The sequence below is a fragment of the Sminthopsis crassicaudata genome, chromosome 1 (assembly GCF_048593235.1).
Source record: "Sminthopsis crassicaudata isolate SCR6 chromosome 1, ASM4859323v1, whole genome shotgun sequence".
In the NCBI taxonomy this organism is placed as follows: Eukaryota; Metazoa; Chordata; class Mammalia; order Dasyuromorphia; family Dasyuridae; genus Sminthopsis; species Sminthopsis crassicaudata.
Window position 1 is genome coordinate 299,211,953 of NC_133617.1, and position 115,468 is coordinate 299,327,420.

Here is a 115,468-nt window from a genome sequence, read left to right on the forward strand (position 1 = left end):
AGAAGACTTCTGTCTCCTTTTTGGTACAAGTTAGCTGATGCTGTTATAATGCTTGTAAAACCCTACTGTCTCTGAGATGAAGCATCTTACCTCCATTTATGTAAAGCACAAGTCTTTCATGGGTTGCTGGGAGTCAAACTCCCTTTCTGGACTTCCCCAACATCCTTTATTTCCTCAAATGTTGGAAGCCTGTCCTAGTCTTGTGACCATATGTTATAATTTAGTATAGAAACACTGAAAAAAAATTTGCTTGATGACTAGCCCCCTGATGAACTTATCTCAGCTTGGCTAGACTGGTTTTAAGATAATTGTGTTATATATACTGTACTTACACTCTGTTGCCCTAGCCTTTGAGAACCTAGTGTGTCTTTCATGCCTTATGAAGAATTAAGAGTTGACTGCGAGAAATCATAAAAGTTCTATCTTATATTCCACCTCTGGTTTCCATGCCTTTGTCCAATCTGTCTCTATTAACTGGAATGTTCTCTTTCATTCCTTCCATGTTTTAGCATCCTTCAAAGCTCAACTCAAGCACCATATGTTTCATGAGACTTTTTCTGATCCCCACAGTTTACTTTGCACTGTGCCAAAATAATATTGATGTGAATTTTGTATTTATTCTTCTGTGGACATGTGATTTTACACCCTCCTCCAATAGAATGTAAGCTCCAGATTTATTGTTTTAATCTTCATATCCTAAACCCAATAACACAACTGCAAGTTTTATTGACTACTAGTTGGTTTTCTTGAGTCACTCTGTGGTATCTTTTCAAAGAATCCTTTTCCCAGGGTCCTCCTTTCAGTACATAATCATAGAACACCACTAAAATTGAACCTCATTTTGAAGCACCTTACATCTTAAACATTTTGGTCTTTGAACTTTTTTAGCTCCTTGGATTCAGAAATATAATCCAAAGATCTGCTAGCACTGTGTCCCAGTTTTCTATTCCATTCTGATGCTTCTTTCACCTTTTCTAGGCTCCCTTAATACCCATTTATAATTCTAAATTCTGTTTCCACACCTCTGACCACAAAAGAACATTTCTCAAGGCTATTTAACAAGAAAAAAATAATCCACACTTTCAACAAAACAATAGTTTATGGAAATTAGAAGTGTGAATAAAAGAAAACAATTCCAGATTAGGCAGTTCTAGATTTTCTAAATTGTCCATATTAACTGCTGGTGTTGAGCCTAACTTGGTCATGATTATCTCTTCATTTATTTCAGCTGGGATTACTTTTTTTTTTTTTTCTAGAGTAGGGAATTTACTGATAGATATTAGGGGTTCTTTGAAGTAGAATAAGAGGGAGGGAATCAATCTTTTTTTCACCAACCATTAATTGAAATTTAGGAGTTTTGAATTATTTTAAAAGATATTAAAAATGGGCATCTAGGTAAGTACAGAAGATCTCAAGTCACTTACTAGTTATGTGTTCTGCGAGTCATTTAATATTGGTTGCCTCAAAAAATAATCTAAAAAGAACTCTATGATTTCATCAGACTGCTAAAAATGATCCATCATCCCCCCCATATACCACCTCCAAAAAAAGATTAAGAATTCTTGCTATAAAGAGAACTAAAACATAAATTCAGAAGAAAGCAATGTGAAAACAGTCAAAAGAAAAGCCTTGAAATAAATGCTACTTGGTCCCAAATCCAACAAAAATTCTGGGAGAGTTAAAGAAAGTGATGAATGATAGAGGAAAAATTGGGAAAAGAAATGAGTGATGCAAGAAAATTATGAAAAGAGAATTAACAGCCTGATAGCAAGAGGCACAAAATTACTAAAGAAATTGCCTTAAAACCAGAAATGATTTAATGGTAAAAAAAAGAAAAAAAAAGCACAAAAATTCATTGAAGAAAAAAAATCTACTCATCACCTCCAGAGAGAAATTCCAAAGGGAAAACCACCAGAAATATTATGGCCAAATTTCAGAGTTCCCAGTTCAAGGAGAAAATACTAGAAGCAGCTAGCAAGAAACAATGCAAATATAGAATCACAGTAATCAGGAACACATAAGCTTCCATATCAAAGAGGGTATATTCTAGTATGCAGAGGAGCTAACATTACAACCAAGAATAACCTACCCAGAAAAACTGAATATAATCCTTCAGGGGAAAATGGATATATATTTTTTTAATTATATATATATATATATATTTTATAATATTATCCCTTGTATTCATTTTTCCAAATTACCCCCCCTCCCTCTATTCCCTCCCCCCGACGACAGGCAATACCATACATTTTACATGTGTTACAATATAATCTAGGTACAATACATGTGTGCGAATATCATTTTCTTGTTGCACAATAAGCATTAGATTCCGAAGGTACATGCAACCTGGGCAGACAGATATTAGTGCTAACAATTTACATTCCCCTCCCAGTGTTTCTTCTCTGGGTGTAGCTACCTCTGTCCATCATTGATCAACTGGAAGTGAGTTGTATCTTCTTTATGTTGAAGATTTCCACTTCCATCAGAATACATCCTCATACAGTATTGTTGTTGAAGTGTACAGTGATCTTCTGGTTCTGCTCATTTCACTCAGCATCAGTTGATTTAAGTCTCTCCAGGCCTCTCTATATTCCTCCTGCTGGTCATTTCTTACCGAGCAATAATATTCCATAACCTTCATATACCACAATTTACCCAACCATTCTCCAACTGATGGACATCCATTCATCTTCCAGTTTCTAGCTACAACAAAAAGAGCTGCCACAAACATTTTGGCACATATATGTCTCTTTCCGCTCTTTAGTATTTCTTTGGGATATAATCCCAGTAGTAGCGCTGCTGGGTCAAAGGGTATGCACAGTTTGATAACTTTTTGGGCATAATTCCAGATTGCTCTCCAGAATGGCTGGATTCTTTCACAACTCCACCAGCAATGTATTAGTGTCCCAATTTCCCCACATCCCCTCCAACATTTGTCATTATTTGTTCCTGTCATCTTAGCCAATCTGACAGGTGTGTGGTGGTATCTCAGAGTGGTCTTAATTTGCATTTCTCTGATCAGTAGTGATTTGGAACACTCTTTCATGTGAGTGGATATAGTTTCAATTTCTTCCTCTGAGAATTGTCTGTTCATATCCTTTGACCATTTATCAATTGGAGAATGGTTCGGTTTCTTATAAATTATGGTCAGTTCTCTATATATTTTGGAAATGAGACCTTTGTCAGGACCTTTGTTTTTAAAAATATTTTCCCAATTTGTTACTTCCCTTCTAATCTTGTTTGCATTAGTATTATTTGTACAGAAACTTTTTAGTTTGATGTAATCAAAATCTTCTATTTTGTGATCAATAATGATCTCTAGTTCTCCTCTGGTCATAAAGGGAAAATGGATATTTAATGAAATAGAAAAGAATAGAATATAAATGAACAAAAAATTTCAAATACAATAAAAATATTCAAACACAAGATTCAAGAGAACCATAAGAACAGTAAACTTAAAAGAACAATCATAAGAAATGCAATAAGATTAAATGGCTTATATTCCTATGTGGGAAAATGATACATATAATTCCTAAGAACTTTATCATTATTAAAATGGAGTCTAGCTAGACAAAGGGTATAAGTATGTGTTGATTATCATCTTGGGATAAGGTCTTCCCCACCAAAATAAAGGAATGACAAAGAAGGATGCACTAGGTGAAGGGAGAAGTAGAATGAAGGGAAATTTCTCACACAAAAAAATCAAGAAAGAGCTTTTATAGTGTCAGCTGGTTCATCTTCATGCTTGAAGAGTCAAAAATAACATCATTATTTTAGAATCAAGGTACAGTATACCCAACTGTGGCTGATTAAATCAGTAAGAGTTCAGAAGGCTCTTCCACAAGTTGGGTATTAATAGTCTGTATGAATATATGGAATGGAGATGTCTCTAAATGATAAGATAGTATTGGTGGCAGCCAACACTTGAACCTTACTCTTATTATGATTAAAAAATGGAAGAAAATATATACATATTCAGTTGAGTATAAAATTTGTATTACCTAGTAAGGAAATAAGAGAAAAAGGGGATAAGAGATATGGAGTAATGGTGATAGAAGGGAGGGTAGATTAAGGGAGGCAGTAGTCAAAAGCCAAAAAAAAAAAAAAAAAAAAAACTTTTGAGAAGAAACAAGGTAAAAAAAGAGAGAGAAGGATAAAAAGAAAGAAATAAGATGGAGGAAAATTTTCAATTAGTAATCATAACTATGAATGTTAATGGAATGAATTCACCCATAAAAACAGAGCAGACATAAAAAAAAACCAGAATCCTATGATATGTTGTTTATAAGAAACACATCTGAAACATAAACACACAGAGAGACTTAAAATGAAGGGCAAGAGCAAAATCTATTACACTTCACCTGGAGTAAAAATAATTAATAACAATAATTAGCCTCAGTTTCCATAGCAGTAGGATCCATAGTTTACACTACTACAGCCAACTACTCACTTTCCTACCCAAAATATAAAAATATTCCCAACAAAATTATCTAGTCTAATAAATTCTTGATTCTATAATATGTCTTTTTTGAATGCAAATTAGTAGCCTCCATTTTCCACAGAATTATTCTGGGTAAATCAAGGAATCCAGATATCAGGGGTGAGATTCTAAAATACCTCAAACATCTCTCACTAATGGAAAGAGAATACTTGCTGTCCTCTCTCCCAAAACTGGAAGGAAGCATATCTCATCCGTTCCCAAATGAACACATTCCAACCATTTTGCTGTACTCAAGAGAGTTCAAATAAAGTTATTTACCATTCTTGTGTCATAGACATCTTTGGCATAGTCTGTGAAGCCTCTAAATGCATTCTCAGAATAATAATTTTTTTCAAAACATAGAATTAACAAAAAATCTGTAAGGGGCTGAAACTCTTGAGTTAATGCACTGAGGTCAGACAATTGAGCACTTAAAGCTAATTACTAATTGGACAATATTCTATAAGAATATGCTTGGAAAATGGCTCTTCCCACTATCCTGTACTGACCCAATCATTTGGTGTATACCGAGAATTGTGGGAGGGACTAGAGAGTGAAGTGAGACTAACCAGACTCACTCTGGGCGAGAGACGAAGGCGTGAAGTCACTTCCCTCCCCTTCACTTCTACTGCTAAAGACCAAGAATAAAGACTTTTGCTTATCCTGACTCCAGCTGATTCTAGGGTATCCAAGATGCTAATGTGGTCACCACAAAAATCAATCATAAATTTTTATTTTATAAGGTGATGGATCCAGCAGCCGGGTGGTAGAATATATAGGGTCCTGCTTCCAGGGTCAGGACAAATCATTTTCCTGAGTTCAAATCTAGACTCAAATACTAGGTGTATGACCAGGGGCAAGAGTTTTAATCCTATTTTCCTGTTTTCTCAACTATAAAATGAGCTGCAGAAGGAAATGATAAACAATTTCAATATCTTTGCTGAGAAAACCCCAAATGGTCACAAAGAGTCAGACACAATTGAAATAGCTGCACTACAACAAAAGAAATAAAAGGAAGTCAGCACTAGATTGTTTATCCAATAAGGAGGTATGGACTCATTTTTGAGCAAGGAAATAAAATGATAAAGCTATGTTTTAGGGAGATTGATCTAATGAATACTTGTTGGATAGATTGGATCTAGAAGAGACTGTGGACAAGGATGCCAGTTACAAAGTTATTATTGGAAAAGAAATGTGCTCTAGGGGTTATTATCATTTGCTTTGGAAAACATGATTCTAATAGATAATATGTTCCATATTCTTTTAACTCAGTGATATCTCCCTTTATATCTAAAGCATATATCCATTTTGACTTTACCTTGATAGTAGCTCAGAATTGTTTTAATTTGTATTTTTTCAATCAGTAGTGAGAGCATTTTCTTTATATGGTTGTAGCTAGTTTTAATTACTTCATCTGAAAACTTCATATAGTTTTAATATTTATCAACTGGAGAATGGCTATTATTTTTATAAAGTTGATACAGTTCTATATATAGTTGAGAAATGCATTTATTGGAGAATTTTGGTTCAAAATTTTTCACAATTATTGCTGTGTCTCCCCCCCACCATTTTACTATTCTTTTTCCTTTCATGCTGTCCCATATTTGCCCCCTCTTCCCATCCACTGTAAAAGCTTTTTCTTGCCTCTTTTATGTGAAATAATTTACCCCAATTTACCACTATACCTCTCTCTGAATATATTATTTTCTTATTCCTTAATTTTATTTTTTAGACATCATCCCTTCATATTCAACTCACACCTGTTTCCTCTGTCTATAAATACACCTTCTAACTTGCCCTAATAATGGAATAATGGCAATATTCTTATGAGTTACAAGTATCATCTACTCTTGTAGGAATGTAAACAGTTTAAACTTAAGTCCTCTATAATATTCCTTTTCTGTTTACATTTTTATGACTTACTTCTTTTCTATTTGGTCAGTTTTACTTCTTAAAGAGGTTTTTTTTTTTCCTTCAGTGAATTTCTTTGCAGATAACATAATGTTATACTTAGAGACCCCTGCAAAATCAGCTAAAAAGCTAATTGTAACAATTAACTTTAGCAAAGTTACAGGATAAAAAATAACTGTTCTCAATATTTCTCTACATTACCAACAAAACCTAACATATTTCTAATGCAATATTGAATAATAGTAGTGATAATGTACACCGTTGTTCATTTCTTCTTGGGAGGCTTCTAGTTTATTCTCATTACAGATAATGCTTGCTTTTTTGTTTTGTTTTGTTTTGTTTTAGAGAGAGACTATTAATCATTTTAAGAAAGGTTCCATTGATTTCTATGCTTTTCAAAATGAGTGTTTTATTTTGTCAAAAAATTTTTCTGCAACTATTGAGATAGCCATTTGATTTTTGTTTTAATATGGTCAATCATGCTGATAATTTCCCCAATACTGAACCAGTTCTGCATTCCTAATATAAATTCTACCTGTCATAGTATATGACCTTTGTGATGTATTGCTATATTTTTTCCAACAATATTCATTAGGGAAATTGATATATAGTTTTCTTTTTGTTTTTGTTCTCCCTGGATTTGGTGTCAAAACCATATTTATGTCATAAAAGAAATTTGGTAGGACTTTACCTATTCTTTTAAAAACTTTAAAAGAAATGTTGGAATTAGGATTAATTGCTCCTTAAGTGTTTAGTTGAATTCACCTTGCATATAAGGATTTCTTTTTAGAGAGTTCATAGATACTTTGTTCAATTTCTTTTTCTAATATAATTAACTATTCTATTTCTCTATTGTTATTCTGAAATATATATATATATATATATATATATATATATATATATATATACATATATTTATTTATTTGTAAATAGTCCTCTATTTCACTTATGTTGTTTTATTTGAATATAATTGAGCAAAATAATTCTTAATTGCTCTAATTTTATCTTAATTTGTGGTACATTCATCCTTTCAATTCTCTGTATTATTTTCTTTTTAAAAATCAAATTAACCAAACACTTAGCTATTTGATTAATTTTTTCATAACATTAGCTCTTGGTTTTATTTATTTCAATGATTTTTTATTTCAACTTCATTAATCTCACCTTTGATTTTCAGAATTTTCATTTTGATATTTAATTTGGAATTTTGAATATGTTCTTTTTCTGTTTTTTTTTTTAATTGCAAGCCCAATTCATTGATTTCCTCTTTCTTTTACTGATGTGTTTTAAAATATAAATTTTACCTACGTACTGTTTTGGTGGCATCTCATAAATTTTGGTATGTGGTCTCCTTGTTCTCTTTAATGAAATTATTGAATGTTTTTATAATTTGAAATTTTGACCCACTCATTCTTTAGGATTAGTTTAGTTTCCAATTTGTTTTAATCTGTTTCCATAATTCTTTATTGGATACAATTTTTTTTGTATCACTGCTTGAGAAGGATGTGTTTAATATTTCTGCTCCTTTGTATTTCATTGTGAGGTTTCTGATGTTTTAATATATGGTCAATTTTCATACAAGGGCCATGAGAAAGGTATATTATTTTGCCATTCAGTTTTCTCCACAGGTAAATCAAAACTAACTTTTCTGCAATGCTATTTATCTCCTTAACTTTTCTTATTTTATGGCAAATCTACTTCTGTAAAGGGAAAGTCGAGGTTCTCCCAATATTTCACTCTTTTCTTCTGTAACTAATTTTTCCTTTAGGAATCTGGCTGCTTTGCCATTTGGCACACACACACACACACACACACACACACACACACACACACACACACACACATATATATTTAGTATTGATATTGCTTCATTGTCTTTGGTGCCTTTTAGAAAGATGTAGTTTTCCTCCCTGTCACTTTTAATTGAATCTGTTTTTACCTTTGCGTTGTCTGAAATCATAATTTCTACTTCTGCCCTTTTATTTCCTTTTTTCATTAAAGCTTTTTATTTTTCAAAACATATCTTCAACATTAGCCCTTGCAAAACTTTGTGTTCCAATTCCTCCCTCCCCCTTCCCACATGACCTTTCCTAGATGGCAAGTAGCCCAATACATATTAAACATGGTGGTAATATATGTTAAATCCAATATATGCATACATAATTATACAATTATCATGTCACACAAGAAAAATCCAATCAAACCAGTTTTTTTAAAAGGGAAAAGCAAAATAAAATTCAAACAAATAACAAAAAGAGTGAAAAATGCTATGTTGTGAACCACACTCAGTTCCCACAGTACTCTCTCTGGATGTAGATGGTTCTCTTCATGACTGAATAATTGGAAATGGCCTGAATCATGTCATTGTTGAAGAGAGATACATCCATCAAAATTGATCATCATATAATCTTGTTGTCGTATGTAATGATCTCTTGGTTCTGCTTATTTTAGTTCATGTAATTCTGCCTTTTTTATTTTAACTAAAGCATAATAGATTCTGCTCTAGTCCCTTATTTTAACTAATGTATGTATGTACGTGTGTGGGTATGAAAAAGAGAGACAGAGAAGAGAAAGAGAGAAAGAATAGTTTTAACCTAATAGCAAATTCAGAAGTCACACTATTAAGAAACTGAGTAGTGAGATATAGAAAGAGGCAGTATTCATAGATGACTTTTTCTAAATGTTTGACTATGAAAGAGAGAAGAAATAAAGGAATATAGCTTGTAGAAATGGGCAGATCCAGTGAAATACTTTTTAAGTTGGGGTCACTGAGGCTTATTTATATGATCCAGGGAACTATAAAAGATGTAAGATGAAAGAAGGGGGAAGGGGAATATGACTGAGAGAGCAAACCTCTAGAGAGGAAGAGATGAAATCAGTTTAAGTTAAGTAAAAGAGTTAGCCTTGGTAAGAAAGATTACCTTTTCCTCAGAGATTGAAATAATTGGAGAAGAGAAAGGAGTATACTATAATGATTTTGAGGTATAGATTTTGGGAATCTCTATTTTCCTTCCGAAGGAGAAAGAAGATATATTAAGGAGAGAATCAAAGGTACTTGTCACTATGTGAAGTACTATAGTGAATCAAAGAATAAACTATTTAATAAACATCTTATTACTGTATCAAACAATGTGCTAAAACACAACAAATATCTCATTTGGTCTTCACAGTAACTCAGAATTAGGTACTGTCATTCTCATTTTATAGTTGAGTAACTGAGGCAGACAGAGGGTGACTTGTTCAGGATCACTAAGTATTGGACACTAAATTTGAAATCAAGGCTTCATGACTCCAGGGTCATTGGTCTATTCTCTGTGCTACCTAGCTGCCTCTCATAATAAAATCATTGTCATGTTGCAGTGAAAGCCTAATTGAAGTAAGATCACATAAAATTTAAGATGGCACAATTATATGATTTTTTCCAGCATCACACAAGTAAGTATGGAGAAGGTAACTCAGGATTGGAGCTTGGTAAAGAAGGAAAATCCATAAGATAAGGGATTTAGAATAGAAGAAAGTATATACTTCAAAGTGATGTCAGAACATAGATATCAGGCTGAGAAAATGGTGAAGGAAGAACTATCAATTAAAATTTATGCCCACTATGTGCCAGATACTGATACAAATAATGAAACAATCCCTATTCACAAGAAATTTATATTCTAGGTATGACAAGAACATATAGAAATGCATACAGAATAAATGTAAAGACAATAAATAAAATATCAACAAAATAGCAAATACAGTATAGGTTAGAAGGGAGAACACTCAATTGAAGGAATCAAAAATGGTTCATAAAAATGGTTATGTGATATCTTTTTTTTCTTTATTACAGCTTTTTATTTTTCAAAACATATATGTGTACAATTCTCCAATATTAGCCCTTGCAAAACCCTGTGTTCCATTTTCCCCTCCTTTCCCTCCCCCAGATGGCAAGTGGTCTAATACATGTTAAATATGGTAGAAATAGATGTTAAATCCAATATATGCATACAGATTATTAGGATTAACATGCTGCACAATAAAAATCAAATCAAACCAGTAAAAAGAAGAGAGAGAAGCAAAAGAAACTGAAAACTGAGTGGATCAGTTTCTTGCCACTACAAAAAGGGCTGCTACAAACATTTTTGCATATGTGGGTCCCTTTCTCTCCTTTAGAATATCTTTGGGATACAGGCCCAATAGTTACACTGTTGGATCAAAGGGTATGCAGTTTGATAACTTTTTGAGCATAGTTCCAAATTGGTGAGCTATATCTTAAAGGAAAAAAGGGAACCTATGAGGCAGAGGTAAAGGGGATTGCAATTTAGACACATATATATAGCTAATACAAAGGTATGTAGATTAGAGAGGGAGTGATATATATATATGTGTGTGAGAAAGAGAAGGTTAATCAGAATATTATAGAGAATTATATCAAAAGCAGCTAGAAAGATAGCTTAGAGACAGGATTTATAAGCTAAGTGGAAGAGTTTGTATTTAATCTTAGAGGTCTCAGGAAGTCACTGAAGCTGATTGACTGTGGGAGAAATAATCATGTATTAATAGTTAATTACTAAAGGTATATTCCCCCCTTTTCTACTTCTTCATTCAGAAATCAGCCCTTATAGGTTATACAGGCAGCCATTGAAGCATAGGTCTGATATTGAGAGGGAAAACTCAGATCAGTACAAAAGGTAAAGAAATTTTGAGTTTAGGTAAATTGATAGATTCTGGCCCCTTGTGTCTTTCTTAGATCTAGGAAAATGTGGATTTTCCCTTTTTTCTTCCCATATCATCAAAAAGGTTATATGAATACAGATAATTCTCATTGATCAAAACTGAGTGATCAATTACAGTTCCCCAGCTCATTAAAATGAGTCCACCTCTCATTACATTATTCATTCTTCTTATTACTTGCTATCCAGAGTTGATTTTTACCCTCAGTTGCACCTTTTTTCCAAAGGCTTTGTAAGTATTAAAATTGTTATGAGTTATTGAAAGGACAAATATGCCCCTTTTGTTAACCTACTTGCTAGCAGTGGTAGATAAAATTGTTATAATTTATTCAGTATTCTTGTCTCTCAAAACTGTTTATTCATTACAGGTAGGAGAGTCACTTATTTTAGCAACAAAGGGTAGGATGGAATGGGATAACATGATACCTGCTAACAGAGAGGAAGCTATTATAATAATTTTGGCAAGTGGTGATAAGGCTTGGACTAAGGTGGTAACTGTGTGAATAGAAGGAGGCGGCAAATATGAGATGTCACAGTAGTAAAAAAGCATGATTTTTGCAAGTGATTGGATATGTGGGGTGAGGGAGCATAAAGATAAGAGGAAGTTTATGAGCCTGGGGATTGTAAGGATAGTAGTGCCTTGGACAGAAATAGGAAGGCTCAGAATTGAGAACCAAGATTAGTTTAGAAGGATTGAGGCTGAATTAGAGATAGGTAGGAATTTTAGAATTCAATAACATAGAAGGAGCATCTTTGAGTGTTAGTGAAATCTCAAATGTAGTCATTCCTGAGGGAAGCTGATGTGAAATTATGATGCTGGTTATAGGAGATAAGAAAGTCCATGAACTGAGACGACAGAGAACTCAGTACAAAGGGATGTCAGCATATGTGCTTAATTCTCCAACTATCACCCCAGGCATTATGGAAGATTCTCCTAGGCATTGGAAGTCCTTGAGAAAGATGGATCTATCACATGCAGGCTGGTATTTAAAAGCAATAAAGATCTCCATTGGTGAAGGGGAAGAAATATAAATGGATAGTGTGAACCTCAAAGGTAAGAACCTCTGGAAGTAGCAAGGAGAAAGAGAATTTCTCTTGATCCAATATACCAGGGGTTCTCAAACTACGGCCTGCGGGCCAGATGCAGCCTCTGAGGACGTTTATGCAGCCCACTGGGTTATGGCAAATGGGCTGAGGGGCAGAGACAGAGTATGAGCTTTTGTTTTTACTATAGTCCGGCCCTCCAACAGTCAGAGGGACAGTGGCCCCCTATTTAAAAAGTTTGAGGACCATTGCAATATACCATATCAAGAGCCCGCCATTAGGTACTGGTGATAGTAGACCAAGGTTTTCACAAGTACCAGAAGACAGTGACAAATTAAGTCAATGTAAAGAGCTCATTAAAAGCACAGCAGAGGAGCATGGGCACTTTCCAAAGGAACAAAATGGATGGGGAAAGTAAAGAACTACATGGCTTACTACATGGGTAGTGATATGGATAAAATGACAAGTACCAAAGGAGAAGATTTTTACCTAATAATTTTCTTCTGTCCTTAGAATACTTTTAAAATCTAGTTTAGAATTGCTTACTAGAATACAGGAATGTAGCTTATTTGTGTGCTTGGGTTGATCTGCAGATTATTTAACATTTCCTATGTTTTGAAGGTAGATGATATAGTAGATAAAAAGTTAGACCTACTGTCAGGAAGAACTAAGTTCAAATTTAGCTTCAGACATTTACTACCTATGAGTAAGCCTGGGCAGTCACTCAACCCCATTCTGCTTCACTTTCTTTATCTGTAAAACATTAATTATGGCAAATGCCTTTCAGGATTGTGTAATGATAAAATGAGATACTTGTAAAGTACTTTGCAAACCTAGAAGCTGTAAAGAAATGCCAACTAGTGGTTATTATATGTTATATATCATGACTAGATCATGGGCCATAAAAACTAGAGATTGATTCATAAAACAAAAGAACCATTTTTCCTTCCATGTGAGTTCCTACATGAGCTTAAATTCAACTGGAACTTTCAGTATTTGGGCTTTTTGTTGAGGTTCCAAAAAGGTTTTGTTCCCAGAGATATTTCTCTTAAATTCATGAAACCTGTTCCCCAGACTCCTACCATTCCATTTTAATTTCCACCTCCTCTTCTAAAAGAAAAAAAAAAATAGAACTGGGTGTCTGCCTTATTGACAAAGGAATAGAAAATAGTAACATTTAGTTTTCCCTTTGAACCCAGTAGAAGAGACTGAGGATGTAGTGTCAGAGTGAAGATGGGGTAGAATATTGGGGTCAGATGATAAGCACTGTACTTAGCAAGAAACAAAGTTGACAGACAATACATTCTGGAACTGGGGTGTAAGCAGAGGAGTAAGGCAAGGGGGGTCTATTAGTATCCAGTGCTTTCATTAACAAAAACTGATGATGAAATGCACTAGGGAACTTTGGCTTCTAGTCTTACCTTTGTTTTTTGTGCCCCCAAATAAGGGTACCTGGCACACACTTTGGAAATTACAGCTTTCAGAGAAAAAAATACACAAAAGAATACATAAGCAACCTCAGGTTCAGAATTGCCCATAAAGAATTTTAATTTTGGATTATTATCACATATTGAAAAAAAATCCTTGGCATTATAGGCACATCAGAGTCTGGGTAAAACAGAGGTAAACAACATGAGGGTAAAGACCCAATCAAGAATAAGTGATCTCTCTATGGAGAGATCACTTTGCCCAAAAACAAAATATTTTTTGAGCTTTTATCTCGGATAAGAAACAAGAAAGGATGGTCAACTATGAATTGTAGAGTAAATCTTGCGCAACGATTGCTCGCAACTGCTGCAGAGGCACCAACTGCTTCTGTGCCTTCTTCATTAACTTCCACATAAGCCTTGTGTACAACCTTGGATAGATACAGGTCACTCCTGGTTGACATCCCAGAAAAGTCAGCTTTGGATCCATCAAAGGCATCTGACATGCCCAATTTTCGAAGAATGAATTCCATGTCTAAGTTTTCCTCCAATTTAAATCTGGGAAGGAAAACTTCTGTCTCCATTTCATCCATCCTGTCTAGATTTATCCAATCTAATAATTTGTCAGGAGTAAGACTTTTTTCCAACTAGAAATAAAAAGAATTGTATGTTGTAAGTCCCAAAGGATATAACTTAATTAGACAAATATTCATTTACTACCTACTATAAGCAAGGTTATTGTATTAGCTGTGGAGGATATAAAAGGAAAGTTTATACTACTGCCAAGGAGCTTCTGTTCTACTTGAACACATTTATTCTCATTCATTTTGTGTGCCTCTGTGTCTCTCTCTCTCCACACACACACACACATACACACACTCCACACCAATCAAATAGAGACTGATACTTTTTTTTTTTTTGTACTTTCCTTCAGAGGACCTTATATTCAGAGCTGAAAGAGACCTGAGAAGTCATTCAGCATATCTGACCATTTTACAGACTGAGAAAATCTGTTGCTTTAGGTCCCACAAGTTGTAAGAGGTTGAGCTAGAATTCCAATCAAGGACTTGGACTCTGACTCCAAATAAGCCTTTTTCTTTCCTCTGCTTTTTCCATTGCACAACCTTATTACTTAAAAGAATCCACATCCTCTTAGTTTAGCTCAGAAAACATATCTCACTCTCTTAATCTACATTTCTTTACTATCTTCTATTTTTAAACTTCACTGGCACTTTGTAGCTTTCAAAGTACTTTCACACATTATCTTATTCACTCTTCATCTCTCACAGCAATCTATTGAATTATTTCAGGTAGAGATTACTTCCATTTTACAGATGAGGAAACTGGCTCAAAGAAGGTCCATGATTTCTGGGTAGGTAAATACTGACTTTTCAATCAGCAAGGCTACTCAACATGGCTTTATGCTGGGCTTTACTTGTACTATTGATTTACAAACCTGGGCTGGTTCCTAGTCATGACAGGAACTCATCTTAACCAGACTGAAAATCAGTCATTGGTCTTTCTGAGCTTTGAAGCAATCAAAGGCAACCTGCTCTGTGCTTGCTGCTTTCTTTACATGTCTCTAAGTCACAGTGATTCCCCATCACATCTCCAACTTTATACATGTGGTTCCCATTCTGCTCTACCCACCCACACAGCAGGTTCTGGAAATCAGTTCCCCTTTCCTTGTAGCAATTCCAGACTCTGAAAGTCTCTGTGGTTACCGCTAGCTTCATGTGTGTCCTGCTGCTATAACCTTCCACTGTCAGTCCCTGTTCCTAAATAACAAGGGCTCCTCTCCCCCACTTCTTTGAACATCCTACACCCTCCTTATGATATAATACAAACAAAGAAATCCATGTAACCTCCAATCATTGGTCTAGTCATCTAGGACAAGATGATTCATGTTAAAAGTCTGTATTATTAAAGCCAAAATTCAGATGTAATATGCTTAGAACTCTGAATTGATTTTTTAAAATTTTCTGGAAGTAGGTACACACCATACTATTTGTCTCACCATTTTTAGATCTGTGTTCTCATCTGGAAGCAAAATGATCATGTCCATTTGTCCTCCAGCATAAGGCAGAACTAGGACCTTGGTAAACACTTCTCCTATGTAGGTCGTGCTAAATGTAGACTTCAAAAACATCATTGGTACTAGTTTCATCTTCTCCTAAAAGGAAAAAAAATGCACATGAAAGTGAATCCAGGGCAGCTGAAGGGGGCAGAGAAAGTCAACACACTTTCTAAAAGAGGTGACAATTTTATGTGACTCTAGCTCATATGTCCTATGAGGGCATAAACAAGTATTTACAGAGTGATTTTTTTCATCTCAGGAACTTGTTTCTTCAAATGGAAATTGGCTACATTTCTATAGAAAAATACAACTTTTATCCTTTCATGTGAAACAAGAGTTGCTCCTGGCAGGCTTAAATAAATAAAAATGTCTCTAAGACCAAAGCAGGATTTCCAAAAGTTCATAAGTTTCCTTTTTGTTTCTTCAGAACTTCTCTTAATTAAAATACTCAGTACTCTCCTGTCTTCTTCTTCCCCTTCTTCCTATAAAAACAAAGAAGGCTCAAAATTGAGCCAAATCCACAACTAAATATTCAATTACTCTTCAGTGTGAATTCAAATTGCATTAATAATTTAAGTTTCATTTGTCAGTGTAATAAAAAATGTTGCCTCCAGTAAAAAGGAATTTCATATGTCACCAAACTGGGTGAGCCATAGTTAAAAAAAAAATCTAGAATCGTTTATCCCACTCAAAACACACTATTCCTACTCATAAGACTTACCTAGCCAATACATATTTTTAAGGTGATAGGGAAAGTGAGAAGAGACTAGCCCTTACTTTTCTCTGTCCCCAAACCCTTATATGTGTATTGTATATTGTCTGGAACATTTTATATTAGATGGATTATCTTTTGTTTTGTTTAGGTATTCTAGAACTTTTTTTCTTTAAATAGTATTTTATTTTTTCCAATTACCTGTAAAGAATTTTTAACATTCTTTTTGTTTTTCCTTTCTCAATAGTATGTTTTTTCCAAACACATGTAAAGATAGTTTTCAACATTCATTTTTGTAAAACTATGTGCTCCAAATTTTTTCTCCCTCTTGTCCTTATCTCTCTCTACCCCAAGATAGCAAACAATCTGATGTAGGTTAAACATGTGCAATCCTTTTAAACATATTTCCATTTTTGTCATATTATGTAAGAAAAATCAGACCAAAAGGGGAAAATACCATAAGAAATAAAAAGCAAAGAAACAAAAATGGTAAAAAACCAAAACAAAACAAAAAACTATGCTTCAATCTCATTCAGGCTCCATGGTATTTTAAAATAAAAGTATAAGTTCCAAATTTTCTCCCACTATCTCCATTCTTCCTAAGACATTAAGCAATTTGATATAGGCCCTATAGAAGTACCCCCCCCAAGATTAATATGCCTGTTTACTCTGAGTTAATCTGTATCCAATACATCTGCCTACTAAGTTAGTTCACAGAAAATAGACATATTAATCTCAGAAGTGCTTTCACAATTCTAATTATTATGTAATATTTCCTATCATATCTCATCTTCAGCTGATGTCCAAAACTTTACTCACTACCTATGTTAACTTTTTACCATTAATAATGGAGTTTCTGAGTATACTGATAGGAAAAAAAAACTTCTTTGTTCATAAAATTTTGCTTATTCCTTGCAACATGAGGTGAAATATTGCCACTTACCTGGCTGATTTTGAACATCTGTTCTGTTGTCATGAATTTGTCAAATTGTTTTTGCCATTTTCCTTTGAAATAGATGGCATTTACAAGTACCAGAGAGGTCAATGGATCAACAGAATCATTAGCTAGCAGTTCCACAATTTTACCTGTATTATAACATTAGAGATTAAAGTTAGCATAGATGTAGTATAATCACATCTAAAACAAAATTATATATATATATATATACAGTATTTTCCAAACCCTAAATAGTTCTAGTTAGCTTCCTCCATCTGTTCTTCCTCTTCTTCATCATTAGTATCATAACAGTGATTATATGTTCTGTTAAGAAATGCATTAAGTGGGTTTCATTCTTTATAATTTAGTCAAAAGTACAATCATTCACCTTCACATAGCACTGCCTAGCAATAATATCTGTCCATTAAATGTCATCTAGGGAAAAAATATATACTTGTCTTTTCTTATTTTGGTGTGATAACAAAAATATCTCTGAACACTATGATCAGCTGGCAAGAAAAAAACATTTTCAAATATATAGCATCCCAGCTTTCATTAAGAATCTTAAAGAAAAATTCTCTTTACAACAAAAAAAGTGTTAATATCTAGCATCTCTTATAGTCTCACAAAAATACTATGAGGTTTTTGATATGCACAAAGAAACTGAGACTTGGGAAAGTGAGATTTGTTCAAATTCACAGAGCTAGTAAGTGGCAAACCTTGGATTTAAGTTTTCTGACTCCAACACTTTTTTTTTGTTGCTATGACTTTTTCCATATACATATACATGCACAAATATACATACCTATTATTTCACTAAATACTAAACAATTACAATGTCATATTTATTTTTAAGAACATTTTGAATTTCCAAATTCTCTCTCCCCCTTCTACCTGCTTCCTCCTTGAAAAGATAAGCAATTTTATATTGATGATCCATGTGAAGTCATGCAAAACATATTTCTATATTAGCCATGTTACAAAAGAAAAGACAAAAAATAAGAAAATCAATTTTTAAAAGGTTTCTCCAATCTGAATTCAAATTTTCTAAGTTCTTCCCTGGAAGTGTCTAGTATTTTTTCATCCTGGGTCTTTTGGAATTGCCTTGGATCATTGTTTTGATTAGAGTACTTAGGTCTTTCATAGCTGATCACTGTTACAATATTGCTATTACTGTATACAATGTTCTGCTTCTGCTCATTTCTCTTTATAACAGTTCATATTAGTATTTCTTGTTTTTTTTCCAAAATTATCCTCCTACTCATTAATGATAGCACAAGAATATTTCATTACAACCATATGCCACTAGTCATTTCCCAATTAATAGGCACTCCTTCAATTTCTGACTACCAAAAAAATTGTTATAAATATTTTTATACATACAGGTTCTTTTACTCTTTCTTTTATTTCTTTGGCATCCAGACTTAGTAGTGTTATTGATGAATCAAAGAGTTTGCAGAGTTTTATAGTTCTTTGAGTATAGTTTCAAAGCATTCCCCAAAATTCCTGGATCAGTTTACAACTCTACCAACAGTATACAAGTGTCCCTATTTTCCCACATTTCCTCCAAAATTTGTTATTTTCTTTTTCTATCATTTTAGCCAATCTGACACCTATAAGGCAGCATCTCAAAGTTGTTTTGATCTTTATTTCTCCAGTTGGTAATGATTTAAAGCATTTTTAAAAGATGACTATTAGCTTTCATTTCTTCTGTAAACTTTGAATATTTATCAATTGGCTTTTATAAACTTGGCTCAGTTCTCTTTACCTTTGTGAAATGAGCCCTTCCAGAGCTCAGAGAAACTTGCTGTAAAAAAATTTTTTTTTTCCCAAATATTCTGCTTTGATTCTAATTTAGCATTATGGATACTGAAGTGTTTTTGTTTATTTGGTTCGTTGCTTTTTGGTTTTGTTTTGGGTTTGTTTTTTTTTTTTTTTTTTTTGGGGGGGGTACAAAAGGTTTTCAGTTTCATGGAATAAAATCATTCATTTTACTTTCCATAATCTTTTTCATTTCATATTGGGTCACAAACTTTACCCTTATGCATAAATCTGACAGGTAAATTTTTCTATGTTCATCTGATTTGCCTATAATATCATCTTTGAAGTCTAAATCATTTATCCATTTTGACTTAATGTTGATATACACTATGAAACATAGATCTTAGCCCTAGTTACTTTCCAACTGCTCTCCAGTTTTCCCAGAAAATTTTTTCAAATGCTGAGTTCTCATTCCAAAGCCTTGGATATCTTTGGAATTATCTTACTATTGTTTATTCTGTATCTAATCTATTCCACTGATCCATCACTCTATTTCTTACCCAGGACTAGATTGTTTTCATGAACATGATATTTTGGAATCATGTACCGTTAGGTCTCCATCATTCATGTTTTGTTTTTTTTTTTTTTCTTCATTTCTTCCCTTAATTTTTTTTTTTTTTTTACTTTTTGTCCACCCACATGAATTTAATTATTATTTTTTCTAGCTCTATAAAATAATTTTTGATAAGTTCATTTGGTATGATATTAAATAAGTGTCACAAAAATAAGTAAATTAATTTAGGTAGAAATGTCATTTTTATTATATTGGCTTGGCCTACCCTTAAACAATGAGTATTTCTCTACTTATTTAGAACTGACCTTAAATGGAGTATTTTGTGACTATATTAATATAGTCCCTAGGTTTGTCTTGGCAGATAAGATTCCCAAGTATTTTATTTTGTCTGCAGCAATTTTAACTGGAATTTATCTTTCTACCTCTTTCTGTTCAGTTTTGTGGGGAGAATAGGGAAAAGCTGCTGAGTTACTTGGGTTTATTGTTTATCTTATAGCTTTGCTAAAGATGTTCATTCTCACAATTACTTTTTTTTTGACTTTCTAGAGTTCTCTAAGTATACATCATATCTGCAAAAAGTAATAAGTTGTGTTTTCTCATTGCCTATTTTTGTTCCTTCATTTTTTTTTCTTATTGTAATAGCTATCATTTCTAAGACAATATTGACTAGTGAGGATCATACTGGGAAGGCTTCAAGTTTATTCCTATTGTCATGCTTCACTTTGGCTTTGGATATTTATCATTTTAAGAATTTATTAATTCTCTTGCTTTCTAGTAATATTAATAGGAAATGGGTATTGTATTTTGTCAAAAGCCTTTTCTGGATCTATTGAGTTAATCATATGATTTTTGTTGCTTTGTTATTAACATGGTCAATTATATAGTTTTCCTAATATAGAAAAAGCTCTGATAATTATTATCATAATAACAAGGAAATTACAACTATATATATGTGTGTGTGTATTATTTTATTTTATTTATGCACTAAATAACTATTGACTATTTTATTTAAAAGTTTTGATCAATATCCATTATGGAAATTGGTAAGCATTTTTTGATGTTTTATATACCATCCTGTTGTCTTTTAATAAGTTTTTCTTTGCTTTAATTTTTTTACTTAATTTTTCCGCTATAACCATTATCTGATTCTATTCCTTAACTCCAAGAGTATTGTATTCAATTAATTTTTAAAAGTTTTGCTCATAGCTGTTTTGACTTCTGACTTTGTATCTTGATTTTCAGCCTTTTATGATCAGGGTTTTTATTTTTTTTTGGCTATTGCTTATTTTCCATGCTAGTTTTAATTTTTAATTTTCTATTACTTGGGCTCTGTTGCCAGAACGATGAGAAAGGGAACTGTCTCAAACTTCAGATTTTTTTATACAGCTATTTTCAGAGCAAGCTCTGGGGATTTGGAAATTTTCATTGTTTCCAAAATGTAATGAAGTGGACAGAAGTGTGGTTAATTTTCCCCTGGTCTGTGCTTTGGCCTGCACCTGCAAGGGCTCCTGATTCCTTGGGACTGCATTCAATACTGCTTCTTAAGACCCCTGTTCTCTTGGGACCAGAAACAATATTGTTCCTCAGATCTCTGATATCTTAGAACTAGAAATGATACTGCTCCTCAGGATTCCTGATCTCTCTTGACTAAAAGTATTCCTCTTCATCCTTGGGCTATGTTTCAGAAGTACAGGCTATGAAGTTGTTAAAATAGTATCTGATCCTGCATTTAGTACTGTCACAGGGATCCTTTATAATTTCTTTCTGACCAGTTCCAAGGTTCCCTTAACATGATGCTTCTGTCACCAGTTCTACCAATTTGGGCTCTGAATCAAAGTCTCAATCTCTCTTTCTGACCTCGTAAATTATCCTTTGCTGGAAGAATGTCTCATTCTTACCTTTTGTTTGTTCTGATACTCCAGAGGTTGATCTGATAACTTTTCAAGTTATTTGGAGGGAAATGATGAAAAGACCAAGCTGAGGCACTCCTCTATTTTGACTCCAACCCCAGAAATTCTCAAACCTCCCTCAACCATACGTTGAAAGAAAGTCTTTGTTATCACAAAAATAATTCTGAGGTTTCAAAGAACATGGTCCTGAAATAGTATCCTATTTACAATGCATCATATTTGTAATTTGGAGGAAGGTAAAACTGAGTCAATTTAAATATGCTCATCAGAACAAAATATATGTAGCATGAATATAAAAATGTATAAATATAAAAATATATTTAAAAGATGCAGAAAGACAGAGAATAAGGTTTTACAAGGGCTTGACTGAGAATATGGTAACATTGTTGAGATGAATAGGAAATTATAGGTATTTTCATAAAATGAGAAGTCTCACAATCCTAATTTGGGAATATTTCTTTGAATCATTCAACCAAAAAAGAAATGCATTGTAATTGGAAATGATTCATTCTAGTGGTTAATCAGTACATTTAGAAGCATCACTGATACCATGTAGACTGACAATCAAGAAAAAGACAAATAAAAAAAAAATTTACTATCTTTTTTTCATGCTGAGGCAATTGGGGTTAAGTGACATAACAGGGTCAAACAGCTAGGCAGTATTAATTGTCTGAGGTCATATTTGAACTCAGGTCTTTCTGACTTCAGGGGCATCCTCTATCTACTTTGCCATCTAGCTGCTCCAACAAAGAAAATTAAGTAATATTTAATGGACAGGTTTTTGCCTACTCTTTTACTGCTTAGAAAATCAGTCCTTTCTTATACTTTACAAAAGATTTATCAAAGTCATTAGCCACCAACTCTCAAATAGCTAAAAAAGAAAGCCCATAATTTCTTACCTTCTGTCTTTTCTTCTACCCACTTATTTATATGCTTTCTTGCTTCCTCAGGAGCATTAGCAAAATCAAGTTTTTCCATATTTGAATGAAAGTATTTCTGACAGGATTCCTTAAAAGACTAAACAATAGAAAAAAAAACAATATAATTAAATATTAATGTCCCAAACTAAATGTCATAAATGTACTGCCAGAAAATTTTGGAACCCTTCTTCATAGCAGTCATAAATATGTTATAGATCACCATAAATTGACTCCAAATATTTATGTCTGACTTGAATGAACTTTTAAGTTTTTAACCTACTGAAATTAATAACTTAAAAATTAGACATCAGAAGTTATTACATCCCTTAAAGTTTTAATATCAAAAAGATCACTTAAAAAGCAATGATTATAGTCAGGAACACCAAAGGAAGACTAATGATGTGCCAATCTAACAAATAGATTGTGATTTGAAAGTCAAAATGAGATGATTAATGCACTTATTTTCTACAGGATTATGGGATCAAATTTATTACTAGAAGACTTTCAGAAGGCACCTAGTCCAACCCTTCCCTTTTTTACAGAGGAGAAAACTGAGGCCCACCGAGATAACTTGTCCAGATAACAAATACCAGAGGTGAGATTTGAATCCAAATAGTGCTTTATCTACTGAATAATTCCATTAATCCTTAAAATTTAAGGAAAATAATACTGTATTCTTGGGAGGGTAACTTTTTCAAATACTTCAAACTGAAATTTTAATAGCATGATACCAAATGAGATACTCCTATCATCCTTCTTTAATTTAAAATTTTCATGAATTTTTAAAAAGTTGAAACAGGAAGAAATAATAGAAAAGACTTACTGAGATAAAATCATAAGCCTTATCTCCAAAAAGCCGGTTGGCGATTCTTAGCAGGCATTGACCACCAGATCTATTAGCTTCTGCTAGAAAAGACTGGAAACTTAGATGAACATCTGTGCCTTTATTTAAAGAAAGAACCTGTTTAAAAAAATACAGCTTTAGTATTGTCTTCCTTTCTTTTGTTTTTAAAAACAAAAAAGAAATCCTCAAGGGAAGACCAACTGAAAGTTCTACAGAAACTAAAAGAATTTAAAAATATGATTTAGGGCAACATTCACCATTCTAAAAGCTCCAACAGCTTTATAAATCTCTGTTCAACATTAAAAACCCTTCCCAACTCAGTCCCAATATTACTGCATTTCCCAAGTTCCCCCTCCACAATTCCTCCTTTAACAACCTCCCACCCCAACATACCCCAGAGTGACTCTCTTATTATTTCTTATAGCAAAATAAGATTATTATTCTGCATTTATGAATGCAGAATATCCCCAGGGACATTTCTACCTGGAATGCCTACTGTGCATACGGCAAGCCACATCAACTATCCACACACTGTATTTCATTTCTCTCATTTGACTGCTGCACTATTGATCTCTTTTTAGGATCAGCTCTTCTAAGGTGTGGCTTTGGGGAGGCATAAAAAAGTTTTATATGATTTGGTTATTTTTCATTTTGTTTGTTTGTCTAAGTCCCAAATACCTGTTTTATCTGTGCCGCAGTATTTCCTTTGGCTCCCTCTAAGACCATAGCCAGGGCACAGTAGAGGCTCAGAGGGGAATAAAATACATTCTGTGAGCTATCTGCATCACCAATTTTTTTTAAAACATTCAAGGTAAAGTCGATGATTGCTTCACAAGGAGCAGCCATCTTGGCACGCCTAGAATGAGAAGATAAAGAGATACACCACATGACTAGGAGGCATTTCTGTGTGCATTCCTCTATCACATTTTGAATCTACATCATCTCCAATGATAACTCTTCAATAACAATTATAAGGTGTACTTACACAGTGCTTTAAAATTTATAAAGCACTTCATATGTTAATTCATCTTACTCTCAAAACAACCCAGTAAGGTAGATGCTATCAATGTTTATTTTATAAATGAGGAAACTGAGAAACAGGTGAACTGACTTTCCTAGGGTCACACAGTTAGTAAGGATCTATAGATGGATTTGAACTTAGGTCTTCCTGACTCCAAATTCAGTGTTCTATCCACTGCACCACCTATCTGCCTCCTAAATAAACAAAATAATAAACAAACAAAAAATATTATGACACTGGAGAAAAGTAGATAAACTCAGTTATGCTGATTATTATAACTCTTATCTAGAAAGTGCTTTGATATTTACAGCAGACTTTCTTATTATTATCTTGCTCTCCCAATGGAAATATAACTAGTTAATTATATGTCTCCCAGTCTCCTAATCTAAATGCTTCCTTGTTTCTGTGCATATGTTCCTGACAATTAAACTTGCCACCTAGAATGTTCTTCATGCTACCTACACATAGCCTGTCAAATTCATTTCAAATGCCATCTTAGCCACAAAGCTTCCCCAAGGACCTTAGTCAATAATTAATAGTCTCTACATAAACTCCTACAAAAATCACTTGGACAATTATATGCAACAATTGCCTGGATCTGTCATCTGGCACTTATCCCAGAATCCTTTGTCTAGTCCTTATTTATGGAAGTAAGATTTACCCAAGATCTCTTCTAGATAGGTACATTTCTTATGTACCAAGGGAGATGATGGGATTATTTGTTCCAAGGGGCTAAGAGTACTTTGGGAATTGGGCAGATATTTTAGCTTGGATCAACAAATGGAAGAGTAGCAAAAAGAAAGGCAGAATAGAAAGGATGTATAATGTTCTATTCATCTTCCAGAAAGGCAAGTTCAGAAAGTCATATGATAGAAAAACAAACAGGAACCACATATCTAGGGAAGTAGAGACCAGAAAAATCAAAAGCAGAGAGAAAGGGATCAAGATCAGTAAGCAGAGTCCAGAGCATCGGACAAAGTTTAGGAGTTTTAGAAGATTCAGAATTAATAGTATAAGTTTCAAAGAGGTAAATTTAGATTTAAGGTCAAGAAAAACTTACTAACAGTTAAGAGTTGTCCAGAGATGGAATGGGCTGCCTTGAGAGGTGGTGGGTTCTCCCTTTTGGTAGATATTCATGTACAGGTTGGATGAACACTTGCTGGGTATATTAAAGTGGAGATGCTTTTTGTATACAGATTGCATTAAATGACCACTTAGGTCCAGCTCTTAAATTCTGGGATTTCTTAATCTTTCTATCCAATCCCAAATAGAGGGCTTGAAACTATCTGGGAGAATCATCAGCCAATTTGTCTTTTTCGACTTCTTTCCAGCCACCCACTAATAAGAGTAGCACCACCAAAAGTGAAGCCCCCAAACCACCTCCAACCCATCCTTTTCCTTTCTCAAAAAAGCTTCTGCCTATAGGTTAGCCAGCTATCCAGAGTTACCTATGACCCAGAATCTCTGAAGACAACTAACTACCATGCCAGCATTATGTTCAACAAACATTCTAATTAGAATTTTTGGTTCAGTTAATTCTTTTTGGTCTTTTTCCCTTACTGCTACTAACATAATCCTCCCACTTAAATCTTTCTTTCTCCCTCCCACAACTCTTTGAGACAGTGTTATCCTATAGACAGAAACTAGATGCCTCTATTTTTTTTCCCTAGACCCTTATACCTATTTGCACCAACTCTACTCCTCCCTAGGCCCATCCTCCTCCAGTCCACTGTTTTCTTGATCTCTATACACATTTCCCTACATCTCTGTTCAATGGGAAAGACATTGACTTAGGACCTAAATTCACATTCTGGCTTTGTCACTTCCTACCTGTGGAACATTACAGAAGTGATGTCACCTTTCTAGGCATTGTTCCCTCATTTGCAAAATAAAAGGAATAATTAGATGACTTCTGATCTATCTAGACCTAAATCAGTGATTCCATGATTCTCTAACATCCTTTACACATCTCCTACTATAAATTAAAACCTTACTTTCCCAGGAGGACTAAAAATTAGTCTCCACTGCAGCTTTTGAGCCATTCCAAAAAAGAAATCATTGTTAACCTTTCTTCTTTGAAGTTTTGTAATCCACCTGGACCTCTTTTTCTTTCTTACTCTCATCTATGGATTACCAGTTTATTCTTCTAGGACCTGCTAGGTAACTTTAATACTTGCCATGATATATATTCATATTAGTCTTGGAAATACAATTCCTAAATTTTTTGTACTTCCACAACCTCCATTTCTACTCAGTTTTTTAGCTACATCACATCATCCCAAATAAGATACAGAACTCTGAAATTCTACTTTCTGGCTACAAATTCCTATTCATTTTTTTCTACACTCCAATCTCTTCATTTATATTGTCTCCTCTTTGTCCCCACTCTTTATCCTACAATTTTTTAACCCTTCCCTGTGATCCCAATCTATTTCCCTCACTCTGATTTCACTTGCCTCTATAAAATTCCCTACTCTAAAAACAGAATGATTCTCTAAAAGATTAATCCACCTGTTCCCTTGAATATTTTTTGTTTATTATCAGCTTCTCAATCCTTACTCTTAAATAACTTTTAACAACTCAATTACTAAATTACTGGAACATACTGGACAAAGTCACAAAACTGCTAATTTCATCCTGCAAAAGAAGAATCTGTGATTTCCTCAGGAAGGGGAACTCCTTTCACTTAGTTGATAAGTTCTATGGCATCACCTGAGCCACATAAAGGTTAAATGATTTAGTCAGTCAATAAACATTTATGTGGCTATAATATGTTAAGGATTGTACTAAGTGCTGGGGATAGAAAAAGAGGCAAAATATAGTCCCTGACATTATGAAGTGTACAGTACAAAAGAGGCAAAAAGCAATACCCAGGATAAAAAGAAAGTAAATAAGAAAGGGAAGGCACTCCCTCCTTTGGATATTCTCCAGCTATCAGAGTTCTTTTTTGCCCATCCTAGAACTTAATGTAATATCCTAGATGAAATCTGACAAAGGTCTAAAAGGCACTAAAATTAAGAGAGGTTGAGAAAAGCTTCCTGTAGAATATGGGATTTTATTAATGACTTAAAGGAATTCAAGGAAACCAACATATAAACTTTAACAAAGAGAACATTGCAAACATTGAGCACAAACAAATATCTCTACTCCTATTAAGTGTTAATCTTCCAACCATGTCCTTCATCTACCCTCTCCTAACTCCTCTAAGGCTTTACTCCTATCAATCATTCCCTCTTTTGCCTACAAGAATCTATTTCTCTAATGGAACCTTTCTTTCTACCTGCTAATATGATTCTCCCCAATCTGAAACATATTGAACATCCCAGAAATTCTCCCTGAACTTTCTATCTCTAAAAATATTGTCATCTTTTTCCTCTTTTAATATTTAACTCCTTGAAGAAGATTGCATGCTGAATATCACTATTTTCTCATCACCACCTCATTTCTCAACTGTTTAAAAGCTAAATTAAATTTCTTCTATTTTTCTGAAATTGCTTCCCAAATCTCAACTTTCATCCTCCTTGACCTCCTTGCATAAAACATATCCATCCCCTTCTTCTCCATACTATTTCTTTCCTTGGAATTCATCACATCTACAACTCTCTGTTCCTTCTTTTTCCTTACTCCATAGTGTAAGCATTCCCCAAGATCCTTTCTCCTCCTTCTTTTTCTTCTTTCTCTTCTTCCTCTTTGTCTTCTCTCTCAGTAATCTCAATCACCTGTGGGGCTTCAACACTCACCTCAATGAAGATGACCCAAATCTGTGAATTTACATTTAACAGGACCCAACAGAAGAAATCAAAGGTCTCTCATTACAGCTGAAGGATGACTAGAGCTGAAAGATTATGCATCAACAAGAACAGTCACATTACTCCAGTTCTTTCTTAGCCGCAACTAACCAAGAAGGGCTGAAATAGAGCAAAGCTCCAAACAGGAAGGTGAGATAAAATCTTACTGGGCCACAAGCCAAATTCCATGAGACCAAGGTGGAAGTTCACATAACCAAGAAAACAAATTAGGATCATTTACTAGAGAGAGAAGGTAGAATCAAAACTAAGATGGAATTAACTCAGAGAGTAAAAATGTCAATAAATATTAAGTGTTTACTATAGGTCAAAGAGGGAAGGGAGAGAGGGTAAGATGAATTCCTGCAATCAGGTGAAAAATTCTGAGTTGTTTTCCTCTAAGTCTTTCTTAATAGGATCTGGGAAGATCCTATGTCCAACTGGAAAATTGTCCTGAAATGTTCACTTTTTCCAAAAGGAAATAAGGGAATGTTAAAGAAGAACCATTTATATAGCATCTACTATGTGCCAAGCACTGTGCTAACTTTACAAATATCTATTCATTTGACCCTCACAACCATCCTGTCATTATCCCTAGTTTAGTGTTGAGAGATTTTGCACGGAGTCACACAGTTATTGTCTGAGATCATATTTGAACTCGTCTTTCTGATTCCAGACTGGCCCTCTATTCCCTAATACAATCCTATAAGCCCCTCCTTTAGAAGAACAACCATGGGGGAGTGCAGCTAAGATGGTAGAGAGAACACAAGTCTTTCTGAGTTCTCCTTTACCCTCAAACTATTTCTTACAAAACTCAGACTCAGAATTAATGCTTAACTGTCAAAACCCACCAATATTGGGCGTACAACACATTACCAACAGAAGATAATCTCGAAATTCGCCAGAAAAAGTCGTAGCATAGATAATAAGCAATATCAATACTAAACATATATGCACCAAGTGGTATAGCATCTAAATTCCTAAAGGAGAAGTTAAGAGACCTGCAAGAAGAAATAGACAGCAAAACTATAATAGTGGGAGATCTCAACCTTGCACTCTCAGAGCTAGAGAAATCAAGGACAAAATAAATAAGAAAAGTTAAAGAGGCAAATAGAACATTAAAAAAGTTAGGTATGATAGATCTTTGGAGAAAACTAAATGGAGTCAGAAAGGAGTACATTTTCTTCTTGACAGTTGATAGAACCTATACAAAAATTGACCATATATTAGGACATAAAGACCTCAAATTCAAATGCAGAAAGGCAGAAATAGTAAATGCAACCTTTTCAGATCATGATGCAATAAAATTTTTATTCAATAAAAAAGCCAGGGGAAAATAGACCAAAAAGTAATTGGAAACTAAAGAATGAATGAGTGAACAGCAAATCATAAACACAGTAATTTCACCCAAGAGAATGACAATAAAAAGATGACATACCAAAATATCTGGGATGCAGCCAAAGTGGTAGTAAGGAGAAATTTTATATCTCTAGAGGCCTACTTGCATAAAATAGAGAAAGAGAAAATCAATTAATTAGACTTACAACTAAGAAAGCTAGAAAAAGAACAAATTAAAAACCCTAAATCAAACACTAAACTGGAAATTCTAAAAATAAAAGGAGAGATTAATAAAATTGAAAGTAAAAAAAAAATACTTTTAAATTAATAAATAAAACTAAGAGTTGGTTCTATAAAAAAACAACAAAACAGATAAACCCTTGGTAAATTTGATTAGAAAAAGGAAAGAGAAAAATCAGATTGTTAGTCTTCAAAATTAAAAGGGAGAACTTTCCACTAATGAAGAGGAAATCAGAGCAATAATTAGCAATAATTTGCCCAACTTGATGCCAATAAATTTGATAACTTAAATGAAATGGATGAATACCTTCAAAAATATAGCTTGCCCAGAATAATAGAGGAAGAAGTAAATTGGTTAAATAGTCCCATTTTGGGAAAAGAAATAGAACAAGCTATTAATCAACTCCCTAAGAAAAAAATCCCCGGAACCAGATGGGTTTACATATGAATTCTATCAAACTTTTAAAGAACAATTAACTCCAATGTTATATAAACTATATAAACTTATATAAACTATATTTTAAAAAATAGGGATTGAAAAAGTCCTACCAAATTCCTTTTATGACACAGTCATGGTACTGATACCTAAACCAGATAGGACAAAAACAGAGAAAGAAAATTATAGACCAATCTCCCTAATGAATATTGATGCTAAAATCTTAAATAAAATATTAGCAAAAAGATTACGGAAAATCATCCCCAGGATAATAAATACATCATGACCAAGTAGGATTTATATCAAGAATGCAAGGCTGGTTCAATATTGGGAAAACTATTAACATCATTGACTATATCAATAACCAAATTAACAAAAACTATGTGATCATCCCAATAAATGCAGAAAAAGCATTTGTTAAAATCCAACCACCATTCCTATTAAAATAGTTTCCTTAAAATAGTCAGTAGCATATATTTAAAACCACCAGTAAGCATCATATGTAATGGTGATAAGCTGGAATCATTCCCAATAAAATCAGGAATGAAACAAGGTTGCCCACTATCACTATAACTATTCAATATTACATTAGAAATGCTAGCTTTGGCAATAAGAGATGAAAAAGAGATTAAAGGAATTAGTAGTGTAGGTAATGAGGAAACCAAATTATCATTCTTTGCAGATGATATGATGGCATATTTAGAGAACCCCAGAGATTCTACTAAAAAGCTATTAGAAATAATCCACAACTTTAGCAAAGTTGCAGGATACAAAATCAATCCACATAAATCATCAGCATTTTTATATATCACTAACAAAATCCAACAGCAAGAGATACAAAGAGAAATTCCATTTAAAATAACTTTTGATAGTATAAAATATTTGGGAATCTATCTGCCAAAGGAAAGTCAGGAACTATATGAGCAAACTACAAAACACTTTACACACAAATAAAGTCAGATCTAAACAATTGGAAAAATATTGAGTGCTCTTGGATAGATTAAGAGAATATAAAAAAGATGACAATACTCCCTAATTTATTTATTTATTTGCTCCCTATTTATTTAATGCTATACCAATCAGAGTCCCAAGAAACTATTTTAATGACTTAGAAAAAATAACAACAAAATTCATTTGGAAGAACAAAAGATCAAGAATTTCAAGGGAACTAATGAAAAAAAAATCAAATGAAGATGGCCTAGCTATATCTGATCTACAACTATATTACAAAGCAGCAGTCACCAAAACCATTTGGTACTGGCTAAGAAATAGACTAGTTGATCAGTAGAATAGATTAAGTTCAAAGAACAAAATAGTCAATAACTTTAATAATCTAGTATTTGACAAACCCAAAGATCCTAACTTTTGGGATAAGAGTGCGCTGTTTGACAAAAACTGCTGGGAAAATTGGAAATTAGTATGACAGAAACTAGGCATTGACCCACACAATGCCGTACACCAGGATAAGATCAAAATGGGTTCAAGATTTAGGCATGAAGAATGAGATTATAAATAAATTAGAGGAACACAGGATAGTTTACCTATTAGACCTGTGGAGAAGGAAGGAATTTGTGACCAAAGAAGAACTAGAGATCATTATTAATCACAAAATAGAAAATCTTGATTATATCAAGTTAAAAAGCTAATGCAGACAAGATTAGAAGGGAAGTAATAAACTGGTAAAACATTTTTACAGTTAAAGGTTCTGAAAAAGGCCTCATTTCCAAAATATATAGAGAATTGACTCTAATTTATAAGAAATCAAGCCATTCTCCAATTGATAAATGGTCAAAGGATATGAACAGATAATTTTCAGATGATGAAATTGAAACTATTTCTACTCATAGGAAAAGGTGTTCCAAATCATTATTGATCAAAGAAATGCAAATTAAGACAACTCTGAGATACCACTACACCCCTGTCAGATTGGCTAGAATGACAGGGAAAGGTAATGATAAATGTTGGAGGGGATGTGGGAAAACTGGGACACTGATGCATTGTTGGTGGAATTGTGAATGGATTCAACCATTCTGGAGAACAATCTGGAACTATACTCACATAGTTGTCAAACTGTCCATACCCTTTGATCCAGAAGTATTACTACTGGGCCCAAAGAAATCTTAAAGGAGGGAAAGGTTCCTATATATGCCAAAATGTTTGTGGCAGCCCTCTTTGTAGTGGCTAGAAACTGGAAATTGAATGGATGCCCATCAATTGGAGAATGGTTGGGTAAATTATGGTATATGAAGGTTATGTAAGAAATGAATACAGAGAGGCTTGGAGAGACTTACATCAACTGATGCTGAGTGAAATGAACAGAACCAGGAGCAATTATACACTTCAACAATACTGTATGAGGATCAATTCTGATGGACATGGCTTTCTTCAACAATGAGAGAATCTAAATCAGTTCCAATTGATTAGTAATGAAAAGAACCAGCTACACCCAGAGAAAGAACATTGGGAAATGAGTGTGAACCACACCATAGCATTTGTACTCTTTCTATTGCTGTTCTTGCATTTTTGTTTTTCTTCCCAGGTTATTTTTACCTTCTTTTCTAAATCAGATTTTTCTTGTGCAACAAGACAACTGTATAAATAAATAAATATATATATATATATACATATATATATATATATATATATATATACACATATTGTATTTAATATATACTTTAACATATTTAACAAGTATGGGACTGCCTGCCATTATGGGGAGGGGGTGGAGGGAAGGAGGAGAAAAGTTGGAACAGAACTTTTTGCAAGGGTCAATGTTGAAAAATTACCCATGCATATGTTTTGTCAACAAAAAGCTATAATTAAAAAAAAAAAAAACACTTATGTAAAAGCTAGCAGACTCCCCCACAACATTCCACACCCTTTCTAAAGAAAGTTGAGGAATACATTTCACCATTTCTTCCCTGGTATCAAGCTTGATCCCCAGAATCACAAACCCCTTAGTTTCTTTCTTTTTTTTCTTTTTTCTTTTTCAATTCATTTCCAGGATTTACAGCTTCTACTAAGGCTTGAACACTTGTGTAGGGTCCATAGAGCTGACATAAAGAACCTTGAGTCGGGATTGGGACCTGTATTCTACACTAGGTTCTGCTACTCATTTTGTGTAATTTTGACTAAACTAATCACCCCTCCGGGATCTTCATCTCGAAAACCCCTTTGGTTACTGACAACTTTAAAACTAAGAATGTTTCCAAATAAAACCGACTCTTCTCCCCTAAAGCAAAAGTGCTCTAAGGCAGAAGAGTTATAGACTCCTCAGTTCACTTCCTCTTTCTGCACAGGTAAAGATCCTATTTCGAGGACGAGTATCACCAGAACCCAGTAGCAGGGAGTGACTCAGTTTTGCCCCCAGAACTGACAAGAAGGAGGCAGGGATGCAGGCTACTTCTGTTCCTTTTTCGCAGTTTCGGGATCCTCGCAGGTCACACCATTGGATCCCGAGAGCTCTAAGCAGTCCCAGGTTCCGGGGATAATAAGAGTCCTCGGCGGGCCGATCCCCAACAGCCCAATACATAATTCATAAGCAGCAGACCTGTCAATGCAATCGAGCCCCCCAGGGAGGCGAGAGGGGAGCCTGGAAGTGGAGACAAGTACTAGCCATTTCCTACAGATGGCATCCTAAGCAAGCGCTCCGAACCCACTCCTTTTGGCAGAGTTCCATGCCAAGCTCGAGCTGGGAAGTCCTCAGAAGCTACAAGCCACTTTAGCTTTCTGGTATAAACACGCTAATAGACGTATTTGCAGCTGCAGCAGCTACTCTAGGCCCTGGGGTGTGGTCAGGCCCACGGACTTCCATTCTAGTTTCAAAATGTAGACATAGGCCAAGATCAAAGCCTGACTCCACCAATCCCGAGCTGCACTCCCCCGATCTCGGGGCCAAGTGGGAAGGGGTCTCAAGATCAGTCTCAAGATCCCTTTCCATTCCGGCAGTCGGCGACCCCGGCAAAAAGGAGCAATTCCGTTCTAATAGCCAGCCCCACCCAGAGCTCTGCCATTGGAGGAACTGCAGAGAGCGAAATGAATAACAACCAGTCTATCTCCGCCTACCTGTGTGGGCTGTGGTGGGGACTCTTAAGTGCTGCTGGTACAGCTTCCTTCTACACTTCAGGCTGTCGACCCTGGGAGAAGTCTTGCTGTAAATCCCAGGGTGCATCCTATTTTCGCTCTAGGGAATGATTCCGAGAAGCCGGAGCCACCTCCCGGGTTTGGGAATAATCTTCATTGGACTGGGGGAGGAGTCCCGACAATAGGAGTCACTCCTACTGCTTAAACTATTTCCTGACATGGGGCGTAACAGAAACCTGGTACCGAGGGAAAGTTCTTCTCAGGTGTCTTAGGCAATTCGCTTAGACTAAATTTCAGAAAAGGTTCTACCTTCGTTGGAACAGAATAATCCCTTACTGAAATTTTTCTACACCTCTGAAATAAAAGATTCAGTCCCAATCCCTGACCCCAGTCAGTCCATGCACTTCTAAACTTTCTTCTACTAACGTGTGATTTAGAAAGAATAATTTTCCACCGATGGAAGGAAGAAAGAAAAAGAGAAATGCAAGGAGGGAGGAGAAAGAGGACTGAAAACCGAGGTAAAGGATTTGCCTAAACCTCTGAAACACATTTGACTCCTTCTCTCTTCAGGGAAACTCAATCTATCATAGAGCAAGATTACTCTTCCAGTCCTTAGTATTTCTGTGTCCAGTTCAATGACACAGCATACCTTTTCTTCCCCTAAACTATAATTGACTCACAGAAAAAAGGGGGAAAGAGTGATAGCTTAAAGCTTTTAAAGAATTCTAATTCTGACCAATTCAAAAGGAAAGGTGGGAGGGAAGAGAGGGTAATGTGTGTATATTATATATATGTAAAATCTGTGTGAATATCTATACATACACACATATGTGCTTAATTAATGCATAACCCCTGGTCTGGAGAATTCGTACCCGAGTTTCAGTTCCACAACGGCCTCCCTAGGGCTGAAGCAGAAATGGCACAGTTGATAATGCATCTACCAAAACACTGACCTTGGAATCAAGAACACCAAGATTCAAAGCCTAACAAAGATTTTTGGAGTTTTTGCACTTTATATGCCTTTGGGGGGAATTTTTGAACATTATTATTTCTTATTTAAATAGATGATTTAATTTAAATGGGGGAAATAATGCCTGTGGTACTTAACTCAAAAAGTTGTCATGAGGATAAAATAAGAAAGTGAATGCAAAAGGTGAAGTACCACTTCAACATGTGATGGGAATGACTGGTAGTTGTTAAAATAGGACGTGTAGATATTAAGGGTTATGAGATATCCAATTACTTTACTCATCACTAATTAAGGCAACAAATGAGTGAAGCTGCTGAAGAAGTGTGATGCAATTTAGCAAGATGCCATCTTAAAGACTTCCCAACATCCCCCTTGGCAATGATAAATATATTTGATAAGCTTATAATTCTTTGTTTTATACCTCAGTTATTTTAATAATCATAAGTTGTCCAATAAGGTTTTCTCTGTTACTGTATCTTTCAAGGAATATTATGACTATTGGAGGGAAGTCTTTAAGATGTTATATAAGCATCTAAAGATTCTTGATTGTGAATAACATTGTAATGAATTCTTAAAGCTCCGTCATGTTTTTCATGTATCCACTCTCTGTGACCCAATTTAGAGTTTTCTTGGCAGAGATGATGAAGAGGCTTGCTATTTCCTACTTGAGCTCATTTTACAGATGAGTTGAGGCAAACAGGATTAAGTAATTTACCCCAAGTTATATTCACAGTAAATGTCTGGGGCTAGATTTGAATTCAGAAAGATGAATGCTTCTGACTCCAGGCCCAATACTCTATGCACTGTGGCACCTAGCTGAGACCATGGAATATTTTAGAGCTTTCCAAATGAAAGCAGTAATAACTCAAAAGACTTTAATTTGGTTATGCAAATAAGTAAAACTAAGTGAATGAATTCTTATTGTTCAGATGATGATATGCACTTGAGTAGATAAGCAAAACAATGTGCCTCTCAGCACATTGAAAATGCTTAAATAGTTGGCTCTAAGCCAGAACAAGAGAGTGGGAAGAATGTATTACCTTTGGAAATATTTCCAGTTCTTTTAATAAGCTCATTTTTTTTCAGTGACAGTTTGTAGATGAAAGTTACAAAACAATGTAATCTCCAAAAGATTGAACTTGAGAATCACCCAAAAGGGTGATGAGTAAATGCTCTGAATAAGTAAAGTGCAGCACCTTCCAAACAAAGGATTATTCAGGAGAAATAGTGTAAAGGATGTAATTTGGAAAAAAAAAAAAAGATGGATTTGACTTGTGGAAAGTGTGAAGGATAATACATGGTCATACTGCGTGCTACATTGATGTCAAGTAAGGAAAGAAATCTAGGACACTGAGTCAATACATCGGGGTAAACTTTTCAGAGAATATAGACAAGGATATACAGGATGTGTAGACTTGAATGTACACTCTGCATTCCTGAAAGTTATATCCATATTGATGGGATCATAGACCACTGACCCCTTGGATTTTCTTCTTTTTCTTCTTCTGATTCTGCTTCTTCTCCTCTTTCTTCTTCCCCCTCCCCCCTCCCCATCATCCTCATTATCATCATCATTTAACTGAATTTCTCACTATTGACAGAGACACTTCCTGATTTGGCCAAATTGAACTACACAACATTCCTAAGTGCATTTTCCCTCTTTGTATTCTTACCTTTGAAATATCCACCTCTCAATCTCTACCTTCAAAAATATTCCATCCTTTAGTATACATAATGTCCTCAATGATGACTCTATCCCAAGGTAATTCCTTCCTGCTCTATTTTCTCATCTATTTTTTAAATGAACTTTTCTCTAACACTAATTAAAAGGATTCAAGGAGAAACAAACTCAAGTGATTTGCTCAAGAGTTACTGTCTGAGTTTGGATTTGAATTCAGGTCTTCCTGACTCCAAAGTTAGTGCTTTATCTACTGCACCACCTACCTGGGCCAAAATGGTTTTTAAATATTTAGGGAAAGAAATAGTGCTCAATAAGTACCTGTATGTTTTTCTCAAGAACTTAGGCATGGAAGACTAAAACAGACCATGGCATGTTGGAACTCTGCCTTCCCAGAAATCAGCCGGAGTCAGGATCACTAAATGTCTTTATTCTTGATCTTTTACAGTCAAAGTCAGGGGATCAAATCTAGCAATTTCCCCACACACCTTCCTCCCTCTAATGCCAGGAGAGACTGAGTCAGTTTCTGCGTCCCACTTCCTCTTCCTCCTCCTACTCCTCCCACACGCGTCACTTTCCCCTCTTTGTCCCACCAATCAAGTCAGCACAGAACAGCTGGGGAGGGTCAACCTTCATACAAGTTAATAGGGAACTGTCCAGTTGGCAATTAGTCTCACGAGCTTCATTATCCAAGTGCATTGCTCAGTTCTAGCCCTTTACAATGGCAGACTAACCTCATGTCCCTTTTTTGATGGCATAACTACATTGGGAGATCAGAACAATGTTATAGATATAGTCTGCTTAGACTTCAGTAGAATATTTGACAAAATCATTAATATTATCTTTATGGGTAAGATGTCAACATGTGGATTAGATGATAAGGATTAGTAGACTACCCTGACCCTGGCATCTCTATTTCCTCAACTCAGAAGAAAGGGATCACACCCTTTTTCCTTCTGGGTGGTTTCAAATACCCTCAGGCCAGTTTATAATCCAGCCTAGCTCTTTGCAGAGTGGATAAGACCACTCAAATAACTCAATAACTGGCTTTGGCATTTAAGATTAGTTTGCTTTCTCTCCTGTTATTATGAGAGTTTTTGCTCTTAGTATTCTCTCCAGTTCTGAATGGTTTCTTTTAGGCCTTTCTTAAATTATTTAAGCTCAGGGAGGAGCTGAATTAGTCCTGAAATGTCCACCTTTTCCAACTTGATTCTACAAAACATCAGTGGGTTGGCCACGACCTTAGGACCAATTTGCAAAGTGTGCAGCCAGGGCCAAGATCTCTTGGCCTTTGGACCCCAGCAAAGCATAGCAATCCTGTCCTAAATATCCATCTCGTCCTAGTCCTATGCCATAGGAGAAAGGGCACAGAGCAGACAACGAAGCAGCCCAGTCTGCCACCTCCTATCTGTGTTGGCTATAGGTCAGTAAATGCTGTAGCTGCAGTTTACAATCCCTGGGAGAAGTCCGGTTGTTAATCCCAGAGTGCTTCCTGTTTAAACTCTAGGGCATGACTCTGAGAAGCCTGACCCTCACACCACTGGCCTGGGCGAAGGGTCCGAAAGAAACTACTCCTTCCTACTCAAACTGTTTCCTTATTTGGGGAAAACTGGAAACCGGGTGCCAAGGGAACTAAATTGGCATTAGGATCCTTTGGAACCTGCCCAACACATCTTTGAAGACCTGGGTTCAAATCCATCTGTGGCATTGCCTGTGTGTGACTTTCTTGGATTGTGAATTTCAGAGAAGGGGTCAACCCTTGCAATAAGGAAGTTTCCTCACATGACATTTTCTACACTTCTGAAATAAAAAGTTCAGTCCCAATCCCTGTCTTTATTCAACTCATGCATTTCTAAACCTCCTGATAACATGTTATAGAATCATTCTCCAGGGAAGGAAAGAAGGAAGGAAGGAAGGAAGGAAGGAAGGAAGGAAGGAAGGAAGGAAGGAAGGAAGGAAGGAAGGAAGGAAGGGAGGGAGGGAGGGAGGGAGGGAGGGAGGGAGGGAGGGAGGGAGGGAGGGAGGGAGGGAGGGAGGGAGGGAGGAAGGGAGGAAGGGAGGGAGGGAGGGAGGGAGGAAGGGAGGGAGGGAGGGAGGGAGGGAGGGAGGGAGGGAGGTTGGGAAGGAAGGAAGGAAGGAAGGAAGGAAGGAAGGAAGGAAGGAAGGAAGGAAGGAAGGAAGGAAGGAAGGAAGGAAGGAAGGAAGGAAGGAAGGAAGGAAGGAAAGGAGGAAGGGAGGGAGGGAGGGAGGGAGGGAGGTTGGGAAGGAAGGAAGGAAGGAAAGAAGGAAGGAAGGAAGGAAGGAAGGAAGGAAGGGAGGGAGGAAGGAAGGGAGGGAGGGAGGTTGGGAAGGAGGGAAGGAAGGAACTGAAAAACATACTAAAGATTTGCTAAACTTCAGAAACACATTTGAATCCTTCACTCTTCAGGAAAACTTGAACTATTATAGAGTAAGATTATGCTTCCAGTCCTTTGTATTTCTGTGTCCTGTTCATATTACAGAATACCTTTTCTTCCCCTTTTGTCTAATTGACCCACAAAAAAAAGTAAAAAGAGTGAGAGCTTTCAAAGATGATAGATGATATAGTCATCTGATAAAGAGAAGGGGGAAGGAGAGGGGCAAAAAGACAGAGAGAGAGAGAGAGAGAGAGAGAGAGAGAGAGAGAGAGAGAGAGAGATTTCTCCATATCTCCATAACTTATCTAGTCTAGAAACACAATTATTAATTAATTAATTAGATTGGAGTCCAATCCACATGCTTAAAGGTGTGCAATTTTATCCTAATGTGTATTTTTTGACTTATATTAGTATGCTCCTCCTTAGGCAGGCTCTTGCCTTCTGAATGGAAGCAGGTGAAGATTTCTCAAAAAGTCTATGAGATATAGTGAATCAGACCCTAGCCCTAAATTTCAAGAAGTCACATGATCCCTATTCTCAGAGGGTTGTAAAGCAGAAAAGGTCAAACCTAGATCTAAGTTTCAGGAAGTAGACAGCATTGCTGACCATTGGTTAATTTTTACCTCATTTTCAGTCCATCCAATGAACTCGGGTCTTTTTGCTATTTAATTCATTCCCTTTTTCTAGTCAGGGGCCACACCTTTATGAGCCAATTGTCATCAGAGAAAAATAAAGTAAAACATCATGGATGGGATGACTTTTACTTTTGAAATATGTTTGGATTATCATAGAGTGAGTAGCTTGGTGTCAAGGCATAGGAAGAACATAATAGAAAGAGGAGATAGAGAAATTAAAAATAGGAATTTGAAAAACAAATGAGTATTTCAAGAGATAGCAAAAAGGTCTTAGAATAATTGATCTGAAAAATTATCAGATTCCAACACTTATTTGTACAACGGAGGAAAGTAGGGCCTGGAGAGAATTCCCAGGACGCTAGAGATTTCTGTAACTGGATGTTCCTCTCTTCCTAAGATTAATCAAGGGTGCTTTTAATTTTGAAATCATGAGAAAACATAAGGTCCCGGCACATAAGGCCATTATGAACTTTACATATGACTGAGTTTCCAGAAAATAACATTCTTCAAAGAATTGGAACAGAACAATGCTTTTCATAATAACTTAAGGTTTTAAAATATATAAGCATCATGATTTCTCTTAATAAACAGCTGAATTATCAACAACCCCTTCTCCTTATTTTCAACCTCCATTAGCTCATTTTGTTGGGCTGGTCACAACAAGGAACAGAGATGTCAATCAACAGTCTATTACCTCAAAGATAAAATGGATCAAAATACAATCTTATTTGACCACACTCTGAATCTGACTGTTTAGAATGAAACTGGCAATTGTGAAAATAAATGATAGCCAATAAGATCCAAATACTTTCTAATGAAATCTGGACAGTAAAAAAACAAATGCTTTCTTTTCCCCAAGTCTGGTGTACCAAAGTGATCCTTGTGAAAGCAAAAGGAAATACTTTTAGCAGAATGGAATTTTTAGAGGCCAGATCCAGTGAAAATTGTTAAATATCCGGAAGCTGGAAGTCAAATACAATGGTCTGTGGAGAGGAAGTGTTACAGAGAGAAATTTGAGGCCAAAATTTAATAACACCATAGTGGTACAAAGTTGGTTACCAAGGCACAATAGTGGAGATCAGCACTGGGTCCTCTCAGACACTGGGTAGTATTTTGCTAGGGTCAGTTCATCATATCAATACCTCCACCCAAAGTCCTCTCCAGTACAGGGGGATGGTCTCTCCTTTTAAAATTATTTCCTGCTGGGAATGGGTGTAGAACTAAGTCTGTCTTATAAGGTCCCAATTTGGAGGGGTGGTGAACTTAAGGGGCCAGGACCTAGTTTGAGCAGCAAAAACTGATTGATATATAATCTAATGCTGATCATCATTTGAAGGTGAATTGACCAAAGCCTAGAAGAAACAAATCTAATACACACAGAGAGTTAAGGACAGTATCACTGGAAAGTGTTAGACATCTGGTAGAGAAAACGACTGATTGAGAGGGTCTCCAGTTGAAGATATTTCTCTTGATAGGGCCTTCAGAAATTAGGGAAAGCTCATCTTAAAGCCTTTAGTCTGACCAGTTAGTCCCCACTAATTTGCCCATGAAGTGGGACAAGGAGAGCTAGAGCTAAAGAGATCACTTAAAAGAAGAGTCTTCATCTTTAGACTGGTTAAAGGGCAATCAAGAATTATGAGAGAAAGCAATTGACCTAAAGAGAATTTGATTAATTTTCTCTACTTCTAGGGCAGCTAGATAGCACAGGGAATAATAGAGCACTAGCCTTGGAGTCAGGAGAACCTGAGTCAAAATCTGGCCTCAGACACTTAACACTTCCTAGCTGTGTGACCCTGGGCAAGGCATTTAATCCCAATTACCTCAACAACAACAACAAATATGTGTGTGTGTGTGTGTGTGTGTGTGTGTGTGTGTGTGTGTGTGCGCGTGTGTGTTCCCTGAAAATAGATGATGTATAAACTCTATAAAAAAATTGATAGGGCATAATCTCTTTTAATAGAGAGACTATATTACAAATAGGGAAAGACTTTGACTCAGTTGATAAACCCAAAAATAATTTAAAAGAAGAGGAGATAGGGTGGGATCTCCAGACATCTTGGTTTCCAAAAGTCTCCACCTGGAGTAGAAAGGCAATCAAAAGTCCCCTGAACAATAGGCCTGCCTGAGCAGAAAAGACTCACTTAAGGCTGAAATGATGATTAGAAATGGGTTATAAAGCAAAAAGATCCCCATGAAGAAGATTATTTTGAGAAGCTGAGGTTATATTGCTCAAAAGCAATTTTCAGAAAAGAAGATCCCACCAAGCTAACAGAAGCATTCATAAATCCTTCCTTAGCAGGGCGACTTTAGACTGTTCAGTTGCTGTGGAGCTTGATCTTCAAGCAAGAAGATAATGACCTGTCAAAAGGCAAGGCAGTGGAGATTGAAAGACTAGTCCACAAAGGAATAGCTAGCATAAATGGGGGTGGCAAAGAGAAAGGGGTTCTGGCAAAAATTATGTTTGGTTCGAGATGCTGGGTATGGATAACATAGCCTACAATCCTGGGCTGTTTCTTTTAGTTTGTGACCAGTAAAAATGATCTGAAGTGAGTTCTTTATAGGTTGCTATAGTTAAATCCCCAGAAGGTGGAAGAGTATATCCCTCTCTTTTGCAAGAGTCTGTTATACTATGGATTGATTGACCAGCAGTCTCTTTTATGACTGCATCACCTCAAATAAGGTGTTTATAAGAGAAAAAGTGCAAGCAGAGGTTATTCCCACATCATCAATAAACTTAAATAAAATTGACTTTTACATGGCTATGATACAAAATACTACATAAGTTATATCTCCTAGGAAAAGTGATTGCACTAAATTCTCTACTCCAAGTCACACTAAAGATGTTTCAAGTTAGGTTTCAATAATCATTAGGGAAAAAAAAGCTAGATCTCACAAATTGTTGTATCAATAGCAAATTATTCTTTTTGGAAATTAAAAAAAAAGAAACTTTTAAAGATCATATTCATACAGGTATATATTTATAGTAAGGTATATATCTAGTAACAGGCAGGTGACTACACATTTACAGTTTGAAAACAGCAAGATCTGCCGTACTTCCATTGTGCTTATAGAGCTCTATACTTATACTGAATATAGAAATTTGATAAAAGAGGAAAAAACAGGGCTATGATTATAGCAGGACAAATCATTCTTAACTCTGTTTGACTTCAGAATGAGTCATAAATGATGAGCAAACATGCAGTAACAATCTCATGGATTCAAGAATAATTAGGTAGAAAACATTCTTAAAACATAATAAAAAAAGCACAATTGGAAACTGAACCAGAAGGATCCCACTTTAAGGAAAGCTTGAATTCCCAGCCTTTTTGTCCAAATGCAAATTTCCAATTATATCATATCCTTCAGAGTAGTTAAGGTTATTTCTCTGGAATTGTGGGTTACTGATTTAATAATACATTATTCACTCTTGAATTTGAAACTCTAAAGAAACCCATATCACTTATACTCCCTAGAAATTTTTCTCAAATAGTAGGTTCCACATCAGAGCCACAGGTTCAGTTCTAAATAAGGAAATCCATCACCAATAGTTAATGGATGATCTTAAGTTTGACATAACACAAATGATTTTGCTTTTAAGATGATAAGATATAGAAATAAAAAATTCTTAATTATGTTAAAACAAATATTCAGTTATAAAAACCTATCCTTATAAATCATTTTTATATAATAGACAGACTTGTAGATTCTCAGTATACTCACTGTTTATTTGGGAATTTCATTTCCTATAACAAGTTCTTTCCCTCGGGATGATAATCTGGCTAGCAAATATGGCTTAAGAAATATGGCTAGTTTATAAATTAATTCAACAGGGGCCCCAGAATGTGGCTGAGCTTTCCCTTTCACATGTACTGTGGCTTTTTTCTTTCATTTTACTAACAAGTGAAAGGGTGAGGAGAGGACTGAGAGCAGGTTGTGAGTTTGGGTTTTTTGGTTCATTTCTTTCAAGTCCCAGTGAAGACGGAAGGGTGCATTTTGCCCTCAGATCCTAAGGTTAACTGATCCAAAAAACAAAACCAATCTAGATAAGGTTTTTATTCTTCCCATTGTGCAAAGAATAATAACCAGTTTGGGGTTTATAAAAATCACTATTTTTGGATTTTAACATGAAGAAAATTATTTCCAATAAACTAATTATTTAAAAATTTTAATGTGACATTCAAATTGTCTTAATTGTAACTTCCTCTTAAAATATCCAGTTTCTTACACTGGGAGGGGAATGAAAATTGTTAGCACTAATATCTGTCTGCCCAGGTTGCATGTACCTTCGGATTCTAATGTTTATTGTGCAACAAGAAAATGATATTCGCACACATGTATTGTACCTAGACTATATTGTAACACATGTAAAATATATGGTATTGCCTGTCGTCGGGGGGAGGGAATAGAGGGAGGGGGGGTAATTTGGAAAAATGAATACAAGGGATAATATTATAATATATATATATATATATAATAAAAAAAATATCCAGTTTCTTAAATGCCAGGTTAAAAAAATTGTATACATGACATTTTTATGTATATATATATATATGTATGTATATATCTACATATATATATGTAGATAGATAAACTTAATCCCTTTGTTTCAAAATAATAATTATAATGATGAGAGACCAAGAGGGAGATTTTATTTTTTTGTTTTTTTGTGAGAAATATGAGTCACTTGGTCAGGTCTACTTGTTCAGGAAAATATTTTGGCAACAGGATGTACGATGAAATTGAGTAGGGAAATATTTGATACAAAGAAGAGTGTGTTAGAATTATGTGTGCAAGAGGTGATTAAGCCTGGAATAAGCTTGTAAATGTATGTTATTTATTTATTTTCTGGATGAGGTATCAAAAAGGTTTTGTTCCCAGAGACATCCCTCAAGATTTTCTGAAGTCTGTTCCCTACATTCTTAAGTTCCATTTAAAATTCTATATCTTTCTCTAAAAAACAAAAAAGATGGGGGGTGGGTATCTGCTTTATTGACTTACGAATGAAAAATAGTAATATTTAGTTTTGCTTTTGTATCCAGTAGAGGAGAGAGATATAGTGTCAGAGGGAAGATGGGGTAGAATATTGGATTCAGAAAATAAGTACTAAGCTTGGGAACAAAATAAATTGATATAATATCTTCCAAAACTGGGCTGTAGGCAGTGGGAGTGACTCATAGTTATGGGGACAAGCAGGGGACTCTAATAGTAGCAAATGCTTTCATTAAGAAAAATAAATCAGAAAATGCACTAGGGAATGTTGGCTTCTGTCCCTACCTTTGCTTTTCATGCCCTTAAATGAGGGTACCAGGCATACACTTTGATAATTACACTATTCAGAGGGAAGAAAAAAACTTACAAAAGCAAACACAGGCAAGCACAGATAATATCTTAGAAAGAATTTTATTTTTGGATTTTCTCACCATGTTGATAAAGACTTTGGATTATAGGTACATCAGAATCTGGATAAAACAGGGAAACAGAAACAGGTTAAAGACCCCATTAAGAATAAGTGATCTCTTCATGGAGAGATCACTTTGCCCCAAAACAAAATGTTTTTGGAGCTATTATCTCGAATAAGAAAAAGGAAAGGACGGTCAACCACAAATCGAGGAATAAATCTTGCACATAGCAACTTTACAACTACTGCAGTGGCAGCAGCTGCTTCTGTGCCTTCTTCATTAACTTCCACATAAGCCTTGTGTATAACCTTGGATAGTAACAGGTTCTTCCCAGTTGATATCCCAGAGAAGTCAGCCTTGGTTACATCAAAGGCATCTGACATGCCCAATTTTCGAAGAATGCATTCCATGTCTAAATTCTGCTCCATTTTAAATCTGGGAAGGAAAACTTCCACCTCAGTTGTTTTCAGCCTCTCTGGTTTTAACCAATCTGTTAATTTCTCAGAAGTAAGACTTTTTCCCAACTGGCAATAAAGAAAAAGAGTTGTATATTGTAAGTCCCAATGGATTTAACTTAATTAGATAAATATTACTTTAATATCTATTATATGCAAGATTACTTTGCCGGAGGTGGAGCATTTTCCCAAGGGGTATTCGATTTTTCTTGAAAGTTAGAAAAGTGGAAAATGCAGAATCAAGCCAAACATATTCTCTCTTTCTTTCTTTGTTTCTGTCACACACACACACACACACACACACACACACACACACACACACACACACACCTTCAACTAGAGACTGATACCTTTCTTTTCTGTACTTTCCTTCAGAGGATCTTATATTCATTCATCCAGAACAAAGCTCCATTTTACAGACTGAGAAAACTGAGGTGGCTTTAGGTCTCATAGATTATAAGAAGATGACCCAGAATTCCAACTGAGGTCTTGGATGCTGACACCAAATACATCTTTCTTTTCTCTGTTATTCCAACCTTAAAACCCCCTCACTTAAATGATTCCGCACCATCTTAGTTTACCTCAGAAAACAGCTTTTCACTCTCCTGCTCTCCTTCTCATTACTAATTTCTAATCTTAAATTTCTCTAGCACTTTATAATCTTCAAAGCACTTTCACACATTATCTCATTCATTCTTCACCCCTCACAATGACCCACTGAATTATTTCACCATATATCACCTCATTTAACACATAGGAAAGGAAGACTTTACTCAACATGACTTCTTGAAATTTACTTGTACTGTTAATTTACAAAATAGGGGGCAGCTAGGCAGCGCAGTGGATGGAGCACCATCCCTGAATTCAGGAGGACCTCAGTTCAAATCTGGTCTCAGGCACTTGACACTTCCTAGCTGTGTGACCCTGGGCAAGTCACTTAACCCCAGCCTCAGGGGAAAAAAAAACAAACATTTACAAAATAGGGATGGCTCCTAGGCCTGACAGGAGTTTATCTTGACCAGATTCAGATCAGTCATTGGACTCTCTGGGCTGCTAACATGGAAGTTCTCCTCCAATAAAGCAATCAAAGGCAACCTGCTCTGTGCTTGCTCCTGATATATTTATTTACCTATACTTCCTTCCTCAAACATGTCTCTAAGTCACAATGATTCCCAATTGTATTTCTAGCTTTGCTTATCTAGTTCCATTCTGCTCAGCCTGGCCAAAGCAAGGATCTGGAAAACAACTACTTTTTTTCCAAGTAGTAATTCCAGTAATCCCTGAAATGTTAACAGAAGTTCAATGGTTACCTCTAGCTATAGGTGGATCCTAACCTTCCACTGTTAGGCCCGATAGCTGACTATTCTACTACACTCCACTTACTTGTAATATAACACATACAAAGAAATCTGAGTAACCTTCAGTCATTGATCTAGACATCACGGACAAGATGATTCAAATTAAAAGAATTAATTATTAAAAACCAAAATTCAGATGTTAATGCCTACAATTCTGAATCAAAAAAAATTTTTTTTTCAGTTTTTTGGAAGTAGGTAGAACACTATATTACTTCTCTCACCGTTTTTAGATCTGTGTTCTCATCTGGAAGCAAAATGACCATGTCCATTTTTCCTCCAATATAAGGAAGAATTAAGACCTTGGTAGACACTTCTCCTATATAGGTTGTGCTAAATGTAGATTTCAAAAACATCATTTGTACTGGTTTCTGCTTCTCCTAAAAGGAAATAAATGAGCATGAAAGTGAATCCAGGGCAATTGGATGAGGGCAGGTAAAATCAATACAACTTTTTAAAGTTGAGGCATATTTGTATGACCCTACTTCATGTCTTAGACTATAAGCCCTCTGAGTGCATAAAACAAGAATTTACAGAGTGATAGCTTCATGTCCTGGAACTTGTTTCTTCAAATGCAAATGGACTACAATTATCTGTAGAAAAAAATACACTTTTAAAAATTCATTCCTCTGACATAGCACTACTCTTGGCTGACATATATGAATAAAAATATCTCTCAGAGCTAAGAGTCCCTAATTTCCTTTTTCTTTCTTTGGGATTTCTTTTAATTAAAGCACTTAATACTCTCCTGTCTCCTTCCCCTTTCTCCTATAAGAACAAGGCAGGCTGAAAATTGGGCTAAGTCAAGAACTAAATATTTAGTTAATCTTCAATGTGAATGAGTTTCACTCAAATTCTATCAATAGTTTATGTCTATCCTGATGGTGTTATGAAAACTTTATCTTACCTAGTTAAAGGAATTTCAATGTCACCCATAATTTTAAAAGAACAAAAAAGAAACTATGGAATCTTTTATCTCACTCAAAACCCACTATTTCTACACATAAGACATACCTAACCAGTACTTCTTTTTAAGGTGATAACTATTAGGTTAAGGAGAGAGAAGGTACTAATCCTTACCTTTCCCCAAAACCTCTTCTGGGTTCTGTAAATCTCTGGAACATTTTGTTATTATGTTTTGTGTTATAGAATATATTTTTAAATAATGTTTTATATTTTCCAATTACAAATGACAATTTTTAACATTCTTTTTTAAATACAACTTTGAATTCCAAAATTATTCCATCTGTCCCTTTCTTCCCTTCTCCCTAAGATAATAATCAATTCGATGTAGGTTCTGTGGAAGTCCTCCTGAGATTAATATGTCTGTTTGCTATTAGTTAATCTGTGTGATTATCTCAATGATAATGTTTTAGAAAACAGATATATTAACCTTAGGGGTATTCCTACAAGTCTAATTACTGTTTAATGATATTCTAGACCATATCTCATGTTCAACCGATGTCTAAAAACTCTTTTTGTCATCAAAAATGAAGTTTTTTGACATAAGAGTACATGGACAGAGAACTTCATTCTCTGCAATAGGAAGTATTTAATAAGGGCTTGACAGTTAATAGAAAAACATTCAGATGAATAAATCCTTCTCTAGGTTAATATATATATATATACATATATATATGTGTAAAATAGATGTACATATGTATACATACATACATATACATATCCATACATATTAACATCCTCCAAAGTCTTACTTTTGATACATATTTTATTACCTATTGATTTTAACTCACATTAACCTCTCTCCTCTGAGTCCTTTTGCACTCAGGTCTCTTCTATAAAATGGGAAGATTAAATCCTTTTCCTGACTCTGAGTTCATTGTTGTAATCCTTTATTATATTAGAATACATAGAGAAAGATGAAGGGATAGCCCTAGTAGAGGATAAAAAAGATGGAGAGAAGAAGTATAGGTAAAGAAAGAAATGGAATATAATTAAATTCAGAGTCTGATAGAAAAGAAAGAAAACTTTTAAGGCCAATATTTAGACCAAAATACTTCTTTATAAGGAATTATCAAAAAGTTCCTGAAGAAAAAGTAACCTGGAAAACAAAGATCACAAAGAAATATCTTAATTGCGGAAAATAGTAATTCTCTTAAAAGAAGATCTTTATATTTCTCTTAAGTTTGCCTTCCTTATAAATAATTTCCCACAATATGTCCTCAGTGACCACAGTCACTGTTGTCTAACTGAAAAACAGAAGAGAGCATGCTGACTTCTTTCATGATTTACCATGGTAAATTTATAAGGAAGTAAACATACAGAAAGGTCAAGGAAATTGTCTTCAAGATTCTAAGGTCTTGAGGTAAGGAAAGTGGCTGGGCTATAAAGTGAAATATAGAAAAACTGAGCTGAAGAATTGAATTCTTTTTTGTATCAGAAAATAGAGAGATATGGAGGGAGAGTTCTTTCAGGGGAAAAAGAAAAAGATGGAGAAAAAAAGAGTTAAATAAAAGAACAGTTTAATTGTGTGTTGTTAGCCCTTTGTCTATATCTGAAGAAACAAAGGGAACAACCTGATTCTGTCCCATTGTCCCCGTTGCCCATGAGGTTCTAGGGCATTGTAAAATTGCCTCTTACCTTGCTGATTTTGAACATCTTTTCTTTTGTGTTTTGTTTGTTAAATGGTTTTTGCCATTTTCCTTTGAAATAGATGGCATTCACAAGTACCAGAGAGGTCAGTGAATCAACAGAATCATTTGCTAGCAGGTCCATAATCTTACCTGTATTAAAACATTAAAGAATAAATGTATTGTAGATATAGCTATAATCATTTCTAAAAAAAAATGAGATAACATGTATACAGCTTTAATACAAACCCAAAATAGGTCTAGTACAAGGAGGAGGGTAACTATTTCTCCTCTTCATCATCATTATCATAACGTTAATTCTAAGATCGATTAAAAAATACCCTAAGCAGGGTTTCAATATACAATTTAGTCAAGTATAATCATTTGCCTTCACATAGCATTGCCTCACAGTGATAGTCTATAACTATTTCTCCATTAAATCTTATCAATGAAAAATTATATACTAAAATCTTTTCTATGTTTCAGTGTGGAAAACAAAGATACCTCTGAATACTAGGGTTAGTTTGCAAGAAAGAATCATTTTCAAGTATATAGTATGCCTCCTTTCACCCAATATGTTAAAGAAAAATTCTCTTTACAGCTCCAAAACCTATTAACATCTAGTCTCTCATATAGACTCACAAAAATCCTATGAAGTTTTTGATATGTTATGATAAGCTTCCATTCATAGATAAAGAAACTGAGCCTTAAAAAAGTGAGGAGACTCATTCAAATTCACAGAGCTAGCAAATGGCAGACCTTGGATTCTGGTTTTCTAACTCCATCTCTTTCCTTTTTTTATTGTTGTGGTTTTTTTTTTTTTTTTAAACATATGTTTTCCATATTTATTTCTTATTTATATATTCATATTCACATTTATTCCACATACATTTCAGTAAATGTCCATATTTATTTCATTAAATATTTCATATTACATACAAATGCAATTTTATATTTTATATTTATTTTTAAAAATTTTTGAATTCAACTGAGTAAGAAAAAAAAACTTCAGAGCCAGATGGATTTATAAGTGAATTCTACCAAACATTTAAAGAACAACTAATTCCAATATAATAAGAAATATTTGGAAAAATAGGCAACTAAGGAGGACTCCTTAGAAATTCTTTTTATGACACAAATATAGTACTCACAACTAAACCAGGGAGAGATAAAAGAAAGAAAATTATAGACCAATTTCAATAAAGAATATTCATGCAAAAATTTAAATAAAAAATTAGTCAAGAGATCACAACAAGTTATCATCAGAATGATACACTTTGACCAAGTGAGATTTATACCAGAAATGTAGGACTGGCTCAATATTAGGAAAATAATTGCCATAATTTATCATATCAATAACAAAATAAACAGAAATCTTATGATTATCTCAATGAAGAAATATATTTTTTAAAATATAATACCCATTCCTATTAAAAACAATAGAGAGCAAAGGAATAAATGGGATTTTGTTAAAATGATAAGCAACTTCTATCTAACACCATCAGAACATTATATGTAATAGGAAGAACCCAGAAGCATTCCCAATTAGATCAGCGCCTCCAAAGATTTAACCATAAAGAGAGTAGTCAGGACTCCTTTTCAGTCCACTCAACAGAATGAATTATTTGCTATCATGCTAGCTCTTACTTATTACCCAGGAGACGTAAATATAATTACTGATTCAGCCTATTCAGTAGGTGTAGTACAAAGAATTGCCACAGCCCAAATAAAATTTGCAGCCTCTAATATTTATCAGCTCTTTAAGGAACTTCAAGAGCAAGTGAGAAAGCATCCAGGCAAGATTTATATCTTGCATGTCCAACTCACATAGTGGACTTCCAGGTCCTATTTTTGATGGAAATTCAAAGGCAGATAGCCTTCTAACTATGTTAGCTAGTACTCCTTTATTTCAGGAAGCACAAGAATCTCATTCTAAATATCATCAGGTTGCTCAAGCTTTACGTTTACAATTTGGAATAACAAGACAGGAAGCTAGGGGCATAATAAAAAGCTGTACAGCTTGCCTTCCTTTCCACCCTCCTACACTCCCTCCAGGGAAGAATCCTTGTGGTTTGAGACCCAATGAAATCTGGCAAATGGATGTGACTCACTATAAATCTTTTGGTCGTCTGTCTTTCATCCACTTGGTAGTAGATACCTTTTCAGGATTCATTTTTGCAGTGCCAACAGCAAAAGAGACAGCCCGAGTGGTCACTGAATTCCTTATTCAAGCATTTGCAATTATGGGTGTGCCACAAGAAATAAAAACAGATAATGGACCTGCATATAGTTCTAAACATTTTGCATGCTTTTGTGTGCAGTATAAGATTTTACACACCACTGGAATACCTTTTAATCCGCAAGGTCAGGCAATAGTAGAGAGAAGAAACAGAGACATTAAGACACTCCTCCAAAAACAAAAGAAAGGGGGAGCCATGGGTAACCCTAGAGAACTTCTAAATTTAGTTCTCTATACCATTAATTTTCTAATTTTTGACAAAGATGCACTGGCTCCAGCAGACAGGTTTTATAACCCACCAGAAGGGCAGTGTCCAGTGTGAGCAGCTCCACTGTCCCTAGATAATCGCCAGGTGATGTGGAGAGACCCAGAAAGTGGTGAATGGAAGGGACCAGATAGGTTAACTGCCTGGGGGAGAGGGTTTGCTTGTATTTCTTCAGCAGGAGAAGGAATCAGATGGGTGCCAATGAGTTGTATTCGCCTTGTCCATTGGAGAGAGACAGAAAAAGGGAAAGACCCCAAAACAAAGGAGAAAATCTAAGAAACATCTGATACTGAAAGAGCATGGCTAATAAGAACACTGTTAAAGAACTTTAAAACCAGTAGGAATCATTGGATTTCCTAACACAAGATGAGACTAATGGACAATGGACTTATGGACATTTATAAATTCTCAATTTATAATTATTTGATCATGTTATTTGTTACATACTTCTAGTATGTATTATGTTACTATGTTACTATGTGTTTATGTAATCTATGTAATTATGTGTACTGCCTCCCATATTGATGGATTTATGTTTCAAGGTCATGACCTACCCTATGTTCTAAATCAAAAGAAAGGGGGAGATGTTAGGATTACAAGGTGAGAATTCAGGTTGTCTGGACAGTGATAAGGTGAGAACTCAGGTTTTCTGGACAGTGACAAGGTGAGAACTCTGGTTGTCTAGACAATGACAAGGTGAGAACTCAGGTTGACTTGACAGTTTTCTGGCTCAGACCTTTGGTTCGGGCTTTTAAAGGGAGTTTACACCTTAGGAATTCTAAGAGGAGCAAATTCATTGGTAGAAGTATTTCCCCATGCCCCGTTGAGTTCTCACATGCCTATTCTCTGGGAGGATAAAAGAAGGGCAGCATTGGGTCTGGGACTATCGACTCTGGGATAGAGCTTTAATACCAGGCAGGCTGAAAGGAGACCAGTCTGATTTGGGGAAGGACAAGAGCTGGAGGAGATTCAGAGCTCCCAAAAAACCTGCGCATAGAGGAAAAGATTTTACAGATCTTCTCCCAGAGAAGGATTATAATTGAGCAGAAGACCAGACTCTCACAAGTCAGGAACTTTACAAGCACTGAAAAAAGGATGTCTATTATTACCATCAGTGTTTAATAGTGTACTAGAAATGTTAGCATTAGCAGTAAGAGAAGAAAAAGAAATAGAAATAGAATAGGTAATAAGGAATAAAACTATCACTTTTAATAGGTATACTTAGAGAATCCTAGATAATCAATTAAAAATACTTGGAAAAATTAATAATTTTAGCAAAGTTGCAAGACATAAAACAAACCCACATAAATAATTGGCATTTTTATATGTTACCAGTATAGCAGCAAGAGATAAATTCCATTTAAAATAAATTTAGAAAATATGAAATATTTGGGAGTCTACCTGCCAAAAACAAACTAAGGAAATATAACAACACAATTACAAAACTCTTCACACAACTAAAGTCATATCTAAACAATTGAAAAAATATCAATTGTTTGACCTAATATAATAAAAATGATAACTCTACCTAAATTAGTCTATTTATTGAGTGCTATGCCAATCAAATTGCCAAAAATTATCTTATAGATCTAGGAAAACATAATAAGATTCACCTAGAAAAATAAAAGGTCAAGAATATCAAGGGAGTTAATGAAAAACTGCAGAGATGGTGACCTAGCAGTATTAGATCTAAAAATGTATAAAAAGTAGCAATCTTCAAAATCATTTGGTATTGGCCAAGAAATATATTGGTGGATCATTGGACAAATTGGGTACATAAGACACGATAATTAATGACCAGAGTAAACTATTGTGTGATAAATTCAAAGACTCTTACTTCTGGAATAAGAAATCACTATTTGTCAAAAATTGTTGGGAAATGGGAAAGAATATGGCAGAAACTAGGCAAAGACTGATATCTCATACCCTATTCCAAGATAAGATCAAATCTGATGCAAGATTTAGACTAAAGGGTGATATTATCAGCAAATTAGGAGAGCAAGTGATAGTTTATGGAGAAAGAAAGCATTTCTAATCAAACAAGAAATAGAATACATTATAAAATACAAAATAGATAATTTTGATTAAATTAAATTATTTTTTTTTTGCACAAACAAGAGAAGGGGAACAGAAAGATGGGAAACAAATTTTACAGTCAGTGTTTCAAATCAAGGCCCCATTACTAAAATATATAAAGAAATGAGTCAAATTTATAAGAAGACAAGTCATTCCCCAGTTGATAAATGGTCAAAGGATATAAACTATTATTCTTTTAAAGTTGTTTAGAGGGCAATGTTGGAAGTGCCAACATTTGAGGATTTGCTCTATTCTGACATCTTATCCGCATTCCCAGAAGTTCCTAAATTTCCTTACTACTATACCATATGTTGAAAGAAACACTTGGTAATCACAAAAGTAATTTTGTGAGCTTCCACATAAATGGTTAAATAGTAACCAATTTACAATGCATTTTGCTTACAATTTAGAGGAAAGTGAAAATGCATCAATTTAAATAGGACAATCAGAATAAAAGATGTACAGCATGAATACATGTAAATACACGTATTTAATAGGCACATACATCCAAAGAGAGGACTGTGGGAACTGAGTGTGGTTTAAGACATAGCATTTTCATTCTTTTTGTTGTTGTTTGCATTTTATTTTGCTTCTCTTTTTTTCTGGTTTGATTTGTTTTTTCTTGTGCAGCACAATAATTGTAAAAATATATATGCATATATTGGATTTAACATATATTTCCATGTTTAATCATGTATTACATGTACTGGACTACTTGCCATTTAGGGGTGGCCTGGGTAAGGGAGGAAATTAGAACATAAGGTTTTGCAAGGGCTAATGTTGAAGAATTGTCCACACATATATTTTGAAAAATAAAAAGCTTTAATAAAGAATAAAATGCACAGGAGAGTAATAAAAAAAGAAGAGGGTTTTATATGGACTAGAATGAGGATATGGTAACATTGTTTGAGGTGGACAGAAAACTATAGAAAGCATCATAAATTGAGAAGCCTTATATTCCTAATAGCAGAATGTTTAGTTGAACTATTCAATAAATGGAGAGATGCATTGTGGTTCATTTTACTGATTTATTACTACATTTAGATGGATTATTGATGCTGAAGACATTGAAAATCAAGGGAAAGAAAAAGAAAATTAAAAAACATTTAATGGACAGATTTTTGCCTACTTTTTAATGCTTAGAAATTACTCCTTTTATTTTGCAAAAGAGTTATCAAAATCAATAGTCACAAACTTTGAAATAACTAAAAAAAAAAAACCATGATTTCTTACCTTCAGTCTTTTCTTCTACCCACTTATTTATATGTTTTCTTGCTTCCTCTGATGCATTAGCAAAGTCAACTTCTTCCATATTTGAATTGTAGAATTTCTGACACGATTCCAGAAAAGACTAAACAGTAGGATATACAATATAAATAAGTCCAAAATTAAATTTCATCATTGAATTGCCTGAAAATTTTGGATTCCTTTTTTCTAACAGTCACAAAAATGTTACAGATCACCATAAATTGACCCCAAATATTTGTATTTGACTTTCAGTAACTTTTAAGTCTTTAACTACAGGAAACAAATGGCTTAAAAATTAGACATTAGGGTTTGTCAAATACCTTTAAGTTTTACTAGCACAAAATAGTCATTGTAAAAGCAAGATTATGCTCAGGAAATCCAAAGAAAAATTAATTATGTGACAATGTTCTCTAATAAATCAATATTATTTTGTAAAAGTCAATTGCCAGAATAAGATGATTAATTCAGGCATTCATTGTAGGATCAAAGAACCATAGATTTTGAATTAAAAGATTTTAAAAAATATTAGTCCACCCCTTCCATTTTTGCAGAGGACAAACTGAGGCCCAAATAGATAATTTGTCCAGGTAACAAATAGCAGAGGTAAGATTTGAAGTTTTAAGTGCTGTGTCCACTAAACGATACTGTTAATCCTTAAAAATTAGGCAAACTCATACTATATTTCCAGGGTTGATTAACTTTTTTAAATAGTTCAAACTGAATTTTTAATAGCACGACAGAAGAGATATTCTGCTTATCTTTCTTTAACTTGAAAATGTCATAAATTTTTTTAAGTTGATACAGGGAAATATAATGGACAAGACATACTGAGATAAAATCATTAGTCTTTTCTCCAAAGATCCTGTTGGCAATTCTTAGCAGGCATTGATCACCAGATTTATTAGCTTCTTCAAGAAAAGACTGGAAACTGTGGTGGATATCTGTATCTTTGTTTAAAGAAAGAACCTGTTTAGAAGGAAAAAAAGTAGAATTTTAGTACTGTTTTCCTTTTAAAACAAAAACAAAAACAAAAAAGAAATCCTCAAAGGAAAATCAACTAAAAGTTCCACAGAGACTGAAAGCATTTAAAAATAAGATTTGAGGACATCACTCACATATTCTATAAACTTTGTTAGTTCCCTATTGCCTTTAGAAAGAAATATAAATCCTCTTTATTTAACATTTAAAGCCCTTTACAACCTACTTTCTAGACTTACTTTAAATTACTACATTTCTTATCTTTTCCTTCCTCACACCTTCCTCCATCTCCCCCCAAATTGACTTTCTAGTTATTTCTCATTGCAAGGTAAGAAGCTAAGATTACTCTGCATTAGTAACCTTGGGCATATTTCTACTATGTTGTGCTTCATTTCCCTAACTCTCCATGACTGCACTATTGAGAAAGCTCAGCTCCTTTGAGGCATCACTTAAGGGAAGTACAATGTTTCATACAATTTGCTTTGGCTGATTTTCACTTTGTTTTTTGTTTATTTGTTTTCTCTTAGTCCCCAGTACCTGTTGTATCTCTGCAGCAGTATTTCCTTTGGCTCCCTCTAAGACCATCGCCAGAGCACAGTAGAGGCTCAGGGGAGAATAAAACACATTCTGTGAGATATCTTTTTCACTAATTTCTTTAAAAACATTCAAGGTAAAAGTGTTGATTGCTTCAGAGAGAGCAGCCATCATGGCAAACCTACAATGAAAAGGCAAAGAGACATAATACATGAACATGAGATATTTCTGTGTGCATCCAATTATTCCATTTTGAATCTATATCATCTCCAATAATACATCTTTAATAATAATAATGAAGGGCATTTACATAAGACTTCATGTTTATAAAGCACTTGACATGTTAATTCATTTTATTTTAAAAGTAACCCAGCAAGGTAATTGATATCAATTTGCTCATTTTACATATGAAGAAACTGAGGCAAACATAGGTGAATTAAATTGCCCCAGGTCAATACTGCTAGTTAGACTCAGGTCTTCTTCACTGCCAAGTCCACTATTATATTCACTGTAGTACACAGTGGCCTCCCTAAATGAACAAAATAATAAAAATAAAAAATAGGACATTAGAAAACATTAATAAACTCAGCTTTGTTGCTTATTATTATCATTATGACCTATCTAGAAAATGCTTTGATGTTTATTAGAGATGGTGTTATCAATTTCTTGCTCCCTGAATGAAAATATAACTAATTAATAATATTTCTTTCTGACCCCCTACACAAGTTATCAGCTTCCTTATTTCTGTGCATGTATTCTTGAAGTTTAGACTTGCTGTTTAAAATGCCATTCATGCAATCTACATATAGCTTAACTTTCTTCTGAATTATTTCAAATTCCATCTCTACTACAAAGCTCCCCCAATCACTTTAGTTAATAATGGTCTCTACATGCAATTCCCCCCCCCACACACACACACACACAAATTACTTGCAACAATTTCCTGGATGCATCACCTGGCACTTACCCCACAATCCTTTGTCTAGTTAATACTTATGTGGATAAGACTTCCATATGATCTCTTCTTGAAATGAAGGGCTGTTTCTTTTGCCCCAAGGGAAGCAACAGGTTCATTGGTTCCAACAGGGTAAGGACCAAGAGTATGGTGGGAATTGGGCAGATATTTAAACTCGGGCCAACAAATGGGAGAGTAGCAAAAGATAAGACATAATAGTATTTACAATGTTTTTTTTTTCCTTCTGACAGAAAGAAGTCAAGTTGAGAAAGTCATGATAAAAGGAAGAAAATCACGAACAACACATCTAAGTAGTATAAGGTGGACACCAGGCAAGTCAAAAACAGAGAGAAACAGTGTTAAGGTCAGAAAGCAGGGTCTAGACTAATCAGTTTCAAGAAGTCTCACTAATCAACAGGAGTACATGTATTAGGTGTAGAAAAGGAAGCAAAGTCAGGAAGGAATCTTTCTTCTCTTCAGAACCAGAGTAATTCCTGAGATGTCACACCTTTTACACCACCTATGTCAGCACAAAGCCAAGGTTTCCAGTCAAAGAATCACAGAAGAGATGGAAAAGATGTCCAAAGCCATCCAGTCAAACCCATATCTAAAAAGTGGTCATTTTACAAGAGGGAAAATTATCTCTCAGGACAACATATTGCAATTTTAGATAATTCCAGTTTGGGGGATGCTACATTAAACCTAAACCTACCTCTATATAATAACCTCTATTTTTTGCTCTGAGTTTTGCCCTCTCAGCAGAGTAAGACTAATCATTCTCCCACACCAATTTTTCAAACACTTGGAGATAGCTATCCTGTGTCTACTAACTTCTCTCTTCCAAACTGAACATCCCCAGTTCCTTCTTGCAAAGCATCTTCTTCCTTTTTCTACCTAATTCACCCTCCCCTAGATATGCAGATGTGATTCTCAGGACCAGATGTATCCTGTCCAGAGCAGGAATGCAGGTGCATTGCAGTGGGATAGATCCAGAGTCAGGAGAAGGGGCTTCCATGCCCAGCTCTGCACTTACTATCAGTATGTCCTTGAACTTGGCATTTCATCTCTATTGGTCTCAGTTTCCTTATCTGCAAAATGAGGGGCTTGAACATGATCACCTCCAAAGTGTGGCTGTTACTGCCTTCCTGTTCCAGGAGGTGCCTCTCCTAAAGCAGCCTATGCTTGTACCAATTAGTTTTTCTATTGTTTTGATATATTGGTGACTCATATTGGACTTTCTATCTACAAAACCCTCATTTTTTTCATGGAACCACTGACTAATTCTATAAACTTTTCTAGTAGTCATGAACTTGTTTTCTTGCACTACTTGTAAATGAAAGAACAAAAATTGTTGGTAGGAAGATCATGACTGAATAGTCTGTCAATTACATGATGGCATCCCTGCCCAGGTTCTGGACAATAGACGATGCTCTTGAGCTTTCTCAGTCATCAATGGAGTGAAACAAAGCTGTGTGTTCGCTCCCATGCTTTTCAGCATGATGCTTTCTGTCATGATGTCAAATGCTTTCAACTGCCTTTAGGAACATGGCATCAAAGTCAGCTGCTGCCCTGGTGGTCAATTCTACAAGTTGAAAGGGCCACAAGAGAAAACTAAAGTGGAGGGATTTTGGTGCATGATTTTTTGTTTGCAGATGACTGGGCACTCGGTGCAGACTCTGAAGCTGAGATGTAACAAAGTAGATTCAATGCTGCTTGGACTAATTTTGTCCTAACAAGTAACACCAAGAATGCCCAGGTGCTCCATCAGCCAGCACCACAGCCTCCACATGTGGAATCATTTGTTATATAGCAAATGGAGTTTTGAATGCTGTCAATAAGTTGATTTTCCATGACAGTATACATTCCAGAGATATAAATACTGACAATGAGCTTGACAGACATATTGAAGATTCTAACTCAGTGTCTGGGAGGTCAAGAGGGAAAGTGTGGAAGAGAAGTATTAGACTGACAACCAAACTGAAGGTCGACAGAGCTGATCTCATTCTTATAAGGCTGTGAAACCTGGACAGTGTACCTGAATCAAGAAACTGACTCACTTCCTTTTGAATTGTCTTAAGAAGATCCTGAAGATCACCTGGCAGGGAAAGATATCAGAAACAGATCTTTTCTGAAACTTAACTGCCTAGCATTTAGATTTTGTTGTAGAGAGCACAACTCTGTTGGGCTGCTCACAGTGTTCAAATATCAAATATGCTTACCAAAAAGATTTTCTTATGGATAGCTCACACAGGGCAAGCACTCACAAGGTAATCAGAAAAAAGCAATCCAAGGACACTTTTTGACATGGAAGACATTGCTCCAGGACCACTCAATGTGTCTTGCCTTCATCAGAGAAGGAGCTGAGCAGAGCAGAACTGACTTAGCTTAGAAGACATGTGAGATGTGCAAAGTTTGAGAATCCACCCCAATTGTTCAAAAGAACTATTTGTGTCCAACCCCTGGCAAAACATTCCAAGTTCATATTGGTCTGATCAGCCACAGTGAGAAACACTAACTTGATTCTAACATAGTGATGTCCTTTTGCATCTCTTCAGAACAAAGCACAACAACTGATGGAGACAGTAAAAAAGCACTCAGCTGCTCTAGATGAGGTCCTACTCCCCAGTCTGGATAAACTACACCCTTGGGTGCCAAAAGAATTGGCAATGGGATTGCAGAGTCACAGTCTGTGACATTTTTTAAATCATGGTAAGAAAGTGACTTCAGAGATCCTTGTTCATGTCAGTATTCTGACTTTCAAACAAATCAATTAGAATGTTTGCTCCAAGTAATTCTTTTTGCTCCTCCAAGCTATGATCCATTTGGTAAGCAATTTAATTATTTCCCCTGCTGCTGCTAACAAAACCTTCTCACCCAATTCTTCTCCACCCTTTCACAGTATTTTGCATCAATTATTTTCCTCTGTATCCTTATAAACCGATTTGTACCAACTCTCTTTTTTCCTGGTCCCATTCTCATTAGGTGCATTGTTTTCTTGAATTCTACATATTTTCCTACATTTCGGCTTGGTGTAATGTGAACTGGCTTTGGAGTCAGAGGACTGAGGTTCATATCTTGGTTTAATCACTTCCTACCTGTGTCACCCTGGAGAAGTGATATTATCTGTCTGGGCATTTCTTCCCTTTAACTGTGTCACCCTGGGGAAGTGATATTATCTGTCTGGGCATTTGTTCCCTTATTTACAAAATAGGCAGGTTAGACTAAATGAGCTATCTATATCACACCAGTCCTTGTGACACTAATATTACAATTCAACTTTTTGTACTCCATCTCCACACTATTTCATAACCATATGACATCACTCCAAATAAGATGCAGAACTCTGAAATTCTACTTCCTAATTATAAGCTCCTATCTTTCTTCTCTATCTCTTTCAATAATTGGTAGGGTATGGGACTCTGCTGAGAAGGAGAACAGATACCACCTCGACCTTTAGCGCACAATAAGTTTTCTGCCACATTGCAGAACTGCCCTTGTTGACCAAGGAACAATGATTTGTGACCATGGGAACGAGTGTTGAGCCAGAGGGTCACAGCTAGTTGCTCATGAGCAGGGATGCCTTGACAGGGCCTCTGGCCTGTGAGCCAGCTGCTGAATTGCTGGATTGGCTCTCCTCCTATTGGCAGATACCATGCATATGAAAAGCCCATGAGCTGTTTCTCTGAATGTTGATTGGGGATTGCCTACTGTTTACTTGCTGATCCACTTGCAAAAATGTATATCAACATGCCTGTATGGCATAATGAACTAGAGCTCTTTTCACACTCTATGAGTCTCCTGCCTCATTCATCTCACCTCTGAGATCAAAGGGCTCATATACTTTGAGCTTTTAAGACAGCTAACACTTTATATGGAGTCTCCACTTTAACTTCACTCTTTCTCCAACAATCCTTTAACTCTTCCCTCTAATTCCAATGTATATTCCTCACTCTGATTTTACTTGTCTTTCTATCTAATTCTCTAATCAAACCATAGCAATGATTCTCTAAGGAATTAAAACTGTTCCCTTGAATATTTTTCATTTGCAGCTTCTTAATCCCTAATCTTTGATAACTTTAAAGACTTGGTTATTGAAATTCTGCTTCCCAGTTGCTGAGAATATGCTGGAAAAAGCCACAAAATTGTGATAATTTTATCCTGCCAAAAAAAAAAAAATTGGCTCAGTGATTTCCTCAGGAAGAATTTCTTCCTCTTAGTAGATAAATTCTATGGCAATGCCTCAGCCAGAGATTAAGTGATTAGTCAGTCAGTAAATATTTTTGAATGTCCAAAACTAAATCAAACAGTGTAATACGTGCTAGGGATACAAAAAGAGGCAAAAGATAGTCTCTTGACCTTAAACACTATACAATTAAAAGGGGAAGGCAAACAACATGTAAAATAAAGAGAAAGTAAATAAGAGAAGGAAGGCACTCCCTCCTTTGAATATTCCCCAACTATTAAAGTTCTTTTTGGGTCATGTTGCCCAGAACTAAACCCAATATTCTAGATGAAATCTGAAGAAGATCTGAAAGTACTAGAATTAAGAGAATTGAGAAAGACTCCATGTAGAAGATAGGAGATTATTTATGATTCAAAGGAAGTTAAGGGAATCAATAGGTTTAGTGTGGAGAGCAGTCTAAACTTTGAGGACAGACAGAAAAATAATTACTCCTTATTAAGGATAACCTCCATACTAAGTTCTTCATCCATCTTCTCTCTCTTCTAAGACTTTGTTTTATCAATCATTCTTTCTTTGGTCTACATATTCAAAACCAATTTCTCCCATGGATCTTTTTTCATTTATCATTTATTTTAATTTATTTTAATTTTTTGTTTTAACTTTTTAGGTTTTACATGTACATTCATTTTTACATATTTCTATATGAGTCATGTGGAAAAAAATGAGAAGTACCATAAGAAAGAAAAAAAAAAGTGAAAATAGTGTATGCTGATCTGTATTCAGTCCCCATGGGTCTCTATCTGAATTTTTTGGAATTACCTTGGTTCACTGAATGGCTGAGAAGAACCAAGTCTGTCAGTTGTTTGTCATACAATCTTGCTTTGGTTGTATATAAAGTATTTTCAATTCTGATTGCTTCACTCAGCATTATTTCATGTAATTCTTTCCACACTTTTCTTAAATCAGCCTATTCATCACTTCTCATAGAAAAATAATAACCCATTACTTTCATATACCATAACTTTTTCAGGCATCCCACAATCAATGAGAATCCACTTATTTTCCAATTTTTTCCCACCACAAAAAGAGCTGCTACAAATAGTTTTGCACAGGTTTTTCCTTTTCCTTCTTTTATTATCTCTTTAGAATATAGACCCAGTAGTGGCACTAACGGATTAAAGTTATGAAAAGTTTTATGGCCTTTCGGGTATATTTTTAAATTGCTCCAGAATGGTTGGAATCTTTTACAACTCCACCAACACTGTATCAGTGTGCCCATATCTCCTCCTACATTAATCACTATTTTCTCTGTCATCTTAGCTAATCTGATAGGTGTGAGTTGTTTTAATTTGCATTTCTCTAATCAATAGTGATTGAAAACATTTTTCATATGACTATAGATAGGTTTAGTTTTTTTGTTTTGTTTTGTTTTTTTAACCTGGATCCTTTGTTTTTATCTACTAATGTATTTGGTTCTTCCCAATCTGAAACAAACAGAACAATTCAGACATTTTTTCCAACTTTCTACCTCCTAAAGTACTCCCAACTCTTACTCTCTTTCAGTGTTGAACTTCTTTAAGATATATAATGAATATATATATGTGATATAAGTCACATAATGAATGTGACTACTATCCCATCATCAACTCACTTCTCAGTTGTTTAAAAATTGAACCACCTGAAATTATATATATATATATATATATATATATATATATATATATATATACTGAAACTGCTTCCCAATTCTCAACTTTTATTCTCCTAGATTTCCCTGCATCTTTGTTTCCTTTGTTTCCCACACTCACACTTTCCCTTTGCTTAGATTTCCTGACATCTCAGATGTCTCTGTTTCTCTTCTATCCTCTTCTCTAGCCCTGAGTTTAGGCATTCCTCAAGATCTTCTCCCATTATTTTTTAAATTCTCTTCATGCTTGAATACTTAGAATGCTTGTGTATTCTCTTTATCTCTGTCTCTCTCTGTGTGTCTCTCTGCCTCACTCATTCTGTGTGTGTGTGTGTGTGTGTGTGTGTGTGTGTGTGTGTATATTTCTTCCCACTATCTCTGGCAGCAATAAGATGACTCAAAGCCCCTGTGAGTCTATTTTTCACAGGGTATAATAGAAGAAATCAAAGATCTATCAGAACAGCTGATGGAAGACCAGAGTTGAAAAGCTATCAAAAGGGTCACATAGCTCCTTAGTCCCAACCAAAGAGGGCTGAAATGGAGTCAAATTCTAAATAGGAAAGTGAAACAAAATCTGACGGGGCCACAAGTGAGAATTCATGAGACCAAAGTAGAAGTCCATGTAAGCAGTTTATAAAATAAAGTTGGAAAAATAGGATCTTTAACTAGAGAGAAGGGTGAAACTAGGTTAAAGCAAATACAGAGTTTAATAGTCAATAAATATTAATTAAGTGCCTACTATAGGCTAGAGAAAGAGAGGAGGGAAGGTACTTGGTTTAGGGGTATGATTAATTCCCACAGTTAGGTGGGAAATTCCGAGCGTTTCTTCTGGGCCTTTCTTGAGTGTAGAATAGGGGACAATCATATATTCACATGAAATTTTCCTAAAACATCTACCCTTTCCAACAGAAAATAAAGCAATAATAAGAAAGAAGCACTTCTATAGCATCTATTATGTGCCAAGAACTGTGCTAAATGATTTTCAAATATTTTCCAATTTGATCCTCACAACCTACTTGAGAGCTATGAGCTATTATTATCTCCAGTTACTGTTGAGGAAAATAAGGTCAAGTTATTTTGCTCATATTTGAACTCAAGTGTTTGTGATTTCAAAGCCAGCACTCTATTTACTCCCCTGTCCAGTAAGCCCCTCCCTTAGTACAATAAGGCTTTTGCAAAACCAGCAGACACATCAGTTCCCCCCAATACTATACACCCAAGATCCTCATCTTTCCAATGAAAGGAAGTACATTTCACCATTTTTTTTCCCATGGGCCCGATCATCATAATCACAAAGCCTTCAGTTTCTATTTTCATTTTCAATTCACTTTTAGCATTTACAGCTTCTACTTAAAGCTGGGACACTTGGTATGATTTATAGGGCTGAAGAGGCCAGGATTGGGATTCAGAACCTGAGTTCTGGTATAGGCTCTGCCAGTCACTAGCTGTGTAACCTTGACTAGACTACTCAGCCCTTCTGAGCTATTCATCTCCTTGTCTTTTGTGGTTATGAACAACTCTAAAATTGTATGAATAACCAACCAATTATCTCCCCCATGCAGAGATGCCATAAGGAGTCTCCTGCAGGTTCACTTCCTCTTTCCTCACATTTCTAGGGCAAATATTATCTGGAACTCAGTAGCTGGGTTCCTATCAGTACTTTCAGAAACCCCCTTGGATTCCTCCCCCCACCACAGCACTGAAAAGAAGGAAGGGGGTGTAGCCCTAGATCTTTGACCTCAGCAAGATGGAGAGAAGAGGCTGAAAAAGCAGAGGCAGGCAAGGAGAAGCACTGATTGATTATCTAGACATTTTGATCTTAATTGGGTCTATTTAAATGCATCATTTAGGACAGTTCCACACTCTTAAGATGAAGTTCTGATTAAGTTCTGATTCTGATAGAATTCTTAGCTTTGAGAAACCCATAGCTCCATCATTACCTTATCTAATCAGATACCAAAATTATGATGTCAAAGCCTTCTGTTACATTTCTTCAATAAAAGAACTTAACTGTATCTCAGTAATTTGGCTAATTCCCCTTTAAGGTTTAAGCCTCCAGTAAACATAATCCTAGTTTAAAGAGTCTTCTTCCTTGTTAGTTCCAGGGAACTTGTCTTCCTCCTGTTAATTGCTAAAACTCTTTTGAATATATTCCTCTAAATAAAATCCTTGCTCTTGATTTACCTAAAAATTCTTTTGAGAAACCTCCCAACACTGGCCTGAAACCCAAATATCCTGTGTCGGGTCCAAAACCCCTGGATCTCAACATTAGAAGGATTGGAGGATCCCTCAATTCAGTTTTCGCAGTTTCGGGATGCTCCCAAGTTCAGGATCCAGAGATCTCAATGGAGTCTTCGCTTCCGGGAATATTAAGTGTCCCTCAAATGGCTGCTCCCCAACAGTCCTATGCATAAACAGCGGAACGGGCTGCGAAGATGTGCCCCAGGGTGGCAAGAGAAGCCGGGAAGTGGAGAAAAGTACATTCTTCATTTCCAACCGAGAGACAGCCTAAGAAAGGGTTCAGAACTCACACACATCTGCCGGATTTCCATGCCAGGCTAGGGCTACGAAGTCCTTGAAAACAGAAACTACAAACTGTCTCTCTTGTTCTTGTCGGAGCGTTCTCAGGTCCATTCACTTTCTATCTGGTTTTACAACCCAGACACACAGGGACCTCGAACAAAGTCGCAGGGAGGTAGACTCCAAATCCGGAGGTGGGCTGCCCTGACCTAGGGCCAAATAGCAAGGTGTACTAGGCAGATTAGAGTCCCTCTTCTCTTGGGCCCTCTGTGTCCCGCAGGCAATGCTGCTCTAACACCCGCTCCCTCCCACCACAGTACAGGTTAGTACCTCAGTCTGCCTCCTCTTACCTGCCTTCGCTTACCTGCCTTAGCTGTAGAGGGGCCAAGTGCAGCTGCTGCAGCTTCGTGTAGCAACCCCAGAGACAGCACTACTATAAGTATCTAGAAGCACTTCTGGGTGCATCCTGTTTCCGCTCTAGGGGATGATTCCTGGAAGCCTGATCTGCCTCCAGGCTTTAAGAATAAACATTTTTGGGTGGGGGAGGAGTCCTACAGAAGCTAATAGCTCTTAACTGCTTATATTATTTCCTGACTTGGGGCTTACTGGAAACGTGGTGCCAAGGGAATGAAACCGGCTTTAAGATCCTTTGGAGCCCACCCGCCTCATCTGGGAAGACCTGGATTCGAGTTTTCTTATGATCCATACTTGCCTGTGTGATGCTAGGAAAGTCACTTAGCCTCTCCAGTGTCTAAGGCAACTCTCTTGGACCGTAAATTTCAGAAATGGTGTCAATCTTCATTGGAATAGGAAATTGTTTACACAACTGAAATAAGAACTTGGGTCCCGATCCCTTTCCCTAGTCAGCCCATAGACTTCTAAAGCTTTTCCTGGTAATGTGTGATTTGGCAAGAATAATTCTCCAGAGAAAGAAGGAAGAAAGAAAAGGAGAAAGGGAGGGAGGGAAAGGGAAGGGGACTAAAAACTATGCTAAAAGATTTGCATAAATCTCTGAAGCACACATCAGACTCCTTCACTGTTCAGGGAATCTCAAACTGTTAGAGTTCTTTGTATATCTGGGTCTTATTCAGATGACAGCATACCTTTTCTTTCCCTATAGTCTATCTGGCCCAAGGAAAAAGTGAAAAGAGTGAAAGCTTAAAGCTTTCAAAAATGATATAAGGCAGGGATTCCAGAGGGTGGAGGGAAAGAGAGAGTGACAGACAGACACAGACAGAGATTGAGATAGAGAGAGACAGATACACACACACACACACACACACACACACACACACACACATACAGAGAGGGGGTTTCTTCATATCTTGTCCAGGCTGGAAGTAAAATGATTAATATTCTGGGGTTCAATCCAAATGTACATGGAAACTTTAACTTACTCCAGTTTTCTGACTTGAATTGATTTGACCATTCTTAGGCAAGTTCTTGGTGCTTCACTTTTTAAATTTTACCATGTTGGCACAAGATTTAGTGTGGACACAGAATCCCATATAACTATACATTAGGATTCCCAAACATAGTATAAAGGATTATAGGTGATTATATTAAATATTTAATGATAATCCTGCTAGATTATATATGTGTATATCTATATACGTACGTATATTTTAGAATATAGTATAGAAAGAATCTTGTAAGAGCCCATGAAAGATATGGAAAAAGGTACACTCTAGGGGATGATTCTAAGAAGCCAGAGCCACACTCAGGGTTTGGAAATAAGCAACATTAGACTGGTCCTACTGCTTAAACTATTTTCTGGGGCACACTGGAAATCTGATGCCCACAGAGATAAAATAGCATTAGGATCATTTGGAGCCACTCACCTTATTGCTGAAGATCTGGGTTCATACTGCTTGTGTGACAGTAGGATAGTCAGCCTCTCAAGTGTCTTAGGCAACTCTCTTAGAAGGTAATTCTCAGCGAAGGTGTCAACCTTCATTGGAATACGAAATTTTTTACACCATTGAAATAACAGCTTCGGTCCCAATCCCTTTCCCTAGTCAGTCCATGCACTTCTAAAGCTTCCCCTGGTAATCTGTGATTTGTGAAGAATAATTCTCCAGAGAAAGAAGAAAAAGAAAAAAAGAAAAAAAAAAAAAAAAAAGGAGAAATGGAGGGAGGGAAAAGGGAAGGAAAAACCATGCTAAATAATTTGTCCAAATGTCTGAAACACATATTTGACTTCTTCACTCTTCAGGAAAACTCACACTGTTATAGAACAAGATTATTCTTCTAGTCCTTTGTATGTCAGTGTTCTGTTCAGATGTCAGAATATCTTTTGTTTTCCTGTAGTCTATCTGGCCCAAAGGACATTTGAAAAAGAAAGACTAACCCACAAAGGAACAGCTAGCACAAATAGGGTTGCAAAGAGAAAGTGATTCTGGAAAAAATTGCATTTGGTTGAAGAAGCTGGATCTAGGTGACATATAATAGTCCCAAAATATTACTACTAGTTTATGACTAGTAAAAATAGACTGCAGGGAACTCTTTGTAGGTTGATGTAATTAAATCACCCAGAGAGTAGAAGAGCATATCCTAGTTTTTTTTTTCAAGGGTCTGTTATAGTATGGAATAGATTGGCCAGCAGCCTCTTGAATGATTGCATCATCTCAAATAAGGTGTTTATAAGAGACACAGCATAAGCAAATGTTATTCCCACATTAATGATAAGCTTAAATAAAATTGACTTACATTGATGTAATATAAAATGCTCCATACGTTACATGCCTTAAGAAAATGGATTGCACTAAATTTTCTACTCTAAATCCCACTGAAGATGTTTCAAATTTAGTATTAATAATCATTAGAAAAACAGCTGGGTCTCACAAATAGTTGTATCAATGGACAATTGTTCTTATATTTTGAATAATTTAAAATCTTATTTTATACAAGTATATATTTCTAAGAAGATATATATATATATTTAATAGATAACTAGGCTAAATTGTTCATTTGTCCAATGACTATACATTTACAAATTGAAAACAGCAAGATCTGACATATTCAGAATGTGCTTATAGCTTTTTATACTGACCACTTTGAATATAGAAATTTGAAAATAAGAAAAAAGCAGGGATAGGATTATTGCAGGACAAAACATCCTTAGCTCTGTTTGACTTCAGGTGTGAGTCAGAAATGATGAAGAAAAATGTAATAACGATCTCACAGACTCAGCAATTATTAGGTAGAAAACATTCCTTTGCAAGGGAACACAGTTGGAAAATTGAACCAGAATTAAGGTTCTTAAGGAATCTCATTTCCCATAAAAAGCTCTTATCCTAGGGCTGATGACCTTGCTGGCAAAAATAGTTTAAGAAACATGGCCAGTTTATACATTATTTCAACAGGAGGCTCACAGAGTGGTTGAGTTTGCCCTTTTACCTGTACTGTAGGTTTGTTTTTTTCTTTCATTTCCCCTGACAAATGAAGAGGATGGGGAAAGACTGAGAATATGCTGTGATTTGGGGTTTTTCCTTTCATTTCTCCCCATGAAGGGAGGAAAGGTGCCTGATGCCCTTAGATCCTAAGGTGAACTGATTTAAAAAAGCAAAACCAATCTAGATAAGGTTTTCTGCCTTCCCATTCTATAAACATCACATTCATTCTTCAAATAGCAATTACTAGTCTGGAGTTTTAAATAACCATTTTTTGATTTTAACATAAGGAAAATTATTTCCAATAAATTAATTAACCATTTTAGAATTTTCATAAGTGATACCTATTGTCTTAATTATAGCTTCCTCTTTAAAATATCCAATTCCTTAAATAGCAGTTATATATACATACATATCATACATATCATATATATAATATTATATATGTAGATAAATATATATTTAGTCCCTTTGTTTCAAGAAGTTAATGATGATGATGATGATGAAAGACCAAAAGAAAGATTTACTTCCCTCCTTCCCTTTCCAAGATTACATTTAAAATTCTGAGAATTATAAAGTTATTTGAAACTGAGAATTGCAATTCTACTACTTTAAAACTTGTTGCTTTTAGTTTGTCCAATGTATACAAACAGATAAAATATGATTCCTATCCATCCTCAGGATAGTCCTAAGATGTGCTAGGGTCATAGTTTGAGATGTCAGGCAGGTCCAATCTTCTCTGGACCACTCAGAAATATAACTCTATGGATGTGACAAAAACTCAGGTAGAGAGGAGAACTTTAGAGGGTCTATTTTCCAAATATTCTCTTCTTGCTCTCTTCTCTGGTCTAATATTTAGTCTCTAAAAATTATTCACCTTACTCTAAAAATCATATGAAACAAAGAAAAACTTCCAGAGTAAAATAAAATCCATTTCAATTTAATCACAATGAGAAAAAAATAAATGAAAAATAAAGAAAATAAATAAAAATCTCAAAATTAAGAAAATCCCTGGTTCCTTCCCAAGCCTGTTTAATACTCATATTTAAGATCTCTTTGGGATATAAGCCCCGTAGTAACACTGCTGGATTAAAGGGTATGCACAGTTTGATAACTTTTTGAGCATAGGTTCCAAATTGCTCTCCAGAATGGTTGGATCCATTCATAACTCCACCAGCAATACATCAGTGTCCCAGTTTTCCTGCATCCCCTCCAACATTCCTCATTATCTTTTCCTGTCATCTTAGCCAATTTGACAGATGTGTAGTGGTATCTCAGAATTGTCTTAATTTGCATTTCTCTGATCAATAGTAATTTATAGAACTTTTTCATATGAGTAGAAATAGTTTCAATTTTATCATCTGAAAATTGTTCATAGCTTTTGACCATTTGTCAATTGGAGAATGGCTTGATTTCTTACAAATTAGAGCCAATTCTCTATATATTTTGGAAATGGGACCTTTATCAGAACCTTTAACTGTAAAAATGTTTTCCCAATTTATTGCTTCCCTTCTAATCTTGTGCACATTAGTTTTGTTTGTACAAAAACCATTTAACTAGATATAATAAAAATTTTCTATTTTGTGATCAATAATGATCTCTAATAACTGCAACTTCTTAACTTAAATTCTCTATATTATTGACTGAGTGAAACATTTGTAAAGGTTTTGGTCCTCAGTCTCTCCAGTACTTAGTAATTTCTAATATATAAGAGGTGAATTAATAAATACTTGTTAATTGATATTTAAAATATAATATTGGACTTTAAGTGACTTTAAACTCTTAAATAAACTCTTGGTGGAATTGTGAACCATCCAAACATTCTATGACACAATTTAAAACTATGTTAAAAAAGATATAAAATTGCACATATCTTTTGCCACAGCAATGTAACTGCTGTGTCTGGAAAAATCAAAAGAAAAGTGTGTTATGTCTACTAAAATATTTATAACAGCTATTTTTGTGGTGACAAAGAATTGGATATTAAGCAGAGTTTATCGATCAGGGAATGGCTGAAAAAATTGTGCATAAAATTGTGATGCAATACTACTATGCTATAGAAAATAATGAAGGAAGTGGTTTCAGAAAAAAACAGGAGAAGAAATATGTGAACTGATGTAAAATGAAATGTGCAAATTATTGAGCATAGCAATGGTAATGTTGTAATGATGATCAGCTGTAAAAGACTTTTCAATACATTGATCCAAAACAATTCTAAAAAATTCATGACAAAAATAAAAAGCTACCCCTGCCAGAGAGAGAACTGATGAATTCTGAGTACAAATTGAAGTATCATTTCCTTCCTTCCTTCCTTTTTATTGTATTTTTTGTATAATTGTATTAAAAGGATGCATTTAATATTTTTACTTCTGTGCATTTGGTGGAGAGGTTTTACATGTCCTGATACATGGTAAATTTTTGTAAAAGTGCCATGTATAGCTAAAAAAAGGTATATTCTTTTCTGTTGCCATTTTATTTTCCATGCAGGTGAATCATATCTAACTTTTTCTAAAATTCTGTTTATTTCCTTATTCATGAGCTTCATAAGCAACAACTCCATGGAGATTTAAGACTTGGTGGTATTGATGTTGTCCCATTGCATCAAGAAAATAGCATGCTTCCAGTGCTTTTTGTCACCTATGGGTCCCTGGACAAAGAGGGGAAGATATTTTGTGTTCATCAGTTGTTGGTAGAGATTAAAAAGGAGGAAAAACATTTTGAATAGGGCAAAGGCATCTACCTCCAGAAAAAATTCAAGTGACAGGGTGTGATCCCTTATCAGTGATTTTCTGTCTGAGCCTCAGCAACCCAGGAGATGCAGCTAGTTCAATCAAATGTAACTTATTTGGCCAAAAATACCGTTAATATAAAAAACTAATTTTCTATGAAGTATTTGTAATGCAGTATTAACTTACAGTATATTTTGAAAATGTATACACCAAAGCTTATTTATTTTACTCTAGTATAAATGCTGTACAATATTATTCCTAATTGTCTCAAGTCATTTCATTGAAAAACTTAAAATCCCACTGTATCCATTGTAAGATATATAAAGAATACAATGACATTAATAAAACTGTTGCGGATGGAGATAAAAATATATAAATAAAATAGTTAATACAGGATATTTTAGGAGGGAAAGCATTCTCAAGTGAAGGGAATCAGAAAATGGTTTGTAAAGAGGAAGAGAGGGAATCTATGAGGCAGAGCTAAAGAGATATTGTAATCTAGCCACACATAGCTAATGCAAAAGTATAGATAGAAATTGGAGATGGAGTGTGCATGTGAGGAACAGAATCTGAATGACAGTTTTATGGACAATAATGTCCAAAGAGGCTAGAAATATATGCTGGGGACAGGTTATGAAGGATTTTAAAAGCTAAACAGAGTAGTTTGTATTTAATCTTAGAGGCAATAGAAATCCACTAGAGTTGATTGAGAGAAATAATCATTTATTAATAACATGAATTAGGACCAAGTTTTCCTCCCTTTTCTACTTCTTCATTCAGAAACCAGCTCTTGCAGGTTATTCAGGCAGTCTTTGAAGTGCAGATTTGATACCGAGAGAGAAAACTTAATCATAGTTATGGAAACAGGCAAGGCACTCTATTAGTAGTCAATGCTTTCATTAACAAAAACTGATGATGAAATGCACTAGGGATTGTTGGTTTCTAGTCCTACTTTTGCTTTTCATGCCTTCAAAAGGAAGGTACCAGGCACACACTTTGAAAATTACACCTTCTAAAGGAGAAATGCAAAAATATACACAGGCAATCTTAGGCAGAAAATTTCTCATAAAGAATTTTATTTTTAGATTATTATCACCATGTTGATAAGAACCATTTGGGTCATAGGCACATCAGATTCTGGTTAAAAGAGAAGTAAACAACATGAGGTTTAAAAACCCCATCAAGAATAAAATGATTTCTCTATGGAGAGGTCACTTTACCCCAAAACAAAATATTTTTGGAGAGATTATCTCGAATAAGAAACAGGAAAGGATGATCAACCACAAATTGAGGAATAATTCTTTCACTTCTTTTAACTATGCGTACTGCAGTGGAGGCAGCTGCTTCTGTGCCTTCTTCATTAACTTCCACATATGCCTTGTGGGTAACCTTGGACAGAAACAGCTCATTCTTAGCTGATATCCCAGAGAAGTCAGCCTTGGATGCATCAAAGGCATCTGACATGCCTAATTTTTGAAGAATGCATTCCAGATCTAAATTTTCCTCCAATTTGAACCTGGGAAGGAAAACTTCCACCTCAGTTTTCTTCATCCTCTCTGGATTTAACCAATTTATTAATTTCTCAGAAGTAAGTTCTTTTCCCAACTAGAAATATAAAAAAAAGAATTGTATTTTCTAAGTCTCATAGAATTTAACTTAATTAGATAAATATTACTTAAAAACTATATATCTACTATATGTAAGATTACTATGCTGGGAGTGGAGAATCCAAGGGCAGGAAAGGTTTATATTCCCAAGGAACTTCTGTTATATTTGATGTTAGAAATATGAAAAATGTACAACCAAGTACAATACATATTTTCTCTCTCTTCCTCCCTCCCTCTCTGTCTCTCTCTCTCTTTCTGTCCCTTTCTCTTTCAATTTGCTTTTACTCTCTTACTCTTCCTTTCATTACTATTTTCTAATATTAAACTTCTCTAGCACCTTGTAGCCTTCAAAGCATTTTCATACATTATATCATTCACTCTTCTTCATGCCTCAGAATAGGCCCTTATATTATTTCAGGCAGAAATTACCCCCATTTAACAGATGAGGAAATTGGCTCAAAGATTTCCTGGGTAGGCAAGACAGTGACTTTTCAATTAGCAATGCTACATTTAACATGACTTAATCCTAGACTTTACTTGTACTATTGATGTCAAAACTGGGATAGCTCCTAGTCATGGTAGGAGTTCATCTTGACCAGATTGAGACTCAGTCACTGGACTATCTGGGATTTTAACACGGGAGTTCTCCTCCAATGAAGCAACCTGTTCTATGCTTGCTGCTGCCCTGTTTATTTAGCCAGACTTCCTTCTTCACAAGTCTCTAGTCACAATGATTCCCAATTGTATCTTCAGCTTTGCTTATCTGGCTCCCCAAAACAGCAGAATCTGGAAAGCAACTCCCCTTTCCTTGTAGCAGTTCCAAACCATGAAATGTTGATTTCCTACTATATTCCACCTCCTTGAGATTGAACACATGCAAAGAAATACTTGTAATCTCCAATCATTCATCTAGATATCTGGGATAAGACATTTTAAAGTACTGGATTATTAAAACCAAAATTCAGATGTGGTGCCTACAGCTCTGAAGTGATTTTTCAAACACTTTAGAAGTCTGCAGCACACCATATTACTTTTCTCACCATTTTTAGATCTATTTTCTCATCTGGAAGCAAAATGACCATGTCCATTTGCCCTCCAACAAAAGGCAGAACTAGGACCTTCATAAACACTTCTCCTATGTAGGTCATATGAAATGTGGATTTCTGAAACATCATTTGTACTGGTTTCTGCTTCTCCTAAAAGGAAATAAATGTATATGAAACTGAATCCAGGGCAACTGAAAGGAGAAATAAAATCAATACAACTTTCTATAAAAGAAGTATATTTGTATGCCCCTGGTTCATGTCTTTATACTGTAAGTCCTCTGAGGTATAAACCAAGTGTTTACAAGGTGACGCCTTCATACTCTAGATCTTTTCCTCAACAGGAAATGGGCTATATTTATCTATAGGGAAAAATATATTTTATACCTGTAATGTTCGGGCTACCTTTTTAGAGGTCCTCGGGACCAACCTTCATTTTAGTGCAGGAGTGCAGGATGCAGGACAGCCACCATAAACTCTGCAATGGTTTATCCCATTCAAAACACACTATTCCTACTTACAAGGTTTACCTAACCAAGTACTTCTTTTTAAGGTAATAACTATTACAGGAAATGGAGAGAGCCCCCATATGTTGTTCATTGTTTACTTTCTGGGGCATTTTGCATTGTTCCAATTAGTAGGTGGATTATTTTTTGTTTTGTTTTGGAGTGTAGAATATCATTTTAAAACAGTATTTAATTTTTATAATTCCAGGTAAAGACACTTTTAAACATTTAAACATTTTAAATACAATTCTCAGTTCTAAGATTTTTCCCTCTGTTTCTTCCTCCCTTTCTAAAACAGTAAGAAATTTGATAAATAAGTTCTTTGAAAGTATCTTTGAAATTAATGTTTGTTTGCTATGAGTTAATCTGTATGCAGTACATTTCAATGCTAATGTAATTTTTAGAAAATATACCCATTATTCTTAGGTGTACTTCCACAAGTCAAATTATTGTTTAATGATATTCTGGTATCATATCTTCTATTGATGTCCAACAACTCTTTTTTACCATAAATAATGAAGTTTCTAACATAAAAGTACATCAAGAGAGAAAATCTTAGTTCATAAAACTTTGCTTATTCCCTGAAACACAGAGTATTTAATAGGTGCTTGACTGTTAACAGAAAAACATTCAAATGAATAATGTCTTATCTGGATTTCTGTATATGTATGTATACATAGGTGTGTATATATATATATATATATATATATATATATATATGTGTGTGTGTGTGTGTGTGTGTGTGTGTGTGTGTGTGTGTACCCATTTATATATACATGCACACACATACATACACATCCTACAAAGTTTACCTTTTGTTACATTTTTTTATTACCTAATGATATTAATTCACATTGATCTGTCTCCTCTAAGTCCTTTTACACTTCTGGTCAGTACTCTAAAATAGGAATATTAAATGCTGTTCTAGCCTCTGAGATGAATGATATAATTCTTTATCATATCAGGATATACAAAAAAGATTTAACCCTAATAGGGAATAAAGAGGATGGTGAGAGGAAGTATAGCTGAGTAAAAGAAGATAAAAGAGTTAAGTTCAGAGTCTGATAGAAAAGAAAGCAGACTTCTTAGGCCATTGATAATCTATGTTAAGCTTGGAACAAAGATTGAAGGTGATTATGCCATGTTTTCAGGAACCTAGCAAAAGGCTCCTCAAGAAAGAATAACCACAATAATGGTATAATAATGATAGTGTGTGTATATACATGTAATGTTTATATGTAAATGGTAGCTCAGATAGAAATATCCTCACTGAGGAAAATAACAAAACTCTCCAAAGATTTGCCTTGTTTATAAATAATTTCCTCCATATTTCCTCAGTGACTGATGCAAAAGTTATTTCCAAACTGAAAAACACAAGTCTACAAGCATGCTCTCTTCTCCTCCTCCTCCTCTTCTTTCTTCTTTCTTCTTCAAACAAACATGACATTTATTTCTTGTTCCATGAAAATCATGTGACTTTTACAAGACAATTTCAGGGAGGGAGTGGTCCATGGGGCGGCATGCTAGAGGCTACAAACGCTATTTTCTTATACATGAGGACATATCATTTTAATTGAAAGAAGCCTTCACATAAAGCACATTTAGCAATGAACAAATAATTGGACTTTCAAACAAAGGAATGCAAGCATGCTCTCTTCTTCCATGATTTACTGTGGCAAATTTGAAAGAAGGGTAAACATGCAGACAAGGCAAGGAAGCTGTCTTCAGAGGCTACTGTAGAGATTCTAAGGTCTTGAGGTGAAGAAACTGGCTGAGCTCACAAGTGATACAAAGTTCTACTGAACTGTAGAACTGAATTCTTTATGATATCAGAAAATAAAGAGAAAAGATTGAGGGAGAGCTCTCCTAGGAGAGAAAGACAGAATGGAGAGAGATAGAGACAATAAAGAAAAGAAAGAGTTTGGCAATGTGTTGTTAAAACTTCATCTATATCTTAATAAACAAAGGGAATATGCTGATTCTTTGCTATTGTCCCAGTTGCCCATGAAGTCCCAGGACATGGTAAAATTGCCACTTACCTTGCTGATTTTGAACATCTGTTCTGTTGTCTTGCATTTGTCAAATTGAATCTGCCATTTTCCTTTGAAATAGATGGCATTCACCAGTACCAGAGAGGTCAGTGAATCAACAGAATCATTAGCTAGCAGTTCCATAATCTTACCTGTAATAAAACATTAGAGGGGCATCTAGGTAGTCTAGTAGATAGAGCACCACCCCTGAATTCCAGAGGACATGAGTTCAGGTTTGACCTCAGACACTTAATTCCTAGCTGTGTGACCCTGGGCAAGTCACTTAAACTCCAGTTGCCTCAGCAAAATAAATAAATAAATAAATACAAATTAAAAATAAAACATTAGAGAATTTAGCATAGATATAGCCATAATCACAACTAAAACTAATGATATAACATATATACAACATTTTACAAATCTTAAAAGTCTAGTTAGCCTTCTACTTCTGCTCTTCCTTCTCTTCCTCATCTTTATCCTAACATTTCTTATATGATCTATCAGGAAATATACTAAGCAGGGTTGCAACCTTTAAAAATTAGTCAGGTATATTCACTCACCTTCACATAGCACTGCCTAGCAGTGATAAAGTTTGCAACAATCTCTTCATTAAACATTATTAAAGAAAAAAATATATATACTAGAGTCTTTTCTATGTTTCAGTATAATAAAAATAACTCTGAATATCTTGGTTAATTTGCAAAAAAGAGTCATTTTCAATATACAGCATCCATCCTTTTACTGAATATGTGAAAGAAACATTTTCTTTGTAGCTTCAACATGTGTTAATATGTGGACTCAGAAAAATCCTATAAGGTTTTTGATATGTTAATTCCCCATGTACAAATAAAGAAGCTGAAGGTTTGAAAAGTGAGTAGACTTGTTCGAGTACACAGAGTTAGTAAGTGAGTGACAGACCTTGGATTTGGGTTTTCTGACTCCCAATACTTTGCATTTTTTTGTTATAGTTGTTTTTCTGTTCCATATTTTATTTACTTCAACAAATACTTTACAGTTACCTGCAAATATGGTTTTATATTCATTTCTTAAAGTTTTGAATTCAACTCCATAATAAAAAATCTCTAGGGCCAGATAAATTTGCATGTGAATTCTACCAAACGTTTAAAGAACAATTACTTCCAAAACTACATAACCTATTTGGAAAAATAGGCAAAGAAGAATCCTTGCCAAATTCAAATATGGTATTCATAGCTAAACCAGGGAGAATTCGAATAGAGAAAACATTTTATAGACCAATCTCCCTAATGAAAATTCATACAAATTTTAAATAAAACATTAACAAAGAAATCACAAAAAGTTATCACCAGGATAATACACTATGACCAAGTGGGGATTTATACCATGAATGCAGTGCTGGTTCAATATCACAATAACTATTGGAATAACTTATCGTACTTAACATGTATGGGACTATCTGCCATCTAGGGGGAGGGGGTGGAGGGAAGGACAAGAAAAGTTGAAGTAGAAGTTTTTGCAAGGTCAAGCAGAAGAAACATACCCATGCATATATTTTGTATATAAAAAGGTATAATAAAAAATAAAATTAAAAAAAAGAATACAAGTCATTCCTTAATTGATAAATAGCCAAAGAGTATGAGCAGATAATTTTCAAATGAAGTAATTAAAGCCATCTATAGTCATATGAAAATATGCTCCAAATCACTATAGATTAGATAATTACAAATTAAAACAACTCTGAGATGTCATCTCACACTTATCTGATTGGGTAAAATGAGAGGAATAAATAATGATAAATGATACAGAGAGCATGTGGGAAAACTGGGACACTAAAGCATTGCTGGAGAAACTTGTGAACTGATTCTGGAGAGTAATTTGGAACTATGCCCAAAGGACAATAATACTGTGCATACTCTTTGACTTAGAAGTGTCTCTACTGAGTCAGTATACAAAACAGACAATAAAAAAGAGAAAGAGGGGCACTGAGGTAGAGCAGTGAATAAAGCACCAGTCCTGAAGTCAGGAGGACCTGAGTTCAAATATGATCTCAGACACTTAACACTTCTTAGCTGTGTGACTCTGGACAAGTCACAACCTCATTTGCCTTAGTAAGAAAAAAAAAAAAAGGAAAAGGACTCACATGTGCAAAAATTTTTGCATCAGCCTTTTTTATAGTGGCAAGGAACTTGAAATTAAGTGGATGCCCATCAGTTGGGTAATGGCTGACTAAATTATACTATATAAATGTAATAGAATATTATTGTTCTATTAGAAATGATGAGCAGGCTGATTTCAGAAAAGCTTGGAAAGACAAGCATGAACTGATCCTAAATGAAGTAAGCAGAACCAAGGGAACATTGTGCAACAAGATTATGTAATGATCAACTGTGATGAACCTGAATCTTTTCAACAATGAGGTAATTCAAGGCAATTCCAATATACTTGTGATGGAGAGAGCCATCCACATCCAGAGAGAGAACTATGAAAACTGAGTGTGGATCAAAGCATAGTCTTTTCACATTTTTGTTATTGGTTGTTTGCTTGGATTTTTTTCTTTCTAATGTTTTTTTCTCTTGTGTGCAGCATGAGAGGTTTGGATATATGTTTAGAAGAACTGCACATGTTTAACCTATATTGGATTGCTTGCTGTCTAAAGGAAGGGGCAAGAGAGAAAAGAGGGAGAAAAACTTGGAACACAAAGTTTTGCAAAGGTGAATGTTCAAAACTATCTTTGCATGTATTTAGAAAAATAAAAAGCTATTTAAAATGTTTGTAGAAGTTCTTAATGTAATGGCAAAGACCTTAAAAAATGAGTGGATGTCCATCAAATGAGGAATGGCTCAAAAAGTTATGGGTATATGAAAGTAATGGAATATTATTTTTCTATAAGCAATGATGAACAAGATAATTTCAGAAAAATGTGAACTGATGCTGAGTGAAGTGAGTGGAATTAGGAAAACATTGTATACAGAAACAGTAAGATTGGGTGATGATTAAATCTAATACACTTAACTCCTTTGAACAATGCAGTGTTCTAAAAAAAATTCCAATGAAAATGCCCTCTGCATCCAGAGAGCAAATTATGGAGACTGAATACAGAGTCAAGCAAACTGTTTTCACTTTTTTCTTGCTTGTAGTTTTCCTTGTTGGTTCTGATTTTTCTCTTCCAAACATGACTACATGTAGAAATAGGTAAAAACAAACAAATAAATAAATAGATAGATAGATAAATAAATAAATGAGTAGATAGATAGACAGATAAAATTTTTTAAAAAATTAATGGACACCTATAACCTAAGAAAATAAAATTTTTAAAAAATTTGAGTTTTTAATTCTTTACTTCCCTCCTCTTCTGTCACCACATTGAAAAGATAAGCAATTTGATGTTCATTATAATGTGAAACATATTTCCATATTAACCAAATTACAAAAGAAAAGACATAAATATAAGAAAAATAAAACAAAATTTTATAAAGTTGCTCCAAAATTCCTAAGTTCTGCCTCTGATGGTAGATAAGTGTTTTCCATCCTAGGTCCTTTGAAATTATCTTAGATCATTGTTTTGATCAGAGTATTTAAGTCTTTCACAGCTCATCACAGCTCATATAGCTGTTACCATGTACAATGTTCTCCTGCTTCTGGTCATCTTGCTTTATAAAGTTTTTGTGAAATCATAGCATCACAATCAGTCATTGGGAAAGCCCTCAATTTCCAAATCTTTGCTACCACCAAAAAAGCTACTATAAATATTTTTATACATAAAGGTATATTCCCCCTTTCTTTCACTTCTTTGCAAACCAGACTTAGCAGTGGCATTTGTGAGTCAAAAGGAATGTGCAATTTTATAGTTCTTTGGCTATATAGTAAAGTGTTCAATAGAATGGTTGGATAAGTTTATTACTATCAATAGGGTCCTAGTGTCCCTGTTTTCCCACATTTCCTCAAATATTCATTTTCATTTTCTATCATGTTATCATGATACAGGTAAGATGATGTCTCAGAGTGAATTGATTTCTTAGCAGTGATTTAGATCATTTTTAAAATGTGACTCTTGTTGGTTTCAAGTTCTCCTGAAATCTCCCTGCGGATAACCTTTGAACATTTATCAACTGGCTCCCATTTTTATAAATTTGACTCAGTAACCTATCCATTTGAGACCTTTATCTGAGAAACTTGATGTAAGAAAATTTCCCCCAGTATTCTGCTGTGATTCTCATTTTAGTTGCATTATAGTTGTTGGTATAGAGGTTGGGCTATTAAAAAAAATTTTAATTAAAAATATTTAAATTTAAAATTTTTTTAAAAGCAAAAGCTTTTTTAATTTCATGGAATCAATATCATCCATTTATTTACCATAATCTTTTTGATCTCTTGGATCATTGACTTTTTCCTATCAGACATCTGAGATATACATTTTTCCAAGCCCCTCTAATTTGCCTATATCACCCTTAGCATCTAAATTATTTATCCATTCTGATTTTATCTTGAAATATATTATAAGACATAAGTATACCCCTAATTATTTCAAACCCCTAGTTATATTAAAAAATACAAAAGTTATTTCCGATTTTCATAATAAATTTTGTCAAATAGTGAACTCTTACCCCAAAAACTTGGACTTTTGAGTTTATCAGACAAAGTTACTATGGTTATTTTCTACAGTCTATTATTGTGTACCTAATCTATTCCACTTCTTACACAGTGCCAGATTGTTTTCATGATCATTGCTTTCAAATATTATTTGGAATTATGTACTGCTATGTCTCCATCCTTCACTTCCCTCCCCCCCCCCCATTTATTCCTTGGCCATTGCATTATTTACAGAGGACACTGAAAATCAGGGGAAAGACAAAGACAATTTAATAACATGTAATGGACAGATTTTTGCCTATTTTCTACTTAAAAATCACTTTTTAAAAAATACTCCACAAGAGTAATAATCATTCATCACCATCTCTGAAATAGCTAAAAAGAAATCTTTATGATGTCTTACCTTCAGTCTTTTCTTCTACCCACTTATTTATATGTTTTCTTGCTTCCTCTGATGCATTTGCAAAGTCAAGTTCTTCCAAATTTGAATGGTAGAATTTCTGACAAAATTCCTTAAAAGACTAAATAGTATGATAAACAATATGGCCAAGTGTTACAAGTCAAAAATGAAATTTCATTAGTGCACTTCTAGGAAATTTTGGACCCCTTCTTAACAGTCAAAAAGATGTTACAGGCCACTATAATTTGATCACTAAATTTTTGTGTTTGATTTGGATGAATTTTTAAGTCTTCAACTAAATGAATCCTAATGACTTAAACATTAGATTTAGGGCTTGTTAAATCCTTTTAAGTTTTATGAGCACAAAAATTTCAGTTAGAAAGCATTACTTATTATTATTGTTGTTAATAATAATAATACTTTCATTAGAAAGCATTATTGAGAAGTCCAAAGAAAGACTAATGATGTGGCAATTTTCTCTAATAAATCAACAAATTGTTATTTAAAAGTCAACTGGAATTCATTTTTTATAGAATCATAGATTTAGAACTAGAAGACTTTAGAAGACATTTAGTCCACCCCTTCCATTTTTACACAGGAGAAACTGAAGCACTGTGGGATGATTTGTCCAAATAAATAGCAAAGAGGGGTAGCTAGGTAGCATAGTGGATAGAGCACCAGCCCTGAATTCAGGAGGACCAGAGTTCAAATCTGGTCTCAGATACTTAACATTTCCTAGCTGTGTGACCCTGGGCAAGTCACTTAACCCCAGCCTCAGAAAAATAATAATAATAATAATAATAATAATAATAATAATAATAATAAATAGCAAAGATCGGATTTGAATTCTGGTAGTGCTGTGTTCACTGCCCAATGCCATTAATCCTTAAAATTTATAAAAAATGACACTATTTCTAAGGATCACTAACTTTTTCAAATAGTTCAAACTGAATTTTTAGTATAACAACAGATGATATATTTCTGTCATCTCTCTTTGGTTTGAAAATATCATTGATTTTCTTAAGTTGAAAGATGGAAAAATAGTAGAAAAGACTTACTGTGATAAAATCATAAGTCTTTTCTCCAAAAAGCTGGTTGGCAATTCTTAGCAGATATTGATCATCAGATTTATTAGCTTCTTTGAGAAAAGACTGGAAACTTTGATGGACATTTGTACCTTTATTTAAAGAAAGAACCTGTTTAGAAAAAAGTATAATTTCAGCACTGCTTTGCTTTCTTTTAAAACAAAACAAAACAAAAAATCTTCAGAGGAAAATCAACAGAAAGTTCCACTCAGACTAAAGGTATTTTAATATAAGATCATTCAGCTATTTCATAAGCTTCATTATCCCCCTATTGTCTTTAAAGATTTCTTCAGTTCAGCAAATTAAAGTCCTTTACAACGTGGTTGCAACCTACCTTTCTAGGTTTTATATATTATATATTACATTGCCTATTTTTCCCTTCCTCCCCCTCTCCCCAACTCCCTCCAAAGTGACCTTCTTCTTTTTATTCCTTCTTGCAAGGTAAGAAGATCAAATTATTCTGCATTAGTAATACCCAGAACACCTATTGTACAAATCAGAGGCTAATCAGAGGCTAGTTAGATCACCACTCAATTTACTTCATTCCCCCTTACTTTCTATGCTGGCATTATTGACAAAGCTCAAGTACTTTGAGGTATGGCTTTGGGGAGGTGTAAAAAGTTTCATGAAATTTGGTTGTTTTTCATTTTGTTTTATGTTTGTTTTTTCTTAATCTCCAGTACCTGTTGTATCTGTGCAGCAGTATTTCCCTTGGCCCCCTCTAAGACCATAGCCAGGGCACAGTAGAGGCTCAGAGGAGAATAAAACACATTCTGTGAGCTATCTTTTTCAGTAATTTCTTTAAAAACATTCAAGGTAAAGGTGTTGATTGCTTCAAACAGAGCAGTCATCTTGGCACACCTACAATGAGAAGGCAATAGTACATGAAAATGAGGCATTTCTGTATGCATCCATCTACTCCATTTTGAATCTACATCATCTCCAAATATGCATCTTTAATAACAATAAAAGCCAAAGTTAGGGAAGAATACTTCCTCTCTTCAAGACCAGAGTAATTAGTGAGATAAATCGCACACCTTCTACAGCATCTATGTCAGTATGAAGATTTCCAATCAAAGAATCACAGAAGATAAGAGATTGAAGAGACTTCAAAAGCTCTTCTGAAAATATATGTCTAAAAAGTGGTCATTTCACAAGAAGGAATTTACCTCTCAGGGCAACACATTACATTTTAGATAGTTGCAGTTGTTGGGATGCTTATCAAGCCTAAACCTAATTCTCTGCAACTTCTACCTTTTGCTTCAGTTCTGCCCTCTGAGGCTAAGCAGTCAAATCTTTTTCCCATACCCAGTTTTCAAACCCTTGAAGATAGCTTTCCTGTGCCTACTAACTTCTCCCTTCTAAGTTAAACACCCCCAGTTGCTTCTTGCAGAGTACTTTCTTCCTTCCTTTTTCTATCTACAAAACACCTCAGCTTTTTTTGTGGGACTACTAACTAGTTCTATAACCTTTGCATTAATGAATCTGATTTCTTGGACCAAGTGTAAGAGAACAAAAAATATCAGTAGGAAGATGATAATCCAATAGTTCACCAATTTTATAATGAAGTGCTTGCCTGGCTTCTGGAAGATGGAACTTTCCCAATCACCAATAGAGTGAAATAAGTCTGTGGGCTTGCTCCCATGCTTTTCAGCATAATGTTTTCAGCCAGGAGGTCAAATGCCTTCAATGAGGACAGTGGAATCAAAGTCAACTAATGCTCTGATAGTTCTTCAACTTGAAAAGGCTACAAGAGAAAACTAAAATGGAGGGAGTGTTGGTGCATGACTTTTTTGTTTGCAGATGATTGTACACTCATTGCACCCTCTGAAGCTGAGACTCAATAAAGTCTGTATCAATTTTCCACTATTTTTCCTAATTTTGGCCTAACAATACCAAGAAAGCACAGGTGTTCCATCAACCAGCACCATCCATAAGTAGAACCATCTCAATGTTTCAAAATAAAATTAAATGTTCCCTAGACTCTTAAAACTGCTTTCCAATTCTCAACTTTCCTCCTCTTTGACCTCTTTGCATGTGCCCCTTAGTTATTCTCTTCTTTTCCACACTGTCTCTTTGCTTGGATTTCATGTCATCTCAAATGCTTCTGTTCCTCTTCTTGTCCTCTTCCTTACCTGCTAGTGTAGGCATTCCCCTAGAGCCTGTCTTTTCTCTCTCTCTCTCTCTCTCTCTCTCTCTCTCTCTCTCTCTCTCTCTCTCTCTCTCTCTCTCTCTCTCTCCATCTTCCTCTGACAGCGATATTAAGCAACTTCAGTGTTTCAAACCCCACCTCTATAAAGATGACTCAAAGCCCCTGTTATTCTACTTTTCATAGAAACTAGCAAAAGAAATCAAAGATCTATCAAAACAGCTAATGGAAGACCAGAGAAGAAGGGCTATAGACTAACAGAATCAATTACACAGTCCAGTTCTTCCTTAGCCTCAACCAACAAAGGAGGACTGAAATAGAGCATAGTTTCAAATAAAGGAAGGGAAGAAGCACTTTTATAGCATCTACTATGTGGCAAGCAATGATCCTCACAACCAACCTGAGCGTCCCCAGTTTACTGTTGAAGAAAGTGAGGTAAAATGATTTTGCTCATATTTTAACTCAATTCTTTGTGATTTCAGCTCAACACTCCATTTACTTCCCTATCCAGTAAGCTCCTCTCTTAGTACAATAAGACTTCTGCAAAACCAGTGGAAGACACATTAGTTCCACACAACATTCCACACCCAAGATTCTTCATCTTTCCAATGAAAGAAGAAAGTACATTTCACCATTTCTTCCCATGGGCCAAGCCTGATCATTATAATCACAAAACTTTCAGTTTCTTTTATTATTATTATTATTTTCAATTCACTTCTAGGATTTACTTATGGCTAGGACACTTGGTAGGATCCATAAAGCTGAAGCTAGAAAGAGCCCAGTGTTAGGATTCAGAACCTGAGTTCTAATACAGGTCTGCCACTAACTGCCACTAGGGTTCTTCATCTCAAGAGGCCCTTTGTGGTTCCTGACAACTATTTCTAAATGTTTTTAATGTTTCAATGAATGTTTCTAAATGAAACCCATCCATTCCCCCATCCTCCCCATGCAGAGATACTGTAACATTCAGAACGTTCACTTCCTTTTACTGCACATTTTTAGGGTAAGTATTACCTGGAACCCAGAAGCAGGGAGACCAGTTTCTGCCCCTGTTAGGGCTTTCAGAAGTCCTCTTCCTTTTCCTCCTCCCACTACAGCACTGACAAAAAGGAAAGGATTAGCATGGAGTCATAGATATTTGACAGATCAGCAAGATAGCTAAGAGCTGCAAGATCCAGAGAAAGTCTGAATTTTGCTTCCTAAACTGCTCCCAGACGCAGGCTGAGAGGTGCATTGATTATCTAGACCTTTTGATCTTAATTGCCTCTATTTAAGTGCATCTTTATGATTGTTCCACACTCTAAGATGAAGCCTCTGGTTGATGGTAAAGCTCTAGATTATATTTCTTGAATAAAATAACTTAATTATATTTCACTAACTTGCTAACTCCCTTTTAGGGTTAACCTTCCAGCTGGTGTAATACTAGTTTAAAGAGTCTTCATCTTCCTTGTTACTACCAGGGAATTTGTCTCTCCCCCTGTTAAAAATCCTTATAGATACATTTCTCCTTTAGCAACTAAATAAGATCCTTGCCTTTGATTTGGAGGTATATGCCTTCAAATTATTTTGAGACATCACAACACGGCCAAAACCCAAATACACTGAACCCCAATATTAGCAGGATTGCAGATTACTTCAATTCAGTTTTCACTGTTTCGTGATCCTTGCAGGTTCGAGATGCAGAGACCCCAAGAAGTCCAAGCTTCTGAGAATATTAAGTGCCTCTGGGCCTCTTCCCCCAAAGTCTTATGCATAACTCATAAGCAGCAGACCAAGCTGCCAAGACGTGCCTCAGTGAGCTGGGAGAAGCCAGGAAGTGAAGAAAAATACTATCCTCATTCCCAACCAAGGACATTCTAAGAAAGCGTTCAGAACTCACACACTTCTGCCAGGTTTCCATGCCAGGCTCCCACCGTCCATGGACTTTTTATCTAGTTTTAAAACCTAGATTTCGGGACTGTAAACAAATCCGCAGGGAGCTAAATGCCACAAATCCCAAGCTGGGTTGGCCAGACCTCAAAGCCACAGCAAATTGTACCAGGCAGATTAGGGATCCCCTCGCCTTGGGTTCTCTGTGCCTACCCCCAGCAAAGCTGCTTAAACACCCCGTCCCTCCCAGTGCTCAGCTATAACAGAAAGCAATCACAATAGATTGGAAAGTACTTTGTTCTGCTTCTGCTACCTGTTTTGGCTGTAAGTGCAGCGGCTGCAGCTTCCTTCCACACCTACAAATAGCAATCCTGGACAGAAGTCCAGCTGTTAAGCCCTAGTGGGTCCTTTTTAAGCTCTAAAGGATGATTCCTGGAAGACTGAGTCATCCCCAGGATTTGGGAATAAGCATCATTGGATCAGGGGCGGAGTCCTATAGAAGCTACTCCTTACTGCTTAAATTATTTCCTGACTTGGGGCATACTGGAAACCTAGTGCCAAAGGAACTAAATTGGCAGTAGAATCCTAGGAAAGTCACTTAGCCTCTCAAGTGTCTTAGGCAACTCTCTTAGATGGTAAATTTCAGAGATGATGTTAATCTTTATTGGAATAGGAAATTTTTTACACAGCTGAAATAATTTCTGACTCATTCTCTTTCCCTAGTCAACCCATGCACTTCTAAAGTTTCTCCTGATACTATGTGATTTGAGGAGAATAATTCTCCAGAGAATGAAGGAAGAAAAAAAAAAAAAAAGGAGAAATGGAAAGGAAAGGGTGTAGAGTACAGGCTAGCTTTCTGGAGGGCTTCAGGGTCATCCAGTCAGGATAAATCAACTTAGTCTTTAGGGAGAGAAGTAAAAAAAGCAGCCAAGAAAAATTTTGGATTCGGAACTGTGGAGTCACCAACTTCTCTCCTCCTGGTCCTGTTGCCAAGTGACTCTGGCCTCTGTCTCTCAGCCCTCCAATGCTTGCTTATGATTATCTTAACACCAAATATTTGGCAAGCACTAACTGTGAGGAGAGCCATTTGTTCAAACATATGCTGATAAGTCATTGTCTCACATAGAATAGGTAAAATTTAGCCTTAAACGCTGGTGGTCTGATTCAAGCACACCTTTTTTTTTTTTTTTTTTTTTTTTTTTTTTTTTTTTTTTTTTTTGAGTTTCAGCCCTCTACAAAAGGGGACTGAAAAATCATGCTAAATGATTTGCCTAAACCTCTAAAATTCACTTTTCAGGGAATCTCAAATTGTTATAGAGTAAGATTATGCTTCCAGTTCTTTGTATTTCTGGGTCCAGTTCAGATGACAGCATACTTTTTCTTTTCTTATAGTCAATCTAGGATGTAGAATCGTTGACCTAAATGATTAAATAATTCCACCATTTCTTTGTACAGAGGAAGAAAGTGAGGGCCAGAGATATTAGTTAACATATTCATTTGCTTTCCTCAGTAGCACAAGGCGGTCAACAGCTCAAAGATAAAATGGATCAAAGTGTTGTCTTATCTGGTCACACTCTGAATTTTGCTTCTTAAGATGAAATTGGTATTTTTTTTTTTTTACATTTTGACTTGGGGGAATTATTGAATATTGCTAATTCTCAATTCCTTCATCATTAAAATGGGGGAAATAATGACTCTACCTTACTTCAAAAAGTTGTCATGAAGATGAAATGAGAGTGGATGCAAAAGCTAAAGTACCACATCAATGTTTGATGGGTATGATTGTGGTAGTTGTTAAAAAAGAAGCTGTAGGTATTAGGGATTGAGGTATCAATTTATTTTATTCATCACTAGATAACCCAGCTGATGAGTGAAGCTCCTCTTAATGGTGCTGGACTTTCTATTGCAACATGTGCTTAACATACAAAGCATTTTATCTGTGATTTTTTGGTGCCACTATACACTTCTTCTCCAACAGCCATGCATTTTCCTAATGCCAATTCCTGGTCTCCTCCTTTTCCAACATTCTTCTCATCTTCTGTATGACAGGAGGAGCTACCCTTCAATAATTTGGGCTGAAGATTGATCTATTTTCAAATTATCTTTGAAAATCAAAAAGTCATGATTCTTCTCCAAGCAGAAATGCAATCCAAATCATTAAGAGCCTTTCTTTATAGTTAACTGTTCTCTCTCTTTTCTCCTAAAAATGTAATGTACAGAAAGAAAAAAAAAAGTGAAATATAATGCTTTTGAAATTGAGATTTAGTGGAGGAGTGGATATAAAGATTTATATTGGCTGGAAAAGGCCAAATACACAAGTATAGGATAGGAAGACTTGGTTGGATTGTATATCATGTGAAAAATATTTAGGAATTTTAATATATTACAAAATCAATGGGAAGTTACCATTTGATGTGGCAAGCTAAATGTATGAAATAGTAGTCTAGAATAGGAAGATAATAACTGTAGTGTACTTGGCCTGAGCACATCTGGAGACTGGATTAAGTTCTGGGGACCACATTGAAGGAAATACATTGTGATTAAAGTAACCAAGATTCTGAGGTCTAAATGGTATTCCCAAATAGGATTTATTCAAGAAACTAAATTAATTGAATATTGGCCTGCAGAAGAGAAGATTTAGGTGGATAAGACAATTATTTTCAATGTCTGAATTAGCAATCTGCAGGAAAGAAGAATGTGACTTTTTTATTTGGTCATAAAAGGTAAAATTAAACAGATGATTCAGAGATGTATGGGTGTTATAAATCTTCCTAAGGGTGTCCCAGGGTCTAACTAGCACCAGTTGATGTTTATAAATAATTGATTATTTATTTATTTTTATTCAGAACTTAACAAATATGAAGTAAAATACATTCCCATATGCAAAGTAAAAGAAAAACATTCTCATATTTGCTATAGATATGTCTACTTAGACTTCAGTAGAACATTTCACAAAATTATCCTTGCTATTTTTGTAGAAAAGATGTCAACCTGTGGATTAGATGACAATGATTAGTTGCATTCTGAACTATTTGGTGGATCAAAGAGTGTTCATTTATAAGTCAATGTCACTATGAAGGAAGCTCCCCAGAGGCCCTCTGAAGTAGGTTCCTAGCTGTGTGTGGTCTAACATTTTGGTCAATGATATTGGGTACGCTTGCTAAATTTTTATAAGACATAAATCTTGGATATATTATTCACATCTTTAATGGCAGATCAGAGTAATGGATGAAATTTAATAAAATGGAAAGAAACAAATTAAGTCATAGCTTTTTTCACAGGTTTACAGGATTGGGGTGTTGGACCCTCTTACCCAAATTGACTACTCAGAGGCATCTTCAAATACAAACAGGAAGCATTTATGCAATCCTTGCAAGGAGAGGTCCAAGCACACCAGTTGAGCAGACCCAGAGCATCTCAGCTCCCATTTCCCAGCATGGTGCATGAAAGTTAGCCAGAATAGCAAAAGACTTGGGTTGACTGAGATGGACTAAAAAGGAAGTAACCATTGACCAATGGTCAGCAATGCTGTCTATTTAGGCCTATGGTCTGATCCACTACATCTCTTAGACTTTTTGAGAAATCTTCACCTGGACACATTCAGTTTCTCTTCTTTATTTCATACATTTGAAGAGTTCTCCCAATAATCCTGATATATTTCTTCCACTAGTACCTTCTTGTTATCTAGGCCTTCAGGCTTGTCCCTTTCTTCAATATCAACTGTAACCTACCCTCTACCATTTAGAACCAATACCTGCACTTCAGTGGAAGCTTTTAGGAGCCATTTTAACTAAGAAATTTTTAACTATTCTAGTGATTAAGTGCATAAGGAAGTGAGTGATAGAATAATGGTGTTTAAAGCAATGAGCAAGAAGCAGAGATCCTGTTTCCACCAACTCCCACTACCAGTCTTGGAAGTCCTGTCATCACAGAACAGATTGGCATCTGTCAGCCAGTTATCCATAGAACAACAGCACTGTCCAGGCTTGGTGGTCTCAGAGCCATTGTCACATCATTCCCACCTCAAACAGGTCCCACCTCGACCCAAATTCATTTGAGACAAAGGAATGAAGGTTTCATCTTCTAGAGCTAATTCAGGCTGATAAGAGACGTAAAGCTGGCCCTGCCAGTGGGGTTCATTGATTGAGAAATGGCAGAACAAATTACGGCATAAGATTTTCATGCATACTATTGTGCTATAGGAAATGATGAGGAAAGTGATTTCAGAAAAAAATTATGGCAAGATCTAAACTGATGTAAAGTGAAATGAGAAAAATGTGAAAATTATTGGGCATAGAAACAGTAATCTTTTAATGATGATCAGCTGTGAAAGACAGGTCATCAATACATTGATCTATAACAATTCTAAAAAAATTCATGATAAAATATAAAACAACTTATCCCCCTCCAGAGAGAGAACTGATGAATTCTGAGTGCAAACTGAAGTATCATTTTCTTTATTCCTTGCATCCTCATCCTTCCTTCCTTCTTTCCTTCGTCCCATCCTTCCTCCTTCCTTCCTTTTTCTCCCTCCTTCCCTTTCTCCCTCCCTCCCTTCCTCCCTCCTTCTCTTCTTTCCTCCCTCCCTCCTTCTACTCCTCTTTCCCTCCCTCCCTTTCTCCTTCCTTCTTTTTCTCCTCCCTCCCTCTTTCCCTCCTTCCCTTCCATCCTCTCTTCCTCCCTCCCATGAAATATCAAATGCAAATTTTATTGTATTATTATTTGAAAAGGATGCATTTAATATTTTTACTCCTCTGCATTTGGTTGTGAGATTTTTAAATGCCCTAATATATGGTCAGTTTTTGTGAAGGTGCCATGTATTGCTGAGTAAGATATTTTCCTTTTTTATTGCTATTTAATTTTCTCTGCAGGTGAATTATATATAACTTTTCTACAATTCAGTTTATCTCCTTATCCATAAGCTTCACGAGCAACAAGTCCATGGAAATTGAAGCCTTGGTGGTGCTGATGTTGTCCTATTCCATTCACAAGTTACATTGTATGCTTTCATTTTCACGTGTTCCTGGACAAAGAGTGGAAAACATTTTGTTTACATCAGCTACTGGTAGAGACTGATGATGAGGAAAATATTTTGAACACAGTATAGGCAAATACCTGCAGATGAAATTCAAATGATAGGCTCAGATAGATGATATCCCTCATCAGTGATTTTTTTTTTATCTGAGCCTTAGCAGCCCAGGAAGATTCTTCTGGGGAAAGAGTTTGTTCACTTAAAAGTAACTCATTTGGCCAAAAAATACTATTTATGTTAAAAACTCATTTTCTATGAAGTATTTGTAATACAGTATTAATCTATAGCATAGTGTGAACATGTATACACCAAAGTTTATTTATATTACTCTAGTATAAATGCTGTCCAATGTTATTCCAATCTGTATCATATCATTCCACTGAAAAACTTACAAAATCCTATTGTGTCCATTGTAATTTATATAAAGAATACAATGACATTAATAAAACTATTGTGGATGGAAATAAAAAATATATTAATAAATTAGTTAATGTAGGGCAGTTTAGGAGGGAAAACAATTTCAATTGGAGGGAATTAGGCAATGGTTCATAAAGTGGAAGGAAGGGAATTTATGAGACAGAGACAAAAAGAAATTGCAATCTAGACAGATTATGGCTAGTACAAAGAGATAGAGATTGGAGAGGGAGTCTTGTATGTGAGGAACAGAGTCTGAGAGTTCTGTGGAGAATAATGTCCAAAGAAGTTAGAAAGATATATTAGGAACAGGTTATAAAGGGTTTTAAAAACTAAACAGAGGAGTTTGTATTTAATTTAAGAGGCAATACCACATTTATTAAACCATAATATTAAACACGATAGTTGAGAAATACCTGCTTACTAGCAGAGGTTCATAAAATAGATTGATTATAATTTACCTAGAAACCCATGTCTCTTGAAAGTTTTTCTTTGGGAGAAATAGGAAGTCACTTTGTCAGATCTACTTTTCAAGGAAAATTATTTTGTCAACAAGATGCAGCATAGAATGGCAGGGAGAGATAAATGATATAAGGAAGAAGCTATTACAATAATCTTTGCAAAGGTTGATAAGGTGTAACTATGTGATTTATTTATTTTGTAGTTGTGACTCCCAAAAGGTTTTGTTCCCAGAGATTTCCTTCATGAATTCATGAAAAATGTTCTTCACATTCCTACCATTCCATTTTAATTTCTATATTCTCCTCTAAAAGAAAAAAAATGAATATGTCTGTCTTATTGACTAAGAAATACTAAATAGTAATATATAGTTTTCTTTTTGTGCCCAGTAGAAAAAAGAAGCTGAGCATATAGTGTCGGAGAGAAGATAGGATAGAATATTGGTGCCAGAAGCTAACCACAGTGCTCGGCAAAAAAATTGAAATGATTGATTATATCTTCCAGAACTGGGGTGGAAAGGGGACAGAGAAATGAGTCATAATTATGTGGAAAGGCAAGGGATTTCTTTAACAGCCAATGCTTTCATTAACAAAAACTGATCATGAAATACATTAGGGAATGTTGGTTTCTAGTCCTACTTTTGCTCTCAAAGAAAAGTAAAGGCACACACTTTGAAAATTACACCTTCCAAAGGAGAAAACTATGCAAAAGTATACACAGGCAATTTGAGGCAAAAAAAATTCCCATAAATAATTTTATTTTTAGATTATTACCACCATGTTGATAAGAGCCATTAGGTCATAGACATGTCAGAATCTGGGTAAAAGAAGTAAACAACATGATAAGAACCATTTGGGTCATAGGCACATTAGAGTCTGGGTAAAAGAAAAGTAAATAACATGATGGTAAAGACCCCAAGAAGAGTAAAATGATCTTTCTATGGAGAGGTCACTTTGCCACAAAACAAAAAAATTTTTTGTGCTGTTATCTCGAATAAAAACCAGGAAAGGATGGTCAACCCCAAATCGAGGAATAATTTTTTCCACATTTTATCACCATGCATATTATAGTAGCACAAGCTGCCTCTGTGCCCTCTTTGTTAACTTCCACATAAGCCTTTTGTGTAACCTTGGGCAGAAACAGATCATTGTTGGCTGATATCCCAGAGAAGTCAGCCTTGGATCCATCAAAAGCATCTGACAAATCCAGTTTTTGAAGAATGCATTCCAGATCTAAATTCTCTTCCAATTTAAATATGGGAAAGAAATCCCAGATTGGCAGGTTGACCAATACATGTTAAATATGTAAAGTATAAATTAAATGCAATATATGTATACATGTCCAAACAGTTATTTTGCTGTACAAAAAGAATCAGACTTTGAAATAGTGTACAATTAGCCTATGAAAGAAATCAAAAATGCAGGCGGACAAAAATAGAGGGATTGGGAATTCTATGTAGTGGTTCATAGTCATCTCCCAGAGTTCTTTCACTGGGTATAGCTGGTTCAATTCATTACTGCTCTATTGGAACTGATTTGGTTCATCTCATTGTTGAAGATGTCCACATCCAACAGAATTGATTATCATATAGCATTGTCGCTGAAGTATATAATGATCTCCTCGTTTAGCTCAGTTCACTCAGCATCAATTCATGTGTCTCTCCAGGCCTTTCTGAAATCATCCTGTTGGTCATTTCTTACAGAACAATAATATTCCATAATATTCATATACAACAATTTATTCAGCCATTCTCCAACTGATGGGCATCCACTCAGTTTCCAGTTTCTGGCCACGACAAAGAGGGCTGCCACAAACATTCTTGCACATACAGGCCCCTTTCCCTTCTTTAAAATCTCTTTGGGATATAAGCCCAGTAGTAACACTGCTGGATCAAAGGGTATGCACAGTTTGATAACTTTTTGAACATAGTTCTAAATCATCCTCCAGAATGGCTGGATGTGTTCACAACTCCATCAACAATGTATCAGTGTCCCTGTTTTCCCACATCCTCTCCAACATTGCACATTATCTTTCTCTGTCATTCTAGCCAATCTAACAGGTGTGTAGTAGTATCTCAGAGTTGTCTTAATTTGCATTCTCTGATGAATAATGACTTGGAGCATCTTTTCATATGGCTAGAAATAATTTTAATTTCTTCATCTGAGAATTTGACCATTTATCAATAGGAGAATGGCTTAATTTCTTATAAATTAGAGTCAATTCTCTATTTTTTTTGAAAATGAGGACTTTATCAGAACCTTTGACTGTAAAAATGTTTTCCCAGTTTATTGTTTCCCTTCTAATCTAGTCTGCATTAGTTTTGTTTGTACAAAATCTTTTCAATTTCATATAATCAAAATTTTCTACTTTGTGATCAATAATGATCTCTAGTTCTTCTTTGGTCATAAATTAATTCCTCTTCCCCAGGTCTAAGAGGTAAACTATCCTATGTTCCTCTAATTTATTTATAATCTCATTCTTTATGCCTAGGTCATGAACCCATTTTGACCTTATTTTGGTTTGTGTTGTTAAGTGTGGGTCAATGCCAAGTTTTTGCCATACTAATTTCCAATTTTCCCATCAATTTTTGTCAAACATTGAGTTCTTATCCCAAAAGCTGGGGTCTTTGGGTTTGTCAAACACAAAATTATTAAAGTTATTAATTATTTTGTCCTTTGAACCTAACCTATTCCACTGATCAACTAGTCTATTTCTTAGCCAATACCAAATGGTTTTGGTAACCACTGCTTTATAATATGATTTTAGATCTGGTACAGCTAGGCCACCTTCATTTGATTTTTTTTTCATTAATTCCCATGGATTCTTGACCTCTTGTTTTTCCATATGAACTTTATTGTTATTTTTTCTAGGCCATTAAAATAGTTTTTTGGGAGTCTGATTGGTATAGGGCTAAATAAACAGACTAGGTAGTATTGTCATCTTTATTATATTTGCATGCCCTATGCAAGAGCATTTAATATTTTTCCAGTTGGTTAGATCAGACTTAATTTGTGTGGAAAGTATTTTGTAGTTTTGCTCATATAGTTTCTGATTTTCCCTTGGCAGATAGATTCCTAAATATTTTATACTATTGGTAGTTACTTTAATTGGAATTTCTTTTTGTAGCTCTAACTGTTGGATTTTGTTAGTGATATATAAGAATGCTGATGACTTATGTGGGTTTATTTTGTATCCTGCAACTTTGCTAAAGGTGTGGGTTATTTCTAATAGCTTTTTAGTAGAATCTCTGGGGTTCTCTAAGTATACCATCATATCATCAGCAAAGAGTGATAATTTGGTTTCCTCATTATCTATTCTAATTCCTTTAATCTCTTTCTCAACTCTTATTGCCAAAGCTAGCATTTCTAATACAATATTAAATAGTAATAGTGATAGTGGGCAACATTGTTTCACTCCTGATCTTATTGGAATGATTGCTGTTTATCCCCAATACATATGATGCTTACTGATGCTACTGATTATTTTAAGGAAAAGTCAATTTATTCCTATACTCTCAAGTATTTTTAATAGGAATGGATGTTGGATTTTATCAAATACTTTTCCTGCATCTATTGAGATAATCATATGGTTTTTGTTAATTTGGTTATTAATATGGCCAATTATACTGATGTTTTTCCTAATATTGTTTTCCTAATATTGAACCAGCCCTGCATTCCTGGTATAAATCCTACTTGATCATGATGTATTATCCTGGGGATGATTTTCTATAGTCTTTTTGCTAATATCTTATTTAAGATTTTAGCATTAATATTCGTTAGGGAGATTCTCAACATTTTTAGATGTTTTCTCATCTAGAAGCATAATGGTCATATCCATTTTTCCTCTAAAATAAGGCAAAACTAGGATCTTGGTAAATACTTCTCTTATGTAGGTCATTTCAGAAATACCATTGGTACTGGTTTCTGCTTCTCCTAAAAGGAAATAAATGCACATGAAACTGAAACCAATGTAACTGAAGGGGAAAATAAAATAGATATACCTTTCTAAAAAAAGAGATGCATTTATATGTCCCTGCCTTATGTCTTTATACTGTAACCCCTCTCACAGTATAAATTAAGTGTTCATAGATCATGATCATATAACACAACTTGTTTTTAGTCATTCTCCTACTAATGGGAAATACCTAAATTTCCAAATCTTTATCACAATCAAAAAAGCAGTTATGAATATTGTACAAACAGGTTTTTCCCCCCTTTCTTTCACTTCCTTGCAATCCAGAACTAGAAGTGATATTTCTGAGTCAAAGCATATGCATAATTTTATAGTTCTTTGGGTGTAGTTCCAAAGTGTTTCCCAGAATGGTTGGATCACTTTATAAATCTACTAAAAGTGCACAAGTATTTCTGTTTTTTTCACATTTCCTCAAATGTTCATTTTCCTTTTCTATCATGTTAGCCAATCTGACCCATGTAGGGTGGTATCCCTGAGTGAACTGATTTACATTTCTCTAATTAGTAGTAATATAGATCATTTTCTAAATGTCACCCTTGATGGCTTTGATTTCTTCTCCTGAAATCTTCCCATGAATAATCTTTGAATGTTTATCAACTGGCTCCCATTTTTATAAATTTGGCTCAGTCACCTATCCATTTGAGACCTTTATCTAAGAAACTTGATGTAAGAAAATTTCCTCAGTATTCTGCTGAGATTCTAATTTTATCTACATTATAGTTATTGATTTGGAGGTTGGGCTTTTTGTTTTGTTTTGTTTTTGTTTTGTGCAAAAGCTTTTTAATTTCAAAGAATCAAAATCATCCATTTTACTTGCCATAATATTTTTGGGTCATTGACTTTTCCTTTATACACAGATGTGATAGGTACATTTTCCCATGCCCCTCTAATTTTCCCATATCACATTTGGGATCCATTCTGACTTTATTTTGATATGTGCTATAAGATAAGTGTATCCCTAGTTACTTTCAAACTGTTTTCCAGTTTTCAGAGCAAAATGTTGTCAAATGGTGAGCCCTTACCCCAAAACTTTAATCTTTGGGTTTTTCAAACAAAGTTAGTATGGTCATGTTCTAGTGTCCATTTTTGTGTTCCTAATCTATTCTACTGATTCATCATTCCATTTCTTACACAGTGCCAGATTATTTTCATGATCACTGCTTTAAAATATAGCTTGAAATCATGTACTTCTAGGTTTCTATCCTTCACTTTTTTTTTTTTTCATTTATTGCTTGGCCTTTTGCATTATTGATACTGAAGATATTGAAAATCAAGGAAAAGACAAAAACAATTTAATAACATTTAATGGATAGATTTATTATAATCATTCATCATCATCTCTGAAACAGTTAAGAAGATATCCCATGATTTCTTATCTTCAGTCCTTTCTTCTACCCACTTATTTATATTTTTCTTCTTCCTCTGATATATTAGCTAGCTCAAGTTCTTCCATATTTGAATGGTAGAATTTCTGACAGGATGTCTTAAAACACTAAACAGAAGATAAACAATATAACCAAGTGTCACAAGTCCAAAATGAAATTTCATCAATAAACTGCTAGGAAATTTTGGACCCCTTCTTTTTAACAGTCACAAACATGTTACAGATCACCATAACTAGATCCTAAATTTTTGTGTTTGACTTGGGTGAACTTATAGGTCTTCAGCTAAACAAAGCTAATGACTTAAAAATTACTTATCAAGGCTTGTGAAATCCCTTTAAGTCTTATGAGCACAAAAATTTCTCTTACAAAGCAATAATTATGGTTGGTAAGTACAAAGGAAGACTAATAATGTGGCAATATTCTCTAACAAATTAGCAAATTATTATTTAAAAGTCAGCTTTCTGAAAGAGATAATGAATCTGGGATTCATTTCCTATAGGATCACAGATTTAGAACTAGAAGACTTTAGAAAATAGCTAGTCTACAATTTTTACAGAGAAGAAACTGAGGCACAGTGAGATGACTTGTCCAAATAAATAGCAGAGATGGAATGGGATTTGAATTCTAATTGTGCTGTGTTCACTGTATCATGCCATTAATCCTTAAAAATTATGGAAAATAACACTGTGTTCCCAGGACTAATTGATTTTTTCAAATAGTTCAAACTGAATCTTTAATAGCATGACAACAGATGAGATATTACTGTCATCTTTCTTTAATTTGAAATTTTCATTGATTTCCTTAAGTTGATATAGGGAGAAATAGTAGAGAAGACTAAGTGCGATAAAATTATGTCTTTTTTCTCCAAAGAGCTGGCTGGCAATTCTGAGCAGGCATTGACCACCAGATTTATTAGCTTCTTCAAGAAAAGACTGGAAACTTTAGTGGACATCTGTACCTTTATTTAAAGAAAGAGCCTGTTTAGGAAAAAAAAAAGTATAACTTCAATACAGTTTTCTTTCTTTTAAAATAAAAAAGAAATCCTCAAGGGAAAATTAACTGAAAGTTCCAAAAAGACTAGAGACATTTAAAAATAAGATTGCTCACATATTCTATAAGCTCTATTAGGCCCCTAATGACTTTATAGATTTCTTTTGTTCAGCACTTAAAGCCCTTTACAACCTAGTTGCAACCTACCTTTCTAGACTTTATACATTATACATTTACTGCATTTCCTATCTTTCCCTTCCTTACCCTCTCCCCAACTCCCTGAAAATGACCTTGTTATTCCCTATAGCAAGGTAAGAAAGTAAGATTATGCTGCATTAGTAACCTCAGGGACATTTCTACCCTGAATCCCTACAGTCCATACCACAGAGGCTATACAGACCACCCATATATCGGGTTCCATTTCCCTTTACTCTCTATGACTTCACTATTGACAATGCTCAGCTCCTCTGAGGTATAGCTTTGGAGATGTGTAAAAAGTTTCATACTATTTGATTTATTTGTTTCAATTTTGTTTTTCATTTGTTTTCTCACATTTCCCAGTACCTGTTGTATCTGTGCAGCAGTATTTCCCCTGGCCCCCTCTAAGACCATAGCCAGAGCACAATAGAGCACAGAGGAAAATAAAACACGTTCTGAGAGCTATCTTTTTCACTAATTAAAAAAAAAAAAAACAACATTGAAGGTAAAGGTGTTGATTGCTTCAGACAGAGCAGCAATCATGTCACACCTAAATGAGAAGTGCATGAAAATGAGGCATTTCTGTGTGTATCCATTTTTCCATTTTGAATCTATATCATCTCCAATGATGCATCTTTACTAACCATAGTTAAGTGCAGTGCTTTAATGTTTATAAAGCACTTGACATATTAATTCATTTTACTTTAAACTCAAACCAACAAAGTCAGTGTTATTATTTTGCTCATTTTGCAGATGACGAAACTGAAGAAAATAGAGGTGAATTAAATTGCCTTGAGAAATATAGCTAGTAAGGGTCTAAGATGTAATTGAACTCAGGTCTTCCTGACTTCAAATACAGTATTTCATGAAGTGTACTAATTGCTTCCATAAATGAACAAAATAATAACAATAAAAAATATAACACTGGAGAAAATCAAATAACCTCAGCTTTGCTCATATTTAGAAAGTGCTTTGAATATTTACAAGAGACTTTGGTATCAATTTCTTGCTCCACAAATAACTAATTAGTAATATGTCTTCTGGTCTACTAAACAATCTAAATGCTTCTTTGTTTCTGGGGATATGTTCCTGAAGATTAGACCCGCTACCTAGAATGCCCCTCCTGGTACTTATATATAGCCTAATTTCCTGTGGAAGCTCATTTCAAATACCATCTCTACTTCAAAGTTTCCCCAATGATTTTAGTTATTAATGGTCTCTACGTGAATGCCTACAAAAATTACTTGGACAAATACTTGCAGCAATTGCCTGAGTCAGTTACCTGGCATTTATCCCACAATCCTTTGCCTAGTCATTACTTATGTGAGTAAAAACTTAACCTAAGATCTCTTTTTTAAGGGCAAGGGCTATATTTTTTGCCCAAAGGGAAGCAGGATTATTTGTTTGGGAGTAAAGACCAAGAATACTGTGGGAACTGGGCAGATAATTTAACCTGAGTCAACAAATTATTAGGGAGGAATCCTTCCTCTCTTCAGAACCAGAATAATTACACCTTCTGTAGCATCTATGTCAGCACAAAGCCAAGGTTTCCATTTAAAGAATCGCAGAAGATAAGAGACTGAAGAGATTTCAAAAGCTCTCCTGGAAAACACATATCTAAAAAGTAGTCATCTCACAAAATGGAATTTACCTCTTAGGGCAACATATGCCAGTTTTAGATAGTTGCAGTATAGTATACTATATTAAGTCTAAACCTCCTCTTTTTGCTCTGATTCTGCTCTCTGGGGCCAAGCAGAGTAAGTCTAATCATTCTCCCATGCCAATCTTTCAAATGCTTGAAGATAGCTTTCCGTGCCTACTAACTTCTCCCTTCCAAGCTAAATATATCCCCAGTTGCTTCTTGCAGAGTACCTTCTTCCTTCCTTTTTCAACCCATTTCACTCTCCCCTGGACATGCAGGACCAGTGACAGGATTCTAGATGTGGCCTGGCCAGAGCATGAATGCAGGAGCATAGCAGTGGGATAGATGCAGAGTCAGGAGAAGGGGCCTCAAACCCCAGATCTGCACTTACTACCAGTGTGGCCTTGGACATGCTGATAAAATGATTTTGCTCATATTTGAATTCAAGTCTTTTTGATTTCAGACCAGCACTTTATTTACTCCTTTATCCAGCCATCCCCCCTTTTAAGAAAAACAACCACTTCTGCAAAACCAGCAGACACATCAGTTCTCCACAACACTCCACACCCATGATTCCTCATCTTTCCAGGATCACCTGCAATGTTACTGTCATCCTTGTAACTGCCTTCATATTCCAGGACATGCTTCTTCTAATGTAGTCTGGACTTGTATTAGTTATTTTTTATTGATTTATCACATTGATGGCTCATACTGAACTTTTTACTTACAAAACACCTAAGATTTTTTTTATGTGTGTGTAATCATTGACTAGTTGTATACCTCTGTTTGTGTTAATGAATTTGATTTCTTGAACTAATTGTAAATGGAAGAACAAAAAATTATCAGTAGGAAGGTGATGATCCAATAGTCCATCAATTTCATGATGGCATGTTTACTTAGCTTCTGGACAATGGACAATGCTCTTGAACTTTCCCAGTCACTAATGGAATGAAACAAGGCTGCGTGCTTGCTCCCATGCTTTTCAGCATAATGTTTTCAGCCAGCATGTCAAAAGCCTTCAATGAGGAAAATAGCATCAAAGTCAACTACTGCACTGTAGTTAAGTTTTTCAATTTGAAAAGGCTGCAAGAAAAAGTAAAGTGGAGGGAGTATTGGTGTATGAGATTTTGTTTTCAGATGATTGTGTACTCATTGCAGCCTTTGAAGTTGAGGTGCAACAAAATCTGTACCAATTTTCTGCTACTTGTGCTAATTTTGGCCTAACAACACCAAGAAAATACGGGTATTAATGTCACCAGTAACATCCATACATGAAAGTGTCTTAACTGTTTCAAAATAGAATTAAATCTTCCCTAGCCTCATGAAACTGCTTCCCAATTTTCAGCTTTCATCCTCTTTTACTTCCTTGCATGTGTCACTTAGGTATTCCCTTCTTTTCTACACTGTCTCTTTGTTTGGATTTCATGATATCTTAGATGTCTCTGTTCCTTCTCTATCCTCTTCCTTACCTGCTAGTGTAAGAATTTTCTCAAGATTCTTTCCTATTCTCTCTCCCTCCCTCCTTCCCTCCGTCCCTCCCTCTCTCTCTCTCTCTCTCTCTCTCTCTCTCTCTCTCTCTCTCTCTCTCTCTCTCATTCCCCCCACCCACCCCTTTCGGTGTATGTGTGTGTCAGCTCTCTCTGTCTCTGTCTCTCCATCTTCCTCTGACAGTAATATCGACCAATTTCAGGGTTTCAAACCCCACCTCTATAAAGATGGCTCAAAACCCCTGTTACTCTACTTTTCATAGAAACTATCAAAAGAAATCAAATGTCTATCAGAACAGCTAATGTTCTGATAGAACAGCTAATGGAATGATGGAAGAGCAGAGCTGATAGGCTATAGACCAGTGGTCCTCAAACTTTTTAAATAGGGGGCCAGTTCACTGTCCCTCAGACTGTTGGAGGGCCGGACTATAGTAAAAACAAAAGCTCCGTCTCAGCCCCTCAGCCCATTTGCCATAACCCTGGGGGCCCGCAGGCCATAGTTTGAGAACCCCTACTATAAACTTTCAAAATAGTCACATAGTCCAGTTCTTCCTTAGCCCCAGGCAACTAAGGAGGGCTAAAATGGAGCAAAGTTCCACACAAGAAGGTGAAACAAAATGTGTCTGGGCCACAAGCAGGAATTTATGAGACCACAGTGGACATCCATGTAACCAATTTATAGAAGAAAAATGGGGGAAATTAGATCATTAACTAGAAAAGTTATCATCAAAACCAAGATGCAAATAGGCTAGTAGAAATCAAGAGTTAGACAATAAATATTGATTAAGTGCCTGTTGTAGATTAGAAATGAATGAGAGGGAGGATAATAACTTGGTTTAGGGGTATGGTGAACTCCTATAGTCAGGCAGGAAACTCTGAATTATTTCATCTGGGCCCTTCTTAAATATAGGATCTGGGAGAGTCTTATGTCCACCTGACATTGTCCAGATACATCCACTTTTTCCAGCAGTAAATAAAGGAATGGAAGAAGCACTTATGAAGCATCTACTATGTGCCAACCACTGTGCTAAGTGCTTTACAAATATTTTCTCATTTGATCCGCACAACCAACTTAAACACTATGAACTATTATCCCTATTTTACAGATAAGGAAAATGAAGTAAAATGATTTTGCTCATATTTGGACTCAAGTTTTTCTGATTTTCTGGCGCAACACTCTGTCCTCTCCCCAGTCCAGTAAGTCCCTCCCTTGGAAGAACAATAAATACTTCTGCAAAACCAGCAGGTATGTCAGATCCCCACAACATTCCACGCCCATGATGAGAATCTTTCCTAAGAAAGGAGGTAAGTACATTTCACAATTTCTTCCCAGCTGCCAAGCCTGATCACCATAATCCCAAAGACTTCAGTCTCTTTTTTTAAAAAAATTCAATTCACTTCTAGGATTTACAGCTTCTACTTAGGATACAGCACATTTGGGCTGGATCCATGGAGATGATGTTGACAAAGGGAGCCGGAAACTCTCTCACACTCCCTCTCACTTTGAGGAAAAGCTTGGGAAACTCCCTCAGAGAAGCCCTCCCCTGAGAGACCCTCCCCAGGGAATCAAAAAAAAGTGTTTCATTCTGTTATCTGGGTAGGACTAGTTGATTCCAGAACCACTCTTACTTAGCCCCAGGTGGAGATCCAGATTTCTATCAATTTTATTGAATTGGAGATTGGTCCAGGGACATTCATTCAATTCTAAGACTCTCTATTTTGATTTCAACACAAACTGCTCCGAGCCCCCACCAAGAACTACCCATAAAACAAGCTTCCTTCAGCCCAACTCCTTGCCGAGGACCTATAAAAGCAGGAATTATGCCAAGGAACCTCTTTCTTTCTCCATAGCTGGGACCTTCTGCCCCTCGAAAAGACATTCTCTTTTCAGCAGTACTCCCTCTTTATCTTTCTCACCTATTCCCCTACAGGACCCTATTTACCTCTCTAAGGGGATCTCTCTGCTACATCTTTACTTCTCTATCTGGACCTGCCACTAAGGAAGTCAGGCTGCAGAAGCTGAGTTCTAAGTTCTAATAATAAACTTCTTTTGCCAGTTTAACTTTTCAGGTTTGTAAATTCATTTACAAAGGAACTGCGCCGGCCACGAGGGGGTTCCCACAACTCCCTGCCTTGCGCCAAACCTCATGATTTTGGCTTCCTGACTGAGAATGGAGGGGAGCCGAACCTCATCAATGTCATAAAGAGTTCTGTCAGGATTCAGAAGCTGAGTTCTGGGCAGACTCTGCCACTAACTAGCCTTGTAAACTTAACTAGACTACTCAGCCCCTCTGGGCTTTTCATCTCCAGGCTCTCTATGGTTACAGACAATCTTAAAATTGTCTGAATATTTGAAAATGAAACCGATTCTTATCCCCCCATGCAGAGATGCTGTAAGGAGAATCCTGCCGTAATGATGAGGGTGAAGCCCTAGATCTTTTGACAGTTCAACAAGATAGCAAAGAGAAGCAAGATCTAGTGAAAGTCTGAATTTTGCTCTCTAAATTGATCCCAGAAGCAGACAGGGAAGAGCACTAATTATCTAGGCATTTTGATCTTTAAGTGCAACATTATGACAATTCCACAGTCTAGGATGAATTCCCCTGGTGAAATGATTAGATTTGACAAACCCACAACTCTATCTTTACCGTTTCTAATCAGACACCCAAATTATAATGTCAAAGCCCTAGGTTTTATTTCTTGAACAAAAGAACATAACTGTACCTCCCTAACTTGCTAACTCCTTTTAGGGTTTACCCTTTAGCTGGTGTAATCATAGCTTAATGAGTCTTCTTCCTTGTTATTACCAGGGAACTTGCCTTCCCCCAGTTAATTGCTGAAACCCTTTTGCATATATTCCTTTTAGCAGCTAAATAAAATCCTTGTCTTTCATTTGGAGGTGTATGCCTACTAATTCTTTTGAGACACTTATGAACACTGATAAGTAACTCAAATATATTTTGTGGGGGTCTAAAACCCCTGAATCCCACCATTAGCAGGGTTGGAGGACACCTCAATTCAATTTTTGCAGTTTCTGGATCCTCGCAAGCTTGGGATCCAGACACTCTAATGGAGCCCGCCCCAGAGCTTCTAGGAATATCACCTGCCCCTCTGCTGCACCCCAGTAGCCCTAATTCATAAGCATCAGACCAAACTGCCAAGATGTGCCCCATTGAGGTGGGAAAAGCAGGGAAGTGAAGAAAAGTACTATTTCCTTATTTCCAACCAAGGACATCTCAAGAAAGTGTTCAGAACACACTCTTCTGTGCCAAGTTTCCATGCCAGCTTAGGGCTACTAAGTCCTCACAAACAGAACTACAAGCAGCCTCTTGCCTGGCACCTGGGAAGTATGCTGGTCCACTGAGTTTCTATGGAGTTTCCAAACCCAGGCACAAGGGCAGTGCTCAAAATCACGGGGAGGTTGACTCCACAAATCCGGAGCAGCAGGGCCCCAACCTGAGGGTCAATTAGTAAGGCATACCAGGCAGATCAGGGACCCTCTCACCTTGGGCCCTCTGTGCCCTGCTGGCAATCCTACTCTAACTTCCAGTCTCTCCCAATACTCTGCTGTAGGAGGAAGGAATCATTGTATTAATATTGATACAATGTAATGTAGTCAATATTGTACAAATATACAATGAGCAGCTTAGTAATACTGGCCTATTGGTGTAGGGGGTAGGCTAGACAGTAAGTGAAGCTGCTGCAGCTTCCTTCCTGTGGTTAAACCCTGGGTGGGTCTTGTTTATCCTTAGGAGATGATTTCTAGAAGCCTGAGCCACCACTGGGGCTTGAGAATAAGTATCTGTGGATCAGGAACAGAGAAATTAAAAATATATAATGATGAGATGCCAGTGACTATTTCAAGGAATGATAAATAAGGACATAGACTCATTGATCTAAACATTATTAGATTCCAACATTTCTTTGTACAGAGCAGGAAAGTGAAGACCAGAGGTATTAATCAGTAGCACAAGGGAGTCAACAGCTCAAAGATAAAATGAACAAAATTTCTTATCTGGATGCACTGAATTTGACTGCTTAGAATGAAATGGGTAATAGTGAAAATAAATGCTATCCACTGAGATTCTTAAACTTTCTAATGAAATCTGGAGAGTAAAAATAAAACTTTTCCCCCCTAGTCTAATGTCTAAAGTGATGCTTGCCAAAGCATAAAGAAATACTTTTAGTGGAATGCAATAAACCAAATGCATCACAGATTTCAAAAGAAATGAGACCAATTCTGGGAAATAACAATGACAGAACTAGGGTCCCTTTCATTTATTCTAGATTGTATATTTAATTGTTTATTTTTCCTTAATACATATGTGTGTACTATATTTGGCCTGAGCACATTTGGAGATTGGATTAAATTCTGGGGACCACCATTGTAGGAAATACACTGACAGACTAAAGTAAGTTTTGACAAAAGTATACAAGATTCTGAGAGGTCTAAAGGATATTCCCAATTATGATTTATTAAAGAAACTAAATTAAGTTGCATGCTGCCCTGCAGAAGAGAAGATTTAGGTGGATAAGACAATTTTCTTCCATGTTTGAATTGGTAATATACATGAAAGAATTATTCTTCTTTTATTTGGTCATAAAAGATAAAACTAAAATAGATGATTCAGAGATGTATGGGTGATATAAGGAAAATCTTCCTAATGATACCTCTGGGTCTATCTAGCACCACTTGGTGTTTATAAATAGCTAATCATTAATTAATTACTTATTTTTAAAATTTGAAACTTACCAAATATGAAACAAAAAGACATTCCCATATGAAGTAACCTGTGTCCCCTTTAACTTTTAGGGGGCCCTGAAGCAGTGACCCTTTAATCTGTGGGAGAAGGATGATTTGGGGTCTCAAGCTCTCCCCTGAGAAAAACATATCTTTCCCAGAAAACACCCTTAAGTTAAGTGGTCTCATACAACTGGAGATCTTGGCCAGAGACATAATCACCACCCTTTATTGAATTGGAGATTAGTTCCTGGAAGTATTTGCTTCCAGCTCAAGGCCTGGGAAAAGCCTGAAAAAGCCTCAGAAGGCTAAATAAAAGATGAGTCTGAACCATGAATCTTTACAAAAGTCCTTACAGGATCATGCCCACTGCTGAAGGTATTTTCTTCTCAGTGTAACCCACCTTTGCTATATTCCTTGCCCACTAAGCAGTCTGTCTTCCTAGCAAGTTGGCTTCTTAGTGTGCCACAAACCTCGTGCCTGTATTCACTGGGATTTGCAAATTCTCTCCCAAGGCCTGCTTCTGGCCAAGGGGATCCCATTGCTGTTGGGGGAATCTCTTTCTCTCTATTCTTGACCCTCAGCATTTGCACCTCATCACATATACAAAGTAGAAGAAACTTTCTCAAATTTGCTATATAGGCTATTTAGACTTCATTATAACAGTTAACAAAATTATCTTTGCTATCTTTGTAGATGAGATGTCAACTTGTGGATTAGATGACAATGATTAATTGAATTCTGAATTATTTGGTTGGTCAAAGAGTGTTCATTTATAAGTCAATGTCAATATGGAGAAGCTCCTTAGAGGCCCCCTGAAGTGAGCTTTTAACTGGGCGCTGTCTAAAATTTTAGTCAATGATATTGGGACATTTACTAAATTTTAGAAGACAAAAAGCTGGAAGACATTACTCATACCTTCAATGGCATTTGAGAATAATGAGTAAAAATTAATAAAAGGGACAGAAAAAATAAGTAATAGCTTTTATCACTGTTAACAAAAGATGTGCCATTTATTGTGTGCAATAGCTCACAGGATCATCTAAATATGGCTAAGCAAGGCAGAATCATAATAATTGTGCACTGTGCTTTTAAAATCTCAAGAGATGTTCCAAGGCAAAAAGAGAGGTGAGGGTAGATCTAGGCAGTAAGGAGAATAAATATGGAAGAGTTAGGTTGTCTAAAGATATACTTATCAAGACAGTGCCAGAGGTTGGAGACAGGATTAACAAATAAATGAACTAATCAGGATCTCTGGCTTCACATCATTTTATGCAAACAAGGCAGTTCTCAGAATCTGACAAGATTATTATTGCTATTACAAACAATAGGTTTATTTAATTTTTAAAATTTTTTTTATTAATTTTATAATTATAATTTTTTTGACAATACATATGCATGGGTAATTTTTTAACAGCATTATCCTTTGTACTCACTTCTATTCCGAATTTTCCCCTCCTCCCTCTACCCCCTCCCCTAGATGACAGGCAATCCCATGCAAACAATAGGTTTATTTTAGCAATTTCTGGGAATAAGCTGGTTTAGAGTTCACATCATTCACCAGTCTTTCATTTGTTAAAAAAAAATCTTTGAAACAGTGGGTGCTGATTGTCCCTAAATAGGACTGGTTTTTGACTGAAATGTTTTAAGTGTCCAGCAGCTGGGAGGAAATGTTACAGAGAGAAACTTAGGTCAAAGTTTTCTGACACTATAAGGGTACAAAGTTGGTTACCAGTCACATTAATGGAGATCAGCACAGGGTCAATTTGCTCTTTACTGGACGCTCATTCTGACACTTGGTAGTATTTTGCTGAGTCTGTTCACTCTATCAACCAATTTCTCCATCCAAACAAAAGGGGCCAAGGTCATTTGGGGTACAGATGGATAGTCTTATCTTTTAAAACTGCTCCTTGCTGGGAATGGGTGTGGAACAAGTCTGTTCCTATAGGATCCCAATTTGGAGATATGATGAACTCAAGGGGTCAGGACCTTGTTTAAGCAGCAAAAGCTTACCATTTGAAAGTGAATTGACCAGAGTAGAAGAAACAAATCTAATAGGCAGAGGGTTAGGGACAGTATCATTGGAAAGTGTTAGGCATTTGGTATTGAAAATGATGGTTGGAGGGTTTCCAATTGAAAATATTTCTCTTAATAAGGCCTTCAGAAATATTTATGGAAGGCTCATTTGACAGCTTTTAGTCTGATCAAAGAGTTAGTTTCCACTTATGGGAGCCCACAAGGTGGGGCAGAGAGAGCAAAAGAGAGAGACAGAAAGAGAGCAAAAGAGAGAGAGAGAAAGGGAGCAAGAGAGACAGAAAGAGAGAAAGAGACAGAGAGAGAGACAGAGAGAGAGAGAGAGAGAGAGAGAGAGAGAGAGAGAGAGAGAGAGAGAGAGAGAAAGAGAGAGAAAGAGAGAGAGACAGAGAGAGAGAGACAGAGAGAGAGAGAGAGAGAGAGAGAGAGAGAGAGAGAGAGAGAGAGAGAGAGAGAGAGAGAGAGAGAGAGAGAGAGACAGAAAGCACTTAAAAGTATAGCCTTCATCTTTGGGTTGTGTTTTGGTTAAAGGGCAATCAAAACATGTGAGAAAAAGCACTTGACCTGAAAACAGTTTGATTAATTTTCTCTATCTTCAGGGTAGTAGATGGTGCAGGGGATAGTGCATTAATTGGATTGATTATAATTTACCCAAAAACTCTTGTCTTTTGAAAATTTTCATTTGTGGGAAATGAGTCACTTGCTCAGGTCTACTTTTTCAGCATTGTATTTTGGCAACAGGATATGAGATGAAATGGAGTAGGAATATACTTGATACAAAGAAGAGTATGTTGGTGTTCACAAGTTTAATACTGGGTAGGGGGGTAAGAGGGAAGGAAAGGGGAAAAGCATAAGCAGGGGTTAATAGGATGGCAAGCAATATAGAATTAGTCCTTCTAACCATAAATGTGAATGGGGCAAACTGCCTCATAAAGAGGAAGCAGTTAGCAGACTGGATTAAAAGTCAGAATCCTACTATATCTTGTTTATAGGAAACACACCTGAAACAGGGGAATACATTCAAACTAAAAGTAAAAGGGTGGAGCAGAATCTATTATGCTTCAGGCAAAACCAAAAAAGCAGTAGTAGCCATCCTCTTCTCAGATCAAGCAAAAACAAAAATTGATCTAATTAAAAGAGATAAGGAAGGGCATTATATCCTGCTAAAGGGCAGCATCAATAATGAAGCAGTATCAATATTAAACATATATGCACCAAGTGGTGCAGCATCTAAATTCTTAAAAGAGAAATTAAGAGAGCTGCAAGAGGAAATAGATAGCAAAACTATAATAGTGGGAGATCTCAACCTTGCACTCTCAGAATTAGATAAATCAAACCACAAAATAAATAAGAAAGAAGTCAAAGAGGTAAATAGAATACTAGAAAAGTTTGATATGATAGATCTTTGGCGAAAGCTAAATGGAGACAGAAAGGAGTATACTTTCTTCTCAGCAGTTCATGGAACATATACAAAAATTGATCATATACTAGGGCATAAAAACCTCAAAATCAAATGCAGTAAGGCAGAAATAGTAAATGCATCCTTTTCAGACCATAATGCAATCAAAATTACATTTAATAAGAAGCCAGGGGAAAATAGACCAAAAAATAATTGGAAACTAAATAATCTTATACTAAAGAATGATTGGGTAAAACAGCAAATCATAGACATAATTAATAACTTCATCCAAGAAAATGACAATAATGAGACATCATACCAAAATGTGTGGGATACAGCCAAAGCAGTAATAAGGGGAAGTTTTATATCTCTACAGGCCTACTTGCATAAAATAGAGAAAGAGAGGGCCAACGAATTGGGCTTACAACTAAAATTGCTAGAAAAGGAACAAATTAAAAACCCCCAGACAAACAAAAAACTTGAAATTCAAAAAAATAAAAGGTGAGATTAATAAAATTGAAAGTAAAACTAAGAGTTGGTTCTATGAAAAAACCAACAAAATAGACAAACCCTTAGTAAACCTGATTAAAAAAAGGAAAGAGAAAAAGCAAATTGTTAGTCTTGAAAATGAAAAGGGTGAACTCACCACTAATGAAGAGGAAATTAGAACAATAGTTAGGAGCTACTTTGCTCAACTTTATGCCAATAAATTCGATAACTTAAATGAAATGGAAGAATACCTTCAAAAATATAGCTTGCCCAGATTAACAGAGGAAGAAGTAAGTAGTCTAAATAGTTCCATCTCAGAAAAAGAAATAGACCAAGCTATTAACCAACTTCCTAAGAAAAAGTCCCCAGGACCAGATGGATTTACATGTGAATTCTACCAAACATTTAAAGAACAACTAACTCCAATGCTATGTAAACTATTTGAAAAAATAGGGATTGAAGGAGTCCTACCAAATTCCTTCTATGACACAGACATGGTACTGATACCTAAACCAGGTAGATCGAAAAGTGAGAAAGAAAACTATAGACCAATTTCCTTAATGAATATTGATGCTAAAATCTTAAATAAGATATTAGCAAATAGACTTCAGAAAATCATCCCCAGGATAATACACTATGACCAAGTGAGATTTATACCAGGAATGCAGGGCTGGTTTAATATTAGGAAAACTATTAGTATAATTGACCATATTAATAATCAAATTAATAAAAACCATATGATCACCTCAATAGATGCAGAAAAAGCATTTGATAAAATAAAACATCCATTCCTACTAAAAACGCTCGAGAGTATAGGAATAAATGGACGATACCTTAAAATAATAAGGAGCATATATTTAAAACCTTCAGTAAACATCATATGTAATGGCGATAAACTAGAACCTTTCCCTATAAGATCAGGAGTGAAACAAGGTTGCCCACTCTCACCATTACTATTCAATATAGTACTAGAAACTCTAGCCTCAGCAATAAGAGCTGAGAAAGAGATTCAAGGAATTAGAGTAAGAAATGAGGAAATCAAACTTTCACTCTTTGCAGATGACATGATGGTATACTTAGAGAATCCCAAAGACTCTGCTAAAAAGCTATTAGAAATAATTCAGAATTTTAGCAAAGTCGCAGGATACAAAATAAATCCACATAAATCCTCAGCATTTTTATACATTACTAACACAATCCAACAGCAAGAGATACAAAGAGAAATTCCATTCAAAATAACGGTCGATAGTATAAAATATTTGGGAATATATCTACAAAGGAGAGCAAAATTACGAAACACTTGCCACAAAAATAAAGTCAGATTTAAATAATTGGAAAGACATTCAGTGCTCTTGGATAGGCCGAGCGAATATAATTAAGATGACAATACTCCCTAAACTAATCAATTTATTTAGTGCTATACCAATCAGACTTCCAAGAAACTATTTTAATAACCTAGAAAAAATAACAACAGAATTAATATGGAACAACAAAAGGTCGAGAATTTCAAGGGAAGTAATGAAAAAAAAATTAAGTGAAGGTGGTCTAGCTGTACCTAATCTAGAACTGTATTATAAAGCAACAGTCACCAAAACCATTTGGTATTGGCTAAGAAATAGACTAGTTGATCAGTGGCATAGGTTAGGTTAACAGGGAAAGATAGTGAATAAAAATAGCAATCTAGTGCTTGACAAACCCAAATATCCTACATTTTGGGATAAGAATTCATTATTTGACAAAAACTACTGGGAAAACTGGAAATTAGTATGGCAGAAACTAGGCATGGACCCACATTTAACACCACATACTAAGATTAGATCAAAATGGGTCCAAGATTTAGGCATAAAGAACGAAATCATAAATAAATTGGAGGAACATGGGATGGTTTACCTCTCAGACTTGTGGAGGAGGAAGGAGTTTGTGTCCAAAGGAGAACTAGAGAACATTATTGATCACAAAATAGAAAATTTTGATTACATCAAATTAAAAAGTTTCTGCACAAACAAAACTAATGCAAACAAGATTAGAAGGGAAGTAACAAATTGGAAAAAACATTTTTACACGTAAAGGTTCTGATAAAGGCCTCATCTCCAAAATATACAGAGAATTGACTTTAATTTATAAGAAATCAAGCCATTCCCCAATTGATAAATGGTCAAAGGATATGAACAAACAATTTTCAGATGATGAAATTAAAACTATTTCCACTCATATGAAAGAGTGTTCCAAATCACTATTGATCAGAGAAATGCAAATTAAGACAACTCTGAGATATCATTACACACCTGTCAGATTGGCTAAGATGACAGGAACAAATAACGATGAATGTTGGAGGGGCTGTGGGAAAACTGGGACACTGATGCATTGTTGGTGGAGTTGTGAAAGAATCCAACCATTCTGGAAAGCAATCTGGAGTTATGCCCCAAAAGTTATCAAAATGTGCATACCCTTTGACCCAGCCATACTACTACTGGGCTTATATCCCAAGGAAATACTAAAGAAGGGAAAGGGACCTGTATGTGCCAAAATGTTTGTGGTAGCCCTTTTCATAGTGGCTAGAAGCTGGAAGATGAATGGATGTCCATCAATTGGAGAATGGTTGGGTAAATTATGGTATATGAATGTTATGGAATATTATTGTTCTGTAAGAAATGACCAACAGGAGAAATACAGAGAGGCTTGGAGAGACTTACATCAACTGATGCTAAGTGATACGAGCAGAACTAGGGGATCATTATACACTTCAACAATGATACTGTATGAGGATGTATTCTGATGGAAGTGGATATCTTCAACATAGAGAAGAGCTAATCCAATTCCAATTGATCAATGATGGACAGAATCAGCTACATCCAGAAAAGGAACACTGGGAAATGAGTGTAAACTGTTATTTTTACCTTCTGAATCTAATTCTTCCTGTGCAACAAGAAATTTGGTTCTACACACATATATTATATCTAGAGTATATTGTAATATATTTAACATGTGTAAGACTGACTGCCATCTGGGGGAGGGGGTTTGGGGAGGAAGGGAAAAAATCTGAACAGAAGTAAGTGCAAGCGATAATGTTGTAAAAAATTACCCATGCAAATGTACTGTCAAAAAAAAAGTTATAATTATAAAATAAAATTAAAATTAAATTAAATTAAAAAAAAATAAGAAGAGTATGTTACAATTATGTTTACAACAGCTGAAGAAGACTGGACTAAGATGCTAATTGTATGATTTGTTAACTTTGTGGTGAAGGACAAAAATGTTTCATTCCCAGAGACCTCCCTCGTGGTTTCATGAAACCTGTTCCCCAGATCTACCATTCCACGTTAATTTCTACATCTTTGTCTTAAAAATAAAGTGGGTAGGTGTGTGCTTGTATGTGGGAGGGGGGGACAGCTGGGTGTCTGCCTTATTGACAAAGGAATAGAAAATAGCAATATTTCGTTTTCCTTTTGTATCCAATGGAAGGGA

General features: G+C 35.4%; 3 protein-coding genes and 1 long non-coding RNA gene across 19 annotated transcripts; 1 reads left to right on the forward strand and 3 right to left on the reverse strand.

Annotated features, from left to right (window-relative positions):
- Window positions 1-13,676: 13,676 nt before the first annotated feature.
- Window positions 13,677-34,381, reverse strand: LOC141549448 (serpin B6-like). 13 transcript variants are annotated; one of them, XM_074278993.1, is made up of 9 exons: window positions 34,201-34,305; window positions 30,249-30,284; window positions 29,560-29,618; window positions 23,994-24,171; window positions 23,295-23,432; window positions 22,451-22,568; window positions 17,313-17,455; window positions 15,598-15,753; window positions 13,677-14,227 (listed from the first exon to the last, which is right to left on the reverse strand). In XM_074278993.1, the coding sequence occupies exons 4-9, from the start codon at window positions 24,159-24,161 to the stop codon at window positions 13,823-13,825; spliced, it is 1,128 nt and encodes a 375-aa protein (XP_074135094.1). In that variant the 5' UTR covers window positions 24,162-24,171; window positions 29,560-29,618; window positions 30,249-30,284; window positions 34,201-34,305; the 3' UTR covers window positions 13,677-13,822. The 13 variants fall into 13 exon arrangements, with proteins under 13 accessions (XP_074135094.1, XP_074135092.1, XP_074135096.1 ...); XM_074278991.1 differs by lacking the exon at window positions 34,201-34,305 and adding an exon at window positions 33,513-34,136 and having other exon boundaries at window positions 29,560-29,621; XM_074278995.1 differs by lacking the exon at window positions 34,201-34,305 and adding an exon at window positions 33,513-34,135.
- Window positions 28,119-35,593, forward strand: LOC141549450 (uncharacterized). Its single transcript, XR_012484363.1, has 2 exons — window positions 28,119-28,274; window positions 33,435-35,593. It is a non-coding gene; the product is annotated as an uncharacterized LOC141549450 (long non-coding RNA).
- A 9,685-nt stretch (window positions 35,594-45,278) lies between these two features.
- Window positions 45,279-66,875, reverse strand: LOC141549451 (serpin B6-like). Of its 4 annotated transcripts, none has more exons than XM_074279000.1 (7): window positions 66,747-66,875; window positions 57,041-57,218; window positions 56,354-56,491; window positions 55,511-55,628; window positions 49,708-49,850; window positions 47,331-47,486; window positions 45,279-45,820 (listed from the first exon to the last, which is right to left on the reverse strand). In XM_074279000.1, the coding sequence occupies exons 2-7, from the start codon at window positions 57,209-57,211 to the stop codon at window positions 45,416-45,418; spliced, it is 1,131 nt and encodes a 376-aa protein (XP_074135101.1). In that variant the 5' UTR covers window positions 57,212-57,218; window positions 66,747-66,875; the 3' UTR covers window positions 45,279-45,415. The 4 variants fall into 4 exon arrangements, with proteins under 4 accessions (XP_074135101.1, XP_074135099.1, XP_074135098.1 ...); XM_074278998.1 differs by having other exon boundaries at window positions 66,751-66,854; XM_074278997.1 differs by having other exon boundaries at window positions 66,733-66,842.
- A 6,675-nt stretch (window positions 66,876-73,550) lies between these two features.
- Window positions 73,551-84,605, reverse strand: LOC141549452 (serpin B6-like). Its single transcript, XM_074279001.1, has 6 exons — window positions 84,427-84,605; window positions 83,717-83,854; window positions 82,662-82,779; window positions 77,699-77,841; window positions 75,151-75,306; window positions 73,551-74,108 (listed from the first exon to the last, which is right to left on the reverse strand). The coding sequence occupies exons 1-6, from the start codon at window positions 84,592-84,594 to the stop codon at window positions 73,704-73,706; spliced, it is 1,128 nt and encodes a 375-aa protein (XP_074135102.1). The 5' UTR covers window positions 84,595-84,605; the 3' UTR covers window positions 73,551-73,703.
- Window positions 84,606-115,468: the final 30,863 nt, after the last annotated feature.

What these genes read in the sequence shown, in the direction of transcription:
- LOC141549451 (XM_074279000.1), bottom strand. Translation starts at nt 57,211, where the DNA reads ATGATGGCTGCTCTCTCTGAAGCAATCAACACTTTTACCTTGAATGTT. An exon ending in GGTAGAAGAAAAGACTGAAG is followed by an intron (nt 49,851 to 55,510) that starts GTAAGAAATCAT and finishes GTTTTAATACAG; the next exon opens with GTAAGATTATGGACCTGCTA. An exon ending in AGATGTTCAAAATCAGCAAG is followed by an intron (nt 47,487 to 49,707) that starts GTAAGAGGCAAT and finishes ATTTCCTTTTAG; the next exon opens with GAGAAGCAGAAACCAGTACA.
- LOC141549452 (XM_074279001.1), bottom strand. Translation starts at nt 84,594, where the DNA reads ATGACTGCTCTGTTTGAAGCAATCAACACCTTTACCTTGAATGTTTTT. An exon ending in AGACTTATGATTTTATCACA is followed by an intron (nt 82,780 to 83,716) that starts GTAAGTCTTTTC and finishes CATACTATTTAG; the next exon opens with TCTTTTAAGGAATTTTGTCA. An exon ending in AGAAAATAGATCTAAAAATG is followed by an intron (nt 74,109 to 75,150) that starts GTGAGAAAAGTA and finishes TTATATTTCTAG; the next exon opens with TTGGGAAAAGAACTTACTTC.
- LOC141549448 (XM_074278984.1), bottom strand. Translation starts at nt 33,667, where the DNA reads ATGTATTGGGCTGTTGGGGATCGGCCCGCCGAGGACTCTTATTATCCC. An exon ending in AGGCTTATGATTTTATCTCA is followed by an intron (nt 22,569 to 23,294) that starts GTAAGTCTTTTC and finishes TCTATTGTTTAG; the next exon opens with TCTTTTAAGGAATCCTGTCA. An exon ending in AGAACACAGATCTAAAAATG is followed by an intron (nt 14,228 to 15,597) that starts GTGAGACAAATA and finishes TTTTATTTCTAG; the next exon opens with TTGGAAAAAAGTCTTACTCC.